At 45.0% G+C, this 121969-nt stretch overlaps 5 protein-coding genes and 1 long non-coding RNA gene across 24 annotated transcripts; 4 read left to right on the top strand and 2 right to left on the bottom strand.

The window, feature by feature from the left end:
* Positions 1-3498: 3498 nt before the first annotated feature.
* FNBP1 (formin binding protein 1) lies at positions 3499-52888 on the top strand. 16 transcript variants are annotated; one of them, XR_005556908.1, is made up of 20 exons: positions 3499-3861; positions 20052-20167; positions 21091-21147; positions 21558-21705; positions 24961-25023; positions 25693-25797; positions 30150-30278; positions 31176-31322; positions 32667-32861; positions 35676-35858; positions 38203-38292; positions 41904-41918; positions 42097-42132; positions 44786-44895; positions 45638-45770; positions 46305-46429; positions 47345-47484; positions 47658-47816; positions 48283-48796; positions 50127-52888. XR_005556908.1 is itself a non-coding variant. In XM_039345136.1 (19 exons), exons 1-19 carry the CDS (start codon positions 3838-3840, stop codon positions 48288-48290), a joined length of 1953 nt encoding a protein of 650 aa, XP_039201070.1. In that variant the 5' UTR covers positions 3499-3837; the 3' UTR covers positions 48291-52888. The 16 variants fall into 16 exon arrangements, 15 of the variants coding, with proteins under 15 accessions (XP_039201070.1, XP_039201068.1, XP_039201073.1 ...); XM_039345136.1 differs by having other exon boundaries at positions 35706-35858; positions 48283-52888; XM_039345134.1 differs by having other exon boundaries at positions 48283-52888.
* A 1164-nt stretch (positions 52889-54052) lies between these two features.
* USP20 (ubiquitin specific peptidase 20) lies at positions 54053-69672 on the bottom strand. Of its 3 annotated transcripts, none has more exons than XM_039345131.1 (25): positions 69562-69671; positions 66266-66439; positions 65870-65923; positions 65625-65687; positions 64903-65034; positions 64388-64484; positions 64220-64289; positions 63973-64086; positions 63780-63858; positions 63159-63585; positions 62303-62437; positions 61640-61752; positions 60940-61115; positions 60464-60558; positions 60028-60061; positions 59747-59792; positions 59334-59514; positions 59108-59234; positions 58524-58693; positions 58050-58131; positions 57587-57695; positions 56954-57056; positions 56245-56316; positions 55962-56140; positions 54053-55587 (listed from the first exon to the last, which is right to left on the bottom strand). In XM_039345131.1, exons 2-24 carry the CDS (start codon positions 66344-66346, stop codon positions 55980-55982), a joined length of 2721 nt encoding a protein of 906 aa, XP_039201065.1. In that variant the 5' UTR covers positions 66347-66439; positions 69562-69671; the 3' UTR covers positions 54053-55587; positions 55962-55979. The 3 variants fall into 3 exon arrangements, with proteins under 3 accessions (XP_039201065.1, XP_039201066.1, XP_039201067.1); XM_039345132.1 differs by having other exon boundaries at positions 54053-55411; XM_039345133.1 differs by lacking the exons at positions 54053-55587; positions 56954-57056 and having other exon boundaries at positions 55963-56140; positions 69562-69672.
* Positions 69673-70422: 750 nt separating this feature from the next.
* Positions 70423-74522, top strand: CUNH9orf78 (chromosome unknown C9orf78 homolog). The gene is made up of 9 exons (XM_039345152.1): positions 70423-70595; positions 70756-70815; positions 71247-71298; positions 71575-71645; positions 71806-71883; positions 72008-72205; positions 72950-73086; positions 73643-73741; positions 74279-74522. The coding sequence occupies exons 1-9, from the start codon at positions 70513-70515 to the stop codon at positions 74368-74370; spliced, it is 870 nt and encodes a 289-aa protein (XP_039201086.1). The 5' UTR covers positions 70423-70512; the 3' UTR covers positions 74371-74522.
* Positions 74523-74686: 164 nt separating this feature from the next.
* LOC120308708 (torsin-1A-like) lies at positions 74687-80065 on the top strand. Of its 2 annotated transcripts, none has more exons than XM_039345151.1 (5): positions 74687-75645; positions 76274-76539; positions 76667-76842; positions 77551-77678; positions 78842-80065. In XM_039345151.1, the coding sequence occupies exons 1-5, from the start codon at positions 75474-75476 to the stop codon at positions 79090-79092; spliced, it is 993 nt and encodes a 330-aa protein (XP_039201085.1). In that variant the 5' UTR covers positions 74687-75473; the 3' UTR covers positions 79093-80065. The 2 variants fall into 2 exon arrangements, with proteins under 2 accessions (XP_039201085.1, XP_039201084.1); XM_039345150.1 differs by having other exon boundaries at positions 74687-75655.
* Positions 80066-104952: 24887 nt separating this feature from the next.
* LOC120308704 (torsin-1B-like) lies at positions 104953-109006 on the bottom strand. Its single transcript, XM_039345130.1, has 5 exons — positions 108783-109006; positions 108139-108404; positions 107352-107527; positions 106828-106955; positions 104953-106163 (listed from the first exon to the last, which is right to left on the bottom strand). Exons 1-5 carry the CDS (start codon positions 108970-108972, stop codon positions 105892-105894), a joined length of 1032 nt encoding a protein of 343 aa, XP_039201064.1. The 5' UTR covers positions 108973-109006; the 3' UTR covers positions 104953-105891.
* A 4459-nt stretch (positions 109007-113465) lies between these two features.
* On the top strand, positions 113466-115803 carry LOC120308703. The gene is made up of 3 exons (XR_005556907.1): positions 113466-113537; positions 114113-114229; positions 115189-115803. It is a non-coding gene; the product is annotated as an uncharacterized LOC120308703 (long non-coding RNA).
* Positions 115804-121969: the final 6166 nt, after the last annotated feature.

Below are 121969 nucleotides of genomic sequence, written 5' to 3'. Positions count from 1 at the left end.
CACACACACACAATCAAATATATTGTTCTATATTCTAAATACACGGTATATTTACTCACACAAACCCCTATTTATATAAGTATAGACATCTACCTATATATGTACACATGGACATATTCAACTTGTGTATATACAGTGTGTGCATGTGTATGTGTAGATAGATATAGATGGATGGATGGATGGATGATAGAGATGGATGATGGATGGATAGATAAACATACACATTTAAAAAGTGGGAGAGTTACTAGCTATTTCATCAAGGCAGCAAACGTACTTGATATTCTTATTTATCTTCCCCACAACCACAACAATCTCTTACACATCAAAACATAAACGCACCATGATAGGTGTTAACCCACTAGCCAAAGATATGATTGATAAAGCCAAGGCTTAATCTCTGTGTTCACCCAGCCTCACAATAATTCTGCCGCCATAAAACAAGAGTCAAAGCCATTATACATAATATACGTACAGCACACACACAAAGACAACCTGCAAAGGTAGCAGATGTGGACCCACGACTCCTGCCCTCATCTCTACCCTACCCTCTGTAGTCCATGCTGTGTCAATTCAGTGAAGGTGTAAAGGTTGGCTCAAATAATTTGGACGAGCCTGAAGACTCCTGAAATTCACAAAAGGCTTGTGACACTTCTTTCTTACTACCATCTATCTAATTTGGTAGCTCGCACAATCTTCTTTTTAAGCAGGATAAGATTGTCCGAGTTGATAATTGATAGGGGGAAAAGAACTTTTGATTAGACCAAATCCATATTTGTAATATTCCTTTGATGGTGCCGATGTTACAAATGGGAGGGTTTTTTTTCAGCCTGTTTGATGGCTAAAATCTGTTTATCCAACTGCTGTTGCTAATCTTGTGGACAGATTCAGAAAAAAAAATTTGAACATGTTGTTGACACCACACCATATTGCAGACATAAATATAAGCAAGCAAACAAACAAATTTAGCAATCAAGTAAAAAAAAAAATCACATGGTGAATTAGAATGTTGTTTTCCCTTTCGCCACTAGATGTCGTGTGAATACAGTCAGTGGTGTTTAATTAAGGAATTATTACTTTGACTTCCTGTTGTAACAATTAAGCTTCTTGCTTAATTATTCAAACTATTCTATGAATTGATTGAAAAAAATGAATTGTCTAATGTAGGAAACTAAGAACTACTGGGGCCATCCTTTTAAAAACTGACCTAGTTCACGTTACGATAAATCATGCTTGGTTAACCTTGATTTAGTTTATACGATGCACCAAGCTGATCGTCATAATTCATCTTGGTCGCCTATAAAGATCCATGGCTTGTAACCCTGTATCCCAAAAGGCTCACAATCTAAACTTCGACAAAGAGGAAGGAGCAGGAAGGAAAAGAAAAATGGTGCATGGTTTGAACTCAGTGCAGACCTTTCCACGGTTATTCAGAAGAGAGTTCTGCTGTATTTAACATGTGTTTGTGTTTAATATGCATATCAAGGGCAGTTTTTTCTTCAGGAAAGAGTGAGTTGCGGGTGTTTTTGTTTTCGTTATTTATATATTTATGTCCTGCCTTTTTATTATTTTTGCAAATAACTCAAGGCGGAACACACACACACCATACTTCTCCCTCCTCCTATTTTCCCTACAACAACAACCCAGTGAGGTGGATTGGACTGAGAGAAGGGAACTGGCCCAAAGTCACCCGTCAGATTCACATACGAAAGGCGGCACTTCCGTTCACTGTCTCCTGATGATTGGCCCAAAGTCACCCAGCTGGCTTTCATGCCTAAGGCAGGACTAGAACTCCCGGTCTCCTGATTGGCCAGCTTTCATGGCTAAGGTGGGACTAGAACCCAGAATTTCCCACCTTCTAGCCTGGTGCCATAACCACTAGACCAAACTGCCTCTCCAAAAGGCCGGCGTAATTTTTTTTTTCTTCCAGAATAAGAGGTATTTTAGTTGTTTTAATTCCTATCCTGCTGTATGGCACCTTCATTGCTGTGATCACGTGCAAGACGTTTGGGCGTTTTCACTGCATTCTTGTTGACTGGAGGTCTCTCACAAAGAACAATGGCTGTTTTCAACCACAACACACTCATTGTTTTCCTTCGCTGCCCTGATGTGATTTGGCCAAACATTGGGCTACTGTGTGAATCTGCAGGTGGCTGGGTTAGATGATCTCCCAGGGCCCTTCAGTTCTACGAGTTGTGCTGGGTGTTGTGCAAAACTGGCCTACACACTGATGTGGCTTCAAGAGGCTAGATTCCCAGCTAACTTCGTACCAATTTTAGGAAGTCCTTGACTTACAACCGCTTTTTGGTCTAAAGTCTAGAGAAAAGAAGGACGAGGGGGGACATGATAGCAGCATTCTAGTACTGGAGGAACTGCCCCAAAGAATTACCACAAAGGATACAAGAATCTTTGGGCGCCTGTCATATTATTTAATAGATCCCTTATGCTACAGCCCTTTTCCCCTGCTGAGTGCGGCCCACGGCTTCCATGGTCCCCAGTCTGTTTGGGATCACCTGACCCAGGACGCTGCAACCGTCATAAAGTGTCTGAATTTTGATCACGTGACCCATGGGAACGCTGCAACCGTCATGTCCCTTTTTTCAGTACCTTTGAAACTCTGAGCGGTCAGTAAATGAATGTTGTAAGTCAAGGATTACCTGTGTATGAATGGAGGGATGGTGATATGGCTTATTTGTTGAGCTTAGATTAAATTGCAGTTTAAGGATTTGGACAGCACCCGTCAGAGGAAGGCTGGGGAGGGATACGAGAGGGCTGTTACGTTCCCATTGCCTGCCTATCTGAAGCGCGTTCCGTTAACCACGATCTCAAGATAACTGCGTGAGTCCAGGGATGTGTTAAGCCACCTTTGGTTTGTTTGTTGAGCTTCTCCCGGTCAACTGCAGTTGGAGGGTTTGGACAGCTCAGGCCGGCTGACCACAGCCATAACGCGCTTAACCCGGCCGGAGGAAGGTTTGGGGAGGGGGCGTCACGTCCACAGGGCAAGCCCGGCTGCTGCAGCGCCTTAACCATGATCTGCTTCTGGCTGAGCGCTCCCCCGATGGGGCTTGTCCGTGGCTGCCCTCCCCGAGCTGGCGCATCGTCTGCGCTTTTGCAAAACCGAGTCCGGATCAAGTGCGCTCCGCTCCCGAGCCAGGCTAAGGAGGGCTTTGCGCTAAGCCCCCTCCGCCAGCCCCCTCCCCAATATCTTTCCCCGAGCTGCTGCCTGTCCTCGGAGCCCCAGGGGTCGCGCTTCAAGCTTGCCAAAGGCGCTGCCGCCTCGCTCAATCCATCTAGGGAGGGTGGGTGGGTGAGTGGGTGGGAGGGAGGGAGGGAGGGGGTGCCACCGACCCCTTCTCGCGCTTGCGCAATCCCCGGAGCCCCCTACTCGTCCTCCTCTCTTTTTTTTTCCTCCTCTCTGCACACCCGCTCCTTCTCCCCCCCCCCGGCGCATGCGCGCTCTCCCCTTTCCCCTCCCCGAGCTGTCAAGCTCCCCCCTCCCTTGCCCAAGACTCCGGAGTTGCTGCTTGAGCCATTTTTTTTTTTCTTACTCCGGACGGAGGAAGCGATGGGCAGATAGCGAGTCTGGGGCTTTTGCGGGGGAGGCGGGAGGCAGACAGGGCAACGGGCAGACCAGGCGGGGGCAAAGCCCCTTCTCCTCTCTGCCTCCGGCTTGCAATTGGCCAGCCTATGCCAGTTGGGCAAAGCGCTTGGAAGGGGGCTCGCCTCCGACTGGGGGAGGCGGGAGCAAGAAGCAGGGGCTGAAGACCCCAGACCCTGCCCTCGCTCCAGCCCGGCCGCCTTCCAGGACCCGCCGCTTCGCCAAGCGCAGCTGCTGGCACCATGAATTGGGGCACCGAACTGTGGGTAAGTCTAGTGCCGGGGCTTTCGCCTGCCTTGGGGGGCTTTCCGGACAGCAGAGGGAGAGCGGGAGCCTTCCCCTTCCCCTCCGGAGGGGGTCGCGCCTCGCTCAGCCCCTCCGCAGGCCGGGATCCGCCGATGCGCAAACTTCCCCGGGCAAAGAAAACGAGGAACGCGGGGGTGGGGGGACGAAATGAGATTTTTTTCATATTTCCTTCGCTGCCTTTTCTCCTGGGATTTTCCGGGAGAAAAAATAACGGTTTGCAAAGGCTGGCCGGGCACCTCGTGGTCTTTTGCAGCCGATCCTTTCCATGGTTAAAATGCAGAAATTTGCGGAGAGGGGGGTGGGTTGGCGCAGCTTCTGGGGAAAGGGGGTGTCCGGCGAGGCGCGTGTGCCCGATCGGCTCGTTTGTAATTAATCTGTGTTTTATTTTGTTTTTTCACTGATGCAATCGCGAACGAAACGAGCCTCGGTGGGTTGAAACGGCCGAGGCAAAAAAAAAAAAACGCATTTCTCAACGGGAGAACGGAAATGTTTTAAGCCCAGCCGCCTTTAGTGGAGGGGGAGAAGCAGAAGAAGAAGAAGAAGAAGGGCTGGGGTGGTGGGGCGTGGAAGCGAAGTCAGAGAAGGCAGCCCTGAGAAACAGGACAGAGAGCTGGGGAACCTTTCTGGGGGGTGGGGGGTAATTATTCCCACCCCCGGAAAAAAATCTGCTTTCTTGCTTGACTAACATAAAAAAAAACAAATCAGGGTGGTTTGATATTTCTGCTTGGTGATTTCAGCCAAGGACTATCTGGAGAGAGAAGCTATCTCTTGTTTTTGCGATTTATTTTCAGACAGGGGTCTTAAGAGGCAGGCACCTCCCATTCCCCATGTTTTCCAACCGCTTCTCCTCTGTCCCCCGCCCCCCTTGCAGTGGCTTCACTAATTCCTGAATTAATGCCTCCCCCCCCTTTGATTCCAGCCAGCAGCGCTGCCTCATCAAAAACAAAAAAGAGCTAACCAGGTTTAGCTAAAATGGTGTGAATGCAACCTCTTAAGGTTTTCAAACGGGCAGGGACGGCCTCAGCCTGGAGGTATCTTTGACTGGTGGTGCTGAGAGCTGTCTGGAGGGAAGAGAAAGGCTTAAATCATTTTATTTAATGGAGAAAAAGGTGTACTTATTTCTGGCTCCCTTCTTTTCTTTTTTCATGATGTGGATCAGCTTGCCTTTACGAGATCATGTCCGTCCATCTTTTTTTTTGCTTTTACAAGATGTTTCTGGAATCTCTGACTGTTTTGCCCACCGTGTAAATGAGTTCAAGGCTCTTTGGCTGCTCTTTTATGACAATCCCCTGACTTTCAGAATTAAGTTGGGGGTCCTTTCCTCTTCCAACCACAACCAAACCCCAAAACTGCCAGCCTCGCCTTGGCCTCTTGTGTGAATTCAACCCGCGTGGCTATGTAAATCCAGAGATTTTGAGTGAACCACAACTTAAGTATGGGTGTGTTTTGTGAACACAGGAGCGGTGCTCACTCAACACGTTTTATCTATTTCTGCAGTAACAGTTTTCATGTTTGCTCGAGATAGTAACCTAATCGAATTGGCTGAGTAGCTAGAAAAAATACAAACGGTTAAAATGAACCAAGATAGTAAGGATATTATGCGAGGGCTGCCAGCTTTTAACTGGCCTAATAAGCTTTTCTTCCTGCAAATGGAACAGAAAAGCAAAAGAATTTTAAGGAAGAATGACATTCATGATGAAGAAGAGTGTCCTTTGGCTTCCTGTTTCTGTTTGACTCACATTTTCACTGGAAAAGGAAAAAAACACACATAAAAGCAAGAGAACAACTTTTTAGTTGCGATCAATGAAGGAAAGGAGAAATGGGGGTTTGATGCTTGCATATTTCATTCACGTAATTTTCTTAACTGTCGGAAGGTTGAAAGGAGCTTGGAAAGGAAACAGAGTTGGACTAGAAGACCTCCAAGGTCCCTTCCAACGCTGTTATTCTGTTGTAGTTTTATGCACCTTTAAAACTGGATTTGGGAAGAAAACCCCATTTTTTTGCCTCAAATGTGAAATTAAATAAAACCAGTCACCGTTTGGATATATTAATCTCATCAAGCCATGTTTATTTTGGATTGTTGGAGGAATGTAGTGGCCTACTGTGCTCATACCAATAGGCCATAATTAGTGGCTTATAAACAAGGTCCAAAGCCAAAATTGTTTTTGGCTAAAGAGTAGATGAAAATTCAGCCTGGAAGTTGAGCACGCTGTCATTGCTTGGCTCAGTGCACAAACCAAACTGATGTGAGGTTTGGGTAACAACTGTGTGAAGCAAACTCTGGTTTAGTGTAACAGGTGGCCCAGCTAGGCAACATCATTGGGGCTAATGAGTGTGGGGTTTGCTCCCCACTTATATGCAGCAGTAGCAGCTCTGATCTTGATGGTTTCCTTTCTGCTGTTTCATGACCCAGCTAGGGAACACCATCAGTGCTAGCGAGTGTGCCTTTTTCCCTGTGTATGTACAGCAGCTCTGAATTTGCTAGTTTTCTGGCAGACGTTTCATTACCCAACTAGGTACCATCATCCGTGCTAGGAGGGAGTGGAGTTTGAGGAGGAGGAGGACCTGTGGAGTCTTTGGTGCTCTCTGAGCTGGGTTGTTTTCTTGCAGACGTTTCGTTACCAGACCAGGTACCATCATTAGATGCTTTCCCCTGCCCCTTGTTGACTTTTAGAAGTCCTTTGGAGAGATATGGCTTCTATCTGCTGCTGAGCACAATGTCTTTTAAGATTGTGATGCTGCTGTGTTACTTTTCCCTGTTAGACACTGTGGAGCAAGGCAGAAATTGCTACTCTCTGTATTGTTTAGGAAAACTGAGCCCAAGGATTTCCTTTGGCATTATGAAAAGGAGCAAAGGATTTTGAAACCGAACCCTCACTCTGGCTACCGTCCAGACCTGAAAGGAGACTCCAGGTTCCTGTCCTGAGCTTTGGAGAGGTCCAGAATTCCTTGACCAGGGCCAACCAACTTTCAATGGAAGAGAGGCACGGTCTACAACGCAGGTGGCGCATGTCCAGCTTAGAGGCGAGGGGGTAGCCTGCAACCCCAAATAATCAAGAGGCCGGTCTCGTCAGCTGTTTCAGAAACTGAAAGGATCGGAGAGTTGCTGAATCGTTGCACAAGCACGTCGGATGAGGCTTGGTTCAGAGAGTTGCTTTGCAGGAGTCCGACGGCTCAGCTTTCGAGTAAACAGCTAATTACCAAGATGATGGTCTCTTTGAAGGAGATCCTGTGGTATTCACTAAATGAGAGAAGCGAGCGGCTGGATGATGCTACGTCTGCTGGTTGCTTAGGCAATTGAGGCATGGAGGGGATGGTCTGTGATAGGGTGAACTCTAAGCTTGCTCCTCAAAATAAGACGTACAGTAGAGACAAGTCCTTGACTTAAAACAGTTCATTTAGTGACCGTTCAAAGTTATAAAAAGGGACTTATGACTGTTTTTCAGTTATAACCTTTGTTGCATCCCCGCGGTCATGTGACTGAAATTCAAAAGCTTAGCAACTGGTTCGTATTTATGACGGTAGCAGTGTCCAGGGAGATGTGATCCCCTTTTCCGACCATAATCCGTCAATGCACCTTCTGTCTCCCTCAGGGGAGAAGGAGCGAGCCTTGAGTAACTCAGACCAGCCTTTGCCTTACTCTCTAACGTCCTTTCACCACCCACCTCGACTTCCAGCAGAGAAGTCAAAAGTTGCTGGGTTTTTTCCCTCCCTTGAAAATAAACCATCCAGGCTCTCGTTCTAATGATAGACCTCAGCAACTTGTGGCTGCTGTGTGTGTATTTGTGGTTATGGAAGGCAGCCTTTCCTCTGGCTAGTCTTGGAAGTGCTGGCGGGTGGCATTGTGCTGAATCTTTAATTTCGTATCACTGGAAGAGAGACGGGGTGATTCCGTCTTCGGTGCCATGAAGTGCTTAAAACTCAAAACTCCATCCCTGGAGGCTTTTAAGAAGAGACTGGACAGCCATTCACCAGGAATGGGAAAGGGTCTCCTGCCTGAACAAGGGGTTGGACTAGAAGGCCTCCAAGGTCCCTTCCAGCTCTGCTACCTGCTTCTATTAAAGTCTCTCTTGGCTTCCAACTCTGTTGTTCTGTTTTTGTTAACGGCGCTTTAACTCTTAAGCCACCATTGGCTGGGTTCATAAGTAAATTTTCTCCTAGTTTAATGGCCTAGCCCTATATAGCCCAAGCTTGCCTTTGAGTCGGATTTGAATTTTGGGGGTAGCCAGATGGAAAGTTTTGCTAGTTTCTTTTTCGTGGGTATTTTCTCTTTCCCTAGTCTAGCCTACAGCTCTAGGGTTTCATAAGGTATCCCATCCCCTCTTCTGACCAGTTTGAGACCCGTGCTTTGTTTGTGGGTCATCTGAAGATAGTTCGGTCGCACTGGATGCCAAATATTCCAATGGAGGCATTCAATGCAGTATCGAGATAGTCCTCTACTTACAACTGGTGTTGGGTTGTTAAATGAGTCATGCCCAATTTACAATCTTTTGTTATGGTTTGGGATGCTGCAATGGTTATAAGTGTGAAAAATGGTCATAAGTCATTTTTTTTCAACTGTTGAGGATTGCCTGTAACTGCCACCTACCCCTTCAGTACAACTTTCCCCCATATATTCAAATGTCTGGCTGCTTAATAGCTCAATCCATCCGGAAAATCCATTTATTATTATTTCCCTACTGATTGATTGCTTGGAAACATCTCTTCAATCTGCAGGACTTTCCCAGGGCGTATATATATATATATATATATATATATATATATATATATATATATATATATACTGGTATATCTGATAAAAATGCCAAACTTCATATCCAATTGTCTTGTGATGAGCATGAAATCCATAAATATGGATTTGAACGGGCAAAACTTTGGGCCATAAACTGTTATTAGCCAATGATTATATTTTCCCTCACCTATCAATCACAAAAGCTATGAGTGTGTTTGGGTGGGTTTGTAATCAATAACCCTACTCTTTTCAAATTAAATCCTGTCGCATTTAACAACTGTCCTTTAAATTAGACAAATTCATAGAGGAGCAAAGCCAACCCTTGTTTTCTCATAGCCCGTTTGGAGATTTTGAGCTATTTTTTAATTCAATTTAGCAGTATATCATATTTATTGTATTTTTAAATTTATAGGGTGCCCTCTCGCTATCTGAGGCAGTTGTATATACAGGTAGACTTGGATTTGCTATCACAATTGATCCCAAAATTTCCAAAATTGAGCCCCAAAATGTTAACATGGGGCCACCACAAAGAAGAGGAGGTCAACTTATTCTCCAAAGCACCAGAAGGAAGGACAAGAAACAACAGATGGAAACTAACCAAGGAGAGAAGCAACCTGGAATTAAGGAGAAACTTCTTAACAGTGAAGACAATTAACCAGTGGAACAGCTGACCTCCAGAAGTTGTGGGTGCTCCATCACTGGAGGTTTTTAGAAAGAGATTGGACAACTAATTTGTCTGGAATAATATAAGGTCTCCTGCTTGAGCAGGGGGTTGGGCTAGATGACCTCCAAGGTCCCATCCAACTCTGTTATTTATTTATTTATTTATTAGTTTTTTGCACTCAAGGGGAATTGATTTACCTCTTTTCTTATAATGAGGAGGAGAAGGTTGTTGGTTTGTGTTTAGGGCCCTGGGTTTCCTGGGGGCAGGAAGGTGAAATGTGGAGCTGCATGCGTGTGTGTGTGTGTGTGTGTGTGTGTGTGTGTGTGTGTGTGTGTGTGTGTAAGTGAAGTGAGGCTGCAAATAAACCAGGCGAAGAGGAAGAAACTGAAAAACAAAGGGAAGAGAGAATGGACAGGAAGGTAGCCCAGAGGCAAAAATGTGCTTCCTCCACTTTCAGTATTCTACACAAAGGAACGAGACAGGATGTATAAACAATATGGTGTTGTTTAGGTAACATGCACCAGGTGCAGGGACCCATCATTCCCAGCATCCCCATGTTCCACAGCCTTGCACATGTTGCAGAACTGGCATGGCGAGGTTTGGAATGAGGTTTGGGTTGCAGAATTCTTTCTTCTTTTCCTTCTTTATCTCCTCTTCCTTCTCCACATCCTTTTTTTAATCTTCTCCTTCTCCTCCTTTCCCGCACATTATCTGTCTCCTCATCTTCTTTTTTCTTTTCTTCTCCTTTCTTTTTCTCCTTTTTCTTCTCTTCCTCTTTCTCCTTATTCTTTTTCCTTCTCCTTCTTCCTCTTTCTTCCTTCCTCCTCCCTTTTTTCCCTCCCTTCCTTCCTTCCCCTTCTGGAACAGCATGGAAAAAGTAAATTCCCTTTCTCTCCTCCAGTGAAGGCAGTCCAAGTTTCTAGATCTCATGACTTTGAAAAAAATATTCTGAAAAATGCATTGGATGAGCTGAGAATGAACACTTCATATGTCCTGGTCACGTTGACCTGCAGGAGGCTGAAAGTTTTTAAGAAGAGACTGGACAACCATCTGTCTGAAATGGTGTAGGTGTCAAGCCCTCCCAGGCTCAACATACAGAAGGGAGGGAAGGCGAAGGGCAGCACCGGTTCCACGCTGCTGCTTCCTGAATTTGTTTGCCTCCCGGTCCTTCTTTACCCAGGAGTACGGTAGGATGGTAGGATCGTTGACAGTAGGGTTTCCTGCCTGAGCAGGGGGTTGGACTCAATGATCTCCAAGGTCCTTCCAACTTTATTATTATTATTATTTATGCCACTTATTAAATGTGGCAATTTTAAAAATAAAGCAAAATTAAAAAAAAAGCAAAGTTCATTTTATTTGAATAATTCAGGCTGTTTGCAAAGCGCTCCCTGTTTTGTCAGAATAGATGCTGTTGCAGAATTTTAAAAAGTACAGTAGCCCGTATGGTCTCGGGCAGAAATCCTGATATAATTTTCTCCCGGCAATGAAAATACTTGTCTTTGCGCTGTGGATCACTATTTATGCTCGAGATTCTGTTTAAGAATGTGAGCAACAAAGAAGCTTCTGTGCTAAATCCTCTCTGGAAGAAAATATGAGTGGCTTTGTGAAAATTAAACCAAAACACAGCTTTTTTTGTTTTTGCTTTTCAATCGATTCCAACTGGATGGATGCATATTTTAGTAGGACGCTCGCATGAGTTGGTGCTTTTAAAGTGGTGGGTTGATTTTTCCCTGCTTACTCTTTTGCAGAGAAGCTGAAAAAGAGGAATCCTAACAATAATCAGTGCTAGGCAATCTCTGGCTTCAGTCTGAAGGTTTGACTCATCTCCATAAACTGGTTCAGACTGCCAGCAGTCGAATGGAGAGCCTATAAAGTGAATTATTTGAGAGACGGCCGCTGGTATTAAGGGCAATATTAGTCTTTCTTAAACTTTTCTCAACTGCACAATATAGAGAGGCCGTTCTAGGATTGTGAGCATAGTTTCCATTCCAAGGCAATTGTCCAGGGAGTCCTGCCCGATTTTATGACCTTGTCTTCCATGGATGTTAAGCGAACCCCTTCCGTTGTTAAGTGAATCGTGCAGTCGTTACGCAAATCCGGCTTCCCACACTGACTTTCCTTTACGAAAGCCAGCTGGGAAGGTCGTACATGGTGATCACATGACCTCGCAGCCCATTGTAAAGACACACCAGTTGTGATCACATGACCATGGGGTTGCTGCAAGTGTCGTAAGTGTGAGGATCGGTCATAAGTCTTTTTTTTCCAGTCCTTTTGGCCACTAAACAAATGATTGTAAATCAATGAGCACAAGGGGCGGTTGCAGCATCCCCCTGGTCATGTGATCAAAATTCAGAGGCTTGGAAACCGGCATGTAGTTACGCCTGTTGCATCGTCCCCAAGTCACTGTTCTGACCCAGCTCCCCAAATGCGACATGAATCGGTGGCTGAGTTCTCTGGTGGCCGACAGGCCACAACAGTCGTGTGATCCCCATTAGCGATCTGAGGGGAAGCCAGATTGTCTGAACAACTGTGTGGCTCGTTTAACAACTGCAGTGATTCATTTAACCACCTTGGCGAAAAATGGGACAAAACTCACTTAACAACTGTCTCACTTTAGCGGCAGAAATTTGGGGCTCTTGTGATCATAAATTGTGTCCAATTTGGGGAGAAAGGTTAGGATCAGCCAACTTCAATGCCCCCTGACTCCGAAAGGGGGGGTTCGCTTCTGTGAGGGACAAGGGGGTGTGGTTGGGGAGGGACTTTGGGGAGGAGCTTGTCTGCAAGCTCCGCCCCATTGTAGAATCCCAGGGGGAGGGGGCTCTGCAGTCAGGTCAGAGGTCAGCTGGTCGTAAGTCGGGGACTGCCTGCTTCCCTTTGAAAGATCTAAGCTTTGCGCAAATAAAGAGGAATTCAGGGGTGCGGGTGGACAATAAGAAGACGAGGAACTGCGTCATTTAAAAACTGGGTCCTTCCCACCCGTGGCTCTTTCTGCAAAACCCTGAAGCCGTCTGAGATAAGATTCTCCCTCTTCTGCCTTGTGGTTTCTTTCTCTGTGCAGCGCATCCTCAGTATTTCCTGTGCATGGCAGATCTACTTTTCTTTGCCCCCACTTTATCTTCTTAATTTATAGTTAAGTGATAGACAGAAAATATCAGCAGGGAGAGAGAGAAAAAAAGCCACTTTGCAGGGGAAAAAAACACTTTTGAGAACAATCAACCAGTGGAACAACCTTCAGGCATTGTGGGCGCTCCATCACTGGAGGCTTTGGAGAAGAGACTGGACAGACACTTTGCAGAAATGGTATGGGGTCTCTCCCTCACCCCCCTTTTGGGCACCGGGGACCGGTTACGTGGAGGGCAGTTTTTCCATGGATTGTGTGTGTGTGGTTTTGCACAGTGCCTGAATTGCATTTATGTGTGGATGGGGTTTTCATTTGCTTCCGCAGCCCATGCCGGTCTCTGGCCTGGGGATTGGGGGACCCCTGTATTATATTCACGGAGACTTGGATAATATAGAATTGAATGCAGGTGAGTATTCAGCATGACTCATGATTCAGACTTGATTTATTGGGGTTTTTTTCCCCTGTAACATGCTGGAAAGACACCATCAGGCCACTGTGGGTCAGTCTTCTGGGTCTGACCTTCATTTGTAGTTAGCCTATGCTTTTGTTTGACAGTTCTGAGACACGGATCGAAAAGAATATTTTTTGGTCAGGATTAAACTGTGGGGTCCATGGTGCTCTCTGAGCTTGGTGGTTTTCTTGTGGACATTTCATGACCCAACTAGGTAATATCATCAGGGGTAGAAGGGAGTGCAGTTTGAGGGGGGGAGGAGGAGGAGGAGGGGGAGCAGTGGGGTCCTTGGTGTTCTCTAAGTGTGATGGTTTCCTTGCAGACATTTCACGACCCAACTAGGTAACAACTTCAGTGCTCAAAGGGAGTTGAGTTTGGGAAGAGGAACAACAGCAACAGCCTTTTTTTGGTCTTCTCCAGAGTGAGCTGTTGGCCAGTCTGAAAATGGTCTGTTAGGCTAAGCTCTGCCCAGAAGATCTAACTGAGAAATATTCTTCCTTGATAGAGATTTGTGTCCTTACAGCTATGGAGTAAGCATACAATGACCTAACGCTTTCAGGAGGGAGGACTGCAAACGAAATGAATTTAATGGATGTGAACTTCCAGTAAATTATTCATTTGCTTGCCTAAACAACGGCCTTTTTCTGCTTTGGGTGTCTCAGCGTTCTTTGCAAATATTTTCCCTTTTTTTTCCCTTCACCCACTTCTGTGCATTCATGGACTTTTAAAGGGAAAGTTTGTTAACTCGAATACTGCCTAGACGTTTGATTTTCTTTAAAGAAGAAAAGTGCACGAGTGTGCTTAGAGTTAGTGGTTTTGTTGGATGGAAACAGCAGAAGGTATTTTAAATATATGAGTAATTTGACAGAATCCTTTTGGTTTAATGAGATCGTGTCTATTATCACTGCTTATTCTTCCGTACTGTATTCTTTTTAATCAGATCATTGGGATTAGGTATTCATATTCTTTGACTAACCACCACAATTGTGACCCACATTTCCACTGCTAAACAAGGCGGGTTGTTAAGTGACTCACACCTGATTTTTTTTACAACCATTTTTGCCACTGTTATTATGCAAATCACCTCAATTCTTGCCCTGTCAACATCGTTGGTGCTCATAGTATTCCTTGATTAGGCTGTTGTTTATTGTTAGCTTGGAGTTGTTAACATATAAACAGAAAACAAACTCCACTCTCTTCTAGCACTGATGATGTTACCTAGTTGGGTCATGAAACGTCTGCAAGAAAACCAGCAATCTCAGAGGGCACCCAGGACCCCACATACGACTTATTTTCAAACCCCCTCTTTCTCCATATTGTCCTTTTTCTAAACCTGGTGACTTTCTCTGAAGCCTGGTGGGAAAATGCCTTAAAAATGGCTTTTTCATTCAAAGCACCATGTGATGAGGCTCCAGATTTATTCGGCTGGTAGGAACAAAATTAGAATAACGCACCTTACATTTCAGCCAATTCCAATGGCAGGTGCGGGGTTTTTTTTAGTCTGCAGAAATTTTATTTCCACTCCTGATGTGTGATGTTTCTAGAACACCGGATGACGTTTTGAGTAACTGGCCAATCTTTGACTGAGTGGAAAAAAATGTGGCTGAATCATAAAACACCAGTTGTTGTGTTCTAGCAAATTGGGATGCACAAGCAAACACTTCCGGGGGTAAAGAGAGGAAACTGTGTGGTTGAGAAGAGAGAGATTACAAAAATTGCTTCTGGAGGCTCAAGAAATGCGTGTTATTCCATCCAATATGAAGGATTTAAATGCCAAACAGGCAGTCTTCGACTTATGAATTTCTGTCACTAAGCAAAGAGGATGTCAAGAGAGGCACGCTTGATTTTTCAACCAGATTGGCTGATAGGCTGGTTTAAAGCGTTCAGTTAAAGAACATCAATGCAATTAGGCCAGAAATGGACAAGCAACTCATATTTATGGGAGATGAGGATTTAAAATCCCCTTGAAAGTTTCTTATGACTCTCTCCGAATCTGGCACTAGGGATGGCGCTGGCATCCATTTCCCCTTTTCTTGGCATTGCCAATTTCACCCGTTCTGCTTGGAAACAGCAGGACATTTCTTAGGCTGAGCTATGCCAACTGCGGTGAGATCATCCCAGATTTTAAAACCGCAGGACTGCATGTGAAAACTTGCTTTTGGGGGGGGGGGGAATCATTATCACTTTCTCCATTTGACACCCCCTCCCCCAGTCTCTGGAGAAAAAAACTTTCTCTTTTGATCTTCAATGAAGCGAGTCTTGGGTAGATTCTGCCTCTGATCTTAGACATCTTTTGATGTGAGACACTGATATCAAAAACGGTCGTAGAATGGGGCGTGACCCACTTAACAACTACCTTGCATTGCAACAGAAATTTTGGGCGTAGTTGTTAAGTCGAGGACTATCTGTGTTCTCTCTTTTTGAGACGCCAGATAGATTCCACTACATTTTTTGTGATCTTCCAGACGGATGATCGGGTGTGTTATTCAGAGTCACAAGGGCCCTTCTGATCTGGATTGTCTTTGCGTGTTCTCTCTCCCTAATTGTGTGCTTGTGAACCCCTTAAGGCAGGGATCCGTCTTCGGTTTCTTTGGGTGATAATAAGGTCCACCTTATTTCCAGCTTCTTCCCTCTGTGCAGGAGGCCAAAACATGCAGAAGGCTGCCACCTCTTCAATTGCAGATTCACCCCAAAAAAAAAAAGTGTGAGAGTGTTAACTAAGTGATGTGATGCTGTAGCCCATTTAAGGGGCTGTTTGAGCCACTCAGTTTAAAAATAGAATATTCCTCTGTCAAACCTCAGCCTGCGGACTGTAAAACTCTTCTCATCGATAGGGAGAGTCTTAATTATTTTGTGCCCTGGATGTATCTATACATTCACTGTGGGGGAAATGTTTCCTTTGCGTTTAGAGGAATCGAGTACCGCAACTCGTTTGTGTTATTTGTCGGTGGAGTTTTGCTTCAGCTTCTTGTGGCAGGAGTTAATTTCAGATCAGCTCTTTTGTATTTTCTGTACGAGGCTGAGTTCCAGGAGAAAACAAGGAAGCGGATTTTATTCACCCTGCTCAAAAGCAGTGGGAACAATCAGTCACTCAATATACAGGCAGTCCTCAACTTAACAGTTCATTTAGTGACCATCCAACGTTACAACGACACTGAAAAAAGTGACATGTGCATTTTTCATACGACCGTCGCAGCATGCCCAAGGTCACGGGATCAAAACTCGGTTTCTTGGCATCTGGCATGTATTTGTGACGGTTTCCGTGTCCCGGGGTCACGTGATCCCCTTTTGTCAAGTCAGTGGGGAAGCGAGATTCACATAGCAGCCTAACAACTGCAGTGATTCACTTAACAACGGTGGGAAGAAAGATCATATAACAGGACAAAACGAATTGACAGCTGTCTTGCATAGCAGTGGAAATTTGAGGCTCGGTTGTTGTTGTAAGTTGAGGAGTGTCTGTCCTTGCGATCTGCCTCCAACATGGGCACCCTTGTTCCTCCAGAGCCCCAAACAATGGCCCCAATGCCGGTGGGCTTGCAGTTTGCAGAGTGCCCCAAAGATGCCCACAAGGATGCGGCATCCTTTCGGCCCCGACAGGAAGGCGGTGGAGACGGACCCCTGGCCCGGAGTCCCCTTCTACCTTCTTCCCTTAATGTTGTCACCCCCCTGTGGCTGGGGCAGAGGGCAGATTGGCATGGCTCTTTCAATCAAGCTGGGCCGGAGGAGGGTCTGATTGGCAGAGCGAGCTGGGGCTTCCTCGAATCAAACCACGGTTAGAAATGGAACAGCCAGGCCAGCGATGCTCCATTGGTGGAGAAGACCCCCCCTTTCTAGGGATGCCGACTCTGTTGCTATAGCAGCAGCCGAAAACTGCCGCTTTGGTGTTTAACTGACTTCCTTGCCATTTGCTGGAAGGCGCTAACCAGACGCAGAACAGCTGCTGGGTGGATTGTGACTTAAATCCAAATCTTTGGGGGCATCGCTTATTCTACCCTCTTCCAATCATCATTCAGTGGAGGGATGTCCTGGTTTGTTGAGCTCCCACATGGCATGAAGCCAGCATCCTGGCTTTTGGTTCAGTGCTATTTGAGATTTCAGGGTTGGAGGCTCTGTTGCTTGCATGGGAGCAGCTGTTTGTGGCATGTTCCAGAAACCAGGGTTGTATTAATGGCAAGTATGGCTAGGGGGTGGGAGAAGCATCCGATGGCACCGTGTTTTGGAGTTTGTGGAGTGGTGTGGGGGTGGTTGGAAGGGACAAAGGGGAAGTGTGAAACCTCACAGAATCGTTCCATTCGATTCAGATTTGAGCTGCAGGGAAAAAAAATGCAAAAACTGCTGTCCAGTAATGGCCATTTTGCAATTTGACTTCTGCAACTGGTGCTTGAACTGGTCTGGGGCTAAGAGAACCTTAAAAACATAGGGATCCCAAGGATCATCTATCCCAACCCTGCGCAGAGAAACAAATTCAGCTACTCACGAAAGGCATCTCCCCAATCTCTGCCCCACAATCTGCAAAGATGGAGAGTGGTGGGGGAGGGGGGAGGAGAAATAGAAACACGAGGGAAGGAAGAAAGGGAAAGGAAAAAGATAAAAGTAAGAGAAATACAAAGATGAGAGAAGGAAAGAAGAGAATGAAGATAGAAAGCTGATGGGAGGGGGAAGAAGGAAGGAGAAAGAAAGATGAGCAAAGGAAGGAAAGCATAAGAAAAAGAAAACGAAGGAAGGAGAAATAGAAAATTGAGAAAGGGAGGGAATAAGAAAAAGTTAAGAGATGAAAGAAAAAAGATATAGAAAGATGAGGGAGGGAGGGAAGGAAGGAATAGAAGCATGAGAGAAAGAAGGAAGGCACAAAAATAAACAGCTTTGATGCTGTGGCTTATGATGAAGATTCTGGCTTTTCTCCATGCAGTTCCCATGCTCCCTTCTGCAGAATGATGCAGGTGAGTGACAAGGAGGAAAACGGTGTAAAAAACATCCCTGGATATTTCTTTCTAGTAAGAGCGTCTTCCTCCGAACTACAGGCTTGAGAGAGAAGAGCCCACTTTGAACAGAGACAATTATACTTTTCTTTTAAGACTTGAAGTTGCTAAATTCAAAAAGGCTTCAGGAGGAACATTTTGGTAGCTAATGCAAGATTAATGAGGTGGGTTTTGTGTCTGGCTGATTAGCACTTCGCTCATCGCCAGTCCGTGACTTGACAAAATGCAGAATAATCAGAAAACTTGTCAAAGCCAATTTTCTTGCCGTTCTCCGGATCATAATCTAATTTTGGACTTTTGATCCTGATGGCTGAAAGTTGAACGGTCTGTTTATGACCGGGTAGATTAACGTGGCTTCCAAATTCTTTTCTTCAAGTCTTCTGTTGGAAGATGAAAGACGAAGGAACGCTGCCTGGTGCATCTATACTTATCCAAGAAAGAGTTTGAAGGGTTCTGGGAAAATCTGGAGAGAGGCAGTTTGGTCTAGTGGTGAAGGCAGCAGTAGACACCAGGAGAGGGTGAGTTCTAGTCCCACTTTAAGTATAAAACCCGGATGGATAACTTTGGGCCAATCACCAGGAGACAGTGAATTCTAGTCTGGTCTATGCATGCATGCAATTCGTTATTTTTTTTTAATTTAAAGAATCTTTTTTTAAAAAAACCTCTGTAGTGGACTGTCCTGTGGGAAATTCTACTTCTTTTTCCTCCTTCATTTTCTGTTTTTCTAACACTTCCTTACTTAAGTTGAAACTTGTAACCAAAAGGAACAAACAGTCAAATTAACTTTAAAGTTGTAGCTGTTCTCAGCTCCTTGCAAAAAAGTTTCTTTTTAAATCCTGTTCACGGGTTTGTTTATTTGTAAACAGAGAGGAACTAGCAGAGATGTTCCCTTTATTTCTTCTTTCAGCCACATTGCTGGTTTTACGTCTTGTTCTCTTTGAAACTGATTTGTTTTGCTTGAAGTTAGTTTTGTTTTGTAAGTAAATACGCTGGTTTTTGTCTTCAGTAGAAGCACAGAATTTTTTAAAAAAAATGCATTTGGAATACACCGAATGAAAAACAATAACCAAACTGAGTTCAAAATGCTTCTGATTCCATTTAAAACAACAACAACAACAAAAAACCAAGGCTGCCTTATTTAGGAATTAAAGTTAACTTTAATTACACTTCATTTGATCGGTGCAATTAGCTTCCACCAACCAAATGAATTTAATTAAAAAAAAATCTCTTGTGTTCTTCAAAGTAGAGAGGGTTTTTTAATTTTTTTTTTTTTAGCAAATCCAATCTAAAATTTAGGCCAAGCAAGTGAAGATCACCCATAAAATCCCCTTCTTGCATCTTTCTTAGCAACAACTGGAAGTATAATAATAATTATTGTAGTAATAAATACAAATCGTAATAGGATGACTGTGGCAAAAGAAATCAAAGGAGCCTTGGGTCACCCAGGCCTAAAGAGGGACTAGAACTCTCCATCTCCTGATGATCAGCTCAAAGTTACCCAGCTGGCTTTCGTGCCTAAGGCGGCGCTACAATTCACCGCCTCCTGATTGTCCCAAAGTCACCCAGTCAGCTTTCATGCATACAACTCACCATCTCACTGTGATTGGTCCCAAATCACCCAGCTAGTTTTCGTGCCTAAGGCAAAACTAGAACTCACGGTCTCCTGAAGATAGCCCCAAAGCCATCAAGCCAGCTTTCGTGCTTAAGGCGGGACTAGAACTCCCAGCCTCCTGGTTTCTAGCCTGGTGCCTTTTCCACTAGAACCAGTATTTAAGTACTGAATATTCATAGCTTTCTGCTTAACAGACGTAAACATATAATAATTGGATTGGAAAGGTTCTTGGAGATTTTCTACTTCAACCCCCTGTTCAAGCAGGAGACCCTGTGCCACTCCAGACAAATGGCTGTCCAGTCTCTTCTTGCAAACCTCCAGTAATGGAGCAGCCACAACGTCTGGAGGCAAGGAGTTCCACTGGTTAATTGTTCTCACTCTCAGGAAATTTCTCCTTAGTTCTAGGTTGCTTCTCTCCTTGGTTAGGAGAGCTTCTTCTTCCAAATCCTGTGTTTGCTGCAGTCATCATTAAGGTGGACTTTTTAAGACGACTATTTTTTTTTTAAAAAAATGTTTCTTTGAAAGGATGAACAGCGCAATCCAAGCTTGATCTGACCGTCCAATTAAATATTTCTCATTTTTCTTCTGCAGGATCAGTTTGACACCCTCGAAAAACACACCCAGTGGGGTATCGACATTCTGGAAAAATATATCAAATTTGTCAAAGACAGAACGGAGATTGAGATCAACTATGCAAAGCAGCTTAGGTGAGTTCAAGATACCGTTGGGAAGCATGTGATGCTTGTGCATTTCATCCAGTTGTAAATTTACAACTCCCATGCTGGATGACAGTATATTTGTGCAGCAGGTTAAATGTGCGTTTTTCAAATTTATTCCCTGCATTTAACTACGGAGGAAACTTCCCCCTTTCAGATCTGAATTACAGAGAAACATATTTGATCTTGGTTTAACTGGCTGCATATTCCCAAGTACAGATAGCCCTCAACTTACTTAGTGACTGTTCTCGACTTAGTTAGTGACTGTTCTAAGAGAAAGAGAGAGAAAATCTTTCTTCATTAGCTTTGTAATTGTTTTATTGATTTAGTGAGTATTTTATCCCCAACCTGACCCGTTCCATTTGCAGCATAGTTTATGGCTGATACAGAAATAGGCTTGGATGTCTGATTGAAGTCTTTACTTGTAAAATGTTTCATCATTAAGAGATGCTGATTGTCTCATTGGAGAAACCACTTCGCCCAAGTTCCAAATTTAGCAAGCTGCACCCTCGGATAGAAATTCATTTCTCTTTATTTTGGGAACAAAATGAAGCTTCCCTTGAAAAAGCACAAGGAAGGGTTTCCGAGAGGCTAGGTGGAGAAATTAACCTTGGTTTTCAGTCGCTCGCAGCCACAGATTCAAGGTTTTCAGGCAGTCCTCCATTTATGACTATGCTTCAGCCCAGAATAACGGCTGTAAGCCATGCCTGGAGGTGAGCAGTCATCACATGACTGACCTGATTTTAATGAAATTTTTGCAGTGGTCGTTAAATAAATTGCAAAGATTGTTAAGTGAATCTGTGGTCGTTAAGCAAACCTATCTTCCGTTTTAAAAAAAAAGAAAATATAAGGAGCTTGCTATTTAATTGGCAATCATTTTTTTTTCACCTTCTCTCTTTCTGGTTTTATTTTAGGAATCTCGCAAAGAAATACCAGCCCAAAAAGAATTCCAAAGAAGAGGATGAATACACGTAGGTTTCCACCTTCAATCCCAAAATATAAATTGGAAAATCGATGAAATTACCCAGCAGTAACTTGCTGAAATGCCACGAAGTCATTGGCTAATATTCTCTCCATAATCCAGGCGGTCCTTGAGTTATGACTGTTTCTTCAGCGAGAGTGCTGAAGGAAGGTCCTCAGAGCTTGATAAAACTTTCTGACTAGTGAGTTTGGTAATGAAGGAAAATATTTGGGTTTAGCACATGCCTGCCTTTAACAGGCAGCAGCAAGGGGTTGGACTAGAAGATCTCTGGGGTCTCTTCCAGCCTTATGATTCTATATTCTAAATCTATCTAGGAACGATAGGACGAGTCTAACCATTGAAAAGTAATATGATTTTTTAAAAAATGTTTGAATTTCAGTTTTTTCTTGCCCCTTTTAGGTATTCATCATGCCGAGCTTTCCTAGCGACTCTGAACGAAATGAACGATTATGCTGGTCAACATGAAGTTATTTCGGAGAACATGACCTCCCAGATCACCACAGAGTTAGCCCGCTATGTACAGGAGCTCAAGCAAGAAAGGAAATCGGTAACAAAGTTTTAAACTTCCTGATTTCTTTGCAATGGATTGAATGAACCAAATACAGCAGAAACCCTACGCAGCTAATGAAAACTTTAAATAAGACTTTATTAAATTTAAAAGCTGCCAACTTAACCATCGCTCTTCAATATTATAAGAATGTTTTGCCCAGAGAAGTTGAAACAAGAAGGGAAAAAGGGAAGCAAGGGAGGAAGGGAGGGAGAAAAGTTGAAACAAGAAGGGAAAAAGGGAAAGTTGAAACAAGAAGGGAAAAAGGGAAGCGAGGGAGGAAGGGAAGGAGGAAAGAAGGAAAGAAAAGCAGAAAGGTGGGAGGGAAGGAGGAAGTGGAAGGAAGGAGGGAGGAGAGAGGGAGGGAGGAAGGAGGCAGAAAGAAGGAGAGAAGAAGGAAGGAAGGATAGAAGGAAAGAACCAGAAGGAAGGAAGGAAGGAAGGAAGGAAGGAAGGAAGGAAGGAAGGAAGGAAGGAAGGAAGGAAGGAAGGAAGGAAGGAAGGAAGGACTTTATGGACTAGTAACATGTCATACAAGCATGCAGCTCTCTTCCTCATTGCTGTACAGTAGTCTTATTTCTTGACAAGACTTATCTAAACTTCTCTTGAGCCAGCAAAGGAAGAAAAGCAGGTGGTTCCTCTTGGGACTTTTAATTCCCAGTCGGGGATGTTTCTGCTGCAGTTTCCTTGACACAAAATTTAAATAATGCATCGGTTGTCGCCCGCCGAGGGCTCACCGGTCAGGACTCAGATTGTTGGTGTGATCTTCTCGGAAGGGTGCATGGAAACAAACAAGTGTTTTCAAGGTTGGCAAAGTGTGAAGGCTGGCTTGCAAACGTGCAACTAACTTTGGCTAGAAAAGGGAATGCTGAGGTCTTGGATGTAATCTGAATTTGCATGTTGTGTGGCAGGAGAAAAAGCAAAAGAGACAGATCATTTGGGGGTGGGGGCGTTTCTGATTTGCCAGGACAAAAATTTCATGTCTTATTTTTTTTTTTTTTTAGTTTTTGAGGCCTCCAGAAATGCAGCCATCTGCGTTTGCACAGACATGTGGGTGGGTGGGCAGTTCTCAAACTGCCCCAGGGCTGGGTCATTTTTTTCTCAGCCAGAAGCTAGCTGGAGATCCCTGACATTTCAGCAGCTGAGGTCAGGGTGTTGACGTAGAGCGGGGTTAAGGCGCCATCGTCGATAAAGCTAGGCAGGAATAAACCGGCCTGTCTCCACGCTAACAAAAGCCATTAAAAAGTAAAGTCGGGGTGGGGGTGAAGAGAGATTTTAGCATCCTCCTTCTCCCATTTCTACAGAGACTCCTCGGTTTATGACCGGTTGACTATCCAAAGTAGTGACAGACTTTAAAGAAGAGATTTGTGGCCCAGATGACATCTGATGGAATCCTGGCAAAGGCCAGTTTAGTGGACCGTCCTCAGCTTGCGGCCATGATTTCCATTGGCCACTTTTTGTTACGTGAGTTGCGTGGCCATTAAACGGATCTAGCTTCTATTGACTTGGAGGAATCCGGCTGGGCAGGTCACGTGACCCCAGGACGCTGCAATCGTCGTAAATACACGCCAGTTGCTACATGGCCAAATTTTGATCACATGACTGTGATGGTTGTATTGTAATGGTCGTAGGTACGAGGACTTGTGATCAGTGACTTTTCAGTGCCGCTGTAACTTCGAACACTCGCTAAACCAGGGGTCTTCTAACTTGGCAACTTTAAGACTTGTGGACTTGTGGGCTGGCTGAGGAATTCTGGGAGTTGAAGTCCACTAGTCTTAAAGTTGCCAAGTTTGAAGACCCCTGCGCTAAACGAATAGTCGTAAGTTGAGAACTATCTGTAAGGTAAAAAGTCCTGCTGGTGCAGAAAATCAATAGCTCAGAATAAGTTACTGCTGAGGCCTCTTTCCATAATATGGTCTGTGATTGGATTCTTCTTTACTTCTGTTGTGAACGTGGATGGTGTCAGTTGCATCTCTACGTTGCGTCTCTAACTCCTCTGAAGAGTTAGCATCTCCTCTGTGTAGCACACACCATTTGACTGGTGGCTCTTTGCGCTTCAAGCAAACAAACAAAGTTGTTGTCACATCGCCAGCATCTCCTGATGCTGTGTGAGGAGCAGCTGATGGTTTGGAGAAGGACCATTTCCTCAGATGGCCCGGAGTCTTTCTCCCCACCCTTCAGAAGACAACTTCACCCTTCACCAAGGGGTATTCCTTCCCTGGCTGGATGCCCAGAAGATCCATCAAGGGTTGTTCTCCCGTCTGGATGTCTTCAAAGACCATTCTGGTGCGCCTCACTCTGCAGCGTGAAGGACGCTGATCTCGGAATAGGACGGCCAACGATGCGGTTGGCTGAAGAGAGACATTAACGGACAGGAGAGGCCTTTTGTTCACAAGATGTAGCTGGAGACGAAGGATGCTGGGGTCAGATTCAACGGGACAGGTCTAGGGTCAGCCCTTCATGGTAGGGCAAGGGTCTGAGATTACTTCTTTATTGTTGTAGGAAATAATCGCCACCATTCCAAATACGAGGAGATCAAGGTGAAGCTATTCTGAGGGGGAGAGAGAGAGAGTAATAAATACATTTTCAATTCCCCAAAGTTTTTTTTATCAGAGTTGTTTCTTTATTCTTACATTTTTAGAGCTCAGTGTTGCAACCTGGAAAATGAGGTTTACAAATCCCATTAAGTGGAAATATATTTTCTTGCCTAGACAGATAATCCAGATGTGGAACTATTAAACCTGCTTTTCTTTTGTAGACTTTTGTCTCCCTCCTATTGTCTGGAATATGACATATCCAGGAAATTAAGCCAACTAAAAAAAGACAAAACCCAAATTTTCCCTAACCCTGGCACAAAATAGAAAAAAACTGTAACTGGAGACAAAATATTGCTAAAATACGTGGCTACCGGTAGAGAAATACAGGTGGTCCTCGAATTACGACTAGAACTGAGCCCAGAATTACGGTCGTAAGTTGTGATGGTCGTTAAGCAGGTCACGTAACCATGTCCAATTTTATAAGATTTTTTGCAACATTGACTTTGCTTGTCAGAAGCTTCCTAAGAAGGTTGATAATATAATAATAATAATAATTATTATTAGTAGTATTATTTTTCAGTGCCATTGTGACTTCGAATGGTCACCGAATGGATTATTCATAAGTCAAGGATTGCCTGCAATCATAAAAACGGCATTAAATTTGTCTCTGCGTTTTTATTTTTATTTTAAATAAGACTTTGTGAATTCTTCCTTTCAGCATTTTCACGACGGGCGGAAAGCGCAGCAACACATCGAAACCTGTTGGAAGCAGCTGGAATTGGTGAGCGGGCCTGACTCTGTTCTGGGTTAGGTTTGACGTTTCCGTGCTGTTCGTAAAAGTACGCTGGTTTGCTCCACGCACCAAGGATTTCGGGAGTAATGGCCATCCTCATTTAGCAATCACAACTTGGACCCACAACTTTGTCATTAAGGAAAGCTAAGGTTGCTAAAGGAAACCGCGATGGTGTTTACGGTCTGACTTCAGCTTTCCTTGGCTTTACGGACCGGCAAAGGTTGTAATTATTATCTATTTTATTGATTGTTCCACTGATTAATTGCGCTCACTGTCAGGAAGTTTCTCCTTAGTTCCAGGTTGCTTCTCTCGTTGGTTAGTTTCCACCTGTTGCTTCTTGTCCTGCCCTCAGGCGCTTTGGAAAATGGCTTGACTCCCTCTTCTTTGGGGCAGCCCCTGAGATACTGGATCACTGCTATCATGTAACCCCTTGTCCTTCTCTTCATTAGACTAGACATACCCAATTCCTGCAACCATTCTTCATATGGTTTAATGGCCCTTAATCATAGATGCAGTGCGAGACCCCAAAAGCTCAGCAGTTGTCTTTTTAAAAAAATTCAAAATAAATGCCCAAGCACGCAACCTTGAGAACTATCTAGCAACGTCAGGTTCCTTTCACACATGACTTGCTAACTGTCTTCTGCCATCCCTCGTCAGAGCAAGCGACGATTTGAACGGGATTGCAAAGAAGCCGACCGAGCACAGCAATACTTCGAGAAGATGGACGCAGACATCAACGTCACGAAAGCAGACGTCGAAAAGGTAAAAGTGTGTGTGTGTGTGTGTGTGTGAGAGAGAGAGAGAGAGAGAGAGAGAGAGAGAGAGAGATTGAAAGAGAGAGAGATTGAGAGAGAGAGAGATTGAGAGAGAGAGAGATTGAGAGAGAGAGAGAGAGAGACTTGTTTTGCTCGATTTTTGTTACAGAAGGGAAGGGAGGGACCTTGGAGGTCATCCATTCCAACCCACTGCTTGAGTAGGAGACTGTATGGAGATAATCCTCGACTTACAATCGCAATTAAGCCTCACATTTCTGTTGCTAAGTGAGACATTTGTTAACTGCCCCATTTTATGGTTTTTCTTACCACTGTTGTTAAGTGAATCACTGCAGTCGTTAAGCGAATCGCTCTCCCCCCCCATTGACTTTGCTTGCCAGAAGCCTGCTGGGGCCGTCCCTTTTCTTGGCACCTCCTGGACATTCAACGCCACGCCATCCGTGCCTGGTGTGCAGATGCCATGTTGCTGGCCCGAGAGAACAGTATGTGTGTTTTTGTGTAGTGTGTTAAGGCTTAAGTCCCTTTCTTTGCGTTGCTGGGGACATGTGATGTGAAGCTTACATAATTGCGGTGCAGAATAGCACATTGTTTATGTATGGGGCAGCTGCTGCTGTTGTTGCTTCTGATTCTCTCTCTCCCTTCTCTTTCTTTCTCTTTCTCCCTCTTCTCTCTCTTTCCCTCTTCTCTCTCTCTCTCTCTCTCCTCTTTCTCTCTCTTCTCTTTCTCTGTTCTGTTCTATTTCTCTCTTTTTCTCCCTCTCTCTTCTCTTTATCTGTTTTATTTTTTTCTCCTCTCTGTCTCTTTCTGTTCTATTCCTCTCTCTCTCTTCCTCTCTCCTTTCTCCCTTCTCTTTCTGTCTCCTCTTTTCTCTCTCTCTTCTTTCTCTGTTTTCTCTATATATTCTATTTCTCTCTTCCTTCTCTCTCTCTCTCTCTCTCCTCTCTTCTCTCTCTCTTCTCTTTGTCTTTTATTTTTCTCTCCTTTCTGTCTCTCTTCTATTCCTCTCTCTCTCTCTTCTCTTTCTCTCTGTACCTTAGCGCTAACTCGGTTTTCGCAGGATGACGCAACCGAGTTGTTTTCAATCTCTATCTTTTGTTACCAGCCACTTTTTCTGGTTTTCCCTTGGCTTGGCTGCCTCCTTCCTGTGGCATGAGATTTCCCTGCCTCTGGAGGCAGCTGCCTTGCTTTCAGGTTGAGTGTAGAAAGCTAAAATAAGTTGTAGAAAGCTAAAATAAGTTGTGTTTCAGTGAGCTGGCCAGAACAGGACTGATTTGCTTGGCTGGGTTCGATCGGCCACTCTTCTTTTCAGCAACCACAACTCACTGTTGCTTCCCGTTGCTAAGCGAGGCGGTTGCTTGTCGCAGTTGTTAAATGAGTCGCTGCAGTTGTTCAAAGTTAGTAACACGGTTGTTAAGTGAATCTTGCACCCCCGTTGAATCTGCTTGTCAGAAGATCACGAAAGGTGATCACGTGATGCCGGGACGCTGCCGCCGTCATAAATACGAGCCAGTTGCTCAGCGTCCAAATTTTGATCCCGTGACTCTGGGGATGCTGCAACGGTCGTAAGTGTGGAAAACGGTCATAAGTCTCTTTTTTCAGTGCTGTTTAATGGCCATTAAACAAACTGCTGTAAGCAGAGGACGACCTATAGCTTGGCTAAAATTTGGAAGTGTCCGGAGATTTTGTGCATTTCGTTATGGCTTATTTTATAACTATAATCAATTATTCCAAGTTCCCCTCTCTGAACGTTTGCCTTTTCCCAACCTTGGCAGGCAGGAAGAAGGGAGGCTGTTGGCGGAGTGAAAAATTGTGACGGGCCTGAAAAAGTGAGCAGGCGTGCTTTTAGCTCAGGCTTCCATTCTTTTACCATTTTGGGGAAACTCCGGCAGGGAAGGGACGGTGCTCCCTCCCACGCAGGGTTATGGTTAGCCCAGCTGGGGCAGAACGGGTGGGGCGTCCCAGGGATGTAGGGCTGGCTCTGCACTCCTGGCCAGAGTCCCCTCGGAGCTTTTGCTTCTGTGTGTGTGTGTGTGTTTTCTCCCTCGTCAGCCCAGCCCCGGGAGATGATTGGGCTGGGTTGAAAGCCTTGGATGATATTTGGCTGAGGCTGTTTAAGGAAAGGCTGCATTTTGTTGCTATGAGCCTGAGCAATGTGGAAAATATTTTTCCTTTCTGAGCACTGCATTCCTCCTTTTCTTTCTCCTTCTTATCCTCCCCTTCTCCAATTTATTTATCCCGTTCTCCCCTCCCCCTCTTTATCTATCTCCTCCTTCACCTTCTCTTTCTCTTCCATCTTCTCCTTTTCTTCTTCCCCTTCCTGTCTTTATCTCCACTTTCCTTCGCCTTCTCTTCATCCTCTTCCTTTCTTTCTTTAGCTCCTCCTCCTTCTTCCTTCCTTCCTTCCTTCCCACTCTTTTTGCTCCTCTTTCCACCTTGGTCAAGCTGTGGACGTTTCATGACCTTGTTTGCCAAACTAATCTGTATTGATGCTCCTTGCATAATAGGGACTACTATCTTGTTTTCCTTTTGCATCCTTCCAAGAGAGCACCCTTTGGGGAAAAATAATAATAATCCACCTTTGTCGAGCTGTGGACATTTTGTGACCTTGTTTGCCAAACTAATCTGAAAAAGTTCTAAAAGCTGCTTGCGTTCTCGTGGTACTAGATTTCCGCTTGCGAGGTTTATGGTGCTAGATTTCAACCTGCAGGGATTTTTTTTTTTAAAAAAAGTATTCAGATAGATCATTTATCCCATTCTGTCTCTGAATTTCTCAATTATACTCTGCAGAAACGGTTAATCCCTACACCACTTTGTTATTTTTTTTCCTCTTGTTCCTGAAGCCACCCCACTTCCTAACACGAGGGTCTCTTTTCAAGTTGTGTATTTGTTTAAATACTCCCAACCAGCCAAACAAGCCGCAAGGGAGCCCCTTGATCTAAAACCAGCGGCAAAACATATCCGTTGCCGTATCAGGCAATCACATCGGGGTTTAAATAAATAAAAAGATGAATCATTTTTCCGAAGGCCAGGAAAATTCAGCCTTGCTGGGTGTGGGGAAGGATGGATAAAGTTCCATGGAAAATACAGAGAAACCTATTTTGCTTCTGGGTGGTCTGTTCACTGCCCCGCACACCTATCTACACAATCCCCAAACCCCCTCCCCAGCTGCATTTTGAAGCCCAGCCAAAGAGATGATTATCTTGAATATCATCCTGATTATTTTTAGGAAGAGCTGGAGATGAAAGCAAGTTGCTTTTATAAAAGGGACATGAACGTTTTGTATTTTTTAACAGGAGGGGGATTCTGCCAAATGGCAAAGGAATGCACTCTGCACACTTGCAGGGGCACCCTCTTCACCCTGGGCGTTCCTCCCCGGGCCCTTCCCCAAAGCCGGCTGTCTCGCAGCCGCATCCAGGCTGCGAGCGGGAGCCGAGTTCCAGGGCGGTGGGGATGAAAAGGGATTTGATGCGAAGCAGATGAGAGGGAGGCCGGAGAGGCAGCCGAACCAAGTGGGCTGTGAAACGAACGCCAGACGGTGAAGATCTTGCTAAAAGGCAGAGGTGGGCGGAGAAGCCAGGCTACAAAGGGATTGTTGATGGAAAATATTTATGCAAAGACAGCGTAAATTGCCAGCAGGAAATAATTTAACCAATTTCTGCTTCTAGAGAGATTGCCCAACGCTTCTCTGGCCCTTAAATTGTTTTTTATATCCTGCCTGCAACTGAAGGTAGTGAACATCCTTTCTGCTCCTCTTTCCCCCCCCCTCAACAACAACCCTGCAAGGTGGGTTGGGGAGAGAGAGAGAGAGAGAGAGAGAGAGAGAGAGAAAGAGAGAGGGAGGGAGGGAGAGGGAGAAAGAAAGTGAGAGAGAGAGACAGAGAGAGAGAGACAGAGAGAGACAGAGACAGAGACTGTCCCAAAGATATCCTGCCAGCTTTCGCACCTAAAGCCGGACTAGAACTCACCATCACCTGGTGATTGACTCAAAGTCAACCAACCAGATTCGACGCCTAAAACAGGACTAGAACTCACCGTCTCCTGGGGATTGGCCCAAAGTCACCCAGCCAGCTTTCATGTGTAAGTCGGTGCTAGAACTCCCAGCCTCCTGGTTTCTAGTCCAGCATTTTAACCTCTCCAGCAAACTGACCCTCTTCCCTTTTTCTCAGCCAGTTTCTGCTTCTGGGGGGTCTTTGCCCATCCCTCCATTATTTCCCAGGCTGCTTTGCAACAGAAGTCATGGGGGGGGGGAGTCTTGAAAAGGGGTGCAAATCTCTCAGAAGTCATTTGCCAACGGGCTGTTTTGTTGAGAGGGTGTCAACGTTTCCGTTCTTCCTCCTCCAGGCCCGCCAGCAAGCCCAGCTCCGTCACCAGATGGCCGAAGACAGCAAAGGAGAGTATTTGTCCACCTTACAGAAGTTCAACCACGAGCAGCGAGAGCATTACCACACGCATATTCCCAATATTTTCCAGGTGAGGGTCCTTCTTGGCCTTGCAAACTGCAACCTCTCACAGGGGCTCCGAATTGTCTTTGGAGCTGGCAATATAGTCCTCGACTTCCGACTGCAGATTTCGGTGGCTAAGCTGTTGTTCGGTGGGGTTTGTCCCCTTTGGTGACTTGTCTTGCCACAGTTCATTAAGCGAATCCTTGCAGTTGTTAAGGGAGTCACACAGTCGTTAAGGGAATCAGGCTTCCCCCCGTTGACTTTGCTTGTCAGAAGGTCGCAAAAGGAGGTCACGTCACCCCCCGGGACACTGCGACCGTCATAAATAAGAACCAGTTGCATGTCAGTTTTGATCATGTGGCCACGGAGATGCTGCAATGGTCGTAAGTGTGAAAAATGGACCTGAGTCCCTTTTTCTCCCAGCGGTGTTGTAACTTGGAACAGTCACTCAATGAACGGTCGTAAGTCAAGGATTACCTCTGTGAAGGCAGCACAACCTCTCCTGATCTCCCGCTAGTTTTTGCTCCACCTGATTAAACTCTGGCAGGAACTCAGACTGGGGAGCAACACAGCGGCCTCTTGTCCGGAAGACTCCAGGGCTGTCGTTGTGTTGACGCCATTGTTTGTCATGCCGTTGTCACTCACCACTCTGCAGCTGGAGAGGCAGGGCACGGATGGGGCAGGCCGGTGCCAGGTTCAACCAACTGAGCTTTACAGTTTTATTGGTCCTTTGTAAAGCCAGGCTATCTAGGGTAACCTCACCTTCCTCTCATTTCTCAGTAGCCCCGTCTTAGTTTCGGTGCTGATCCCTTGTTGTTTGCACTTGAAATGTGTGGGAGTGTGTAGACCTAACTTATGAGGTTGCTACAAGGGTGTGTGGGGGTCCTTGAAAGATATTTAACCTGTGGTTCCTTCTCCTTCCCAGAAAATCCAGGACATGGAAGAGAGACGGATAATCAGAATAGGTGAATCTATGAAAACGTTTGCTGAGGTGGATCGCCAGGTGACGCCCATCATCGGGAAGTGTCTGGATGAGATCACCAAGGCGGTGGACGCCGTTGATCCAAAGCAGGTAAGTGGTCAGCTTCCTTCGGGCGCAAAATCAAAACCTGGATTTCGAAGAGGGCGTTATTTAACCCTGTTTGTCAGGTGCAAAAACAGGTTTGGTTTGAAACCGAATCGGATTTGGTTTCTTCCTTGCAACTTTTTATTATGCTTAAGGCAATGCATCCATTATCCCCTTTCACATAGACTTACAACCAATTTGCTCAACAACCATTCTGCTTAGCAATGGACGTTCTGGCGTCAATTTTGGACATAAGCTGAGGACTCCTTGCATTTCATCTCCTGCAAGCCAGAGGGGGCCACCCCTGTGGCGTCTCTCTAGGACAGAGATGTGTAGGATGTAGATACAGATTTTAAACGGTACAAACTTAGAAAGCTGAGAGCAGTGCATTTGCTCTCGATTGCTGGTTTCCTGTTTCCTCTCCCCCCTCAGATGAAGCCGGATCTGGCCACGTTTGGCCCCACTGCCGTGATAGGAGGTTGAAAGCCAGGGTGGAGGATGTGGCCTGGCTTGGAGAAGATAAAGCAAAGGGTTCAAAAGTTTGGAAAAAGAGGAGGCAGAACAATCAGGATGTGGCTCCCGTTGCTTTCTTTGTCCCTCCCGTTCAGACCTTTTCCGCTCTTCATTTCCTCTTCCTGTCCTGTAAAGATTTGGGGTAAACAGCATCCCGAGTGTTGCTTCTTCCAAGGTGGAGAGCAATCCACCCTCCACACAAGTGATGTAGAAATGGATGACGAGGGTCTGACGGGTGGTCCTCGGCTTACGACCATTTGTTTAGCGACCGTTAGGAGTTACAAGGGAGAAAAAGTGACTTACCCTCAGTCCTCATCGCAGTAGGGTACCGACTGTGGTTGCAAATTGAGGACTAATGCTAGGCAGCCCTGCTTCAAATCCTTCTGGGCACTGCACAGCTAGTCCTCGACTTACAGCCACAATTCAGCCCAAAATTACCATTGCTAAGCGAGACATTTCTTCAGTGAGCTTTGCCACATTTTACAACCTTTCTTTACCCAGGTTTGAATGAACCTCTGCATTTGTTAAATTAGTTAACATGGTTGTTAAGTGAATCTGGCTTCCCCAGGGATTTTGCTTGTCAAACGGTCGCAAAAGGTGATCACGTGATTCCGGGACGCTGCAACTGTCACAAGTACATGTCAGTTGCCAAGCTTCTGAATTTTCCTCTTCAAGGAAAAAAACCAAGCGAGTCCAGCAACCTTTTGAAAAAGCACCTTTGGGATAATCCTGACCCGGAGACCTTGATCGTTTGCATCCTCGCTGGCTCCTCTAAGTTCTTGAGGTCCAGATCCCCAATTGGTGACCCTGTTTTCTGCCGTTGTGTGTCCCGTCCAGGACTCTCAGCTGGTGATCGACGCCTTCAAATCCGGCTTCGAACCTCCGGGAGACGTCGACTTTGAAGACTTCACCCAGCCAATCAAGCGAGCTGTTTCGGAATCCAGTCTCTCCAACTCCAAAGAGGGCAAATCTGAATCCAGATTTTCAAGCAAGTCCAAGGGCAAATTATGGCCGTTCATAAAAAAAAACAAGGTATATAACACTATTTTTCCCACGTGCATTTTGGCCTCGTTATTCACACTTTTGTACAGTAGTATTGCTACTTGTGAGTTTTTTTCTTTGAAAGCCCAGCAGTGAAGTGTGTTTTTTTTTCTCTTTTTCTCTCTTTCTCTCTTCTTTTTTTATTTTTTATTTTAAATAGAAATTAGTTTCTAAGAACTAATAGCTGATGGTCCTGTTTGAAATTTAATGTAACGGTTTTCTTTTAATTGGCAAAGTTTGTTTGTTTTTTTTTAATTTTTTGATGCATTTTCTTTTGAAATTATGGTTCTTTTGATTATAATTTACATTTAGCTTTTAATACCGAATTGATTTGAATTGGTTTAAAGTTAGTTTTGGCTCTGTTTCAGTTGTATCTTCGCCATGGTGGTTACGGGTAGTCCTCAACTTACGACCACAACTGAGCCCAAAATTTACGTTGCTAAGCAAGACATTTCTGAAGTGAGTTTTGCCCCATTTCACGACCTTTCTTGCCACTGTTGCTAAGCGAACCACTGCAGTTGTTAAATTAGTAAGCCGGTTGTTAAGTGGATCTGGCTTCCCCATTGACTTTGCTTGTCAGATGGTCGCAAAAGGGGATCACGTGACCCCAAAGGGACACTGCAACCGTCCTAAGTACATGCCAGTTGCCAAGCATCTGAATTTTGATCACGTGACCATGGGGATGCTGCCACGGTCACAAATGTGAAAATCATTTTTCAGTGCCGTTGTAACCTTGAACGGTCACTAAATGAACTGTTGTACGTTGAGGACTACCTGTATTTCTTTTCTTTTTTTTTTAAACTTTCCTGCTCAATTCTAAATAATTGCTGTCCCTTCTTTTTTTTTTTTTTTCCCATGCCTGCCTCAGTTGCTTCTCTGGTTCCATTGCTCAACCCTTTCCAGCTAATTCAATCATTTAGGGAAGCAGAAGTCTTCCCCGGTACCAATTTCTCCATTGTTAAATTGGGCCGGAAGCATCTTCATTAGAACTCCATCCTTCCCGGTCCAACTAGGAAACATGATTTATTTGCTCAACCTGCATGATCTCTCTTTCCACCAAACATTTGCTCCACTGTCCACGTCAGCTTTTGGAGGGTGGGCCCTTACGAAGCAGGGGCCAGAAACTCACGGACCACAGCAATGGGTGCTTCAACCCACCGTGTGACTTTTCCTTGTCTGTGGCTCATGAAATGGTATTGAGATGGAAAAAGTGAGGAAAAGACCAACCCTTTTGAAGTTCAGCCCAGCTTTCGTGTCTCATTTGTGGTGGGACAGTATCTATGGGTACTTCTTGGCTAGCGTTCTGGGGCAGAGAAGCAAATGTTTGGGATGGGCAGGTCTAACCCTCTTCACGTGCACCAACTTCTCCTTTTCATCACCAGCATGATCAACGCATGAATAAGCCATGTTCCTGGGCTCTTCATCTTGCGTTGGGTTGACACCCCTTCTGCAGATGTAGGTTTCTCCCATCCTTTTTTTGCCTTCTACACCATTAGCCCCTGGTTTGGGTGTAGGATGAGATTGGACAAGTAGTCCTCCACGCTTCCCCCTTGACCTTCACTTTACTGATCTCTGTGGTTGCACCTCGTTCTTTGATGTCCACCAGTGGTTTTCTTCAAACAATACAGAGGTATTCAGCTCCCATAATTCTCAGCCACAATGAAATAGGCAACAGAATTCTGGTTGTAGAAGTTTGTAGGTCTGGAGGGCGCTCCCAGAAATCCCAACGCAGACCAAATGTGGGTTGGAAAAACTGGGAGTTAAAGTCCACCGTCTGAAGTCCTTGTCTTCCAAATCCCAGAATGTTCAGCAATGGCGTGTTCACTGGGGAATTTGGGGGGTTGTCATTCACCCATCTGGGGATGGACATCCTCGGGAGCTATCATCACCTGACCACCTAACATCATCAGTGCTGTGAGTGTGACTCTCTCCCTGTCTATGTACAGAAGTTCAGAGCTTGGTTGTTTTCTTGCAGACATTACACTACCCAGTTAGGTAACATCATCAGTGCTGGAAAGGAGCTAGCTTCTCCTCAGTGCTACATTTTAACACTGATGCTAGCAATAGCAATAGCCCTGAGACTTCTATACCGCTTCATAGTGCTCTGATCTACTGCATGTAAACAGGGAGAAAGCCACACTCACTAGCACTGATGACATTACCTAGTTGGGTCATGAAATGTCTGCAAGAAAACAACCAAACTCAGAGAGCACCCAGGACCTCACAATTCAGTCCTAACCTACAAATATTCTCTTGGATCAGCACTTTCCAGTTTATTTAACACCGCAATTGGGAATGGAGGTTGGGAAACTGTCTCTTTTTAGTTCCACGTTAGCTTCTCCTCCTGCATGGCGCATGGTGAGCAACCCCAGCATCTTAATCACTTACTAAAAACGGCTTTTTGATCATGCCTTCCTTTGGGAAAAACGTTTCTTTTCCATTCAAGACGTCGAACCTCCCCCTCCTCTTGTTTTCTTCCTCTCTTTTTCCCCAGCCACATTCTGCTTTGCTTCCCTGATTTAAAAACCCCATGACGTCAACGAGTTTTGCTTTTCTTTGCCCACCTCCGTGGCTGTTTTTGGGAGGAATTCTTCCAAAGTTTGATTTCAGCAGTTTTTTTTTCCCCCCTATCTGTTTTGGTTTAGTTTTCCTTTTGGTGCTTGTAATTTTTGTGTGTGTGCTCTGTGCTTTATTTTATTTTATTTTTTGTTCCAGGTTTGGTTTTTTTAACCTTTTGATTTCATTGTGTTGTTGTTGTTTTGTTTTCTTTTTTAATTCTATCACTTCTCCATCTCTTATACGTAGCTTATGTCCCTTTTAACACCCCCCTATCAGCCTCCTCCTCTGCCCCCTTCCTCTGCCTCGCCTTCTGCTCTTCCAAATGGCCCTCAGTCCCCCAAGCAGCCAAAGGAACCCCTCTCCCATCGCTTCAACGAGTTCATGACCTCCAAACCCAAAATCCACTGCTTCAGGAGCCTAAAGCGTGGGGTAAGTTCTCTGGGTGTGTCTGTCGGCTTTCCTCTCCTCTTCCATTGCACGTTCCGTTGTGACGTTTGGGGAAACTGAGGTGTACGTCCACCCGTGCCTTCCTTCCTTCCTCGTAGAGGGCCATAGTGGTGTGTCAGACCTGTAGCTTGGCAATGAGATGCCAAGAAGTAGAATTCAACACGGAGTCAAAAACCACCACGGTGAAACCACAAAAACGTCGCACAGATCAGGAAATGAAAGGACCACTTTATACTGCAGTGGGGTCCTGGGTCCAGTTCTGTTCACCACAATGCAAAAAAGATGCCGAGACCCTAGAAAGAGGGCAGAGAAGAGCAACAAAGGCAATCTGGGGTCAGGAATCTAAATCTCATGGTTTATTTGGGGGGGAACTAGGTAGGTCTAGTCTAGTGAAAAGAAGAACTAGGGGTGACATGATAGCAGTATTCCAGTTCTGGAGGGGCAGCCAGGGAGAAGAGGGGGTCCCCCTATTCTCCAAAGCACCTGAAAGCAGGGCAAGAAGCAACTTAGGAGAAATTTCCTGTTAGGACAATTAACCAGTGGAACTCCTTGCCTCCAGAAGTTGTGGGTGCACCATCACTGGAGGCTTTTGAGAAGAGACTAGACAGCCCTTTGTCTGAAATGGTATAGGTTCTCCTGCCTGAGCAGGGGGTTAGACTAGAAGACCTCCAAGGTCCCTTCCAATTCTGTTTTTTCTGTTATTCTATTTGGCCATCAAAACAATCAAATCTGAGCAGTGTCTCTAGAGTAAGGGTGCTTCATTTAGTGACATTCAAAGTTGCAACGGCACCAAAAATGGTGCTTTCCCCCCCCCCCAGCGGTCGTTAACCGATTGCAATCGTCATTTTTAGTGACTCTCCACTTGAACCTTTGTGGTTTCTGTTCCGATGGATGTTATTGACTCCTTCCCTTATCATATAATTGTCTGTTTTGCATCCAGAAATGTGTTTTTAATCATTTGCCATGTTTTACTTTTGATTCTTTCTTGAACTTGTGCATTATGGGCGTACAATCCCATTGTGATCCTCCAACTTAATACTTTTCCAATCTGCCTGCCACAATGCCTTAAAAAAAAAAGATTAATTTCTTCCTTTTTTCAGCTTTTGGGGATGTTGATTTTATTTTAGCACTGTTTCAGCCCTGGCTTGCTTGCAGATTAATAGCGTGTGATTATTTTTCTCTGCAGTCCAAATTCGGTAGGTACTTGGTGTTTTTAGAAAGAAAAGTGAAATAAACTGTGTTGACCAAGGGCTGTTTTTCGTGTTATGATGTTCACATCCTCTGAAACCCCACCGAAGCTGGAAAATTTAAGATGGATTTCACTTATTTGGGATTAAACTGTTAGCTGGTGTTTGGTAGGACAGGATATTTAAAATGGCCACATCTAAATTGGATGGAGTATAATTCAGCGTAAAACAATTTCTGCGAAACTCAAAAAAACGTCCTGCCTCTAAAAGTTAGCCTGTCAGGGAATAAACTGCCAGGCTAGTTTTCTTAATGCGAGGAGTGTTAAGTTGTTATTATTAGTAGTAGTAACTGGGGCACACTTAGGATTTTCCTGTGACTGGATAAATTATTCAGTTTTCTGGCTTGGAATAACCCAGTATAGTAGATCAGAGTTAGTGACTGTTTAGTATTTAGCTAGTTAATTTTTTAGCTAGGTGTTTTTTTTTTTCCTGGTCTAGCTGTTTTCTCTCTCCTGCTCACTCCTCCTTCAGTTCTGGATTATGAAGAATTCTGCTCAGAATTTGCATCCAAAGCAGATGCTTCTCGTATTAAACGCTTCATGGGGAGGGGGTGTCTCTGTGTCCCCTTTCTCTTGCTCAGCTTTTTTTCTGAGACCCAGGGAGGACCAGTACAGGTAGTCCTCAACTTACGTCCATATGGTCATAAGTCAGGCTGATCCTTAACTGAACCATTGTGTGCCCAACCTGATTTTATGACTTCTTTTTTTTTACGATGGTCATTAAGCAAATTCACATAGCCGTTAAGGGAAATCCATGGTCATTAAGTCCACCCATTATCTGCAGCCAGGCATGTCTCATTTAACAACGGCATTGATTAGCGCTGGATGTTCTGGTCCTGATTCACGGTCATAAGCCGAGGACTACCTGTGTTAGATCGTAACCTGGCCACCCTCTTTGCTGATTGCTGGCTTGCAGTTCAGAGGATCTTTGTTCATTTTGTTTCAATCACGCTCCAGCTAGAGGTAATCTTTATATTGCTGTAGGAAAAGTAAATGTAGATCTCTTTTATTTTTTTTGTTCTTCCTTCTCCTCCTCCTCTTCCTCCGTTTTAATACCTGTATTTTCTTTTGCTGACTCAGCAACAGTCTCAGTCTTTGTACTTTGACAAAGAACACATGAAGAGGCGATTAGGCAGAGCCACCTATGCCGTGGAAGCTAGGGAGTACATTGTAAGTCCCATGGATGGTGTGGACAGCCCAGGCCATCATTGGCGCAACCACTGACTTCTTTGCAACGGGGCAAGGGGAGGGGGCAAGCTCCAATCTGGCCCTCCGCAACCCCGGATCGGTCGGGAGATTGCAAAACCCCAAATTCTGATGAAAGGCAGAGCTGCCTTCCACCCACCCCTTTGTGCCTTACGAGGCTCTTCCACGGCACCGAGGTGCCCCGATAATCTTGGCCTAACCGTTCGGAAACCGCCCTCTTGCCCGCTGTAAACGAGAGTCATGGTTTGCCACGTGCCAGTGACACCCAGATCCTCCGGCTTCTCCATGCGCTGCCGCGTGTTCTTCGTTGCTTGCGGCTTTTCCTCCATCATCGGCTCCCCGCAAAAGGATCCCTCTGCTGCATCCTGACAACATGCGCCCCGGAGGATTTTGCCCTTGGTTTCAGGTTCAAGAAAGGGGCCTTGTGAGAAATCAGAGCCTGGCCCACCCCTTTCCTCTGCGGATCTGTCGCAAATGGCCATCAGTTGGGGGGAAAACCCCGAATAAATGAAGTGGGAAATATGGTTGGAAATGGCGCAACTGAACTTGATCCTCAAATGTATACCTTGCGATTACATAGACCTTCAACTTCAGCTGCTAGAAGATGTGTGGACTTCAACTCCCAGAATTCCCCAGCGGGTTGAGGAATTCTGGGAGTTGAAGCCCACCCATCTTCAAGAGGTCCAAGTTGATAAACACATGACTTTTTTTTTCTTAAGGAGAGGACTTAAAGGGCTTTGACATTTTCTTATACCTTTTTTCCCCCTGCAATTTCTCAGTGAAATCCAGGATTAGATCATTTATTTGAGGAGTAACTTTAGGCATCATCCCTGGGTAGCCAATTTTGCTATTGTTGGTTTTCCCACCAGGATTCTTTGTCTGAGTCAGTGCAAGTCATATAATTCAACTGTTGAATTTCGGGCGTGCATCACCCTGGACATTAAATCCCAAACATGCTAAACTGGTTGGGTTAAAGCCAGTTTAAGCCATCCTAGTGTCATCCAAAGAAACCAAGGTTAAGCGTGGAAAACCAGAATCTAGTGATCAGGTTGCTCGTAGCCAAAGAATTAAAGCAGCATCCAGGTAAAAAAGACTGAAATGAGTTTCATTTTATTCATTTATTTATTTTACAGGGCTATGAAAAACCCAGGAAGTTAAAAGGAATTCTAAAAATTAACCACAGCCCAATCAGTAGAACGAAAGTTTTTTTTTTACAGTAATCAAACCAGTTTATTTTTAACATAATTTGTATTCAAATTCTCATAGTAAAATATAAATGAAAAAAAAAAGATAACGGGAAAAGGGGAAGAGAAAAAAGGGAGAAAGAGAAGCGTGGGAAAAGAAAGGAAGTAACACTGGAGGTTTGTAAGAAGAGATTGGACAACCATTTGTCTGAAATGGTGTAAGGTTTCCTGCTTGAGCAGGGGGTTGGACTGGAAGACCTCCAAGGCCCCATTCAACTCTCTTATTATGTTAAGAAAAAAGGATTAACTTCCAACTTCTTTTCAGCGCCGTAAAATAAAAATAATAAAATACAGCCTCAACATTTCAGTTTCACATGCTTTGTACACATGAGCCGCTGTTATAACAACAACTCCTTTTTTTTTTCCAATCATTCCATAGGAGCTTTTTTGGGGACTTCGTATGGCATAATATTTTTTACTTTCAGCCACCTAAGAATCTGGAGCTCCACTTTTTTTATTTAATTCCTTCTTCTCACCATGGATGCAAAGTTTTTAAGACCGCATTCTGGAACCTTTGGGGCAGTCATGTTGACAGTTTAAAAGCCTCCACCGTAGATGCAAAAAAAAAAAAAAAAAATCCGGGGGGGGGAAAAACCACCCTGCAAAACAACACCTTTGGTCTCATTTCCGCCTTCCTCCTCTGTGTCTCTTCCCCTGCCTCATTTTGTAAGCTGTAGATATGCTGTATATATGTGTGGTCCAGCCCATAGCATCTATGGAGTGACCGGTAAAAGAGTGGCCTTGTTGGATGGCAAATTCGTAGCTTTGGCGTCGTTTTTTTCCTGTCTAGAGAGTGACCAGCTTTGACTCATAGCGCATGCTTCTCGTAGGGATGTGTTCTTTCCTCTGGCAATCATCCCTTGTAGTTTTGATAGCCTGCATGTAGCTGTTGGAGATGTGTAGTAGCCTTGTGTCTTTGTAGATGTTCACAGCCATTGGGGGGGGGGCGAGGGGGGATGGGACAGCAAAGGAGATGCTCGGATTTTGAGGGCCGGCGTTGAGTGACAGGGACTGAGAGATGCTCGCCCTTCAGTTTTCTGCAAGTCAATTGCATTTATTCTATTTTTTTAAATGCAAAAGGCCGTGATAAAATGGACTTTTGAACAGAGGTTCAACCCCTGGTGGGTTCAGGTAAGTGAGGGGGGGAGATTATAAACCCACGTTGCAGCTTGGCAGGCGGGGTTGGAAACTCCAGGGGACTGGGTCCATGGCTTAGGTGATTTATTATTTATGTCCCACCTTTATTATTATTATTATTATTTTGATAAACAACTCACAGTAGCAAACATACCTAATACTCCTCCTCTCCCTTGTGGGCTGAGAGAGAGGGACTGGTCCAAAGTCTCCAAGATAGAGAAATTACCTTGATGGAAATATGTAAGATTTGTTCACTAAACAAAAGGGATTAAAACCTTTGTCCAGAACATAACAAGATAACTTTCAGAAGCTACTCTGGTAGATTTAAAAGATTCCAACTTGGTCTCAGATTTTATTTTTATTTTACTTGGATAAATTAAAATACCGGGATGTGCTAGCTCATTCCATGCAGGGAAGAGGTTTGTTTATTTTTAGAATTTGGTTTACTCTCAGCCTTTATTTTTAGATATTTCAGCAGGATATTATCTGACCTATTTTAAAATCCAGGACAGGAAGCCCTAATTGTGAATCTATTAAAATGTTACTGGCAGATTAAAAAAAGCCTAAAATTGTACCAGCCATTCCCATGTTTTGAACGATGGCTGTAAAACCCATGTCTATGGTGAACACATCAGTAAGCTGGAGTTTTAATTGTTTTATGTAATAACAATCCATTTATTTCACCGGCTTCATCTAAGGCTAAACTTTTAGCTTATATATCTATATCTATCTACTGAGGTCTTTTGGCTGTGAATTAATACAAAATCATACTTGGAAGCAACAAACACAATCCTAATAATTACATTTTAAAAGTTAAAGGGTCTAAACCAGAAGGAGTCACTTTTGAATATCAGTTCTCAAGTCACCTTTTTTTTGCAGAGGCTGGTTAGCATGGAAGAGGCAGGATCAAAAAACAAAACAAAAAACAAACACTGAATTTGTATCTTCTGGCTGTTGGGAGACCAAGGCAGTATTTTTTTGCCCCTTTACGATCTTGTGAACCTTTGCAAAGTTGTGTAACAAGCAGTGTCCATTTGCACAAGCTGAGCAGACTCTGTGCGTGTGTCCAGCTCATTTGCATCGTTTTATTAGAAACCGTTTGAAGCTTTGTCTTCTTTTTCTGATACGTTCTTTTCTTTCTCTCTCTCTCTCTTTTTTTCCCCCTTCTCCGTCCTCCTCCGTTTTAACACGAAGCTTTCCCTGAAGCTGGTAAGCACCATCCCAGCATGAATATTTTTTTAAAAAAAAATCACCATTTTATGTGTGTGACTTGCAGCTTATCCAAACAGCTACATTGAAAAATAACTTTTTTTTCCTGTTGTCTTTTTTTTTCTGTGTTTGTGTTTGTGTGTGTTTATTTATTTTATTTTATTTTGGCCGTTATCAGATAACTTTGAATATGCAGGTCTGGAATTTAATGGAGGTGATCCCATTTTAATGCTGTTAATGAACTACTAAGAATTAACTTGTGGTGTTTCAATTTAATTAGATGGCTTTCAGAAAGCGGCATGATGCAGGCTGTAAAAACATAGACAGTAGGCTTGTCATTCTGAACTGACAGACAGTCTTGAAACAGATTTAAAATAATTCAATTTGGGTGAAAAAGACACTTTTCTCCATCCACAGGTGGGGACAGGGAAGAAGACAAAGTGTTGAACTCAATGAACAACAGAGAAAAGTCTGGCCAATTCAGATCACAATTTGTTAAAAAAATAAATAATGCTCCCAAATGAAAGGAGAGTTAGGATAGCAAGTTTTTGGATTGCACAGCGGGTTTTTTTGTTTGTTTGTTTGTTTTGCAAATTCCAAGAATGTGTTAGTTAAAGGTTTGCTATCCTAGTTACAAATTACATTATTCCAAATTGGCAAGGAACTGAAAAGACCCATCTGCTGATTTTTCCCCCCCAAATAAAATATGTGGTATCACTTTTCACTGCTAAAAGATTTTCCTCCTATCTGAAGCAGCCAACTGTCCAGAAAAAAACTCAATATTTGATACCAAAGCACCTGAGGGCAGGACAAGAAGCAACGGATGGAAATTAATTCAAGGAGAGAAGCAATTTGGAACTAAGGAGAAATTTCCTGACAGTGAGAACCATCAATCAGTGGACAATCTAACTTAGAGAGAATTCTATAGATTCTTAATCAGTGGAACAGCTTGCCACTGGAAGTTGTGGGTGCTCCATCACTGGAGGTTTTCAAAAAGAGATTTTTTTCGGACCCTACCCAATGGAGAACTAAAGGATCCTCAGGAATATATAAATAAATTGTCCTTGATATAAGCCTTGGCGGATCCTTCTCTGTCCTTCTTTGAGTTCAAACTGATCACCTCTTTCCCAGTCTTAATAACTGGACCCAACAGAGGCCATCTTGGTTATCCATTTGTCTTGGTCTGCTAGCAAACTATGTTTTTCAGCCTTTCATGTGCAAACTCCCCAAACTAATGCTATTTAACCCCATCCCAGCAAATTTCAAAAGAATAACTCCATTTAATTCCAAAAACTGAGGCTGGTGATGAGGGATTTTCACGGCAGGTTCATCCTACATTCCAGCTCAAAGAGAAGGCTTGCTCAAATATCTTCACGGTGAATCAGTTGGTGGGTTAAGTTTGGCACTACAGGTAGTCCTCGACGTACGACTGCAATTGAGCCCCAAATTTCTGTCGATAAGCGAGACAGTTTGTTAAGTGAGTAGTACAATCCTAAGTCCTTTTTTTCAGTGATGTTGTAACTTCAAACGGTCACTAAGCAAACTGTTGTAAGTCGAGGATTCCCTGTAATTATTTGTTGTTCTGAAATTTTGTCAGGCTTGGAGCTGCTTGGAGCAAGAATTCTGGGTGGAATAATCAGAGGCAGTTCAGGCGGTGAATAGATCGATCAAGTCAAACTCAGACAGTTGATTGACTGGCTTGTTGATGGACAGCATCCGGATAAGTTGGAACCAAGCAGCCCGGCCTCAGATTAAGCTTTCCTTGCGTTTGTTAGCTGGGTTTAACAACCAGAATAATTGTCAAGGGAGCCTGCTTATTTTCCTAACCAGAAGGGCTTCAATTCTGCATGAGGAAATTCAAAGCCACATGGCAGATCTGCCCGAGGGAAAACATTCTTCTTTTGAACGGACGGATGATAAAAAAAAGAATATTAAATGACAGGCTGATTTCTTTTCAGGGTGGAATGAAGCATGCAGGAAAGTAGGTGAAAAGCAAAATAAATTCAATCTTTTGCCCGGAAATCTGAAACCTCCTTCCTCTGAGGTTTGCAAAAGGCCAGTCTTATCCCCAGCCTATGTTTTAATCAACCTCCTGTGAAGCTCTCCGGTCCAGAAAACAGCTAATTTCCGGCTTAATCTGGCCCTGATGGGTTGTAGATTTGATGGTGATTCCACTTCTACCCCTTTTCAACAGCTGCAGCCGTAAAGATCATGCCTTCGCTCTCATTTGCATACCGTAGCGGTAGTCCTCCATTTACGACCGTTTAGTGATCATTTTAAAGCGGACATTCATAGGTTTCCCTGAGCGAAGTGCCATAAGAGGAGAGCCATAGTAGTCCAGGTTGGGGGGGGGGGGGAGAAAAAGAAATCAGAAGTTTGATAGCGCTTTTTCTGACAAATGTTATGACGTTTGTGGAATAAATTTAATTAAATTAAGCTTTTGTCAGATGCAGCTCTCTTCATCCATAACCCATTTTTCCTTTCCCTTTTCTCACCCAACTCCCTCCTCATTTAAACCTTAGATCAATCTAGCCATTCTGTGCATCCGACATGAAGAGAATTGTGGCTTACAAAAGCTTTTTAAAAGCCTTTTTGTAAAATGAGCTATTCAGAAAAGGTGCTCCCAGTTGTATCTCAGAAGAGAGCGCGGGAACTCCCTGCGATTGGCTGTTCAACAGCCAATCCGCCGCCTTAAAAATGCCTTTAAGTCAATGAAGGCAACACCTTTGGATAGCTAATTGGGTCAGAATATTGCAATGCAGGCCAATAAAATCTCGGGTGTGGTGGAGGCGTCCCTGGGAACTTCGTCACAATTGAGAGATTTCAGTTTCCTCTTTTTCTCCTTTTTCTCCTTCCTGCAATCCCAGGGAGGAGGACCAGAAGATTACAGCAATCTTCCCCCGGAGCAACGAAGAAAGAAACTCCAGCAAAAGGTGGATGAAATCAACAAGGACATTCAGAAAGAGTTGGATCAAAGGTAGATCAAACGATATGAAAAAAGAATATTGAGATTCCAGAAAGAGTGCAGAGAAGAGCAACAAAGATGATTGGGGGACTGGAGGCTAAAACATCTGCAGGAATTGGGTTTGTCTTGTCTAAGGAAGAGAAGGACCAGGGGTGACATGATAGCAGTCTCCCAATACTTGAGGGGCTGCCATAAAGAGAAAGGGGTCAACCTATTTTCCAAAGCACCAGAAGGCAGGAGATGAAACAATTGGTGGAAATTACTCAAGGAGACAACCAACCTGGAATTAAGGAGAAACTTCCTAACAGTGAGAACAACTAATCATGGAACAAATTGCCTGTGGTTAGTCCAAGACTGGAGGTTTTTAAGATGAGATTGGACAGCCATTTATCTGGACTGGGATTGGGTCTCCTGCTTGAGTAAGGGGTTGGACTAGAAGACCTCCAAAGTGTCCCTTCCAGTTAAAGTAGCTAAAGTACAAATGCAGAATGCTTTTCCTGGCTCTGGTTTTACAGAATAAATGCAAAAGCTGGTTCCCAAACTGGGAAAGTTTTATCTTCCAGCAGGAATGCCTCCCATTGTTGGCGAAGAAACCTGCCTATACGATCATTGTTAGAATTAAAATAACAGTCTTTGGTCATGGGGATATAGTGACTCTAAATGGACTAGTACCTGCCCACTCCACGTGCTGAAAAGGCGTGGACAGTGATTTTAAGTGCCTGGCGGATGATGGCTCTTCCCTCTTCCTTCACAGAGAGGCCTTAACGAAAATGAAAGATGTCTACATCAAGAACCCCCAAATGGGGGACGCAGCCAGCGTGGACATTAAGTTAGCTGAACTCGGACAAAACTTGGAGAAGCTGAGGCTGGAAATACAAAAATTTGAGGTAGGGAGTTATCTAAGCCAGAGGTCCCCAACCTTTTGGGCACCAGGGACTGGTTCCACGGAGAAAGGCTTTTCCACGGACCAGAGAGTACGTGGTTTTGTGTGCTGCCTGCATCCCACGGATGGGGCTTTGTTTGTGCAGACCAGTTGCTGACATACTATGGCCTGATACTGGTCCATGAACTGGGGGTTGGGGACCCCCTAATCTGAGCATCAGTTACGGTGTTTTTGTCCCGCCGGGCTGGTCAGATCCAAATGATTTTTCCAAGATGCTGAAATATATCCGTCAGCATTGCAAGATAATCCAGAGAAAAAGCCCAATTCTCTCTCTATTGTCCGGTCACCTTAACAGAATCTTGCAGGGCTGCAAGTACCTGTCCTCTCCTGTCAGGGACTCTTCTGAGATGTTTCCCCCGCCCCTTTTCTATCTCTGGGCTGAGATACCTTTATCTGGTCTGCCGTTCTTCCTCCCGTCTCCCAAGGCTGTTCCCACAGACCATTCAAGTCCCTCATTTCCCGTCATTCTCGGCTTCAGGGCTGGTTAGCAGAGGTGGAAGGTCGTTTACCTGTCCGGACAGAGGCGATGCGCCGCCAGAGTGGAGCGTACGAGCCCCAGAGCAACACCTTGACCGTCACCAACTGTGTCCAAGACCGAGAGAGGTACAGTACCTGTATAGTGCAGGTGGCAAAGGTTTGGTGCCCTGCCCTCTTGGATGCCAGCCTTGTGAATGGTGGTGCAACCCTCACCTCGCTTTGATACTTGATTTCTGTGGCACCTTTCTCTCCTCCAAGAACAACAACCTTGAGAGGTAGGCTGAGTGGAGAGAGGTTGGCCTGGGGATTCTTAGAGAGCTCCCGTGTCTGACAGCCGTTTGGAATCTGGCTGCAATCTCAGGTTTAATTTCTTCCAAGATCTCTCTGGATCCCAGGCAAACTGATCTCAGCCTACACGGGTGGCTAGGTTAAAAGGGGTGGAGTCATGTTGCAAAAGTTTAAGAGATTAAGATTAGATTGAGATAACCTTTATTGTCTCTCTTTTTTTTTTTTTTTTACTGTGAGTGGCATGTTCCATGAGCTCAGGTGCATTGTACATTTTGTTGCCTGGAGCACACACCCTGCAAGGCAGCAGACGGCTCGTGTTGCAAGCTGCAGTGGGCTGCAGCTGCCAAAAAAGCCAATGCAGTCCCAGGCTGCATCGAGATATGAAGTGACACATTGCTTTATGCTGCACTGGTGAGGTCACACTGACAATACTGTGTCCAGTTTTGGTCACTTCAATATAAACAAGAAGTTGAGACTCCGGAAAGAGTGCAGAGAAGTGCAACAAGGACAATTAGGGGTCTGGAGGCTAAAAGACACGATGAAAGGTTGCGAGGAGAAGGATGAGGGGCGACATGATAGTATTTTTCCAATACTTGAGGGGCTGCCACAGAGAAGAGGGGGTCGACCTATTCTCCAAAGAGGTCAGAACTTCACAGAAGAGATCCAGGGTGAGGGGCAGCGTCTCCTCCCTTCGAAGCCCATCTGACAGCTTGCTATAGTGGCTGCCTTCTCTTGCCCTTTTCCTGTCTTGAGCAGTCCCGATGGCGGTTACACAGAGGAACCCAGCCAGGAGAGTGACATGAAAACGCCGACGACCGAATTTGACGATGAATTTGACGACGAGGAACCCCTTCCCACAATTGGCACCTGCAAGGCTCTGTACACCTTTGAAGGTAAGGGGGGGGAATTCCCCAAACAGGGCCCAGCAGATTCTGGTGAAAACATTCTGGCACGCCCTTTACAAAAACGCCCAGGACTAGCCTGATGCAGAGGATGTGACCTGAATTTAGGGGCTTTTGGGGGGGGGGACCGCCCGTATTGATCCACCTCAACTTCTCATTTGCAGGACAGAACGAAGGAACCATATCCGTGACGGAAGGAGAAACCTTGTATGTCATAGAGGAAGACAAAGGGGATGGGTGGACCCGCATCCGGAGGAACGAGGATGAGGAAGGCTACGTCCCCACTTCCTACGTTGATGTCTTTTTGGAGAAGAATGCCAAAGGTAACAGGGCTTATACAGGTGGTCCTCGGCTTACGACTACAGTTAAGCCCCAAGTTTCCATTGCTAAGCAAGACACTTTTTAAGTGAGTCTTGCCCCATTTTAAGACCTCTCTTGCCAGGGTTGTTAAGTGAATCACTGCAGTGCTTAACTTAGTCACACGGTTGTTAAGTGAATCTGCCTTCCTCCTCGACTTTGCTTGTCAGAAGGTCGCAAAAGGGGATCACGTGACCCCCCCCCGGGACACTGCGACCGTCATAAATAGGAGTCCGTTGCCCAGCGTCTGAATTGTGATCACGTGACTTTTGCTGCAACGGTCGTAAGTGTGAAAAATGGTCATAAGTCGCTTTTTTCAGTGCTGCCGTTACTTCGAGCGGACACTAAAGGAGCCGTTGTAAGTCCTTTAGTGTACATTTCTTCCTCCCCCCCACTACTCTTATTGTTTGTTTGGATTTTTTTTTTTTTTAGATTCCTAAAGAAAAAAAAAATCAAGAAGTCAGTTGCTGTTACAAGAGCTTCGGGACGAGCTTGGCCACAGGAGAAGAAACTGATGATTGGATTTTATGATTATTTTGAAACGCGACCCGTTTTCAAAACCACCTCTGGCGTTTGCGAGCGTGGGATGAAAGGGAGGGAGAATGAATGAATGAAGCCCTCGTGGAAGGAGAATTAAAACTCCCTTCTAAAACTGTCCTTCAAGCTCACCCTTCATTGCTTCTTACGTTCACCAGCATTTTGGCTGTGGCACCAAGGAATCCATCCTGGCTGGGGGTTCGAGAGATTCCCACCACGGCCTTCCGGATCCAAACTGTGGGATCCTCTCTCCCCCCCCCCCCCCAGAGAAGGGATGGAATCAGAGCTGACCCTTACTCACCCATTTTCTCACCCCAGATCCTCAAAGGATTTTGCAAACAGGTTTTTGTTTCTCTTACGCAGCAGGTGTGAAAGAGGGATTTTCCTAGCCGGTGTCTTCAAAACCAAGGTATTATTAGATGGATGGTCTCACTACTAGATAGAAATTTGAATTCGCAATGAAGTCTGAAATTGTACGTTGGGTCCACAGCTAATTCTAGGGCCTAAGGCTGAAATAATTTTTGTTTTAATCTAGCAGATCTACCTAATAGTCTTCAGCTTGGGTGCGTGTGTGTGTGGCTTTGCACCCTGTTGTGATTGCTTGAGAAGAAAATGGAGGAATTGGAAGGATTCTGCTTAGAGCAGAAGATGGAAATGTTTCCTATTAGGAGTCTGTAGGACCTCTTGGCCACATTGAGGAGATCACTTCCATCCCCATTGGTTAGGCTAGCCTGTATGGTCCTCCTTGAGGACCCAAGACTGGAGAAGAATGCAAAGGACGTTCCCCTCCAGCTGGGTGAGTGGTTGTGTTTGGTGTGACCCACACCATGGTGTGGTGGGAGGACCCCATTTCTCCTGTCTCTGCACTGCACTCACTCCATCTGTCCATCACATCAAGATCCAGAGGAGGCTCATCGGAAGGAGAACAGGCTTCTATCAGGGTTTAGACTAAGGCATATTGAAGCACAGTGTTAGCGTGATGTATAAATGAAGCTGCAGAGTTTGGCCATTCATGGTGAGCCAAAAGCGTGCCTTGCCCAGACCAAGCTACTCATGTTCAGAAACACCCTGTTTTGGTCCTGGGTTCAAGCAGTTCCACAGAACCTGCAGAAAGCGGTTCAGAGGTCCTGGTTTTAGGCTGCTAAGATGGTCAAATCAGAGGTGTCTTTTGATAGCCTTGGTGTTCACCAGGACTTCGGTTCCATGGCTCACCTATGCTAAAAAAAAATCCATGACGGGGTCTCCAGCTCTCCTGCAGGCAGGAATTCAGATTTCCATTCTAGGAAGTGCCATGGGATAATGGATCCCTTTCATCCTACAGATCTCTTAGAAAGAATTAGGGATTTTTTTTTCCACCGGGGTCAACCTCAGTGGCTTGAAGAGCAGGTGGACTTCAACTCCCAGAACTCTCAAGCCAGGCCAGATGTTTGCCTGATGAATTTTGGGAGGAAAGGCCAGGAAAACGGGCACCAACCCAAAACCTTGCTCAGCTCCCCAGGGATCTGTCTGCCCACCTGCATTAACTTTTATTTCACCAACATTCTTTTAGCTAACCAACATCATTCATGTCAGTCTTGGTTTTTTTCTCCTCTCGGCTTGTTTGTCCACTGTTCTGCCCTCTCTGCGTCACCCGGGTCGCCTTCTCCTGCCCTTTTAATTTATTAAATTATTTTGCATGGCGCCTCTCTAAATCCACTTTCCTTTTCTTGCACGTCCACTCCCGTGTTTATTTATTTCAGCTTTTCCCAACTCCATCCTGCTTGTGGACTCTCCTGCCTGGGCAATGGGCTGGAATAGAAGACCTCCAAGGTCCCCCTTCCAGCCCTTGGATTCTGTGATCCATCCAGCCAAATGTCACTGTGATTCCCGCCCTTCTCAGCTCCTGCCTGCTCTCAAGTTCCATCCCAGTTTTTAGTTCCATTTTGGGGGCTGCGCCGTCAAATCAAAGTGGCGGGCGTGCTCAGCATCCCCAAAGATCTACGATCCTTCCCAAAACTGGAGCCTTGTCGCAGATTCACTAAGAAGGCTATTACTGTGCCGAGTTCGAGAGACTGCCGGTTTTGAACTCGCCTCTTCTCAGGAGCCTCTGCAGTTTGGGGAGCCAAAAGGGGACTGGGGTAGCTCCGGATTGCAGCTTCAACGAGCTGTGCCTGCAGCCTAGATTTGAAAGACGGAGCAATCTCTCCAAGAACGGGAGAGTCAGATCTCGTTTCTCCATCCAAAGAAGTGAAAAGGACTTGCTGGAACTGATTTTCAAGGAATTTTTGAAGGATTCCCTGCCTAGGTAACGCATCGCCAAGAAAACTTGAGTTTTCCCGACATTTTTTCAGTGAAGAAGGTCATAAGCAAGGAAGTGAAGAGTTGGAAGCTGAAGTAGACACTGGAAATACTCTCCAGATCAGCAGTTTAATACGAGTGGACTATCAGTATCCATTTGTGGATATAATTGCACCATTATAACTCCTTCCATCTCCTCACCATTAAAATATCCTGGTGAAAGAAAAGTAAAACTTGACTGCTACAAACCTCAGCGAGCTAGGAACAACTCTAGGAATTGCCAGCCTGGGTTGGCTGATGATTGGGAGACCAAAAGCCCAAGAAAATAAATTGAGCCTCCACTCTTGGGAATAGTCTAATTGTGAGGATCAGAGGCTGGGGAGGGGGGCCTTTGCTGCAAATAAGCTGTCAACTGCAGCATATTTGTGTACCTGCCTGTTTGGGATGGGCATGGAAAATTCAGGGAAGGGGCTTTTTTTTTTCAAAATTGTTACCCTGGTGGGCCAGGCTGACCCCCAAACCTTCCTCAAGCAGAAGGCAGGCTAGCCTTCCAGAAAGTTTCCAGGGAGAGTTTGAGGAAGTCCAAAGCAAAAAATAAAAAAAAATAAGTTTCAGCACGATTTGGCAAGAGAGCTGCCTATTTGCTACTCGATTTAGGAAACTGCAGCTTGGGACAGTGGCTGAGTCATTGGCGCAAAATTAAATTGAGGGACTTCCCAAAATAAACATCCTGCTTTAGTTTAAAAATCCCATTTTCTTCTCCTTTCCCAAATCTGTTGTCCTCAGAAAAGATCTCTCTCTCTGCTCTCTTTTGATCCTTTTTTGGGAGCAACTTCGCTTTTCCCCCAGAAAAATAAAATTAAAAAATGCTTTTTGTAAGCATCATGTTTGATGCACCACTGAATCTAAGATCTCACTAGACTATTCCTGACCAGGAATGTCCACGCGGAGAAAGATATACCCAACTGTAGTTTGTTTTCCACAAACCAAGATTACAATTGATGCATGGGTTCAATCTCCTTTTTTTATTCAGGTGCAAAGACTGAAAAAAAAATAAAAATGAGCTGTGCCATCATTATATTAGGGAAGGACCCGCCAAATAGTTTATCTGTCTAGCTTAATATTTCTGCAAACCTTGATATGACATGGGTTTAATTTGGAAAAAAAGAAAGAGAGAAGTGGATGAGTTTAAGACGTAGAGGATGGGAAATTTATCAGTTCTTTCATTTTTCAACCCTGGAATAGAGCAAATGCCTAAGACCCATTTTCTTTGAAATGCTTATTTTTCATGCAACAGTAGAGAAAAAAAAAATGTTAAGGACAGAGAATTGTTATCTGCCCTTAATTTTAATTCAATTATTTTTTGGGTTGCCTGTTTTACAGGGGATTTGGCTTCCCAAGGCTTAACCATACGCCTACCCAAGATGGCTGGGGGGGGGGGGAGAAATACTTTAGGAAATCATGGTGCCAAAAAAGCTGTAGTTTTGAGTCCCAATGTATGTTTTGATTTGGAAGACTTGGAACTTTCATACAAATGGCATAATAAATTTAAGATAATTTTTTTCAAAAAATCTATTTCAGAATATTGTCCCTCGACCCCAGAACCCCAGATAACCCCCTATGTTAGAATATATATATTTGAAAAGTTTCATCTATGCTTAAAAAGCATGCATGAAATTTTAATGCAGGGCCTTAGAGGTATGAATTTGAAGTAGACAAGTAACACCAACAGTTCCTAAAAAGTTTTTCCTGGTTAGGATCAGACTAAAAAGACAGATTATCCTGGCCTCTCAACTCATCCTCTACTCTTGCTAACGCCCTTTCTTACCATCTGTAAATAGACAAGAGAGAAAAAAAATATTTACTGAAAAACTGTGTTTTAATGCTGAGTATTTTTCAAAAGTTCTGTGTACTCCCCATCCCTCCTTCTCATGCTTGAAGTGTCAAAAAGGTTTAAAAAGAAAAAAAACCCGCCAAATTATATTTTAACATGAAATGTCAAGCACTTTTTGTTTCGTTTTCATTTTTTTAATGGTTTACTTCTGTGTATTTAGGCACTGGATTCTTTTTATGTAGGTTTTTGGTGGCAACTTAAATGTCTCTGTGTATGTATGATTTTCCTAGCTGAAAAAAGGTGTAAAGGAAATCCGAGTTCTAGTGTTTTGACTCATTTTATTTCTGGCAACAGAATTCAATCAAATAAAGTGCTTCCATTTGAAAGCGAGCGCAGACTTGAACTATGATTGCTGCACATTGGGATGGGTTTATTAGAAATGTAGAAAGGGAGGGGGGACAATTACCAATTTTGCACCTACATGCTTGCAACAGAACACACAGTCCTTGACTTACGAGAATTTCCATTGCTATGATGATGAAATGAGTCTTGCCTTATTTTGGTGAATCACTGCAGCCAGTCTTGGCTGCATTCTTTTTTTCTTAATTTCTTTCCTTCCTTCCTCTCTCCCTCCTTCCTTCCTTTCCTCCCTCCCTCCTTCTCCCTTCCTTCCATTCCTCCCTCCCTCCCAGAAAGGGAGGAGTGGACCTAAAGAAACAGAACAAAATGTCGGTTTGACAGCTAAGCCTCTATTTTCTATTTTTAAAAGTTTTTAAAGCAGTGCCTCTGGTTTGCAGAGCAGGCAGAGCTGTCTGCAAATTCGTTTGGTTTAAGACATGCAATATGAGCCTGGAAGAATTTCCAGACTGGAGAAGGCGGGACAGAGGGGGAATCTGTTGTTAATCAGTCAACACAAGGGCAAGTGGATCCTTTGCTAGTTGTCTCAGCCGAGGACTTGCTTGATACTCTGGCTGGAGCAAAAGGTCCCTAAGCAGAGAAGATCACTTTTCACCTTCTCCTGTTGCAGTTGGCTGGGCTTCCTACCAAAAATAGCAGAGCGTGTATGTGTGTCTGGTGGTGTGTGTGTGTGCAATTTTGTCAGGCCACCAGGAAGGATTGGTTTTTAAAAAAAAAAAAAAAAAAAAGCACCCCAGGCAGCCATGAATTATTAACCCCAAGAGGAAAACTGTGACACCAAGCAGAGCTCAGAACAGCTGCTTTGGAAAGTTTTTTTTTAAAAGAGAGATGAAAGACAAGTGACAGTGGACAATCTGGAGAAAGAGACCAATTTCCCCCCCAAATATAAGGGACCAGGGGGGCAGTTAGCTCTCAAACCTCAATTTTAACTCAAGTTTAGAAGCATCGGGAGGCTGTTGCAAAGCTACCAGCGAAGATCTTATTTGTCAAGTACAGGCAGTCCTCGACTTACGAGCACAACTCAGCCCCAAATTTAAGTTGCTAAGCAAGGGAGTTTTGCCCCATTTTAACAGCCTTTTTTACCACAGTGAAGCAGCCCAGCCCGCTCAGATCAAAGCAAAGCAACTTTGACACGGCTTTTGAACGTGAGCGAGTTTTATTGGCTGTTTTTGGCAGGGGAAAAAAAACACCAATGGATGAAGCATCCAAGGTCCCAGTCTCCCCAAAGTGGATCCACGCAGGACAATGCAAAACAGGGCTGCCCCAGAAGGACTGTGGGAAGGAAGACACAGCAAGGACAGGTGGCATCCAGTAGGTAGAGGCCAGGACCTCTTTTTGGTAACCCAGCCTTTGCCATCGACCTCTCGCCTTCAAAGCAGCTTCTCCCGAGTCCACGTTTCATTCTGCATCTCTTCCTCCGGCGGTGCTACCACTCCTTGGTCCAGGAAATAATAATAATAATAATAATAAACTGCCTTCTTAAGGGTAATGCCCTTCCCACCTGGGTCAAAAAGTGAGGTTGTATGTCGGTGTGCGAGACAGCTGCAGAGTGATACATCGCTAGGACAGCAAGAATCTCTGCTCTCTTGAGGATTAGCATCCGGGCCTCTGTTGAAATGGCGAAAAGCGGAGACGTGCAAGAAGCCAGCTCTTAGTTCACGTCCAAAGTGGGATTGCCTGTTTGCTTTGGGTGGGGGGAACTCTCTTAGCTCCATCTTGCCCTAAGCATCACGCAGGTGGATGAGAAAGTCATAAATCCCCCAAGGAAATTTTGCAGGAATTCGAAGTGAAGGTCAGCATCGATGCACAGAGAATGGGGGCCCTCGTTTCCTCCTTCTGGGACCTGTTCAACCTCTTTTCAGCGCACAGATGTAGAGAGTTCCCTTACTTCGTTGTCACATTTTTTGAGATTTCTGTAGCATTTGGGTGTGCAAGGAACCACTGGGTGGAAATTCAAGCCTGTTTGTCGATGTGGCTTGAGGCCCACGCTTGGTTTTAGGCGTACCAATGTTGCCAGCTTGTGCTGGGAAATACTTGGGTGACAGAGAGGAGAAGAATCAAGGACAATCCATTCCTTGAAAATAAATAGATAAATAGAAGGGAATCGGGGGCTGCACCCAACTCTCTGAAGACCCTTTTTCATCAGTACGGGAGAAGGAATATATTTTGTAATGCCACAAAAGGGAAGAGGGGGGGGGAACCTTGTCGCCCCACGTATTCCTTTCCAATGAGGTTCTTTGCAGGCGACTTCAAAATCTCGGGCCCCAAATTCAGGAGAGGAACCAAAACGAGAACCAAGACAATGGTGCACCCCTTCTTGGGACTTTCTCCAAGAACAGCTCGAGTCACAAAAGGCCAGCTGAGTGGCAAACGGGAATGGTTACGATGCCGGCTCCTTCCAAAGGCGACCCCAACTTCTCCGCAAGGACCCTTCCCGGCTTCTGCAGACGATGGGATGAGAAAGCAGGGAACCAAAGCCAGGCAGCTCTTCCGTGCCTGGAACGGGACAATCGTGGGACAAAAACAGGCAGTCGAGATGCTCTTGGGCCCTGGCGGAAGAGCGACCAAAGACGGGGGTGGGGGGGGCCCCAAGTGGCTGGCTGGGGACAGGGCAGGGGGTGGGACGTGTGTCGAGTTCCAAAACGCAGGAGGAGTCTGAAGGGGGAGCCAACCTAAGGAAAGGAAGGATGGAGAAGCCAGGAATCGTTAATACAGGTAGTCCTCGGCTTACGACCACCGCAGGGAGCCCGACGTTTCTGCTGCTAAGTGAAACATTCGTTAAGTGAGCTCTGCCCCGTTTTACGGCCTGTCTTGCAAGCGGAATCATTGCAGTGGTTAAAATGAATAAGTGAATCTGCTTCCTGTTGACTTTCCTTCTCAGGAGGAAAGTGAGCCCGTTGCCAAGGGCCGAATGTCCCCATAGCCACAGGGACCGAAAAAAGGGCCCTTTTATGACCCCCCCCCGTGGTCAAAACAACCAAAGGCAGGAGACAAAGACCACCACTGGAGGACTGAACGTCCCCTTTGGGCTCTCCAGGACCCTCACCTGAACGTCCCCATCGTCTTATGCTGCTCTGGTCTCAGCTTCGATCTTCTGCTCCCCATGGAGGCTTCCTACCTCCTGCACGTGGGCCACATTTTGCCGGATGGCGATCTCGGGGCCTCCGCCGTAGAGCGTGCTCAAGTAGATCCAAGTCTCCTCCGAGATCTGCCCGTAATCGGCTCCTGGAAAAGGCAGGAGAGCCCGTCAGGAGAGATTTGGGGCAACATCTGAACCAAGGCCCGGCGGAGTCTGGCGCGACGGCAAAGCCGGTTTCCCTGTTCCTTACCCTGCTTGACTTGCATGTGGCCGCTTCCTTTGGCCACGGCAATTTTGGTGTTGTCGATCGGGCCAGGGGGCTCTGCAGGAAAGGAAACAGGGCTTGTGAGTCCGATTGTGTAGCGTTGAGGGCAGCCTCCCACTCTGGGTGTGGTCTGGACTGAGGGGGCTGCCACGCTCCCAGCCGACCCCCTCAGCAGAGGCTGAAGCTACGCACGGAAACTGAGGGGCCTTTTTAAAAAGGGGCTTATAGTGGTTTTTAAAATGATCTTGAAGCATTTAATAAAACTGGTTCCTTTAATAAAACACTGGCTCCTTTGCTTTTTTTAAAAAAAATTTTTTTTGAAGTGTTTAATAAAACTGATTACTGGTTCCTTTTGGCTTGGTTTTGGGTTTATAACTCTCCCGGTTATGATGTTCAGCAAGAGTTGTTTCAGGGAAACTTCGAATCCCAGGGCTTGCAAGACTGACCAAAGGGGATTCTGGGAGTTGAAGTCCCACCTCTGGACAGCATTTTCAAATCTCGGAGCACTAAGCAATAGCGGTTAAAGCATCAGGCTAGAAACAGGGAGACGGTGTGAGTTCTAGACCCGCCTTAGGTGCCCGGCTTTCGTCCTGCCAGTTCAATCGGGCAACTGGGCAGGCAGGGAAGCGGCTGGTCCGAATCTTTGGGGCTCCCCGTCGCCACCACCGCCTGGTCAGCCTCTCCCCAAACTGACCGTTGTCCTTCCCTTTGACGAAGGCCTCCCATTCGCGGAACCACTGCATGCTGATGCAAAAGATGACGCTCGGGCACTCCTCGGCCTGGAAGGCTTTGTTCAGCTGGGGGGGCGAAGGGGCAGAGGTCAGGCTGGGAGGCTCCGAGGAGGTCAAATTAATCAGAATAGAGCTGGAAGGGATCTTGGAGATCCCTGCTCAAACAGGAGACCCTGTACCATTTCAGACAAGGGGCTCTCCAGTTAAAAATCTCCAGGGATAAAGCACCCACAACTTCTGGTGGCAAGCCATTCCATTGGTTAATTGTTCTCACTTTCAGGCAATTTCTCCTTATTTCCAGGTTGCTTCTCTCCTTGATGAGTTTCTATCCGTTGTTTCTCGTCTTGCCTTCAGGTGCTTTGGAAAATAAGTTGATCCCTTCTTCTTACTGGAAGACTGCTGTCATGTCTCCCCTAGTCCTTCTTTTCTCTGGACTAGCCATACCCAATTCCTGAAACTGTTATGTTCCAGATCCCTCTTTCCAACTTCCCAATTCTCTTTTAAATTGGGGAGCCCTTCTGCAAACCCAGGTGGGCCCTCCCCTTTGACCCACCATTAGGCTCCCTACCCCACCAGGCCAGCCCTGGAGATGTTACCTTGATAAAGGTGTCAATCTCCATCTTTCTCCGCTTAGCCAGAGCTTCAATCTCTACCTGGCACACCGAGCAGACGTAGAGGTGATTGACGGCTGGGCCGCCCCCAAACCTGAGCACAAAATGAAACCACATTGCATCTTGCGCCCTGGAACTGAAGCCCCACAGAGCTGCTGTACTCTGGACTGACCAGGTGCATTTTCCTTCCCTTCTACTCATCCTTTTAGTCTATTCTATTTCTTCTACTCTGCTCTCCTTCCATTTCTATTCTAACTCGTGTGAGGCAACCATAAATATCTAATATGCCCAATAACACAGAAGCACAGCTACCAGTTCTTAAAAGGAAGGAAGGGGGGCAGCCCTGTGTTTCTCCTGCAAATGGTTTTCTTTGGGATGGACAGGAGACCAAGAGGAAAGAACAGTAACTCCAACAGTGGCTGAAACGCTGGGAGACAAAACTCCTTACCTGTTATACAGGTATTCCCAAACATTCTGGGGAAGAATTACCACCAGATCATCAATATAATGGTATTTATTCGGTGGAATTCCTATGGAGAAAGATAAACAGAGTTCAGAATGAGACCGCTTGAAGTTATGACAGAAGTGAAAAAAGTGACTTTTAATCAGTCTTCGCACTCATTGCAGCGTCCCCCACGGTTGTGTGATCATAATCTGGGCAACCGGCTTGCATTTACGACGGCTGCAGCATCCTGGGATCGTATGATCCCTTTTTGCGACCTTCGAACAAGTAAAGTCAATGGAGAAGCCAGATTCACTTAACAACAGAAATTTTGGGCTCAATCATGGGGGGGGGGGTAAGTGGAGGACTTACCTGTATTTCGAAAAAAAAAAAGGTCTAAGGAACTCCCCGATGTCTCCCAATCCCAAGAAAAGCCCCAAATGCTGTTCTAAAAGGAGAGCGACCCGCAGCGCCCCTCACCTCCGTGGGGGCAGAGGAAGATGTGGTTGCTGATGGGTCCGGGCTCCGTGAAGGTGTTGAACTTGTTCAGCCATTCCCGGGAGATGTAAAACTGCAGCAGGCCGGGCTCCTTCATGGTGGCCAAAGAGACGACTTTCTGGCGCTCCCGGACAGCCTCCTCGCTGCTTTTTCTGCAGGGCGGTTCGAAAGAAAGAAGAGAAAAAGAGGAAGAGTGGAGCGGTTGGGTCTGGTGGGAAAGGTACCAAGCTAGAAAGTGGGAGACGGCGAGTTCTAGTCCCGACTTCAGCATGAAAGCCGGCTGGGTGACTTTGGGCCAATCACCAGGAGACGGTGAGTTCTAGTCCCACCTTAGGGGGCTGGGTGACTTTGGGCCAATCACCAGGAGACGGTGAATTCTAGTCCCGCCTTAGGCAGGAAAGCCAGTTGGATAACTTTAATCCAATCACCAGGAGACAGTGAGTTCTAGTCCCGCCTGAGCCATGAAAGCTGCCTGGGTGACTTTGGGCCAATCAGCCGGAGGCGGTGTGTTGGTGGGCTCAACTGTGGTCGTAAGTTGAGAACTACCTGCACAGGGTTATCCCCACCTGTAGAACAAGACGTAAGCCTCGGCGTTCTGCACGATTGTTTCGTGCACTTCGGTCACGTACTGGTCGTCGAATTCGTACCACTGGCCGTTGATCATGTTCTGGCAGTAGGCAATGTAATGTCCACCTGGGAGCGAGAGGCCGAGCATTTGGTGGGGTCCGGAGCCCGCGGCCCACTTCCGGAATCCGTTCAGAGGAATCGGGGACAGGCAGGCGGGCGACTTACTGCCGGCTGTGCCGTGGTGGCAAATCACCGAGAGGAGGTCGTAACTAGTGACTTTGGAGAGGCTCTCCTTGGCCAGGAAGGGCCGCAGGTCCAGGCCTTCCAGAGGGAAGGAAACGTGGCTGTTGATTTTGAAGGAGTACATGACTTCGTGCCGGAAGCGCTTTAGATGGATGCAGAGGACCTGGGAGTGGGGGGGGGGAGAAACCGTTTGAAATACGTCTGCAGAGATCATGACCCATCAGCTGCTCTTGTGGAAAAGTCACCATTAAACCCTGCAGGAGAGCAAGGAAGGACTTCGGTCTAAAACATCGCTTCCTTTCTTCTTTCCTCCCTCTCTCCCTCTCTCTTTCTCATCTTCCTCCCTCCTTCTCTCCCTCCTTGTTGGCAAAACCAGGCAAAGGGAAACCGCTCACCTCCGGCAGCTGGAGCACTTTGCAGTACTTGATTCCGTTCCGCAACCTGGAGGAGGAGGAGGAGGAGGAGGAGGAGGAAAAAAAAGGACTGGTTCAGCGTTTCTCAAACATAGCCGCTTTTAAGATGTCTAGACTTCAACTCCCAGAATCCCCAGCCAGCTTTCCTTGAGCCACTTCTGGGCTGCTCCCAATTTTATTCTCCCACCCAGATGCTGAGTTTTGGGAGTGAGCAAGGAAAATATCTGGGAGGGGGAAAACGGAGGGTGGGAAAAGGGACTTACTTTTTACATCTTTCACAGCTGTACATGTTGTCACCTAGAAGAGAAACAAGATGAAGACAAGCATTGTTAGGCTGCTCCTCAAATGGACAGTGAAACCTCTCCCTCCCTCTGTCTCTCTCTCTCTCTCCCCTCCCTATGCAAGGTTGACTTGGTTTGTGTCAGAAACTGGCTGGGAAGGTGGCAAAGGGTGATCACGTGACCCTGGGACGTTGCAACCGTCGTAAATACATGCTGGTACCAAGCACCCGAGTTTTGATCACATGACCCCACGGATGCTGTGACAGTTACAAGTGTGAGAAGTGGTTATATAAGTCATTTTTCTCAGTCTAACAGTCACTAAGCAAATGGCTGTAAATTGAGGGGGACCCGTGCCATCATACTAGCCTCTCTTTCAAGAGCCTGGGTGTGGGGGCCGCCTTTCTCCCTGCCAACACACCTTTCAACTCGTCTGCAGCGAAAAAGGCAGCCAGGCAGTCTTCCAGGGTGACGACGGGGCCCCAAAACCAGCTGGGGATACAGGACACCACAAACCTGGGGAAGACAAGGAGACAGGCGTGTGAGTCCTTCTGGACCTGACGCCCTGCTTGTAATCACCATGTGGATTTGTACTTAGGGCTCCTGGAAAACTACCCCTGGGGAATGAATCATTCTGAGCCTCACTTCTCCATCCAAATATTGATCACATGACCACAGGGATGCTGCAACGGTGCCACTGTAACTTTGAATGGTCACTAAATGAATGGTTGCTAAGTTGAGGACTAGAGTAGAGCAATGTTTCTCAACCTTTAGCCACCTTCAGAGGTGTGGACTTCAAGAGGGGAATTCTGGGAGTTGAAGTCCACACCCCTGAAGGTGGCTAAAGATTGAGAAACACAGCAGTAACAGCACAGCGCCGATGTCTGAACCACAGACCTGCGAATGTAGTCCATGATGAAGGCGATCCAGCCCTGCGAGGCGGCATAGTTGTCACCGCAGGCTCCTGCCTTGACTGGCACATTTTGGTAAATGGCCGAATGCAGTTTAGCCAAGTCTTCCTTCCCGGGAATCGGTAGCGACAGATCCTGGAAGGTCTCTACAGTGGTGGAAACCTGGAAAGGCATCAAAGGAAGAGAGAGGAAAGTAAGCAAAATAAAATGAAAGTTAATGAAGAAGGAAGTACATTCGATTTCACAGCTACTAAGATTGCTGGCGGAGCAGGTACAAAAACAGCAGGAAAAATGATCGAAGCCTGGGAAACGGGCTGGTTTAGCACCAGCCTATCAGGTACTTGGCAGCACAAGGGGACAATAGCCCATCACTGGCCATCAACACACCAATAAATCAATAGGAAGGCACCATATATACAACCCACAGAAGAGCCTAAAGCACACATTCCAATAAAGAGAAATTCCCTGAAGACGGGCTCCAACACGAGTCCAAAAGCTCAGAAGGCTGAACAGTGACCTACCAGACTGAATCTTGCAAGAAAGTTAAGCTCCTGCCTGGGCCCATCATTCCTATACCAAACACTAAGAAAAACCCCTCTCCTGGTGGCTGAACTCTGGCGTGACGGGCAGCCACAGCTGAAGGGGAGGGTGTGGAAAAGGGCCGGCTTCTTTCCAAGAAAACTCACTCGGTCACAGGTGAGGCACTGGACGAGGCTGAGAATGGAGCCGTCAAAGATGTCAGAGATGACGCTACGGTAGCGCAACTCTTTCTTCCTTTTTCCAGCCGTCAACAGCTGAGCTGGAGGAGGAGGCAAATAAACACAGAAGGAAGATAGGACCAACGGCAATAGGCACCTGGGTGCATTTGCAAAATATCTGGAGCACCACTTGCACACCAATAGCAACAGTAGGCTTATATACCGCTTCACAGTGCTTTACAGCCCTCTCTAAGCAGTTTACAGAGTCATCATCTGGTCCTCAACCATCTGGGTCCTCATTTTACCGACCTCGGAAGGATGGACAGCTGAGTCAACCTTGAGCCGGTCAGGATTGAACTGCTGGCAATTAGCAGAGTTAGCCTGCAACCCTGCATTCTGGCTATTGCACCACCAGGGCTCCTAACACCACTGGCATTGACCAAAATCCCCATCAGTCAATTGCAAAAGGCAGCTTCGCTTGGATGCCTGTAACTCCATCAAAGAATATCGGCCTACCCCAGGTCCTTCAGATTCCCAGTCAACATGGAAGCTAAATTCACTTAACAGCTTCCAGCAGCCATGGTCGTAAAACCAGGGGCGCTCAGCGAGGACTCAGAGAAGCACATCACACAGGAAACCATCTCGTCCTACCTTTCTTCAGCACGTAGGAGGCTCCCAGCCTCACAGGGCTGGAATGAGGAGGATTTGAAAGTTTGGCGTACATATCATGGTGGACAGGGCTGCAGGGCCGCGACGAGCAATGAGGGTAGGCGTCATTATCTGGTTCTGGGAATGATGAGATTTTATTTTATTTACTGATTAAATTTTTATGTTTCCCACCTCCTTTATAAGGCGAGTTTGAGTGGCTTAAAAATGCAGAGAGGAGAAGGAGAAGTGGGAGAAGATAAAAAAGAAGGCAGGAGAAGATGAAAAGAGAAGAGGGGAGGAGATGGGAAAGGAAAAAAGGAGAAGGAAGATAAATAATAAAGGAGGGAGGGAGGACAAGGAGATGGAGGGAGAGAGGGAGGAAGAAACATGGGAAAAGAGAAGGAAGGAAGGAAGGAAGGAAGGAAGGAAGGAAGAAGGAAAATGGGAAAGGGGGAAAGAAGGAAGATAAATGAGAAAGGGATGGCTGGATGGGGAGAGAGAAGGGAAGAAGAGAAGGTCTAGAACAGCAGATCCATAGGGAACTTCCAATCCAGCTCTCCCAAAATGGAGGTGGTATATATAACCTCCTCCCAACAAGTCTGCCAAACTGCTCTGGCCAATCAGCACAAGCCTCTTGGCCCTAGTGAGCGATCCTACACCCCCAAGAGCTTTCTTAGAAACAGGAACGACGGCCGCCCCTTTCCTGCTTCTTCTTTCTTCCCTCCTAGTTCACCCCAACTATTTCTAAAAGGGAAAAAAAAAGGCGGCCTCGGGAGATCGCAAAGCTCACACGGTCCAGAGACCAATTTTCCACGTCCACGAGGCAGCAGGGGAGCCCTACACTCCCTCTGGGCCCTACCTGGGGTCCTCGCAGGGCTGGCAGGTCGAGGAGGGGGCGGCAGGAGCCCTTCCGGAGAAGCCCCGCCTTCCACCGCCATCACCGAGGTGTCGACGTCAGCATCTTCGTCCACTTGCTCCGAGTTGCTCCGCCGTTGGTGGCAGGAGAACTTCCGATCCTTCATCCGTTCCTTCTGAGAGATGTTCCGGCCCGCCTCGTCCTGGATCAGCAGCTCCGCTTCGGCCGAGCCCGTTTTGCCCTGCCCGTCCCCTTCTCCGCGGTCACTGCTCGAGTCGCAGGAGAGGAACTCGTCCTCCGAGGGGCTGCGGTCCCCCTCCCTCTTCTCGTCCGTGTCGCTTGCGTCCGAGTCGCGCAGCTCGGCCACCACCGGCTCCTTCAGCTCTTCGTGAAGTTGGTCCATCAGGCAGCGGAGAAATTCCTGGGTGTCCTAAGATGGGATGGAAAGAAGAGCAAAGCAGGAGACTCTTTCCATTTCTCCGGGACCAAATCCACAAGCGATCCTTCCTCAGGGTGTCCTGCAACGACCTCCGTCCTTTATTAGAGGGTCTCCGGCTTTGTAACAATGGCAGGAAAGAGACCCCAGGTCATTCCCACCTACCTCAGCAGCGGGAACGTGCTCACCTGTTGCGCGTAGCCCCGGAACATGGGGTTGATCAGCTTGATGCTGTGGGAGAGGCTGCTGGGGACAACGTAGCTCGGGCTAGGAAGAAGGGAGGACAAACCGTAACAATTGTATTTTTTATTTTCCACCCACCCGCCAATGCTAAAATTTTGCTTTACATCTCACAAACGGGGCTCTCCTCAGCCAACTCACCGTTTTTTGTGCCACACTTCGGAGATCAGCTTCTGGTAACTTTTGCAGAGTGCCGGCTTCTTGTCGGTTCTCACGAGGCCCCCGCATTCAAGGAAGAACTGGGTGAGTGGGGGGCTAAAACGGAGGCAATAAAGCTGTCTATTCATTTGATCTGCCTGAATTTCCCGATTTCCCGCCCTTGATAGAGACCTTCGGTTTTGGTCCAGCATCCCAGACCTCAACGAGGCCTTTCAGTTCTGCCACCTACCAGTTGGAGAGAGCCTGGAGAGCAGCGTTCATGTAACATGAATTCCCCAGGTTTTTCATTCCCGTAAGGCCTAACGGGGCGGGAAGTCAATGTGTGAAGCTCTTGACACCCCCAGTAACCCATTTGCCACCCCCCCCCCCCAGGGAGAAGGAACGCCATCCGGCTCACCTCTTGGTTTCAGGTCGTCGTCTTCCGATTCCGATTCTCCTTCGTCAGCGACGGCGATCGGGACAGCTTTGAGCGGATGGACAGGCGGGAGAGCATCCTGGAGCAGGAATGGGAAAAGCCAGATTCACTTAATAACCGGGTCACTAAGTTAACAATTGCAGTGATTCACTGCGGCAAGGAAGGCCGTAAAGTGGGGCAAAACCTACTTAACAAATTCTCGCTTAGCAACAGAAAGGCTGGGTTCAATTACAGTTATAAGTCGAGGACTACCTGGGCTCTCAGTACAGCGGTTCAGTGGGTGACTGGGGGAGACAGGGGGACCCTCTCAGCTCTGCCTACCTCAAGGGTTGTTGTTAGGAGGACCAAAACTGGAGGCAGTGGTGCTCAGCATGACCATCTTTAAGCATCGATGTAAACCTCAAGAGCCCAAAAAGCTCGGAACTCTTTCACGTTCTTCAACCAAGAAAAAAAGGGGGGAACGAAGGCAGCACAATCCAAAAAAACTACCCCACTACCTGTTCCATAAATTTGGAAGGCAGATTGGCAGGATGGGAAGCCAGATGTTGGTCCAAGAACACCTCCTTCTCGCACGTGTAGCACCACACCCGAAAGGTAGTCAGGTTCACCGTCAAATTGTGCTTTTTGGTCTGGTGGGGGGAAAAGGAAAAAAAGACCAAAATAGCAATGAGGGTTTGTGACTCACAGACTTCACCAACTTACAGACTACAGATTAATGGAATTGGAAGGGACCTTGGAGGTCTTCTAGTCCAACCCCCTGCTCAAGCAGGAAAGCCTATACCCTTTCAGACAAATGGTTGCCCAATCTCTTCTTAAAAACTTCCAGTGCTGGAGAATTCCACAACTTCTGGAGGCAAGGAGTCCCACTGATTAATTGTTCTGTCAGGAAATTTCTCCTTAATTCTAGGTTGGATCACTCTTTGGTAAGTTTCCATCCGTTGCTTCTTGTCCTGCCTTCAGGCGCTTTGGAGAACAGGTTGAACCCCTCCCCCTTTTTTGTGGCAGCCCCTCAGATATTGGAAAACTGCTATCATGTCTCCCCTAGTCCTTCTTTCCATGAAATTAGACATACCCAATTCCTGCAACTGTTCTTCACATGCTTTAGCCTCCAGTCCCCTAGTCATCTTTGTTGCTCTTTTCTGCACTCTCTCCAGAGTCTCAATATCAGGGAATCAATTTACTCAACTTAGTCAGATGAAGCTGGTAACGAACCGCTCACCTGGGCGTGCAAAGTGCTGTGATCCGCAAAGGACTCCCCACAACCGACGTAATGGCAACCGACCTAAGGGAAGAAGACGGGCCTATTTAACCTGAAGCAAGTTTAATCTGAAGTCATTGCATTTGCAAGGCAGGCAGAAAATCCGGCCTTTATGGCCTCAAAGGACTCTTCCAGGTCCAGTAACTCACCAGACTTGACAAGCGGAGGAACACAACACCCCCCTTTGCAAAGAGGGGGTGTCTTACCTGAAGGCAGGCCCATAGATTTGGTCCTCCCGCACCGCAAGACTGGCATGTTCCCTAGATTTACAGGGAGGAGAAAAGAAAAAATGAAAAATGTTGACACGATTCCTGGTGATTTCCCAGGCACCCCCATTCTCCCCCCCCCAAGCAATACAGAAGCAGTGGTGTCATTATGCATTTATAGGCTGCACGTTTTATTTAGACTAATGCGTTATTTTGAAATCACGTTATTTGATTGCTATTTTTAGTTTTGTGTCCTCTTTTTTGTTAAATTTAAACAAGAATGTACAGGGAGTCCTCAACTTACAATCATTCAATGACTGTTCGTAGCTACAATAAGTTGAGAACCACCTGTATATGCCAGCAAGGATAAATGTTGCTGCAGGCCGAGCCACTTACCTTGGACTTGAAAAGCATGTCGTCCTTGGTGACCTCACCTATGCAATCCAGGTGAGGACAGAGGTCTCTTGGGTCCCCCATTTTGTGCCTGGGCTCCCCTAAAGGGAGGGGAGAAAGAGCTCGGACAAACAACAAGCTTCTTTTTTCCAGGCCAGCTCAGCCCACCATCCGTGCCTAAAATGAAGAGAGAAGGGTCTCAAATTTGCCTCTTTGCCTTAGGATGCAGATGACTAGATTCCAAGAAGGCAACTGAAATATTTAATCTTCCGAATGTTAAGTGATTTGTATAATTCATGAGCCCTTGGAAAAAACAGCAGTCTAAAAATGTAGCCAATAAATAAACAGAACAGTATTTACAATTCCAGTATCAATACTCTGCCTTCCCAAGGCACTGAAGGTTTAAAAGAAAACAGAAACAATTACAAATAGGGTTTTTTAAAAAAAACAAACAAACATTATGAGTACCACCCAGAAGGTCTGGTAGGAAAGGAAGAATTCCACTTTTCTTTCTCAATCAATATTTCTCAATGTTGGCCACTTGAAGATGTGTTAAACTTCTTAGTTCCCAGCCCACATAGTCCATATATCTTAAAGCATGCTGGCTGGGGAATTCTGGGAATTCCAATTCAGATATTTTAAAGTTGCTAAGGTTCAGAAAAAACCTGCATTAGGGATTCTAAATGACAAAAATTTGCAGCAGTCCTTCTGTCACCTAGTTATATGAAGGGAAAATGCAGGATGAAAAATTAATTGCAACCTTGCTTGCAATACCCCCTTCTCTCTTGTGGATTTTAAATGCAGCTGATTTTCCACCTTTCTTTCTCATTCAGTGTGAGTACTGTGTAGGGAGCAAAACAACAGAAGGAACACGTTCTTTCATATCTACTGAGCTAGAAAGAATTCCCACAGCTTTCCAGCTATGGGCTAGATTTTTCAGCTACTAAGCTCTTGGCTAAATGCAATAAAAATATAATACTGCTCCACCGGCTCTTGAATCCTTCTCTTAACCAATCGAGGCCCACTGACAGCCTGATAAATACTAATTAAGATGCAGTTCACAGCATGTCCCCTATTCTGCTTTGCCTGGCTCAGTCAAACAGCAGCCACGAGAAGCTTTAAATGGACTGCAGTTTGTTTCGGCCTTGCACAACATGCAATATGGCAGTCCTTTGGCACAAACACAATGCTTTCTGAGCAGCTTAAAAAAGAAATCAATATTATAGAAGAGAAAAAGAACTCAAGAAGGGAGTCAAGCTATTCTCCAAGGCGCCTGAAGGCAGGACGAGAAGCAACGGATGGAAACTAACCAAGGAGAGAAGCAACTTAGAACTAAAGAGAAACTTCCTGATAGAACAATTAACCAATGGAACAACCTGCCTCCAGAAGCGGTGAATGCTCCAACACTGGAAGTTTTTAAGAAGAGACTGGACAGCCATTTGTCTGAAATGGTGTAGGGTTCCTGCCTGAGCAGGGGGTTGGACTCAATGACCTCCAAGGTCCCTTCCAACTTTATTATTAATATTATAATATCTATCTAATCATCTATCTATCTATCTATCTATCTATCTATCTATCTAATTTTGAAACTGCTCATCTCCCTGGGTAGTATACAAATCACAAAATCATAGGACTGGGAGGGACCTTGAAGGTCTTCTAATCCAACCTGTTGTACAAGGCAGGAGTCCTTATACCATCACAGACAAATGGTTGTCCAAGCTCTTCTTTAAAACCTCCAGTTTTGGAACACCCACAACTTCTGGAGGCAGGTTGTTCCACTGATTAATTGTTCTCGTTGTCAGAAAGTTTCTCCTTAATTCTAGGTTGCTTCTCTCCTTGATGAGTTTCCATCTGTTGCTTCCTGTCCTGCCTCTTCTCTGTGACTATCATGTCCCCCCTCGTCCTTCTCTTCATACCCAATTCCTGCAACTGTCCTTCATGTATTTCAGCCTCCAGCCCCCTAATCGTCTTAGCTGCTCTTCTCTGCACTCTTTCCAGAGTCTCAGCATCCTTTTTATAATGTGGTGACCAAAACTGGACTCAGTATTCCAGGTATGGTCTTGGATCCACATTTAGAATACTGTGAATTTTTTTTCCCCCAATATGGTTTCCCAGTTTGATGCATTTTGTTCATCTGCCAGATTTATACAGCTGCCTGACTCACAATGTTTGGTTTTGGAAAACCACTTTGGCCCTCCTCATTCAATTTGGCACCCTTTTCAAGTTTGCAATGCTGGCACCTTCCAAGCTGTATTAAATAAACCAGAAGAGTTTTCTGGAAATTGCCCCCCCCCCCCCAAAGCATCAACTGGTTGTTCCTAGCACGGATAAAAACAAAGCCTTCACGTGGTTGTTCAGAGGCTTAGCAACCAATTATTTCTTTCAGCTTCAATGGAGACTTACTCATCATTTTCCCCACAAAAGCTGAAGCTGTTCACAGCCGTTTTTTTCTGCCAGCTTCATTCTTTCCCCTGTTTTTCACCACTATCCTGAAAAGGGAAGAGCCATTTCCCCTTCTTCCCAAGATCCTTTCCCTCATGAAAACACTGGTCTTTGGGAGGCCTCCCTGAACAGAACACAAACTTCAGGTGGTCCTTGACTTACAACCACAATTAAGCCCAACATTTCTGTTGGTAAGCAAGACAGCCAGTTGTTAAATGAGTTTTGCCCCTTTTTAACGACCTTTCTTGCCACAGCAGTCGTTAAGTTAATAACACACGAGACACCCAACCTAACCCAGGTCGAATGCGAGCTGGACCAAGAAGTCGTGGGAATGCAGACAGGGGAAGAGAAGGCAATATTCTGCTCTGATGGGGGGGGGAGATGGGGAAGCCCCCCCTCCACTTTACCCATCATTTATTTATTTGATCTCTATAGCTGCCTATCCCAACAAACGATTCTGGGCGGCTCACAATTCGAAAACATGTATAACAAAAACATTCTAAAACAATAAAAAAACATTGAAACCATCAGGATCTCTAAAAATACCAAGGTCGATTAGGGGAAGGGTCCTGCCTTGAGACCCTTTTAGCTCTTAAGGGGATTCCCCCTACCCAGTTTCCTCAGTATTGTCAGAGCCCCCCCCTTCCCCTGGAAGCTCAGGCTCGCCTGGCCGCCTCCGACGAGCCTTCCTCGGCTGGGCGCGCTAGGCGAGGCCGGGGCTTCAGAGCAGGCTAGGCCGCAAAACCTGCCTTCTCGCCTTCTCGCCCGCTGAGCCGGGGGACTAGGCCGGGGGGCAAAGCGAGGCCTGGGGGGGCTCGGGGGGGCTCGGAGATCGACCGGGGAGGGGCAATGCTTACCGGCCGGGGCCGCCTCGGAGGGCGACGCGCCGCTCGGGGGAAGCGGGCGACGGCGATGGTGTCGGGGGCGGGGCCGCGGAGGAGGAGGCGGGGCGGGGCGGAGCCTCGGAAGAGCAGGCGGTCCAGAAGAGGAGGGGTCGGGCCAGATGCCCTCGGGGTACCCCACGGACTCCGTTTCTTCTCTAAGCGGTGAGCAAGATGACCTCTGGAGACCCACCCCAAATCTCCTATAGACAGCAGGCAAGATGCCCTCAGGATGCCCCACGGACTCCAGTTGCTTCCTGGACAATGGGCAGGATGCGCGCTGGGGGACCAAAGACTCTGCTTCCTCTCTAGATTTTGGGCAAGATGACCTCTGGGAGCCCCAATTTTCCTATTCCACTATAGACAGTAGGCAAGACGCCCTTTGGGTCGTATCTCTGAAAAACGGTCATAAATCGATTTTTTCCCGTTCTGTTGTAACTTTGAATGGTCACTAAATGAACTTTTGTACTTCGAAGACTACCTGTGTTGCTAAGAAAGAGGACACTCAAGATTGCTTCCCAGACAGAGCATCTTCCGTCCCCACCTGCTTTTATATATGATGGAACTGCATTTAATACAGGCAATAGCAAGCAGGATATTTATTCCCCCGTGTGAATGCAGTGACGCACAGCGCTATCGTGGCCTTGCTGCAGATTGGGGCTGCTTCCCACAGTCGAGAAAAATAAATTAAAAATACAGATTAAAAAAAAAGGAGACTCTCATCTCTCCCTTGTATCATTATCTATACTTTTCCTACATCTAATGGTATCTGCCCTGACCTTTTAAGGGCAAGTAGAGTCGCAGCGGGCGGCTTCGTCGCGCGGTGTCGACGTCACGCGACGCGCGCCCCCAGCTTGCAAAACAGGAAGAGCTCTGTAGCAGCCCCTTTTAGCAAAATTGATTTGAGGAGGTGGGAGATCTCCAGTCATGCCGGCCGGGAAGACTTTCCGCAGGAGGAAGGCCGAGTCCGAGGAGGAAGAGGAGGATGAGCTGGTGGCCGAGGAGGTTCGGTGGGTGCCAGTGGGGGGCTTGAAATATTGGGATGGGGGGCGAGGTTGGAAAAGAGGCCTTTTGTTTCTGTTGTTTATTTTTTATGAAACTTATCAGTCAAGTGTTCAAGTGGTGCTCCAGATTATTAATTATTATTTCCGTTCTATGGTTCTGCTCCAGTTTAAAACTAGAAGAAGCGAAAGAAGTACAGAGTTTAAGAAGGAGACAAAATGGAGTAAGGTAATAACTAATTTTTTCCCACGGAGTTGTAATGTCAAGATAATCTTTGTAGCAAGCACAGACTGAGATCCTGAATTTTTGTCGCAAACCATTTATATCCTGAGAAACTGAGATTCTGAAAAAGATCACCCTTGTGAACATTAAGGTATGTTCTCATATCTGCCATTTGGCTAAGAATTGTTAGATTCCACTACAAGTTCACCAGCATGTTGCACGGAGCCAACCAATTGTGGTTTATATATCAGGGCTTCCTGGAATATGTGATGAGTTCAAGGACAAGAAAGGACATATCAAAGGAAAGGAATATCAAACTCTCCTAAGTATGATTACCCAAACTGACCCTGGATTGTATTGTTAGCAGTTTTGAAATAAAAATGGAAGGTTCTCTTAAATCATCCTAATTCTTCATTCTTGTCTCTTTTCCCCCCAAGTGCTGCAGCCTTGCTTGTCGGAGAAAAGCTACAAGAGGAGACAACTTTGGTGGTAAGATCAGAGTGGGGAGCCTTGAGATGAGAGGCCTGTAAACACTCCTCCCTCCCCCAAAGGTGTTAAGTGATGTGCAAATGCCACCCACTTCAGTGTATTGTTAATAGTAGTTTAACAATTCTTGATTTAGAGCAATAGGTGATTTTGATGACTGAGGAAGCCCAGTTGGGTAAATCAGCATTTGTGGCACTTAGATTCCACCATTTTCTTCTCCAACATCTGCAAAAGAGGCCCTGAGCACCTTCTCTCTGTTTATTCTCTCCACATGACCAGGATGATCCCTTTAAGATCAAGTCGGGCGGAATGGTGGACATGAAGAAGTTGAAAGAGCGGGGAAAGGAGAGGTGGGTCCCTTCTGGCCCCAGTTGTGAGATTGAAAGCCAAGGAGTAACATGTGCCTTCTTAAAGCAGAGCCTCTTAGATATTTTGAATTGAGGGTTGGCTGAGAATTCCGGCTCTTTTGTCTTCAGGCTGCTTAGAGTCCTCTTTGTCGCCCTTTTATAGGATCAGCGAAGAGGAAGACCTCAATCTTGGCACCTCGTTTTCAGCCGAGACCAACAGGAGGGATGAAGATGCAGACATGTAACTGGCTTGCCATTATTTGCTTGCTTGATGACAGAATTTGATAAATAAATCAGACCTGATGAAACACTGGGTCTTTTTCTGCCATCAGTTTTCTGTTTCTGAGTTGGGGTCTCTCATTCAGGATGAAATACATCGAAACAGAGCTCAAGAAGAGGAAGGGGATTATGGAAAGCGAGGTGCAGAAAATAAAGCAGAAGAACGCAGAGGACTGTCTGTATGAGCTCCCGGAGAGCATCCGGGTCTCTTCGGCGAAGAAGACGGAAGAGATGCTGTCCAATCAGATGCTGAGTGGGATTCCTGAGGTGGACCTTGGAATTGAGTAAGCTGACAGTTTCAAATCCAATAAAGGAGAATATTTGTAGCTCCGGGTTGAAATGAGGGGACTTTGGTACTCTCTGAGCTTGGTTTTCTTACATTTCATTACCCAAACTAGGTAGCATCATCAGTCTTAGTTACCTAGTTTGGCTCATGAAACGTCTGCAAGAAAGAATTCCAGCTCAGAGAGCACCAAGGATCCCTCATTTCAAGGGCCACAAATATTCTCCTTTCAAAGATTACAATGTCAACAGTAAAAACTATAACTCAAAGATTTTTAAAAAGCGACATTTCTTTACATCAGGACAAGTATAAACAATTTCAGTAACTTACCACCTTCTCTTAATATACAACCAGTGATCTCTTTTTCCCATGTCCAATCTCTTATCTATAAACAAATCCATACAAAGCATTCCAGTCCTGATGTCAGGAAAAGTCCATTAAGGATTTCCAGAGAAAATAACATATTTTAACCTTGATCAAATAAGCCAACTTTGTTTCTTTCCTTTTACTTCCAATAATCTTGATCTTTAGTTCTAAACACACCAGAGAGTGCTGTTTTGCAGTCATGAGAAGCACTCTCTAGACAAGTACTCTCCTTGTCCAGAGAGGAATTATCGGAGAGCAAGTCAACTCGCCTGTTCTTCATTCCACCATTGCCATTAGCTGTTCCCTTTAGTCCAACATTTCTTCCCCAGAAGTGTGAAAATATCTCAGCCTGATTTTGCTTCTTTTGGTTTCTCCTTAGGGCCAAGATAAAAAACATCATCTCAACCGAAGATGCAAAGGCAAGATTGCTGGCTGAACAGCAGAATAAGAAGAAAGACAGCGAAACTTCCTTCGTCCCCACCAATATGGCGGTGAATTACGTCCAACACAACCGATGTGAGTACTAGAGGATTTAAGGTCACTGTTCTGGATAAAAGTTGATTGACATATAATCAAATGGAGACTAGCAGGATTGGTTGGTGTTGAACAAGGTTGAGGTTAGAATTAGTTGAGTTTGTTGAACGAAACCTGATGGCTAAACACAGGCCTGATGAAAAACCATAAAATAATGATGATAATAGAATAATATAAATCGTTATACACCACAGTGGTAAATTTGCATATCACACAAGGATAAAACAAGGAAAACACACCAAGCGCATGACACACTTTAAGCTAGGAACCAAATTTACTTTCTGGTGTGAAAAAACCATACAGGTAATCCTCGACTTACAATTCATTTAGTGACCGTTGAAAGTTACAATGGCATTGAACACAGTGATTTTCATACTTAAACGGTGAACTGCAGAGATTCACTTAACAAATGTCTCGCTTAGTAACAGAAATTTTGGGCTTAATTGTGGTTCATAAGTCAAGGACCGTCTGTAGTTTGAAACCCAAAAATTTAATACAGTTGATTCTAAACTAGCACGATTGTTACATCTCTTTGCAGTTTATCACGAAGAGCTGAATGCTCCGGTACGAAGAAATAAAGAGGAACCGAAGGCTCGACCCCTGAGGGTGGGAGACACCGAAAAAACTGAAATGGAAAGTAAGTCATGTACACTGCGGTGTTATCTTGCTACTTTGGTCTAGTTCTCACAAGCTGGTAGCTAAATTGTTTTAGCCATTGTGGGAACCTAGCAGGGAGCATTGGAAATAACAGTCACATAATCATGACTGACCTTTGAAGATCTTTGAAGGTTTTTGAAATTTCAATCCGATGGGAGCAATGTATCCTGGATTTTGGACAAATTCTTTTAAGTTAGCCCATCTGAGATATGTTGATTAAAAAATTTGGGCCGTTTCGACCAATCGAAGGTTACAAACAGGAAGTTTTCATACTGTATAGATAATGATTTGAAACATATGGTTCACAGCTTTGCCATCATAAATAAATAGAAAAGGGCTCGCTTTGCCAGGCACCAATGGTGAGTAGGAGCTCAGAAGATTGCACAGGTTTCATCTCTTTCAAATTCCTATTTATGTGTCTATGACATTTACTTACCGCCCGTCTCATATCCAACAACTCTTAATTTGAGAGTCTTGGTTCCTTAGTTTGAGGTGTGTCTCTTTCTAAATTTTATAGAGTCTCCGCCAAACCGCAAGCGCCCACCGAACGAGAAAGCCACCGACGATTATCACTATGAAAAGTTTAAGAAGATGAATCGGAGATACTGAAGCGAGCTTGTTTGGTTCTCAGAGATTGGGCTCTATTTCTAATGTTTCTCCCTTCTTTTCAATGTTCATTTTGCTTCAATTTTTCTCCACGAAACTCCTCTGCGTCGAAATGTATTGCATGTGCAAGCAATAAAGGTTTCTCTTTAAGTGGAGGATGGCCTGAAGGATTTGTCTGTCTGTGTTTTCTGCATGCAATGGCATAGGATGGAAATTTTTGTCATCCCACCAAAGATCTCAGATAAGTTACTTGGTCCTCTCCAGTAGAACATAGAATAATAGGGCTGGCAGGGACCTTGGAGGTCTTCTAGTCCAACCTCCAGCTGGAGCAGCAGACCGGACATCATTCCAGACAAATGGCTGTCCAATCTCTTCTTAAAAACCTCCAGCAATGGAACACCCACAATTTGGTCCTCCAAGTCTTCCAACTAAGAGTCAACACTGAACTGACATCATGTAACCAGCCAAATGATGGCTTTGAACTTTTCTATTGTTCTTTGTTGTTGTCCATGGGGTCGCAGTGGGTCGGACACGACTTCGCAATTAACAACAACAACAATTGTTCTTTTTACATTTAATTATTTGCAAGCCGCTCAGGGTCTTGTAGAGTATATAGAAGATGGACAGCTATTTAAATCAGAATAACTACGTATCTGGGGATCAGACTCGGAGCAACAGCAAAGCAACTCATCCTTTTTGCAAAGATATGTCCTAGCAGAGAAAAAATACCCCACCCCACCCCATGCAATAAAAAGGCTCTGAACAATTGCTTGCAATTCACACGAGGCTGAAACGCGTGTCATCACTTGGCGGTTGGGGGTGAAGTCAAAACAGAATGCTGACCCGGGTCTATTGATAGCGTGAAGATCCAGAAGGCGGAAATCCGACTAGCGGCAAATCGAGGAAGGCGGGGAAGCAAGGCCACGCCCACTCTCTCTCCGGCAACCATTGGCCTTCCCGCCCGTGCCAACCTGCCCGGTGCAAAGATGGCGCCCACAGGGCCGGAAGCTGCTTGGTCGGAAACGGAAGCGCGGCGCTAAGGTGAATTAGGCGGCGGCCCAAGAGCGGCTGCTGGCGATGAAGCAGCTCCGAGCGCCCGGGGCGCTATGGGGCCTGGCCCTGATCCTGTGGCAGGTGGGCCCGGGGGCGCGGGCGATGGACCCAGTCACCGTGGGCATAGCCTTGGCCGGCACCGCCTCGGCCCTCACCGGCCTCATCTCCCTCCCGAGGCTGTATTGCTACTTTGCCGAATGCTGCGTGGAAAGGCCGGTGGCGCAGGTCAGGCAAGGTGGGTGGCGTCACCGTTCTTGCAAGGGGCGGGGCGGCAGGGGACGTGAGGAAGGGCGTGCTATGACGTCAGGGAAATGGGCGTGGCAGCGGGGGCTATTGACCAGGTCGTCCTCAAGTTACTATCATAACTGAGACCAACATTTCTGTTGCTAAGCGAGACAGTTGTTAAATTAGTTTGTCCCACTTTAAGACCTTTCTTGCCACAGTTAAGATGTTAAATGAATGTCTTCCCCATTGACTTTGCTTGTCAGGTCGCAAAAGGGGAACACATGATCCTGGCATCCTGTGTCCGTCATAAATGTGAGTCAGTATGCCGACCGTCTTAATTTTGATCACGTAACCAGGGGGATGCTGCAACTGTCATAAGTGTGAAAAATGATCATAATTCACTTTTTTCAATGCCGTTGACACTTTGCAGGGTCACTAAAGGAATGGTTGTAAGTCAAGGACTTTGGTTTTAATTTTTTTAATGAGTCTTTTTGATCTCCACTCAGGAAGTAGATAAAATAGTCCTCTATTTCTACAGAAGACCTTCCGATTTCCAAGTTCGAACGTTCTCGATGACCAGATAATAATTCTTTTAATTTCTTGCTTCTCCCAACATTCCCTGCTGCAGATCTGAAGGACAATTTGGAGAAAAAAGTCTTTGGACAACATCTTGTGTCTGAGGTGATAGTGAAAGCCGTGACCGGGTTTTTGACAAACCCAAATCCGAAAAAACCCTTGGCCCTCTCTTTGCACGGATGGACGGGGACGGGCAAGAATTTCGTCAGTAAGATTGTGGCGGAAAGCCTTTACGATGAAGGCCTCAAGAGCAAATACGTGCACCAGTTTGTGTCTACTTTGCACTTCCCACATCAGCAGAACATCAGTCAGTATAAGGTAAGCAGGCCCGGATTATGCTTGGGAACTGCTGGAAAGCCCAATGTTTTCCTTGGTGTTAATGTCTGCTCATCTGGGTGTTGATTGCTGGGAAGTGTGTTCAGCTTCTTTGCTTTTAATCTTTCAGGACCAATTGCAAACGTGGATTCGTGGCAACGTGAGTTCCTGTGCAAGGTCGATCTTTATATTTGATGAGATGGACAAAATGCACGCTGGACTCATAGACTCCATTAAGCCTTTCCTGGAATATTATGAAGAAATAGATGGCATATCATATCGAAAAGCGATTTTCATCTTCCTCAGGTTAGGCATCGTTGCTGTGCTGGGCTACCCCCCCAAAAAAGCATATTTTAAAACAAATTTGCTGGAGAGAAAGTACATTTAGGTTATACTTAAGAGATTGGCCGTAAGTCAAGGACTAGCTGTACAGGTACTCCTCAATTTAACGTTCGTTTAATGACCGTTCAAAGTTACAACAGCACTAAAAAAAGTGACCTATGACCCTTTTTCACACGGCTGTTGCAGCATCCCCGTGGTCACGTAATCAAAATTCAGACGCAACCGACTCGTATTTATGACGGTTGCAGCGTCCCGGGGCCATATGATCCCCTTTTGCGACTTTCTGACAAGCAAGGTCAATGGGGAAGCCAGATTCACTTAATAACCGTATCACTAACTTTAATAACTGCAGTGATACACTTAGCAACTGTGGCAAGAAAGGTCATAAAATAAAGTAAACTCACTTAATTGTCTCAGCAACAGAAATTTTGGGCTCAATTGTGGTTGTAAGTTGAGGACTACCTGTACTTTATGGATTCAAACACAATACTGCCGCATTTTTGTTGCCCTTTGAAAGGGTATGTCCAAACCCCCCCCCCCATCTCTCTGGATTTCTATTCCCTCAAGCCAAAACTGCTTAGCTGTGATGGCTGGCACTCTTCAGCCGTGCTTTGCAGGAGCATAGAAGCTGCTTTCAGCTACCAGTGTATGAAAATTCTCTTTTTTCTCCAGCAATGCAGGAGCTGAAAAAATAACCGAAGTGGCAATCGACCACTGGAAGAATGGAAAGAAGAGGGAAGAGCTGCCTCTCCATGTTTTGCAACAGACATTGTCGAATTCTGTGTTTAATAACAAAAATAGTGAGTATCACATTCATTTTTTTGCATCCCACCTTTATCATTTTTACAAATAACTCAACATATGCAAGACAGTTTCCTTCTCCTTTTTCTCACAGAAACAACCCTGTGAGGTAGATTGCATTGAGTCAGTGGCTCAAAGTCACCCAGCTGACTTTCATGCCTAAGGCTGGACTAGAACTCACTGTCGCCTGGTGCCTTAACCACTACACCAAAGTGACTCTCATGGCTGTGAATTTTAGTCCTGACTTAGTCTAGAAGCTAGATGGATGACCTTGGGCCAGCCCCTCTCTCTCAGCCCTAGAAAGAAGGCAGTGGTAAACAACTTCCCCAAAACCTTGCCCGGAAACCTGCAGGGACTAATTCATGCAACTGCCAGGAGTCTACAGTTTTTACTAGTTCTCAACTTACGACTCTGTTTGGGACCAGAACATCTGTTATTTATTCAGGCGGTTGTAAAGTGAGTCATCTCCAATTTTACAACCTTTTTTGCTGCAGTTGTTAATCAAATTACCATAGTTAAATGAACCATTTGGTTATTAAGTGACTCCAGCTTCCCCCATTGACTTTGCTTGTCAGAAGCTGGCTGGGAAGGTCACAAATGACAATCACACAACCCTAGGATGCGGCAACTGTCGTAAATACATGCTAGTTGCCAACCGCCCTAATTTTGACTATGTGACCATAGGACATCACAATGGACATAAGTGCAAATTCTGGTTATAAATCACTTTTTTAGCGCCATTGTAATGTTGAATGGTCATTAAATGAATGGTCGTAAATCAAGGAATAACAGTCGGAAGGGACCTTGGAGGTCTTCTAGTCCAACCCCCTGCACAAGCAGGAGACCCTACCATTCTGGGCAAATGGCTGTCCAATCTCTTCTTGAAAGCCTCCAGTGATGGAGCACCCATAACTTCTGGTGGCAAGCTGTTCCACTGATTGTTCTAATGGTCAGGAAGTTTCTCCTTAGTTCCAGGTTGCTTCTCTCCTTGATTAGTTTCCATCCGTTGCTTCTTGTCCTGCCTTCTGGTGCTTTGGAGAATAGGCTGACCCCCTCCTCTTCTTTGTGGCAGCCCCTCAAATACTGGACTACCTGTAGTTGCTTTTGTTTTAATTGCATTACAAACTAATCCAACTGAAGACAATGTGGTTTTCTTTTGCAGGTGGATTTTGGCACAGCAACCTGATCGACCGAAATGTCATTGATTACTTTATTCCCTTCCTGCCTCTCGAAATCAGCCATGTGAAAATGTGCATCAGGGCTGAATTGGAATTGCGGGGCCACCCCATCAATGAAGCCGTGGTCTCACGGGTGGCCGATGAGATGACCTATTTCCCCAAAGAGGAGCGGATCTATTCTGACAAAGGGTGCAAGACAGTTTACACAAAATTAGATTTCTATTACGACGTCTAAAATTGTTTTCTGCTTGCAACTTCAGAGAAGGGGGAGAAAAACGAACCTATTCAGAGGACCCAAAGGAAAAACCAAATCACTTTCTTTCTCCCCCTCCCCCCCCCCCCCCGAGATTTTAACCTATGTAAATAGGATGACTAATTGAGATTGGGGAAGAGCTGGGATCTCTAAAATTGTGGCCTGTTTGTTAAGAAAACAGTTTTGAGGTCCATCCGTTGCAAAATTGTTTTAATCATGACTGCATTTTGGTCCATGACACAAGCTCTTTAGGGACCACGTCCATCTGCCTGGAAGTAAAAACGGTTCTAATTAGATAACAGTTGATTATGAAAAGTTGTGGGGTTGTTTTTTGGGGGGGAAACATTTGTGACTCCTAAGAAATGAAGGAATGTTTTTGCATCTGTGCATTTTTTAAAAAATAATTTTGTACAAATTAGCAGCTTGAATCTTTCTGTTTTCTTTGGGTATCCTTCGAGCTGCTTTTAAGGAGTCTTTATTGTGTATCCAGACCAGTGTTGGTGCTAAAAAAATAATAATAATCAGAAAAGTGATCTATGGCTGCCAAAATTGTCAAGCAACAAAATATTTGACTGTATTTCAGGGAGATTATTTTTTTTTTTATTTTTTTGTAATTTTGGAATAAAACGCAACTGGCCATCTTAACTCCTGCCTGGGCTGAACAAGACATATTCCAAGTATTTTGAGAATCATCTGCAATTCCTTGAAGCAAGAACTTATCAGAACCAATTCAGAAAGCGTTGCCTTTGTGCCAAACCCAGAATTTGTGAGAATATTTTGATATTGTGGTCTCTCTGCAATCACTTGCAAAATATTCCTTTCCTCTACCCAGCCAAATAAAATGGCTTAGTGAAGCAGCTTTCCTTAACAAGAAGGTATTTGTCTCTTAACAGTGGTTTGTTGAACAGTGCTGGAATATTTTTCTTAATAAAGGAAAACAAAGCTGGTAGGTTAATTCTGCAGATCATTGTCCTACCCTGTCTGGAGGGCGCAACGTGGAAAATGTTGAGAGGGGTTTCATTAAAAGTTATTAAAATATTTATAATGTTGATAGAAATGTATCAGATCTCTTTTGAAAACATTTAACTGAGGGTAGGGGAGGAAAGAGTTCCAATAATAGAAAAAGGAAGAAACAGTTTCAAATTTAAGTCAATTTTTTCACTGGGAAGACACCATGTATCAGAAACTCTATTGTACATTTTAGCAGAATCCCTAGGAAGCCAAACAAAGCAAAACAAACCAGTCTTGAATTTTTTTTTTCTAAAGAAAAAAAAAACTGGAAAAAAATAACAAATAAAACCAAGGGCTGCCTGGCAAGATCATAACATGGTAGAGAAGATGCAAACAAAACAAAAAAGGGTTTGAATTTTTTTTTGGGGGGGGGGAAGGACCCACCAACCAGAAAGGCAATCTTATTGCAAGAGAAGCAATCCCCATTAGCATCCCCCCAAGGCTGGCTAATGGGACCTGTAGTCCAAAGCATCACCTAAATTCTGCATATAATCTTTATTTTATTTTGCATTTATTAAATTTTCAGATTTTTTTTTTAAACAGCATTTTAAGCATTTTCCTGCTCAACAAGAAAAAGTTCTCTGTTGGACGAAGGGACGATCCCCATCAGCATCCCAGAGGTGGCTGATGGGACTTGAAATCCAGTGGAAGCCCAAGTCGCCCTCTGATCTCCTAAAAAGCACAGCTGCAAAAATGATGGGGTATTTTAAAAACTGGGCCTTTGCAACGGGAGAGGGATGGGAGGCAGCCTTTCAGGCACAAGGCTGCCTGACGGATGGGATTTGTAGTCCAAAGGGTCCCCGGACGGGGCGAAGGGCGCCGTAGGCGGGGCGAAGGCCGAGGAGGCATTACGCAATCTAATCACCTTCACCTGTGCGGGCCGAAGCACACGTGACCGTGATGAGCCGCTTCCCGCGCTGTGGCCGTCTCCATGGCAACCAGTGCGCCCGTCTCCATGGCAACCGGTGCGCGAGCTGGGAAACCAGCCGAGCGTTCGCACCTGTTTTTGCGCGGGAAACAGCGCGCGCCTTTCCCGCCCAGCGCCCTCGGCCTCGGCCCGCCTCGCTGGCTCCTGTCTGCACGCCCATCTCGCTCGTGATTGGCTGCCCCGAAAACGCTTCCCTCGGATTGGCTGAGCGGCCTCTCCCCTCTCCGAAAGGCGGGGGCATTTAAAAAGTCGGCGGGCTCCTCAGGCAGAGTGCAAAATTAAAAGCGATCCCCCTGTAGAGGTAGCCGCCGCCGCTGCCGCCTCTCTTTTTCCTCAAAAGAGAGGCGGTAGCGGCGTCTCCTGCCTCTGCAGAGGGCTCGCTTTTCTTTTGGCACTCAGCCTGAGAGCCTGCCGATTTTTTCCTTTTTGCTGCGGGGCGCCGGAGGGCAAAAATGTCTCTCTCCGGCGCTCCCGCGGCTCAAGTCCTCGAGCTCGAGGCCGGGCAGGGCCTTTTGAGCTTTGAGGTAATTGTAGCTGATAATTTTTTTACCTTTTAGGGATGCGGAGGGGGGCGTGAGTTCTTCAACTAAATAATAGCTTATTGTTCTCGAGGAGTCGGGATAGCACCTATGGTAATTTTAACCACGGCGTGTATTCTTAGGAGTAAAACGCCAGTGGTTGCTCAACGGTGTTTTATTCAAAGGACTCCAATAGCATAGGTCACTAAAAATACTTAATCTCACTCTTTCGCTCGGGGAATAACGCAAACCGCTGTGTCTTAAAGTAATTCTAGTCAATTTTTGGTCCAACCTGAGGTAATCTCAGCCATGCCCCTTTTAGAGGGACCAAACCAGCAAAGGTGAATAGGAGTTAAAATTAGCTTTAAAGGTAAAATTATCTCAGGAACTGACTTTCCTCTTAGGAATAAAGTAAATTCTTGGGATAATTTTAGCCAATATTTCAAGTTCTTAGAATAAAATTTTGGTGGAACCTGAGGTAATCTCAGCCATGCCCCTTTTAAAGGGACCAAACCAGCAAAGGTGAATAGGAGTTAAAATTAGCTTTAAAGGTAAAATTATCTCAGGAACTGACTTTCCTCTTAGGAATAAAGTAAATTCTTGGGATAATTTTAGCCAATATTTCAAGTTCTTAGAATAAAATTTTGGTGGAACCTGAGGTAATCTCAGCCATGCCCCTTTTAAAGGGACCAAACCAGCAAAGGTGAATAGGAGTTAAAATTAGCTTTAAAGGTAAAATTATCTCAGGAACTGACTTTCCTCTTAGGAATAAAGTAAATTCTTGGGGTAATTTTAGCCAAGAATTCAAGTTCTTATAATATTTTAATGGAACCTGAGATAATCTCAGCCATGCCCCTTTTAGAGAGACCAAACCAGCAAAGGTGAATAGGAGTTAAAATTAGCTTTAAAGGTAAAATTATCTCAGGAACTGACTTTCCTCTTAGGAATAAAGTAAATTCTTGGGGTAATTTTAGCCAAAAATTCAACTTTTTATTGAAAAAAAAATTTTTTTTTTTAACATACAAGCATTTATAAAAATACAATAAAATTTTAAAATAGAGAAAAAAAAAAACCCTTACCCTCCCTCCCACCTCCAACCCCCCTCCCTTCACTTCCCAGAGCAGAATACAGGGTTAATAATAACAAAATTTATAATAATTAAGAAAAAAGAAAAAAAAGAAAAGAAAAAAGAAATTTTTTTATCATAATTAACCTTTAACTCCATAACCTATAAAACAATTCTCTATAATATTTAATATTCATTCATAAAATAAGTGAAACTTTTTAATTCCATACTTTTTCTGAATATAATCTATCCACCTTCCCCATACAATAATATATCTTTCTTGTGTATGATCCTTTAAATAAGCAGAAATTTTTGCCATTTCTGCAAAACTAGATACTTTAAATATCCATTCTTCTAAAGTAGGCAAAGAATCTTTCTTCCAATATAAACCTAATAACCTTGCTGCAGTTAATAAATTCAACATCAAAGTAGTTTCTTTTTCATTTAAGTCAACAAAAATACCAAGTAAAAATAGTTGAGGAGTAAACTTTATCTTTTTTCTAAAAATCTTTTGAATATTCCACCAAATCATAATCCAAAAAGCCTTTACTTTTTTACAATTCCACCAAATAATAAAATTCAACTTTTTATAATAAAATTTTAATGGAACCTTAGGTAATCTCAGCCATGCCCCTTTTAAAGGGACCAAACCAGCAAAGGTGAATAGGAGTTAAAATTAGCTTTAAAGGTAAAATTATCTCAGGAACTGACTTTCCTCTTAGGAATAAAGTAAATTCTTGGGGTAATTTTAGCCAAAAATTCAACTTTTTATTGAAAAAAAAAATTTTTTTTTAACATACAAGCATTTATAAAAATACAATAAAATTTTAAAATAGAGAAAAAAAAAACCCTTACCCTCCCTCCCACCTCCAACCCCCCTCCCACCTCCAACCCCCCTCCCTTCACTTCCCAGAGCAGAATACAGGGTTAATAATAACAAAATTTATAATAATTAAGAAAAAGGAAAAAAAAAGAAAAGAAAAAAGAAATGTTTTTTATCATAATTAACCTTTAACTCCATAACCTATAAAACAATTCTCTATAATATTTAATATTCATTCATAAAATAAGTGAAACTTTTTAATTCCATACTTTTTCTGAATATAATCTATCCACCTTCCCCATACAATAATATATCTTTCTTGTGTATGATCCTTTAAATAAGCAGAAATTTTTGCCATTTCTGCAAAACTAGATACTTTAAATATCCATTCTTCTAAAGTAGGCAAGGAATCTTTCTTCCAATATAAACCAATAACCTTGCTGCAGTTAATAAATTCAACATCAAAGTAGTTTCTTTTTCATTTAAGTCAACAAAAATACCAAGTAAAAATAGTTGAGGAATAAACTTTATCTTTTTTCTAAAAATCTTTTGAACATTCCACCAAATCATAATCCAAAAAGCCTTTACTTTTTTACAATTCCACCAAATATGAAAATTCAACTTTTTATAATAAAATTTTAATGGAACCTTAGGTAATCTCAGCCATGCCCCTTTTAAAGGGACCAAACCAGCAAAGGTGAATAGGAGTTAAAATTAGCTTTAAAGGTAAAATTATCTCAGGAACTGACTTTCCTCTTAGGAATAAAGTAAATTCTTGGGGTAATTTTAGCCAAAAATTCAACTTTTTATTGAAAAAAAAAATTTTTTTTTAACATACAAGCATTTATAAAAATACAATAAAATTTTAAAATAGAGAAAAAAAAAACCCTTACCCTCCCTCCCACCTCCAACCCCCCTCCCACCTCCAACCCCCCTCCCTTCACTTCCCAGAGCAGAATACAGGGTTAATAATAACAAAATTTATAATAATTAAGAAAAAGGAAAAAAAAAGAAAAGAAAAAAGAAATGTTTTTTATCATAATTAACCTTTAACTCCATAACCTATAAAACAATTCTCTATAATATTTAATATTCATTCATAAAATAAGTGAAACTTTTTAATTCCATACTTTTTCTGAATATAATCTATCCACCTTCCCCATACAATAATATATCTTTCTTGTGTATGATCCTTTAAATAAGCAGAAATTTTTGCCATTTCTGCAAAACTAGATACTTTAAATATCCATTCTTCTAAAGTAGGCAAGGAATCTTTCTTCCAATATAAACCAATAACCTTGCTGCAGTTAATAAATTCAACATCAAAGTAGTTTCTTTTTCATTTAAGTCAACAAAAATACCAAGTAAAAATAGTTGAGGAGTAAACTTTATCTTTTTTCTAAAAATCTTTTGAATATTCCACCAAATCATAATCCAAAAAGCCTTTACTTTTTTACAATTCCACCAAATATGAAAATTCAACTTTTTATAATAAAATTTTAATGGAACCTTAGGTAATCTCAGCCATGCCCCTTTTAAAGGGACCAAACCAGCACAGGTGAATAGGAGTTAAAATTAGCTTTAAAGGTAAAATTATCTCAGGAACTGACTTTCCTCTTAGGAATAAAGTAAATTCTTGGGGTAATTTTAGCCAAGAATTCAAGTTCTTATAATATTTTAATGGAACCTGAGATAATCTCAGCCATGCCCCTTTTAAAGGGACCAAACCAGCAAAGGTGAATAGGAGTTAAAATTAGCTTTAAAGGTAAAATTATCTCAGGAACTGACTTTCCTCTTAGGAATAAAGTAAATTCTTGGGGTAATTTTAGCCAAGAATTCAAGTTCTTATAATATTTTAATGGAACCTGAGATAATCTCAGCCATGCCCCTTTTAGAGAGACCAAACCAGCAAAGGTGAATAGGAGTTAAAATTAGCTTTAAAGGTAAAATTATCTCAGGAACTGACTTTCCTCTTAGGAATAAAGTAAATTCTTGGGGTAATTTTAGCCAAAAATTCAACTTTTTATTGAAAAAAAAAATTTTTTTTTAACATACAAGCATTTATAAAAATACAATAAAATTTTAAAATAGAGAAAAAAAAAACCCTTACCCTCCCTCCCACCTCCAACCCCCCTCCCACCTCCAACCCCCCTCCCTTCACTTCCCAGAGCAGAATACAGGGTTAATAATAACAAAATTTATAATAATTAAGAAAAAGGAAAAAAAAAGAAAAGAAAAAAGAAATGTTTTTTATCATAATTAACCTTTAACTCCATAACCTATAAAACAATTCTCTATAATATTTAATATTCATTCATAAAATAAGTGAAACTTTTTAATTCCATACTTTTTCTGAATATAATCTATCCACCTTCCCCATACAATAATATATCTTTCTTGTGTATGATCCTTTAAATAAGCAGAAATTTTTGCCATTTCTGCAAAACTAGATACTTTAAATATCCATTCTTCTAAAGTAGGCAAGGAATCTTTCTTCCAATATAAACCAATAACCTTGCTGCAGTTAATAAATTCAACATCAAAGTAGTTTCTTTTTCATTTAAGTCAACAAAAATACCAAGTAAAAATAATTGAGGAGTAAACTTTATCTTTTTTCTAAAAATCTTTTGAATATTCCACCAAATCATAATCCAAAAAGCCTTTACTTTTTTACAATTCCACCAAATATGAAAATTCAACTTTTTATAATAAAATTTTAATGGAACCTTAGGTAATCTCAGCCATGCCCCTTTTAAAGGGACCAAACCAGCAAAGGTGAATAGGAGTTAAAATTAGCTTTAAAGGTAAAATTATCTCAGGAACTGACTTTCCTCTTAGGCATAAAGTAAATTCTTGGGGTAATTTTAGCCAAGAATTCAACTTTTTATAATAAAATTTTAATGGAACCTGAGGTAATCTCAGCCATCCCCCTTTTAAAGAGACCAAACCAGCAAAGGTGAATAGGAGTTAAAATTAGCTTTAAAGGTAAAATTATCTCAGGAACTGACTTTCCTCTTAGGAATAAAGTGATTTTTTTGGAATCTGAGATAATTTTAGTCAAGGCTCAAGTCCCTAAAAGAAGCCAAATATGTAATAATAATTAAGTTGGAAGGGACCGTGGAGGTCATCTAGTCCAACCCCCTGCTCAGGCAGGAAACCCTATCCCAGGGGTAGCAACCTTGGCTCTTTTATGTCTTGTGGACTTCAACTCCCACAATTCCTGAGCCAGCATGGCTCATCTTGGAAACCTCAACATGGCTGGCTGAGGAATTCTGGGAGTTGAAGTCCAGGGATCTTCAAACGCCCTTTTATGACTTGTGGACTTCAACTCCCAGAAGTCCTCAGCCAGTGTGCCAATCCACAAGTCATAAAAGGGCCAAGTTTGAAGACCTCTGCCTTAGAAGCAAAACATGTAGAAAACAGGTTAGTGGCTTAAGGGAACAATGTTACAAGTCATTGTATTTTGCCTTCTTTCACAAGTAGGATAAAACACATAAAACCCCTTTGACTGATTGCTTTTCTAACCTCTGAACATCCACTGGTCATTTGGTGATGTTGATTTTTTTTTTTTTCAAAGGCATGAATCCATATAGACGAAGAAGAAGACATCAATAGTAAGACAGATGGTTTAATTCATTCTCCAGTATATTATGAAAGTAAGGAAGCCAGGCAGGTACTGTTTGCAACATGTTAACTACTGCAAAAATCTTTGGGTCTTGCTAAAGTTTATCTTAAGACTTGCTTTAGCAAAGTTTTTTTTAAAACATTACAAAGTATCAAGGGTAAAAAGAGCAGTCATAAGTATGACAAACATGCCTAAAAAGTAGCAAAAAAATTTCTGACCCAAGACAATTTTAGTTATTGGCTGTGGATCTTAGAATCAGACAGATACCAGCCTCCTCCAGTACCTGAGGACTCCCTCAGTGAGACTAAAGCCAGAAGGGAATCCTTTGGATTACCTCTCTCCCACCTTCACACCCTTGAAAATAATGCCAATAGGGCCAGACTTCTTAGAAGCAAAAGTAAACCTGGTGATGCAATTTAATACGAGGAATACCAATAAAGAAGAATATCTGTGGTTAAGAGTGGAAATGAGGCGTCCTTGGTGCTCTCTGAGCTTGGCAGTTTTCTTGTAGACCAAGCATGTCCAAACTCGTGACGTCATGTGACGTCATGCAACGCATCGGGCTGGTTTTGCCATTGCTGGCAATGGGGTCGGCGGCCCATGGGCCGGCAGTTTGACACCCGTTGTAGACGTTTCTTTACCAAACTAGGGAACATCATCAGTGCTTGAAGGGAGTGCAGTTTGTTCACAGTTTATGCTCTAGTGCAGTGGTGGTGAACCTATGGCACAGGTGCCAGTGGTGGCACTCGGAGCCCTCTCTATGGGCACATGTACCGTTGCCCCAGTCTTGCCTCCCCCCGCGACCCCCTCCTCTCCAGCAGCTCCCCTGAAGGAGACTCGCCCTCGAGCGTGGCCCACATGGAGCAGCGCAGCCAAAGACATGGCAGCCAGGCAGCATAGACCCCATCATGCACACCCCATCATGCAGTTGATGCTGCAGGGCGTGGGCAGAGGGCGTGGCTGCCATAGCGCTGCTGGGCTGCCTGGGCGATCTGCGGAAGGCCATGGAGGCGGTAAGTGGTCCTGTGGGCAGGTGGGGTGGGGGGGTGGGGTGGAGGGGTGGAGCAGGGGCGGGGCAAGTTTTTGGGCACTCGGTCTCTAAAAGGTTCGCCATCACTGTTCTAGTGGCTCCTTTTGTTAGCAAAAGTGGTCTTGGAGGTTCTTTGTTGTGCTATGTGTTGTTAGTTTCTTTGGCAGCTCCTTGATTAGGGTATTGTTTACTTCTTGAGTGTTGGTCTGGAAATTTAGCCTTGGCAATGGTTCATAGAACCAAAAAGAAAACATCAATGGCCCTTTTTAATATTAGGTTGGCCATTGATCTGTAAAAAGGGGTTGCGGGGGGAGGCAAGGATGTTATAGTTTTCTAGCTTTGCAGACTGAGCAGAGGAAGTGCACTCTTCTGCCGAATATTCTTCGAAAGAGACAACATTGCCGGGCACGACTGAGGAAGCAACAAAGGAGAAAGAAGAAAAAAGAAGAAAAAAAGAGCAAGAAAATGTCTCCAGCTCAAGCCCTCTTAGTCTTCGGCTGTCATGGCACCGTCCACGCTGAGAGGTATGTTTAGTTGAGTCTTATATTCTTTAAAGCTTTAGGACAGGGGTCTCCAAACCTGGCCCTTTTATGATTTGTGGACTTCAACTCCCAGAATTCCTCAGCCAGTGTGCTGGGAGTTGAAGTCCACAAGTCATAAAAGGGCCAGATTTGGAGACCCCTGCTTTAGGATATGGAGGGAGGTGGATGGTCTTCCACTAATTATGCCTAGGTAAGCAAGAGTAACACCTGTGTCTGGGGTAATAGAAACCACTGTGTATTGTGAATTCTTAGGAGTAAAACCCCAATTCCAACTGTAGTAATGTTGACTTTTTTTATTTCAAAGGCATTAATCCAAAATGACCTGTAGACGAAGAAGAAGACATCAACAGTAAGACAGATGGTTTAATTCATTCTTCGGTGTATCATGAAATTGAGGAAGCCTGGCCAGTACTGTTTGGGCCTTGCTGAAATTTACCCTAAGGCAGTGGTGACGAACCTATGGCACGTGGGACAGAGGTGGCACTCTGAGCCCTTTCTATGGGCACGCGCGCCATCGCCCTGGCCCTACCTCCCCCCGCGGCCCCCTCTTCACCAGCAGACCCCCGGAGGAGAATCACCCCTGAGTGTGGCCCGCGCGCAGCAGCCCAGCCAAGGACATGGCAGCCGGGCAGTGGGGACAAGACTCCGCCCTCGCACCCTGTCACATGCAGATGATGCAGGCAGAAGGCGTGGCTGCCATGGCACTGCAGGACCGCCTGGGAGATCTGCGACGGGCCATGGAGGCGGTAGGTGGCCCTGCGGGATGGCAAGTGGGACGAGGAGGCGAGCGGGTGAGAGCTGGGGCAGGGCGGCTTTTGGACACTCTAAAAGATCTAAAAGGTTCGCCATCACTGCCCTAAGGCTTGCTTTAGCAGTTTTTTAAAAAATGGTCTTGGAGGTTCTTTGTTGCCTATTTGTTGTTAGCTTCTTTGGCAGTTCCTTGATTAGGACATTGTTTACTTCTTGATTGTTGGTCTGATGTTAATCATAGTGTTAATCTATGCATATCTCAGTGTGGATTGCTGGTGAAGAGGTGTTGTCTTTTTTGCAAAATGGGTACATATTGTTTCTGTCTGTCTATTGATGGCTAATTTGTCAGAGTGACAGGCTCCTAGAAATTTATTAGTGTTTTTGGGCATTGCTTGGTCTACGACAGGGGTATGCAACCTTGGCTCTTTTATAACTCGTGGACTTCAACTCCCAGAATTCCTGAGACAGAATGGCTGGCTCAGGAATTCTGGGAATTGAAGTCCACGAGTCATAAAAAAGCCAAGGTTGTCTACCCCTGGTCTAGGATAGTCAGTTTCCCAACTGGAACTATGGTTACATCTTTGAATTTGTTGTGAAATTAAAGAGTTTTCATTATATATTCTGGCTGCTACCTGGTATTATGATTGATATTTGATTTCATACCTTTCTTCCCTAGCATAATTTTAGCCATGGTGATGGTTCTTAGAACCAGAAAGGAAACCCCAGCGGCCCTTCTTAATGCTAGGTGTGGCTGTTGTTCTATAATAGATTTTAAAATTTTCTGCCTGGCATTATTTTAGCCATGATGATGGTTCTTAGAACCAGAAAGGAAACCTCAGTGGCCCATTTAAATGAACAGCATGGCCAGTGATTAATTATAGATTTTATAGATTTATGCCTGGCATAATTCTAGCCATGGCGATGGTTCTTAGAACCAGAAAGTAAACCTCAATGGCCCATTTAAATGACCAGCGTGGCCGATGGTTAATAATAGATTTTATAATTTTCTGCCTGGCATAGTTTTAGCCATGGCAATGGTTCTTAGAACCAGAAAGGAAACCTCAATGGCCCATTTAAATAACCAGCGTGGCCAGTGATTAATAATAGATTTTATAGTTTTCTGCCTGGCATAATTTTAGCCATGGCAATGGTTCTTAGAACCAGAAAGAAAATCTCAATGGCCCCTTTCTAACGCTAGGTGTGGCCGTTGATCTATAAAAGATTTTATAGTTTCCTAGCTTTGCAGATTGAGCAGAGGAACAAGTGCGCTCTTCTGCCAAATGTTCCTCGAAAGAGATGACGCACACTGGGCACGGCAGAGGAAGAAACCAAAGAGAAAGAAGAAGAAAGAAAGAAGGACCAAGACAGCAAGAAAATGTCTCCAGCTCAAACCCTATTAGCCTTTGGCTGTGATGGCGCCTCCTACGCTGTGAGGTATGTTTAGTTGAGTCTTGTGTTCTTCAAAATCTTAGGGTATGGAGGGAGGTGGATGATCCATTATGCCAGGTATCCCCAACCCCCGGTCGGTGGACCAGCACTGGTCCTCAACATGCCAGCAAGTGGTCCACACAAACAAGCAAAGCTCCATCCTCAGGATGCAGGCAGTATTCAAAACCACACCCCCTCTCGTCCATGGAAAACCCTTCTCCATGGCACTGGTTCTTGGTGCCCAAAAGGTTGGGAACCTCTGCATTATGCCTAGATAAGGAAAGGTAACACCTGTATCTGAGGTAATAGTAACCACTGTACTTTGTGCATTCTTGGAAGTAAAACCACAGGGGCAGCTGAAGTAATACTATTTTTTTTAACTCAAAGGCTTCTGCTACACCATCTTAGAAGACAGAAGATGAAAATGGAGGAAGAAGGAATGGAACGCAAGAATGAATATCAAGAAGGCTACTTCACCATATAAAACAAAACTGAACTGTAGATAATAGATTTAATACCTTTCTTGCCAGCTGTAAATTTAGCTATGGCAATGGTTCTTAGAACCAGAAAGGAAATCTCCCCAACAGCCCTTTTTAATGCTAGGCATGGCTGTTGATTGATTATAGATTTTATAGTTTTCTGCCTGGTGTAAATTTAGCCATGGCTATGGTTCTTAGAACCAGAAAGAAAACACCTCAGTGGCCCATTTAAATGACCAACGTGGCCAGTGATTAATCATAGATTTTATAGTTTTCTGCCTGGCGTAATTCTAGCCATGGCGATCGATCTTAGAACCAGAAAGGAAACCTCTCAATGGACCTTTTTAATTTTAAGTGTGGCCATTGATGGATAATAGATTTTATACCTTTCTTGCCTGGCATAATTCTAGCCATGGCGATGGTTTTTAGAACCAGAAAGAAAGCCTCAACGGCCCTTTTTAATGCTACGTGTGGCCGTTGATCTAGAAAAGAATTTATAGCTTTAGAGTCCCTGAGATTGAGGGGAGGAACATTTGCACCCTGTTGCCAAATGTTCCTCAGAAGAGACACGGCGGAGGAAGAAACAAAGCCGAAGAAAGAAAAAAGAAGAACCAAGACAGCAAGAAAATGTCTGCAACTCAAGCCCTGTTAGCCTTTGGCTGTGATGGCGCCTCCTACGCTGTGAGGTAAGTTGTATTCTTCAAAGTTTTAGGATATGGAGGGAGGTCAATGGTCCCCCCCCAAAAAAAAATTATGGTCCATTCTTTCTAGGTAAGTAGGGGTAACACCTGCATCTGAGGTAATAGTAACCACAGTGTATTGTGCTTTCTTAGGTGTAAAACCTCAGTGGCAGCTGAAATAACGTTGATTTTTTTTTTATTTCAAAGGCATGTACTACAGCATCTTAGAAGACAGAAGACTCAGCTTTGATGGTAAAAGTACAAGAAGAAGGAATGTAAATCAAGAATGAATACGACCTTGTAGATAGTTGACTTTATATCTTTCTTGCCTAGCGTAAATTAAGCCCTGGCAACGGTTCTTAGAACCAGAAAGAAAGTTTCAATGGACCTTTTAATTCTAGGTGTGGCCATTGATTGATAATAGATTTTATAGTTTTCTGCCTGGTGTAAATTTAGCCATGGCTATGGTTCTTAGAACCAGAAAGAAAACCCTCAGTGGCCCATTTAAATGACCAACGTGGCCAGTGATTAATCATAGATTTTATAGTTTTCTGCCTGGCGTAATTTTAGCCATGGCGATGGATCTTAGAATCAGAAAAAAAGTTTCAATGGACCTTTTTAATTCTAAGTGGGGCCATTGATGGATAATAGATTTTATACTTTTCTTGCCTGGCATAATTCTAGTCATGGCGATGGTTCTTAGAACCAGGAAGAAAGCCTCAACGGCCCTTTTTAATGCTAGGTGTGGCCGTTGATCTAGAAAAGAATTTATAGCTTTAGAGTCCCTGAGATTGAGGGGAGGAACATTTGCACCCTGTTGCCAAATGTTCCTCAGAAGAGACACAGCGGAGGAAGAAACAAAGGCGAAGAAAGAAAAAAGAAGAACCAAGACAGCAAGAAAATGTCTCCAGTTCAAGCCCTGTTAGCCTTTGGCTGTGATGGCGCCTCCTACGCTGTGAGGTAAGTTGTATTCTTCAAAGTTTTAGGATATGGAGGGAGGTCAATGGTCCCCCCCCCAAAAAAAAATTGATGGTCCATTCTTCCTAGGTAAGTAGGGGTAACACCTGCATCTGAGGTAATAGTAACCACAGTGTATTGTGCCTTCTTAGGTGTAAAACCTCAGTGGCAGCTGAAGTAACGTTGATTTTTTTTTTTTATCTCAAAGGCATGTACTACAGCATCTTAGAAGACAGAAGACTCAGCTTTGATGGTAAAAGTAACAAGAAGAAGGAATGGAAATCAAGAATGAATACCACCTTGTAGATAGTTGATTTTATATCTTTCTTGCCTGGCATAAATTAAGCCCTGGCAACGGTTCTTAGAACCAGAAAGAAAGTTTCAATGGACCTTTTAATTCTAGGTGTGGCCATTGATTGATAATAGATTTTATAGTTTTCTGCCTGGTGTAAATTTAGCCATGGCTATGGTTCTTAGAACCAGAAAGAAAACCTCTCAGTGGCCCATTTAAATGACCAACGTGGCCAGTGATTAATCATAGATTTTATAGTTTTCTGCCTGGCATAATTCTAGCCATGGCGATGGATCTTAGAACCAGAAAGGAAACCTCTCAATGGACCTTTTTAATTCTAAGTGGGGCCATTGATGGATAATAGATTTTATACCTTTCTTGCCTGGCATAATTCTAGCCATGGCGATGGTTCTTAGAACCAGAAAGAAAGCCTCAACGGCCCTTTTTAATGCTAGGTGTGGCCGTTGATCTAGAAAAGAATTTATAGCTTTAGAGTCCCTGAGATTGAGGGGAGGAACATTTGCACCCTGTTGCCAAATGTTCCTCAGAAGAGACACGGAGGAAGAAACAAAGGTGAAGAAAGAAAAAAGAAGAACCAAGACAGCAAGAAAATGTCTGCAGCTCAAGCCCTGTTAGCCTTTGGCTGTGATGGCGCCTCCTACGCTGTGAGGTAAGTTTCGTTGAGTCTTGTTTCCTTCAAAGCTTTAGGATATGGGCGGCGGGGGGGTTGGTTTTCCACTATTTGATGGTCCATTCTTCCTAGGTAAGTAGGGGTAACACCTGCATCTGAGGTAATAGTAACCACAGTGTATTGTGCCTTCTTAGGTGTTGTTTTTTTTTTTTTATATATCTCAAAGGCATATACTACAGCATCTTAGAAGACAGAAGACTCAGCTGTGATGGTAAAAGTACAAGAAGAAGGAATGGAAATCAAGAATGAATACGACCTTGTAGATAGTTGACTTTATATCTTTCTTGCCTGGCGTAAATTAAGCCCTGGCAACGGTTCTTAGAACCAGAAAGAAAGTTTCAATGGACCTTTTAATTCTAGGTGTGGCCATTGATTGATAATAGATTTTATAGTTTTCTGCCTGGTGTAAATTTAGCCATGGCTATGGTTCTTAGAACCAGAAAGAAAACACCTCAGTGGCCCATTTAAATGACCAACGTGGCCAGTGATTAATCATAGATTTTATAGTTTTCTGCCTGGCGTAATTTTAGCCATGGCGATGGATCTTAGAATCAGAAAAAAAGTTTCAATGGACCTTTTTAATTCTAAGTGTGGCCATTGATGGATAATAGATTTTATACCTTTCTTGCCTGGCATAATTCTAGCCATGGCGATGGTTCTTAGAACCAGAAAGAAAGCCTCAACGGCCCTTTTTAATGCTAGTGTGGCCGTTGATCTATAAAAGATTTTATAGCTTTAGAGTCCCTGAGATTGAGGGGAGGAACATTTGCACCCTGTTGCCAAATGTTCCTCAGAAGAGACACGGAGGAAGAAACAAAGGCGAAGAAAGAAAAAAGAAGAACCAAGACAGCAAGAAAATGTCTCCAGTTCAAGCCCTATTAGCCTTTGGCTGTGATGGCGCCTCCTACGCTGTGAGGTAAGTTGTATTCTTCAAAGTTTTATGATATGGAGGGAGGTCAATGGTCCCCCCCCAAAAAAAAATTGATGGTCCATTCTTCCTAGGTAAGTAGGGGTAACACCTGCATCTGAGGTAATAGTAACCACAGTGTATTGTGCCTTCTTAGGTGTAAAACCTCAGTGGCAGCTGAAGTAACGTTGATTTTTTTTTTATCTCAAAGGCATGTACTACAGCATCTTAGAAGACAGAAGACTCAGCTTTGATGGTAAAAGTACAAGAAGAAGGAATGGAAATCAAGAATGAATAGACCTTGTAGATAGTTGATTTTATATCTTTCTTGCCTGGCATAAATTAAGCCCTGGCAACGGTTCTTAGAACCAGAAAGAAAGTTTCAATGGACCTTTTAATTCTAGGTGTGGCCATTGATTGATAATAGATTTTATAGTTTTCTGCCTGGTGTAAATTTAGCCATGGCTATGGTTCTTAGAACCAGAAAGAAAACACCTCAGTGGCCCATTTAAATGACCAACGTGGCCAGTGATTAATCATAGATTTTATAGTTTTCTGCCTGGCGTAATTCTAGCCATGGCGATGGATCTTAGAACCAGAAAGGAAACCTCTCAATGGACCTTTTTAATTCTAAGTGGGGCCATTGATGGATAATAGATTTTATACCTTTCTTGCCTGGCATAATTCTAGCCATGGCGATGGTTCTTAGAACCAGGAAGAAAGCCTCAACGGCCCTTTTTAATGCTAGGTGTGGCCGTTGATCTAGAAAAGAATTTATAGCTTTAGAGTCCCTGAGATTGAGGGGAGGAACATTTGCACCCTGTTGCCAAATGTTCCTCAGAAGAGACACGGAGGAAGAAACAAAGGCGAAGAAAGAAAAAAGAAGAACCAAGACAGCAAGAAATGTCTCCAGTTCAAGCCCTATTAGCCTTTGGCTGTGATGGCGCCTCCTACGCTGTGAGGTAAGTTGTATTCTTCAAAGTTTTATGATATGGAGGGAGGTCAATAGTCCCCCCCCCCCAGCAAAAAAAATTGATGGTCCATTCTTCCTAGGTAAGTAGGGGTAACACCTGCATCTGAGGTAATAGTAACCACAGTGTATTGTGCCTTCTTAGGTGTAAAACCTCAGTGGCAGCTGAAGTAACGTTGATTTTTTTTTTTATTTCAAAGGCATGTACTACAGCATCTTAGAAGACAGAAGACTCAGCTTTGATGGTAAAAGTATAAGAAGAAGGAATGGAAATCAAGAATGAATACAACCTTGTAGATAGTTGATTTTCTATCTTTCTTGCCTGGCGTAAATTAAGCCCTGGCAACGGTTCTTAGAACCAGAAAGAAAGTTTCAATGGACCTTTTAATTCTAGGTGTGGCCATTGATTGATAATAGATTTTATAGTTTTCTGCCTGGTGTAAATTTAGCCATGGCTATGGTTCTTAGAACCAGAAAGAAAACCTCTCAGTGGCCCATTTAAATGACCAACGTGGCCAGTGATTAATCATAGATTTTATAGTTTTCTGCCTGGCGTAATTTTAGCCATGGCGATGGATCTTAGAATCAGAAAAAAAGTTTCAATGGACCTTTTTAATTCTAAGTGTGGCCATTGATGGATAATAGATTTTATACCTTTCTTGCCTGGCATAATTCTAGCCATGGCGATGGTTCTTAGAACCAGAAAGAAAGCCTCAACGGCCCTTTTTAATGCTAGGTGTGGCCGTTGATCTAGAAAAGAATTTATAGCTTTAGAGTCCCTGAGATTGAGGGGAGGAACATTTGCACCCTGTTGCCAAATGTTCCTCAGAAGAGACACGGTGGAGGAAGAAACAAAGGCGAAGAAAGAAAAAAGAAGAACCAAGACAGCAAGAAAATGTCTCCAGTTCAAGCCCTGTTAGCCTTTGGCTGTGATGGCGCCTCCTACGCTGTGAGGTAAGTTGTATTCTTCAAAGTTTTAGGATATGGAGGGAGGTCAATGGTCCCCCCCCCCAAAAAAAATTGATGGTCCATTCTTCCTAGGTAAGTAGGGGTAACACCTGCATCTGAGGTAATAGTAACCACAGTGTATTGTGCCTTCTTAGGTGTAAAACCTCAGTGGCAGCTGAAGTAACGTTGATTTTTTTTTTATTTCAAAGGCATGTACTACAGCATCTTAGAAGACAGAAGACTAAGCTTTGATGGTAAAAGTACAAGAAGAAGGAATGGAAATCAAGAATGAATACGACCTTGTAGATAGTTGATTTTATATCTTTCTTGCCTGGCATAAATTAAGCCCTGGCAACGGTTCTTAGAACCAGAAAGAAAGTTTCAATGGACCTTTTAATTCTAGGTGTGGCCATTGATTGATAATAGATTTTATAGTTTTCTGCCTGGTGTAAATTTAGCCATGGCTATGGTTCTTAGAACCAGAAAGAAAACCTCTCAGTGGCCCATTTAAATGACCAACGTGGCCAGTGATTAATCATAGATTTTATAGTTTTCTGCCTGGCGTAATTTTAGCCATGGCGATGGATCTTAGAATCAGAAAAAAAGTTTCAATGGACCTTTTTAATTCTAAGTGTGGCCATTGATGGATAATAGATTTTATACCTTTCTTGCCTGGCATAATTCTAGCCATGGCGATGGTTCTTAGAACCAGAAAGAAAGCCTCAACGGCCCTTTTTAATGCTAGGTGTGGCCGTTGATCTAGAAAAGAATTTATAGCTTTAGAGTCCCTGAGATTGAGGGGAGGAACATTTGCACCCTGTTGCCAAATGTTCCTCAGAAGAGACACGGCGAGGAAGAAACAAAGGCGAAGAAAGAAAAAAGAAGAACCAAGACAGCAAGAAAATGTCTCCAGTTCAAGCCCTGTTAGCCTTTGGCTGTGATGGCGCCTCCTACGCTGTGAGGTAAGTTGTATTCTTCAAAGTTTTAGGATATGGAGGGAGGTCAATGGTCCCCCCCCCAAAAAAAATTGATGGTCCATTCTTCCTAGGTAAGTAGGGGTAACACCTGCATCTGAGGTAATAGTAACCACAGTGTATTGTGCCTTCTTAGGTGTAAAACCTCAGTGACAGCTGAAGTAACGTTGATTTTTTTTTTTTTATCTCAAAGGCATGTACTCTACACCATCCTAGAAGACAAAAGACTCACTTGTCAACCTGCAGTGTTGATGGTGAAAAAGGAGGAAGAAGGAATGGACCGCAAGAATGAACATGATCTCCACCAAGAATGCTATTTCACCAATTATGTCAAAACTGGCCTTTAGAACAATCTCTGAAAATGTAAGCCACTTTCATGATCACACCACACTACACATTTTCATCTTATCTGTGACCATTGCTACATAATAGGGATTCTCGTTTTCTTGCCTGTTGTATTTTTAGCCCATTCTAGGTGTGTTCCATGATGTACATAAGATTCCATACTTTTCTTGCCTCCTTACTGTTAGGCCTGGCAATGGTTCTTACCACCCAAAAGAAAATGTCTATGGCCCTTTCTATTGCTAGGCTTGGTCACTGATTATTAAAACAGTAATTAGTATTCTGGCCTGGTGTAATGTTAGCCACAGCTGTACTTCTTAGAACTTGAGAAGGGCCACAAAAGCATTCCACATGCCAATCCATCCTGTAAATAATAGTGATGACTCATTTTTAGAGGTCTTTCAGTCCCTGAGCTTCCTCTGTGTGACACTCACACTGAACGGATGTGGATAATTATCGGCTCCCAGACTCACTCAGTCCATGAGCAGATACTTTGTGAGACTCACACTAGAAGTCTCTCTCTTTCAGTCCCCGAGTGAGCAGCGAGGGCGAATCACACTGGAGGCGTCAACAGCCCTCGGCTGGAAGTCTCTCCTGGTCCCTGAGACTCCCCAACTGAGTCTCAAACTGGAAGGGAATCCTTTTGGATCGCTTCCCTCACTGGTCAATGATGATCATGATGCAGTCCATGAAACCAGAGAGACAAAAGAGATGCACTATTCCTGATTCCATCTGCACCGACCTCCATGTTTAGGCATGGACCCTTGGTCACGCCTCCTTCGCCCCCTGCCACTCGCCTCAGCCCATTTACAGCCAGCTTTCCTCCTCCGTTGCCCTCCCGCAGCCATTCTCCACGGCCAGTGGACCCTTGGCCCTCTGCCCCTCGCCCTTCGGCCTGGACAATTCACCCAGACACCCTTTGTCCCGGGCCTTTGGCTATACGGGACAAATAGCCCCCAGCCATGGTGCTGCGGGGGCAGCGTGCGATGAGCAATCCCAGGGGCTGGGGAGGGCAGCTGTGATGCAAGATTTTTTTAAAAAAGTGCTCTGCTCTGCATGTTTTGGGGCCTTGCAGCTCTGACCCCAGAATCGGAAGGAGGGGGACTGGCAGCAGAAGTAGCAGCCACCGGGGCCACTGGGGAGAGCAGTCAGACAAGAGTGTGTTGGGGGAACGAGGGAGGGAGGGAGGGGCACCTCAAGGGGGCTTCACGAAGACAGCTTGACTCGCAACTCAGACGAAAGAGGGGAGGAGGAGAAAGGCCGGAGCAGCTTCTGCCACAGCCAGGGAGGTGGGTTAGGGGGGCACACAGGCAAACAGAGTGCTAGTGTGCTGCTGGAACTGGAGCGTCATGGGAGGGAAACGTGGGCTAATGGGACTGCTTGCGCCTTGGGAGGGAAGGGAGGGCAAATGGCAAGGGCTGGGGCTGATGGGACTGCGTGCGCCGTCGTGGGAGGGAAGGGAGGGCAAATGGGAAGGGCTGGGGCTGATGGGACTGCGTGCGCCGTCGTGGGAGGGAAGGGAGGGCAAATGGGAAGGGCTGGGGCTGATGGGAATGCGTGCGCCGTCGTGGGAGGGAAGGGAGGGCAAATGGGAAGGGCTGGGGCTGATGGGACTGCGTGCGCCGTCGTGGGAGGGAAGGGAGGGCAAATGGCAAGGGCTGGGGCTGATGGGACTGCGTGCGCCGTCGTGGGGGGGAAGGGAGGGCCAATGGGAAGGGCTGGGGCTGATGGGACTGCGTGCGCCGTCGTGGGAGGGAAGGGAGGGCAAATGGGAAGGGCTGGGGCTGATGGGACTGCGTGCGCCGTCGTGGGAGGGAAGGGAGGGCAAATGGGAAGGGCTGGGGATGATGGGACTGCGTGCGCCGTCGTGGGAGGGAAGGCAGGGCAAATGGCAAGGGCTGGGGCTGATGGGACTGCGTGCGCCGTCGTGGGAGGGAAGGGAGGGCAAATGGCAAGGGCTGGGGATGATGGGACTGCGTGCGCCGTCGTGGGAGGGAAGGGTGGGTAGAAGCCACGCTGGCCTTGCTGTTTGCCTGTGTGCCCCCCTAACCCACCTCCCTGGCTGTGGCAGAAGCTGCTCTGGCCTTTCTCCTCCTCCCCTCTTTCGTTTGAGTTGCGAGTCAAGCTGTCTTCGTGAAGCCCCCTTGAGGTGCCCCTCCCTCCCTCCCTCGTTCCCCCAACACACTCTTGTCTGACTGCCCCCCCCAGTGGCCCCGGTGGCTGCTACTTCTGCTGCCAGTCCCCCTCCTTCCGATTCTGGGGTCAGAGCTGCAAGGCCCCAAAACATACAGAGCAGCCACAGCACTTTAAAAAATCTTGCATCACAACTGCCCTCCCCAGCCCCTGGGGTTGCTCATTGCACGCTGCTCCCGCAGCACCATGGCTCCTGCCTGCCACCCAGTTGGCTGTGGGCTATTTGTCCCATACAGACAAAGACCCAGGACAAACGGTATCTGGGTGAATTGGCCCGGCCGAAGGGCGACAGGCAAAGGGCCAAGGGCCCACTGGCCGTGGAGAACGGCTGCGGGAGGGCAGCGGAGGAGGAAAGCTGGCTGTAAATGGGCACGGGTGAGTTGATGGGCTGCATTTCTTGGGCAAAAGGCTGCACTGCTGCTGAGGCCATCCTGACTCACAAAGGTGATGCCAAGGCACTCCTGACAGGGGTCTTCCAGCCCGATTTACTACTCTGTGAAAATCACACTGAATGAGTAGGCAGCCAGACGCTCCCAGGCTCGTCCAGCCTCTGAGCACACACTCTGTGAGACCCACCCTGGGAGGGAGACCCTTTCAATACCTGAGTGAGCAGCCAGGGCGAGTCACACTGGAGGAGTCAACAGCGCTCAACTACAAGCCTCCTCTGGTGCCCTAGCTGAGTCTCAAACTGGAAGGGAATCCTTTTGGATCGCTTCCCTCCCAACTTCATACCTGAGAAATAATGTCAGCTGCAGCCAGATCTCTTGGAACAAAAAGTAAACCTGGTGACACGCTTTAATACGAGGTATTGCCATCTCTACAAATTAATAACTAGTTTTTTGCTAGGGTGAAACATTATGTCCTCGAACTGGAAAATAAATCTGTGTGACCCTTTTAAATTCTAGATGTGGCCATTGAAACCCAGAGGAGATTTCTTGCCTGGCTTAATTTAGGCACTATGTTGCTTCTTAGAACCAGAAAGCATCTCAATGGCCTTTTTTAACGCTGGGTGTGCCAGTGATTGATAATAGATTTTATAGTTTTCTGCCTGGCATAAATTTAGCCACAGCCATGGTTCTTAGAACCAGACAGAAAACCTCAACCGCTCTTTTTAATGTCTGGTGTGGCCAGTGATTGATAAAAGATTTCTATTTGGAATAATTTTATCCACGGCTGTTGTTTAAAATGTGTAAGTTATGTTTTGACTGATAAATATTAAACATGACACACAGTATGGCGATCACCTCAAGAATTTTGATTTCTTTTGTCACACACATTTGTCTTTTTGTTCCTGAAATTTCTGTTTGACATTTATTTTTTGTAATACAACTGAGTTTTACTCCTGATTTACTGTTGTTAAGTAGTTGTGATGCTTATGGTAGACAAGTTTTATCTTTTGCCTGTTTTTATGTATTCTTTCTTATCACCATCTCTTCACCAAGAGATACCTGTTGTGATATTTATGTATTTAAACACTGAAGTTGTGTTTTCTTTCTTCTGAGAAAAATCTTTTGATGACAACTATGGTTCCTTTTACACCTCACCTTTTGTCAAAAATGTCATTTTAGTGAACTATTTAACCCATTGTATTTTATCATTGCTTTTGTAATTTTTATGTGACTTTTTATCCTTAAAATACTGGATTATGCTTTATGTATTTTATCTGTAAGACTGTATTATGTTGTGAATTGTTGTACAAACTGTTGCAACTGGGTAACGCTTGGAAGATATGATGCAGAACAATAAAGTATTTTTCAAGTCTTCCTTCATTATATCTGGGATCCTACAGTCAGGAGCTTGGACTGTTGGACACCTTGTGCTCCTGCCCTTTGCTGAAGTCACCGAGGATCATCAGGTAAGGATTTGGGAGTTTGGTATATTCAGAAATGTCCTGTTCTACCAAAATAAACTTCCAATGAAGTTTTTCTGTGCTTTCCATAACATTTTAGATATTTCTCTCTCTCTCTCTCTCTCCCCCCTCTCTCTCTCTCTCTCTCTCTCACACACACACACACACCTCTATCTCACCTATTAATCATCTATATCAGATATGTCAAACACAAGGCCCAGGGGTGGCCCGCGAAGCATCCTGGAAACAGTGAGGGAATGGCCCCCGCTGCCTTGGCCCTGGCCCAGGTCGGCCAGGAGTCAATGTACAATTTTGTGGTGGCCATCTTGGCACTTGCCCCGGTCCCACCCCCTTCTGCCAGAGACCCTCAGATCTGTCCCACTCCTGCCCAGGCCCCCACAGGCCCCCTTGACATGAACAATGTAGAGCTGGGCACGCCCGCCCAGTAGACCACACCCACTCCATCCACACCCACCCAATAGGCCACACCAATCTGGCCACACACACCCCAAGCAACCACAATGCTGATACGGCCCTCAGTGAAATTGAGTTTGACACCCCTGATCTATATCTATTTAATCTATCCAGTAACCTTTTCTACTGTACCTTAGGGGAAAAAATGTCATGGGCTTACCTGGCCACAGGAGGGCAGCGTTCCCTGTTTCGCCCTCCCAAGTGCCCTATTAGAAATGAAATTTTAGCTCCTGCAATTATCTTTTATATTCCCAGCAGCCCCTTCTGTGGCTGCTTTGAGCTTCCATCCAAGGAAGGAAATGAAATAATAAAAATAAGCCACCCCAGGGCTTCTTTGCCAAACGTTACAGCACACGCTGACCACAGGAGGGCAGACTTTGCTGCTTTGACTAAACTCCGTTTTATAGGTGTTTGCTTATTAGGTATATTCCTTTATCAAAGGTGTACTGAGTGCCCCTGGGACACAGGTCAGCAACCTGCGGCTCCAGAGCCGCATATGGCTCTTTGAGCCTTCCCCTGCGGCTCCCGCCTCCTCTGCCATTTGCAGAGAGAGGCACTTGGGCTTCCCCCCCCTCTCTCTCTCTCTCTCTCTCTCTCTCTCTCTCTCTGTCTGTGTAAAAAAGAGAGCGGACTCACGGTGTTCTCCGAGGAGCTGAAAAGCTTACTCGGCAGCACTCCTCCATTTTGCTGCGTCTCTGCAGGAAGCAGGAAACAGGAAGCAGGAAGGGCAGGAAACAGGAAGCTCGCTAGGCCAGCTATGCTGACTCAGGAATTCTGGGAGTTGAAGTCCATGAGTCATAAAAGCGCTACCCTGAGCTTGTTGGAGAAGAGCTTGAAGCCAGCTTGCCAGGTAAGCATAAGAAAGCACTAACTTGTAGGAATCATAACAAATCACCAGAATTCTTGATCAGGGGTTATGATGGAAGGCGTCCATGAGAAGGCAGACTTTCCTGCTTTTACCAGCTGGTCTTGGGGTGAAGAGAATCCAAGTCCTGCCACTAGACCTCCCACTTGTGATTGGCACAGCCTCCACAAAACAACACAACTCCATATTTTGAGCTGGAGCACAGGCTTGAACCAGAGGAGCTGTTCAAAGGGACATTTCCCCCAAACCCTGAATTAACCACAAAACAACGGCTAAAAGGAGAATAGTTTCTCCTTTCTGTATGTTTTTCCTTCTAAACAGTAGAAGAAAATACAGTGAGCAATTGTTTTGGGAGATTAATAACAACAATAGAGTTGGAAGGTCTTGTAGTCCAGCAGGAAAGCCTATAGTACCATTTCAGACAAATGGTTGTCCAGTCTCTTCTTAAAAACTTCCAGTGTTGAGCATTCGCAATTTCTGGAGGCAGGATGCGAAGGGCACATTTCCACAAGAAAATACGGCTAGGAAAGAAGCTAATATTATGCTTGGGGAAAACCTAAAATCTATCTCTTATATAAAACACAAGATTGAATTGGTTAATCATTTCTTTACAAGCAACCTTTTCCAACAAAGGTCACAATATGCGTTTCTATTTGCAAAATCTTGATTCCTGTTTCAGTGTTCAGTAGGGTATTGCCCTTAATATACAAATAAAGCAGCAATATCTGCAGAGGCCCATTCCCACAGGAGCATGCTGGCAAAGCTCTCGGAGCAAGCTGACCCTCACCACTCACATTTAGAAACACCAGGATCGTGATGGTTGCCAAATTCTTGGCCAAAATAGCATTTTTGGGTTCATTTGCATGACGCAGACAAGAGAGCTTCAAGGAACTTAAGGTTTGGGCCTCCATCTTTAATCCAGTCCTTGACTTATAAGTTCATTTAGGGACTGATCAGAATTACAACATCACTGAAATACGTTGAGGACCACCTGTAGACTACCTGCATCTGTAGAGGATTCAAATTATGCATTTGACCCTCGAAACGTACAATTCATGCTTTGAAAGGTATTTATCTTTATTACTCTCTATCCTTCCACTTTATTCATTGGAGAAGCTTCAGGGTTTTTTTTGCCAGTTGTTAATAAGTCACTTTTTTCAGTGAAGTTGTAAGACTGAATGGTCACTAAACGAACTACTGTAAGTTGAGGACTATCTGTACAACTGCTAGAAGCAGAAAAATTTGGAAAATGTTGTCCTGAGGTGGGTTAGGAAAGACTATAATAGACAAGCAACTGGGAAAAAAAAACCAAGATTCCACCCAAATCATTTTCATCACTCATTTATTATAATTTCACTTTTTTACCCTAGTTGCAGTCAGTCATATTATAACTCTAGTGTTCTGCATATAAAACACTCATTAAAAAAATACATTTCTTTTGTTAAAAAAAGTGAAATGGCTAAGTAAATTGCACACCCAGTTTGCAGATGTTGGATTTTAGGTAACAGGCTTGCAAACCACAGAAAGTCGCATCAGTGACCAGTGAAGATGCAACTGTAAAAAAAAAAAAAAAAAAAAAAATTATCTGGATTCTTGGCAGCCTATCCCCAGGAAAATCATCTTCCATATAAACCTTACGAGGACTGGAAACTTGGTCTGGAAAAAAAGACAACTGCCAGATAAAAGGCTTATAATTTTTTTTTTCATGGTGGATGGGTCCTTGAGCATAACTGCACCCCTCCATGGTCTCAAGAGGTTTATGAGCTATTTTTCCATCCATAAACCTCATGAGGACCAGGAGCTTGATCCAGAGAAAAGCATGTCAGATGAAGGAGAAAGTTTTTCCCCTGAATTGAATGGGTTCTTGAGCATAGTCTCAAGAGGCATATGAGTTATTTTATCAAATTGGCCTACAAGATACCCTGAACTGACACAATCTCTACAACATAACACTCATCAATACTGACCTAAGAAGGCACGCTCTGGTTTTGACCTTTCTCTAACCTGAAATTCTCAAAAAGTAATTTTTTGGGGGTGCACATGGGGTGAGACAAGAAGACAGATCTCATTTAACAATATTTAGTGGTTCTAGAGGCTAGCTCAGAACTCTGTTTAGTTCATTCAGACTGTTACAAGTAATCAAACTGAGTAAGTATCTTCAGTATCCCCCCCTCCAGTAGACTGAATTGTAACTTCTACACCTCCCACTAGGGAGTATTAAAAAGTGCAGCACAGTAGAAGATGCCCAGAGCAATATTTTTCGGGTGTCCATATCTGGGGAAGAAGGAACGATGCCCCCAAAGCTTCCAGTGGCTGTGAAAAAACTCCCCAAACTTTTAAAAAAGTGCCTATCCAGAGACTGCTTTTTTTTTTCTTTTTTAAAAAAGTGCACAAATAGAGAAATCGTTGCATAGATTTTCTCCCCTGGTTTTGGGACTCTTAAAAAGAAGACAGAGGTCCGTGCGGTCCTTCATAGAAATCCAGCTTGGTCTGCACGGTTTTACAGCCTTTGTCCGAGTAAATCTTCTCGTCCTTGGGGAAAAAGGTCATCTCGTCGGCCACCTGGTTGACGATCTCTTCGTTGATCGGGTTGCCGCGGGATTTCATCTCTGCCCGGATGCACATCTTGACGTGCTTGTACTCCAGGGGAAGGAACGGAACAAAGTAATCGATGAGGTTTCGGTCGATCAGGCTGCTGTGCCACAGGCCGCCTGGGGAAGAGATGAGGTGTGAGAAAAGGGGGAAGCTGGAAGGGAAGCGGAGGTGGTCCCTGGGAAAGGGGGCCCACGTCCGGTTTTCACGATGAATGCTAAAGATCTCCTGCTACGCCTGCCAAGGTAGGTACTCATAGCAGGGCATTATCTGTAGTGGCTCCCTCTTCTTCCTGCAGTGTTTGCCTTAAATAGATTTGAGAGATGCCTGAGGTATATTCTCTCCAAACAGTTCCTGGTTGAACACTTCTGTCTTTAGTCTTCCCTCTCATGGATGGGTGATGGATAAAATTTTCTCTACTGGCCTCCCTCCCTCCCTTCTTCTCCCTTTTGTTTCCCTCCCTTCCTCCTTCCTTTTTCTTCTTTCCTTTCTCTCCCTTCCTCCCTTCTCCTTCGTTCCTTCTTTCTCTCCCTTCTTTTCCTCCCTCCCTTCCCAAAGCATATTATCTGAACCTCCCCTTCCTTTCCATTATCCTCATCGTTGTCTCTATCTTCCCATCTTCCTCCAATTTCAACACAAAATCTTTCAGACAGCCTGGGAACTGATAATATGCAGATGCTGAGCTGTCAAAGACACCCAGAACATCTTGGTATTTACAAAACCTCTCTTTTGTGTGGGATTTGGGGGTGGGAAATCCAACGGCGACCCAAGACCACTACTCACTGTTCCTGTTGTTGAAAACCCCCAGGGACAAGACCACTTCCAGATCTTTCAGCCCGATCTCGTCCCTCTCTTGGCCGTTCCTCCAAAAATCTAGCGCGACTTTCGTGATCAAGTCACCGCCCGCGTTACTGTTGGGAAGCAGAGGTTGAAAAGAACCAGCATTAAAACCCAGCCCTTTCCCACACCCAATATAACCCATGGGTCGCTTAAGACACAGGTCGGCAACCTATGGCCTCACCCTCTGGGCGGAAATAATGCCCCAAGTGATGCGTTCCCACCCCTGGTGAATTCTTGCCTGCACCCTAGGGAGGGTGATCACTGTCTCTCAAAAGGGCAGAGATCCTTGCTTAAGCCTTCTCACAACCCCATAAATATTGGGCTGAGTTGTGGCTGTGAGTTGAGGATTAGCTGTAGTCTTAGAGCAACTGTATTTTAGGTTAGACGGAAGGAAAGCAGCAGAGAGCGTTTCATTCCGATCATAATAAACTCAGGTTAACTTATTCAGACCCCAGATCTGCCAGCACCTGAGGAAAATGAAGATGGCTCTCCGATACGACACGCCGTCAATCTGCTCGTAGTAATCCAGGAAGGGTTTGATGGCGTCAATCAGCCCCGGGTGCAACTTGTCCATTTCGTCAAAGATGAAGAGGGACTTTGCGCAGCTGCTCACGTTGCCTCGGATCCATTTCTGCAGCTGGTCCTGGAACCCAGGAGGGCAGAGGTTAACAGCTGTGCAAAGATTCATCTCCCCGTTTCGACCGGAAGGCCATCGGACCAGACCTCCAGTGTCACTTAATGACTGACTCACTTAGCAACAGAAACTTTGGCCTCAATGGTGGTGTTCGCTCCAGGACTCCCTAGAAACCCAGAGCAGAATCCTTCCTCTTAAATACTCAGAATTTTTATTAAAGTTTTGCTTTGTGTTCTTCTCAGCTTCTTCCTTCCAACTGCTTCATCTTTTCTAGAAGTCACAAGGTTATTATTTTACAAAAGGGGATCTCAGGCCTTGTGGAACCAGCTAAGCTCGTTTCTGTCTTTTTTCTGGTCTTTCCTGGAAAGGGCACCAGAGGACAAATAAACAGCATTTCCTGGAGGGGACAGCAGCTACTGGTTCCCAGCTCCTTTCCTTCCACGATTATTGGGGAGTGGGTTAGAGGGAGTCCCACCTTAGCCACAATTCTCAGACTTATTCTCTTACCCTCACTTGGCCTGTTGGTAAAACGGGCCCAACAGCAGCCCAGAAGGGGCTGTAATTCTGACAAAGACTCTGCAAAAAGAGTCGCATGCACCCAACTCAGGCTTTGCTCTCACCTTGTAGAGGGGGACCAGGTGCTCGTGCGGGAAATGCAGCGTGGAAAGAAAGAGGTGCACAAATTTGCTCTTGAGCCCGGCTGGGTAGAGCTTCTCAGTGATAATCTGGCTGACAAAGTTTTTGCCCGTCCTGGCCCAGCTGTGCAGCGAGAGGACCAGCGGCTTCTTCGGGTTGGGGTTGTTGATGAAGCCGGTCAGCGCCTTCAGGATGACCCCTTGGGCCAGGTGCTGGCCGAAGAGCCTCTCGTCCAGGGCCTGCTGCAGGGCTGTGGAGAGAAGGGATGAGAAAGGGAACAGGAAAATGAAGAGGAGGGAGGGAGAGAGAAAGAGGGAGGGAAGGAGGGAGCTTTTGATAGCCTCCAGGGATGGAGTCCTGGACACTTAAGACTTTAAACAGGTGCAGAGACGGGCTGGGGAAGATGGGAACTGTGTTCCCAGGTTTCCAGAAGCAGCTTGCAGACAAGACCAGCTGGGGATGATAGGAGATGGTATCCTCTACCCTGAAAGCACCTGCAGAGGCAGGTTGGGGAGTATGGGAGATGTATTCCCCCAACGTCTCCCAGGGGAGAGAAGGACGAGGCTGACCTTCCCGCCACCGGGCAGCAGCCGGCCGGGCTCCGGGCTTCCCCCCCCCTCCCAAATACCTGCAGGGTCGGGTCGGTGGTCGTCGGGAGGGCAGCACTCCACGAAGGCGCAGTAGAAGCGGGGCGAGGAGAGGTAGCCGGTCAGCATGGAGGCCGCCCCGATGGCCAGGCTGACGCTGACCGGCTCCAGCGCCGCCGACCGCAAGGCGCCCAGCAGCAGCAACGCCAGCAGCCCCGCCGGCCGCTGCATGACTGCCGCTCCGGCGCCCGCGACTACAACTCCCGGCAGGCACCGCGGCGGCACTTCCGCCCGGCTCTGCGCGCGGCAGCCGCCATCTTGGTGGAGGGCGCCCCGACCCTCCTGTGGTTGACAGCCCCGCGGGGCAACTCAAAGACCCTGCAGCGTGGCTCTCCGGGTTGGGGTCTCCCTATCGTGGCTTGTTCTATGCCACGATGGCTGGGTAGCTGTATTGCTTAGGGACGGGAAATTGTGTTATTAAAAGGTTAAAAGGTTTATTTTCTTTTGTGGCTGCAATGCCTGCTCTGACCACAGGATGGCACAGTTTTCCGTCCTGTAGCAATAGAACTGAGGCCATCACAAAGGACCTACGATTCCTCAATGTTAACGCTAAGGGACAGAAAAGAGTGCCCTCCTGTGGTCCCAGTAGGAAGCGCAACCAGACCAGGAAAAAAACCTTTTCAATAGGATTTTAAGGTTATTATTCTGCATCTTTATTATTAGAAGCCCTGTTATTAATATTAATAGAGCAACGGGAGGCCCAGGGGCTGCAGAACAGGCACAGAAGTAAGAATGCTGCTTCAAAAGCCTTAATCCGACATATAAAAGCCTGACAGATTCAATGGATAGAAGATAATAATCTTAAAATATTGTTAAAAGGTTTATTTTTTTTCTGACTGCAATACCTGCTCTGACCACAGGATGGCACATTTTTCCATCCCTTAGCAATAGTACTGAGGCCATCTATATAGCACAGGGCATGCTTCAAGTGCCATCCTGTAGTTATTTTGGGCATAGACGCCTGAGAAGGACTACAAAGACCATCTGTAGCACAGGGCATGCAAAGAGTGCCCTCCTGGTTTATTTTGGTCATGGTAGCTGAAGGGGACTACAAAGACCATATGGTTATTTTGGGCATAGCAGCCTGAGAATCACTACAAAGACCATCTATAGCACAGGGCATGCTAAGAGTGCCCTCCGGTTATTTTGGGTATGGCAGTCTGAAGGGGACTACATAGACCATATATAACAAAGGGCATGAAAAGAGTGCCCTCCTGTGGTTATTTTGGGCATAGTGTCCTGACAGGGACTACAAAGACCATCTATATAGCACAGGGCATAAAATGAGTGCCCTCCTGTGGTTATTTGGGGCATAGCGGCCTTACAGGGACTACAAAGACCATCTATAGCACAGGGCATGAAAAGGGTGCCCTCTTCTAGTTATTTTGGGCATAGCGGCCTGACAGGGACTACAAAGACCATATATAACACATTGCATGCAAAGAGTCCCCTTCTCTGGTTATTTTGGGCATAGCGTCCTGACAGTGACTACAAAGACCATCTATAGCACAGGGCATAAAAAGAGTTCCCTCCTGTGGTTATTTTGGGCATAGCAGCAAGAAAGGGACTACAAAGACCATCTATAGCACAGGGCATGCTAAGAGTGCCCTCCTGTGGTTATTCTGGGCATGGCAGCCTGAAGGGGACTACATAGACCATATATAACAAAGGATATGAAAAGAGTGCCCTCCTGTGGTATTTTTGGGCATAGCACCCTGACAGGGACTACAAAGACCATTTATAGCACAGGGCATGCTAAGAGTGCCCTCCGCGGTTATTTTGGGTATGGCAGTCTGAAGGGGACTACATAGACCATATATAACAAAGGGCATGAAAAGAGTGCCCTCCTGTGGTTATTTTAGGCATAGCGTCCTGACAGGGACTACAAAGACCATATATATAGCACAGGGCATGAAATGAGTGCCCTCCTGTGGTTATTTTGGGCATATCAGCTTGACAGGGACTACAAAGATCATCTATAGCACAGAGAATGAAAAGGGTGCCCTCTTCTGGTTATTTTGGGCATGGCAGCCGGAAAGGGACTACAAAGACCATCTGTAGCACAGGGCAGGAAAAGGGTGCCCTCCTGTGGTTATTTTGGGCATATCAGCCTGACAGGAACTACAAAGACCATCTATAGCACAGGGCATGCAAAGAGTGCCCTCCTGTGGTTATTTTGGGCATGGCAGCCTGAAGGGGACTACAAAGACCATATGTAAGAAAGGGCATGAAAAGAGTGCCCTCCTGTGGTTATTTTAGGCATAGCGTCCTGACAGGGACTACAAAGACCATCTATATAGCACAGGGCATGAAATGAGTGCCCTCCTGTGGTTATTTTGGGCATATCAGCTTGACAGGGACTACAAAGATCATCTATAGCACAGAGAATGAAAAGGGTGCCCTCTTCTGGTTATTTTGGGCATGGCAGCCGGAAAGGGACTACAAAGACCATCTGTAGCACAGGGCAGGAAAAGGGTGCCCTCCTGTGGTTATTTTGGGCATATCAGCCTGACAGGAACTACAAAGACCATCTATAGCACAGGGCATGCAAAGAGTGCCCTCCTGTGGTTATTTTGGGCATGGCAGCCTGAGGGGACTACAAAGACCATATGTAAGAAAGGGCATGAAAAGAGTGCCTTCCTGTGGTTATTTTGGGCTTAGCACCCTGAGAGGGACTACAAAGACAATCTATAGCACAGGGCATGAAAAGAGTGCCATCCTGTGGTTATTTTGGGCATAGCGGCCAGAAAGGGATTACAAAGACCACCTATACTACAGGGGATGAAAAGAGTGCCATCCTGTGGTTATTTTGGGCATAGCAGCCAGAAAGGGATTACAAAGGCTACCTATACTACAGGGGATGAAAAGAGTGCCCTCCTGTGGTTATTTTGGGTACAGCGGCTAGAAAGGGGCTTCTAAGACCATCTATATAGCACAGGCCATGAAAAGAGTGCCCTCCTGTGGTTATTTTGGGCATATCAGCTTGACAGGGACTACAAAGACCATCTACAGCACAGGGCATGCTAAGACTGCCCCCGAGTTATTTTGGGCATGGCAGCCTGAAGGGGACTACAAAGACCATATGTAAGAAAGGGCATGAAAAGAGTGCCTTCCTATTTTTATTTTGGGCTTAGCACCCTGACAGGGACTACAAAGACAAACTATAGCACAGGGCATGAAAAGAGTGCCATCCTGTGGTTATTTTGGGCATAGCGGCCAGAAAGGGATTACAAAGACCACCTATACTACAGGGGATGAAAAGAGTGCCCTCTTGTGGTTATTTTGGACATATCAGCCTGACACGGACTACAAAGATCATCTATAGCGCAGGGCATGAAAAGGGTGCCCTCTTCTGGTTATTTTGGGCATAGCAGCAAGAAAGGGACTACAAAGACCACCTATAGCACAGGGCATGAAAAGAGTGCCCTCCTGTGGTTATTTTGGGCATAGCGGCAAGAAAGGGACTACAAAGACCATATATAACACAGGGCATGGAAAGGGTGCCCTACTGTGGTTATTTTGGGCATGGCAGCCTGAATGGGACTACATAGACCATATGTAACAAAGGGTATGGAAAGAGGGCCCTCCTGTGGTATTTTCAGGCATATCAGCCTGACAGGGACTACAAAGACCATCTATAGCACAGGGCATGCAAAGAGTGCCCTCCTGTGGTTATTTTGGGCATAGCGTCCTGACAGGGACTACAAAGACCATCTTGAGCAGAGAGCATGAAATGAGTGCCCTCCTGTGGTTATTTGGGGCATAGTGGCCTTACAGGGACTACAAAGACCATATATAACACAGGGCATAAAAAGAGTGCCCTCTCAGCATAGCGGCCTGACAGTGACTACAAAGACCATCTATAACACAGGGCATGAAAAGGGTGCCCTCCTGTGGTTGTTTTGGGCATGGCAGCCTGAAAGGAACTACAAAGACCATATATAACATAGGGTATAAAAGAGTGCCCTCCTGTGATTATTTTGGACATATCAGCCCGACAGGGACTACAAAGACCATCTACAGCACAGGGCATGAAAAGGGTGCCCTCTTCTGGTTATTTTGGGCATGGCAGCCTGAAGGGGACTACATAGACCAATGCGTGGTGCGCATGCGCGGCGCCGCCGCATGCGCGGCGCCGGCCCCTGAGGGGGGGAAAATGGCGGATCGCCTTCTTTGGCGACCCTCCTAAAATGGTCGATCGACCCAAAATGGGGTCGCGAACCATAGGTTGAGAACCGCTGGACTAGAAAGAACGTCTATATAGCACAAGGCATGGAAACAGTGCCCTCGTGTGGTTATTTTGGCACTTTTAAGACTTTTAAGACTTGTGGACTTCAACCCCCAGAATTCCTCAGCCCTCATGGCTGTTTGAGGAATTCTGGGAGTTGAAGTCCACAGGTCTTAAAGTTGCTTAATTTGTAGACTCCTGAGTTAGCTGGTTTGTCCTTCTGAGCTCTTCTACGTGCAACCCCCCCCAATCCCTTCCCTGTACCCCAAAAGACACAGGAATGAAGTGTAAAATAAGAAAATAAAAGAACACAAACTCCGTTTTTTTTCTTTTTCAGCTGTCTCAGGCATGTCACGTGTCACAATGTTGCAATGCGGGACTGAAAGGCTCACCCAATCTACTTCCGCCATGTGACCAGTCACCAAAAAAAAAAAAAAAAAAACACTTCCGGCTCCTTCTCTCCATGGCCGCGGAGGCCTCGTTTTGGTCGCCGTTTTGCCTGTCTCAGGTCAGTAGCCTTTCTGAATTCGTTCGTTTTTGTGAACACCCCTAAACAAACGCTCGTCCCTGGGGGGGGGTTACGTGTGTATAGCCATTTGTGTTAAAATTAAGAATAAGTCCCGCTTGAATAACTGCACCTGCTTTTAATTAAACAGCCGGTTGCATTTAAACATGGCGACCTTGTTAAAGATGGACTCTATGGCTCCCTTTTTGTCCAGGCACCCAGCGGAAAGGGTTTTTTTTTAAATAAAATAAAATAAACTCCTAGGGTTTTTCTTTGCATTTGTTCCAATTTACTGTGCACTTGAATAACTGCACTTGCTTTTAATTAAACAGCCAGTTGCATTTAAACATGGAGACCTTCTTGAAGAGCCACTGGCACCCAGTGGAAAGGTTTTTTTTTAAAATAATAATAATAATAATTAAAAAAAAACTCCTAGGGTTTTGCTTTGCATTTGTTCCAATTTACTGTGCACCCTGCTTTTAATTAAACAGTCAGTTTCTTGTCCTCTGCATTTAAACATGGAGACGTTGTTGAAGAGCTACTTATAGACTCTTTGGTTCCCTTTTTTTTTTTTCCAGGCACCCAGTTCGCCACCTCCGCTTCAGCTCCCACAGCCTCATCACGGCCAACATCCCCAATGAAAAGACTCCCGGAGGGGCCAGCATCACGGACGACGACTTGACCACTCAGCGAAGGTGAGAGCTGACCTTCACGGTGGTACTTTTTATCTCAACCAGCAGGAGGCGCCCTGTGACACCACTCAAGGTTGCTAGACTACAATTCCCAGCAACTTTAGCTAGACAATATTGTGGGACACTGGGAGGCATTCTCCCAAGTTGGCCTTCCTCAGTTTCAATCAAGGGTCTTCCAACTTGGCCCTTTTATGACTTGTGGATCAACTTTTAAGTCATAAAAGGGCCAAGTGTGAAGACCCCTGGTTTAAACAAAGGGAAAGAGAAGAAGCCACAATGGAGGAGCCTTTGAGAGCTTATAGTGGCAGAGAGCCAGGATGTTGTGGCCAAGCCAGGTTTAGGATGGGAGGGTAGCCAGCTATAAATCGCAGGCAAGCTCTAGTGAGCGGCAAGTGGCTTGGAAGAACAAACCGTGGGTGATGGGTGGTAAGATGTTCCAGCACCCATTATTATGGGTTGGCTTGGCTAAGGTTGATGGGGATTATAGTCCATCTGGGGATTGAAGACCACATGTCTTACCATGGCCAAAGTTGAGAAGCACTACTCTAAAAGTAGAACAACCCGGAACCAGTAAGGGTGCTCCTTCAAGCACATGGGCCTACTCTGAATTGATGTGCTTGCATTTTAACATCTCCTTGGCCCTAGAGAGGAACCAGAGTCTGGAGCAGGGGTCCTCAACATGCTGGCTGAGGAATTCTGGGCGTTGAGGTCCACAAGTCGTAAAAGGGCCAAGTTTGAAGACCCCTGGTCTGGAGCAACATTCTTCAATCTGGGCAACTTTAAGACATGTGGACCAATTCCCAGAATTCCCCAACCAGCTTGAATTTGAAGTGCAGACATCTTAACGTTGCCAAGGTTGGAAAGTTGCTCCAAAGGGTTTTGAACTGTTGGGAACCAGGCTGGTTGAAAAGCACCCTGCTTATTTTCTTTTCCCTTTTCTCCCCTTGCTTCTCTCTGAACAGGCACAGAGGCATTATCTACACCTACGAATTCTCCACAGACAAGCTGGTGGCAGAGAGCGTCCTTCCTATCTGCTGCTCCTCTTACAACGAAGTGGTCGGCTACAGCTACAACATTGGCCTTGTGGTCCCCTATGACAACATCTAGGCAGGGTGGGAAGAAGGGAAGTCCAGCTGGGTTGGACCCTGGAGAAGGAGAACCCCAAGGATGGCGTTCCTGCAGACCTCTTTGGAGGGCTCGGAAGCCACGGGTTGGCCAAGCAGGCAGCAGAAGAAGGGGGGACACATGGGGGTCTCCCCAAAGCTTTAACAACAGTGCTGTAGGACCGAAGAAGAGATGGTGGGTAACAGGAGCCATGATAGATAGGCAAGAATCAGGAGAAGATAATAAAAGCTTTAGCCCATAAATCAGGAGGTAGTAAGACAGGTTGTAGCCCACGTGTGCAGAGACCATTCTGGTGGAAGGGAGGGCTTCCATTCCTTGCACCTAGCTGAAATAGTTCAGTGCTGCCTTTCTGGAACAGGCACCGACGTTACCTGCAACATCTGGAGATCTTAAGAAGAAGAAGAGACTTTGGGAGCGTTTTTCTTGTAAATAAAATATCTTTATTAAGCGTTGGTCTCGGGATGAGGGGGTTGGTATGCTTGAAAAGGGCTGTTTTATTGTCAGGGTTGCTGGTTTTCAAAATCCCACCTTAGGAGATGATCCAGAGGCCATCCCAGTTGGAGAAAATCCCGCCACAGGTAAGTCAAGCGTGTGTAAGTATCCTTTCTTCTCCAGCTCCACTGGCACTTTGCCTGATCGCACCAGGACTGCCGAAGCAGCACCCCTCTTTAACCGTGCTGCCTGGGGCTGCTTGGAGTTGTATTGCATCTCTAACTTGGTGCAGTATGAGGATCTTTCCCTGATCCGCTCTCTATGCCGGTTCTTTGGCTTGGTCACAAAACGAAACACAAGTCGTGGGGCCTTCCTGCTGGGTGGGCTAGGGCAGCTGCCAAACTAGCAGGGAGAGCACCAGTTATTCCTCTCCTCGGCCGTTGCAGCATGGACTGAGGATGATGGGACTTGGTGGCCAGAGAGAACTCGGATGGGCAAGACCTCAGCACCTGAGAGTTTGCAGTCCTTGTGCAATCAGGAGAAAAGTGATTGGTATATATGGGCAAAACGGTCTTTTCTGGGCAACTTTAAATGTCCTTGTTTTCCTCACGCCGATTGGGCTAATCCAGCAGTTTCCCCAAAGGAATTTTTCCAGAGCAGGAAGATGGTTTTGGTATTCTGGAGGTATCCTGATGCCTCCATCAAGACACTTCCTTTTCTAGGAACTTCCTTCTTGAAAACTGTTGCCGAAGAGGCAAATTGTGACATGATGGAGGGTCCCTGGATTGCCTGTATATATATATATAAAATCAGTGGAGCTGCAGAAGAAAGATGCACACATGCAGCTGGATGTATATTGTGTATAGAGCCAGGGCAGTGTTTTGCAAACTTGTCAGATGTGGGGGGGCTTCAACTCCCAAGTAATTCTGGGAGTTCAAAGCCATCCACCTTAAAAATGGCCAAGTTTGAAAAAGACTGCTCTAAAGCAGAGGTTCTCAACCTTGGCAACTTTAAGACTTGTGGATTTCAACTCCCAGAATTCCTCAGCCAGTAAAGCTTTGCTGGCTGAGGAATTCTGGGAGTTGAAGTCCACAAATCTTAAAGTTGCCAAGGTCAAGAACCCCTGCTCTAAAGGTTACCAGATCTGGGCTGCAAAAAAGATGGTAGGCCACTAGATGGTGGCAAATGTAATTTGCTGCCCTCTAGTGGCTTTTTTTTTTCTTTTGAAGCCTAGAGCTGGTAACTATTATGGTATACACCAGTGTTTCTCAACCTTGACCATTTTAAGGCATGTGGACTTCAACTCCCAGAATTCCACAGTTGAAAGTCCACATGCCTTAAAATCGTCAAGGTTGAGAAACAAACACTGGTATACACCTTAATATATGGTAATATGTAGATATATAAACATATACCATATGTTAGGGAATATGCCTATTACTGTATGTGCCTGTGTACTTTAACACATGCACACAGTCATCTAAGATCTATTGGGACCTTTTTTTCCCAATAGATCTTAGCCTATATTGTTCTATGTGTCTGTGTTAAGATACACAGACACATAGAACAATATAGGCTAAGATCTATTAGGAAAAAAGGTCCCAATAGATCTTAGATGACTGTGTGAATGTGTTAAAGTACACAGGCAGATACAGTAATGGAGGAGGGTGGATGAGGGAGGGGGGTGTGGGTGGTGGGGGTGTGGGTGGTGGGGGGGAGGGGGGGGAGGGGGGGGCGGGAGGGGGGAGGGTGTGGGCGGGCGGGTGTATAAGAGGGAACCCCACACTCTGTGGCTTGGCTCTATAGAGCTGGATTTCAGCGTGGTGCCCCCTCCCTTATGTTTCCCCCCCTCCCCACCCGCACCCCCCTCCCTCCTCCCCCCACCTCCCCCCCACCCTTCCCCCCCCACTCATCCAAGAAGCTTCTTCAGTTCTGCCTGAATGGTGGGAGATGGAAGGATTTATATTCTTTGCAGTCATCTGCTCCTTAGTACTCCAAAGGTCGTCGTTAGCTCCGTTGAAGCCACCTGGGGATTTATCTGTGTCCTCGGAGTCACCTGGACCAGTGTGGAGATGGGCCTGGGACCTTCTTGGGGCTGCTGAAAAGACCGTGTTGGCGACAGGAGGTGTCTATCCCTCCCCCTCTGTTGAGAGAGGCCTGTTTGGCTTTAACACTGATGGCCTCTGACTCCTCTTTCAAGCAGGGGTCCTCTCCATCCAGAAAGTGGACTTTGCTGTCTTCAAGAGTGGCCTTCGTCTCTCAAATGCAGATGGACTGCTGTTCCAAATGTGCTTTCCCAAGAGGCAACTGCACTTCTTTTGTTCTTCCTTGAAGATGTTTCACTTCTCATCCATCAAGCTTCTTGGATGAGAAGTGAAAATCTTCAAGAAAAAACAAAGGAAGTCTAGTTACCTCTTGGAAAAGGACCTTTGGAGCAAACCATGATCTGGCTAAGAATCTCCACAGACAGATGAACTGCTGAATCTTGTCCTGATGGGTTTGTTCGCCTATGTTGTGCCATGCGTTTGTGAACAAAACTACTACTTCACAAGCACGTGGCACAACATAGGTGAACAAACCCATCAGGACACGATTCATACTTCAACACTGAAGTATACAGAAAACCCAGTGTTTACATTCACTGGAACAAAAACACAGAAGTCATCAGAATCCTACATCACTGGGCTGAAGGTTTACCTACCAGCAAAGAGGGAAAAGGACTAAAACACATTGAAGCCCTCAGAACCTGTGGCTATCCCAACAGGGCCTTCCTCAAATCCAGACAAAGATCCAGTAGGAGCCTTTGTCTCCCCCCGCTTACTGCCCCCAATAAGGACAAAAGAACAACAAATGAAGCAATATTAAACCATAATGCACAGGAATATCTGACAAGCTCAAAAGGATTTTCAACTAACTCAACATACGTGCACACTTTCAACCCCAAAATACACTATGGCAGTTTCTCAAAACTTTGACAACTTTTAAGATGTGTGGACTTAAGTTCCCAGAATTCCTCAGCCAGCATGCTCACTCAGGAATTCTGGGAGCTGAAGTTCACACATCTTAAAAAAGTTGCCAAGATTGAGAAACTGCACTAAGGCAGAAGCTTGTCCACCCCAAGAATAAAACGCTCACAAACTGAGCAATGCTATATGTGCAGTAGAATGTAGTGAGACATGTACAGAACTGCACACTGGAGAAACAAAACAAACCACAAATGCATGGCCCAACAGGACAAGATTTAGCAGTCCATCTGCATTTGAAAGCGAAGGCTACTCTTTCAAAGACAGTCCATGGTCTGGATAGAGAGGACCGCTGGTTTGAAAGAGGGGTCAAAGAGCTGTGTTAAAACCGAACAGGCCTCTCAACAGAGGGGGAGGGATACGACACCACTTACCTCCTGTCTCCAACACGGTCCTTGCAGCTGTCCCAAGAAGGTCCCAGGCCCATCTCCACACTGGTCCAGGTGACCCCGAGGATACAGATAAACCCCCAAGTGGCCTCAACGACTCTCAGAGAGCTAACGACTTACCTTTGGGGTACTAAGGACCAGATGACTGCAAAGAATATAAATCGTTCCATTCCCCACCATTCAGTCAGAACTGAAGAAGCTTCTTGGATGAGAAGCAAAAGGTTGGGGCATGTATATATACATATATACACATGCAGACTTCTTGGCATAATTAGTTTATTCTAGGAATAGACAAATTATGTCTCTGTGTGCATATATATACATACACATATATGTGCATATTAGCATATTTAATAAATAGAACTATCTGTACAAAATGCTAATATGTACATAAAAGAATGTGTATATATATTACTACATAAAAGCTGGTATAGGTAGCCCTTGAGTTGAAAGAGTTCATTTAGTGACTGTTTGAACGTATAACAGCACTGAAGGAAGTAGCTTACAATTGCAACATTCTCGTGGCATGTGATTAAAGTTTAGAAGCTTGACAACTGACTCATACTTATGATGGGTGCAGTGTCCTAGGGTCAGGTGGTTGCATTTTGTGATCTGAAAAGCGAAGTCAATTCGCTTAAGAACCATGTTACTAATTCAACAACTGCAGTTAACAAATGTAGCAAGAAAAGTCATTAAATTAAGCAAAACTCAACTTAACAAAATGCCTCGCTTAGCAACAGAAGCTCTGGACTCAAATGTGGCCATTAAGTCAAGGACTACCTGTAATATATATAGCCATTCGCCCCGAAAGCTAGCTTACCATGGGCATCCCCTTATAATGGCACCCCCCCCTCATAATGTGGAGTGGGGGGTCCTTTTGGTGTTTGGGGATTTGTAACAGCCCAGGAAGCTAGAAGTAAAACATGTAACAACTGCACAAATATATCAAACACTACAACATTGCATCAAAGCAGAGGTCCTTTTACTGGACACTGGAAGGTTGGTCTTCAACTCAAGACGGGAATCCATGTGGCTGGTCCAGATGAATCTGAACTTCGTGGATCTGTGGCAGTTGCTCCAAGAGACATGTAGCCCTCCCACCCACCCAAACAAGCCTCCCACCACCCAGTTGCAGCTACTCTGCCGCCGTCAGTAGCAGAGCGCCATGGGTTGCAGCATCAGGAAGCAGATGGGCATCATGGTCTCTATGTCGATTCCTTCCCATATCTAGTGTCAGAAGGAAAGAAAAAACAGAGTTAGAAGACAATTTCTGATCTTGCAAATCTTCAGTCCTACTTCAGAAAGGAGCAAATGTTACATTCCAGAACGCTGACTCACAGTTGACTTGGCCTTAGATTTTTCCCAAAAAATAGCTGGTGGGAGAGATTCACTCCAAAGGGGATGCATGGACTTCCCTAACTTTGCTTGGTCCTGCGTGAGGTGGCTTCCTCTTGTGAACCTTTTGCCCACCTCCCTTAAGGAGGACTCTTTTCTGCTTTCCTTGGGCCAGCTAACCTAACCCTACCACCCTTGTAAAGTTCATAACACCTTTCTCCAATTACAAGCTGAAATAGACCACTAAGCAAACAGGCACAAGGGCTGTCTACCCCTACAGAGCTGAAAATAGTTGGGATTCCCATCTTCCGTTTTGGCTCCTATGCTTGAGAAGCCACAAGGGCAGCCCTGGAAAGACAAACATATGGCTGCAACTATTCTCTGGTTTGCACAATTAATGAATATAGATTAGCTATGAATGTCTGTAATGAATCTTCACTTCCGTTTATGGATATAGATGTTCTGTAAATATATATCCTGCATGTTTTCATTTCTTGTTTTATCTTGTCCCTTTAGAATTTGATGCTTTCTTTTTTTGTATTTATTAATTAGAAAAAGGGATAAAAGAGGCTGTATTTTTTTTTCTTTACACAAGATTCCAGGGGGCACTTGAAAGGGGGAAAAGAAGTCACAAAAAAATCAAAGCCTGCCTGTTTTTTACATGGGTTGCATGAAGAATTGTGTTGTTATTTTTATTAATAACTTTTATTAATAAAGTTGCTAATATTTCTGCAAAAGTCTTTTTTATACCATTTGGCCTGTACACTTATAGTCAGGATGACACGACATAAGGAAAAAGAGGCAAGGAGGGAGAAGGAAAACTTAACACACTGGTTAACTACGACGTCTCTTAAATTATTCAACCAGTGAGATATCACACAATGAGTATTTTTAATAGTTGGTATATGATGGCTCTACTGCATTCATTTCACTTTTAACAGCAGTTATGTTACAAAAAGTGTGGTTTTTTTTATTTATGATACGTAGAGTACCCCCACCTTTCTCCATGGATTACAAGCAAAAAAACATATTGCAGGGAGGGAAAGAGGGAGGGAGGGAGAGAGGAATCAGCGAAGAGATAGAGAGATGGATAGACAAATGGATAAGCAGGTGAAGTATAGATGAGATAAAGAGATATAAAATGTGAAGATACAGACAAAAGAGAGATACAAAGCTGACAGAGAGAAAAGGTGGACAAAGATATAGATGAAATAGAGATGGGTGGATGAGATAGATAAGAGTTCAGCATGTCACTGGTTCACCTCGCACAGTCAATCTGAAGAGAAAACCCTAGGAGTCTATTTTATTTCATTTTTAAAAAAACCTTTCCACTGGGGTGCCTGGAAGAAAAAGGGAGCCCCAGAGTCCTTCAGTGGCTCTTCAAGATGGTCGCCATATTTAAATGCAACTGGCTGTTTCATTAAAAGCAGGGCGCACAA

The sequence above is a fragment of the Crotalus tigris genome, unplaced genomic scaffold, assembly GCF_016545835.1.
Source record: "Crotalus tigris isolate CLP2741 ecotype Arizona unplaced genomic scaffold, ASM1654583v1 scf7180000017940.1788314, whole genome shotgun sequence".
NCBI classification, from domain to species: Eukaryota; Metazoa; Chordata; class Lepidosauria; order Squamata; family Viperidae; genus Crotalus; species Crotalus tigris.
The sequence above is the reverse complement of the archived record's forward strand: the minus strand, read 5'-3'. Positions and strand labels throughout refer to the sequence as shown.

Bases quoted from the DNA above. Each gene is read 5' to 3' on its own strand.
- FNBP1 (XM_039345134.1), top strand. From the start codon at position 3,838: ATGAATTGGGGCACCGAACTGTGG. The intron at 3,862-20,051 runs GTAAGTCTAGTG...TTTCTTCTGCAG, and splicing joins ATTGGGGCACCGAACTGTGG to GATCAGTTTGACACCCTCGA. The intron at 42,133-44,785 runs GTGATCCCATTT...CTGCAATCCCAG, and splicing joins AGGTCTGGAATTTAATGGAG to GGAGGAGGACCAGAAGATTA.
- USP20 (XM_039345131.1), bottom strand. From the start codon at position 66,346: ATGGGGGACCCAAGAGACCTCTGTCCTCACCTGGATTGCATAGGTGAG. The intron at 63,859-63,972 runs GTGAGTTGGCTG...CCTTCTTCCTAG, and splicing joins GAAGTGTGGCACAAAAAACG to CCCGAGCTACGTTGTCCCCA. The intron at 56,141-56,244 runs GTAAGGAACAGG...TGCCTTTTCCAG, and splicing joins CCACATGCAAGTCAAGCAGG to GAGCCGATTACGGGCAGATC.
- CUNH9orf78 (XM_039345152.1), top strand. From the start codon at position 70,513: ATGCCGGCCGGGAAGACTTTCCGCAGGAGGAAGGCCGAGTCCGAGGAG. The intron at 70,816-71,246 runs GTAATAACTAAT...TTTCCCCCCAAG, and splicing joins AGGAGACAAAATGGAGTAAG to TGCTGCAGCCTTGCTTGTCG. The intron at 71,646-71,805 runs GTGGGTCCCTTC...GCCCTTTTATAG, and splicing joins AAAGAGCGGGGAAAGGAGAG to GATCAGCGAAGAGGAAGACC.
- LOC120308708 (XM_039345150.1), top strand. From the start codon at position 75,445: ATGAAGCAGCTCCGAGCGCCCGGGGCGCTATGGGGCCTGGCCCTGATC. The intron at 76,540-76,666 runs GTAAGCAGGCCC...TTAATCTTTCAG, and splicing joins AGAACATCAGTCAGTATAAG to GACCAATTGCAAACGTGGAT. The intron at 77,679-78,841 runs GTGAGTATCACA...TTTCTTTTGCAG, and splicing joins TGTGTTTAATAACAAAAATA to GTGGATTTTGGCACAGCAAC.
- LOC120308704 (XM_039345130.1), bottom strand. From the start codon at position 108,972: ATGCAGCGGCCGGCGGGGCTGCTGGCGTTGCTGCTGCTGGGCGCCTTG. The intron at 106,956-107,351 runs GTGCTGGCAGAT...GCTTCCCAACAG, and splicing joins GCCATCTTCATTTTCCTCAG to TAACGCGGGCGGTGACTTGA. The intron at 106,164-106,827 runs GTGAGTAGTGGT...TCTCTTCCCCAG, and splicing joins GGTTTTCAACAACAGGAACA to GCGGCCTGTGGCACAGCAGC.